General features: G+C 43.7%; 2 protein-coding genes across 2 annotated transcripts; both read right to left on the reverse strand.

Annotated features, from left to right (window-relative positions):
• Positions 1-1,521: 1,521 nt before the first annotated feature.
• LOC143960443 (uncharacterized) lies at positions 1,522-99,646 on the reverse strand. Its single transcript, XM_077469065.1, has 9 exons — positions 99,591-99,646; positions 80,001-80,077; positions 68,867-68,996; positions 49,900-49,952; positions 45,913-46,010; positions 23,612-23,717; positions 15,811-15,860; positions 15,136-15,214; positions 1,522-2,815 (listed from the first exon to the last, which is right to left on the reverse strand). The coding sequence occupies exons 2-9, from the start codon at positions 80,055-80,057 to the stop codon at positions 2,591-2,593; spliced, it is 798 nt and encodes a 265-aa protein (XP_077325191.1). The 5' UTR covers positions 80,058-80,077; positions 99,591-99,646; the 3' UTR covers positions 1,522-2,590.
• A 302-nt stretch (positions 99,647-99,948) lies between these two features.
• LOC143960444 (guanylyl cyclase inhibitory protein) lies at positions 99,949-119,577 on the reverse strand. The gene is made up of 5 exons (XM_077469066.1): positions 119,486-119,577; positions 107,302-107,434; positions 106,159-106,308; positions 104,780-104,885; positions 99,949-102,898 (listed from the first exon to the last, which is right to left on the reverse strand). The coding sequence occupies exons 1-5, from the start codon at positions 119,551-119,553 to the stop codon at positions 102,735-102,737; spliced, it is 621 nt and encodes a 206-aa protein (XP_077325192.1). The 5' UTR covers positions 119,554-119,577; the 3' UTR covers positions 99,949-102,734.
• Between the last annotated feature and the right edge of the window lie 24,602 nt (positions 119,578-144,179).

A 144,179-nucleotide genomic window follows, 5' to 3' on the forward strand; every position in this document is an offset into this window, starting at 1 on the left:
CCAGGGTATTTAAAGAGGCCTACCCCCTGCCAATCCAAGTTGGGGATTGGTCAGGGCTCCTTAGAATACCCCATGTGGCTCTACCTCTCCTCTCCACCTCTCTTTCCAGAACAAACCAGAAGATTCTGGAAAGAAGTGGGAGGTTCTAGTGACACCACCTGTGAGTCACCCAGCACTACTCTAGGTCACTTCCAACCCAGATCACCAAACACACCCAGGCTTGGCTGGTAGCCAAACCTGGAAATTGACCTACTCTCACAAAAAAGAAAATTACTCTTCCAGCACACTAGCAGATGCTACATAAGGTTTTGCACATATGTTAAAATGCAAATGTTGGGCCTTAAAGTGATATTAAAGTGTTACTAAACCCAAGAACCCGCATTCACTATATCTGGTCTCCCACAGTACACAAAACATGGAAATGCAATTATTTTAGTAAATATAAACTGCTAAATACCTTTTCTCATCAGCAGTATATAGCAGTCTTGTGAATTCTATAAGTTCCTAGTGAAGATTGTAGGAGGAGTTTTCATACTGCACTGAGCTGTCCTATCAGAATCCAGGACCCCTAATCTTCTGTCCGGAAAGTGCTGATTGGCGCTCGCGTGCCGGTCGGGACCCCCGGGGTGGCTGAGCAGAGAGATGCCGTTGTAAACAGCATCTCCCCGTTCTGCCTAGCAACTAGTGACGCTGATCTCTGCTCCATGTGATTGGAGCAGAGATCAGTTTTCACTAAATGAAAGCCCAGCCCCCCACAGTTAGTAACACACCCCTAGGAACACTTAACCCCTACACTGCCACCCACTGGTTAACCCCTTCACCACCAGTGTCATTTACACAGGAATCACTGCATTTATATAGCAGTGATTGCTGTATAAATGACAATGGTCCCAAAAATGTGTCAAAAATGTCCGATGTGTCCGCCATAATGTCACAGTCACAATAAAAATCGCTGATCGCCGCCATTACTAGTAAAAAATAAATTATTAATAAAAATGTCATAAAACTATCCCCTATTTTGTAAACGCTATTTTTTTGCGCAAACCAATCAATAATCGCTTATTGCGATTTTTTTTACCAAAAATATGTAGAAGAATACGTATCGGCCTAAACTGAGGGAAAAAAATGTTTTTTTTATATATTTTTGGGGGATATTTATTATAACAAAAAGTAAAAAATATTGCGTTTTTTCAAAATTGTTGCTCTATTTTTGTTTATAGCACAAAAAATAAAAACCGCAGGGGTGATCAAATACCACCAAAAGAAAGCTCTATTTGTGGGGAAAAAAAAAATGTAAATTTTGTTTGGGAGCCACGTCGCATGACCGCGCAAGTGTCAGTTAAAGCAACACAGTTCTCGAATCGCAAAAAGTGGTCTGGTCTTAAGCCAGCAAAATGGTCCGGTCTGAAAGTGGTTAAACAAAGATGTCAAGTCCTGTGAAACAAATGGGAGATTCACTATGGTGTACCTGCTGCATTGTTGGTGGGCACAGTAGATTAACCTTACAAAAGATAATCACAATGAATATATACAATATTTATTACTTACTTTCAATAAGTAAAATAACATACTTTCAGAAGTGTTATAAACATAAGAATGCCAAATGATTCAACCTATGCAAATTATACACCTGTCAACCCAGATAGGACCATAAGGCTTGGAACTTAAAGAAAAATTCCAGACTTGAGCAGCTATTAAGAAATAAAGTGTATGTCAAGCTGATTTTATTTTTTAGGATAATGTTGGTATGGATTAAGACCCCTGTCAAATTTGACTGCCCTCTGGGGCTGTTAACTGCTGTTAATTGTTTTTGCCAAACATGAAATGAGGGGAAATCTAAAGGGACGCAGACAGAAATAAAAAGCTGGCAGGACTTCTAGCCTTTCCTTATTATAGCAAGAAATAAGGAATTTTTATTTCTGTCTGTGTTGCTGTTGAAAAGTTACTATCACTTCCTGTCTGGTGGCAGTATGTATGGGGAAATATTCAGATAATAATGAAATCTAGTACAGTACAATACAGTGGTATTCTGATTCTTCCTGATTCTGCTCAAAACGAAACAAAATATTTCTGCAAGATCTATACTTTAATTAGCCACAGCCACATTTATGAATACATGTGATTTAATTTTTGTGTTCTCTGGTTATTACCTGCTGAATAATAGACACATTACAGAGTGCAAAACTTGTGACACACGACTTACATGTGAGCCAGTAAATGCCCATTCCTTCACTGGCCAAAAGCTCTTGCTAAGACTGTAATCCATGACTCCATTAATTCAGTTTCATTGAGAGGCTGCAAACAGTTCAGACTACAAAATTAACGAATAAGCAGCAGGGGGTGTGATTACATTTCTATTTGCTACTGTCATATACTGGCTTTTCAGAAGTGGGGTTCTTTTCCAACCACTGATATGTTGAAGTAGAGGAGAAAGCTTGAACTCTCTCCTGTAGAAGATGACTGCAGATATATTGAGCAAGTATGTCGAACCTGAAGAATATATTAGAATATTTTATAAACTTAATGGTGAACCTGTGATATAAGCATTTTAAATATTTTGGTGGCGTCTTTCTATAATTAGACTCCCTGCTCATCTGTCAGCATCTGTTTCTAGTTCCATGTTGGTGTTGAGTTTCTCAGCCAAGTTGAGGACCTTCTTGAGTGGCAGCTTCCCTTTATGATCTTCATTCCTTTCACTTTTATTCTCAGTTCTGAGATATTCACCATTGTAATGCGGGGACGTCAAGATCACCTGTGCAGCCTTTGGATTGTCCCTCAAGAAGACGGCGTTGTGTCTGGTGTTTGGAATAGGAACCTGAAAGCGCAGGAAGAAAATAATTGGTTTCACTGGGTAGGCAAAAAAATGTTTGTACATGGAACTGTCGGTGTGCAAAATGAATGCAAAATACTGATTGTTATTATTGTGTACCAATTGTTATTTAAACACACAAGAGTCTCTCTCAACCTTTTCACCCTAGAGGAGCCCTTGAAATATTTTAAAGGATTCACAGAATCACTGCAAAAATGTATATATCAGGGGTCAGTGGGAAGAATATGCCCCATAGAGGCAGCTAAAACAATATATTGGTATCATTTAGCACTCTTTGGACCTGGAACTATGCAAGCCCCATCAGATGGGGCTCAAGTAACCCCAAACAACCATCAAAAGAACCCTAGGGTTCCACAGAACATTGGTTGAGAATGGCTTTTCTAAGATATCCTTACAGATGCAAAGACTATGACTTCAGGTTGGAATGCACAATCCACTGCTGCAGGGCCCCCTGGGACTAAACCCCAGTCCCTGTTGTATAGAGATGTATTTACTTTTACAACAATCAGTCTTAACGCCTGACCACACTATATCCAATAATCAAAGATGTTCAATCAGTTCAGTCCAACTTTTAAAAAAAGTGTGAACTCTCCAATTTAAGAATTTCTGAACTAGAAGCTCCATTAAAGTCAATGGAAATCTAAACTCCACTCAAAATCAATTGCATTGCTACTGAATAGCACCTTGAAGTGACTTATTTGCATATCGAACTCTAGTCTCATGACAGGTGTGCTATAAACTATGATGGAGAATTCATTTGAATGATTCATTTTCAGCTCATATTTACCAACATTTTAAGGGCTTGCAACTAGGAATGAGCATAACGATTAGAAATTGATTCTTCTACAAAATTACAGATTATGCCAAAGTGGAAACCTTCAATTGCACTCATAAAGCTATGATATTTGCTTGGAAAAAGTCTGGTATAAATTGGGATGGGGGAATCTCACTGACAGCAGATGAGGCATAGTTGTTGAGGATGCTGTGGATGCCAGCTCCTTAACAACCAGTTATTTGCTGCTTGATAACCCCTTTGCACTGGTGCCTCCAGGCCCTTTAAGAGGTTTCAGATGCCGGAAGGTGGGACGGGGTTTATGATCTTCTGACAGCCGTGATTGGCTCTTATGGCGATCACATGATATTCTTGAGCTTCATGAGCTTCTTGCGATTGGGGGAATTTCTTTGGCTGTTGGCAGCGCTAAAGGCAAATATGCGACTATTCTGCACCAAGACTCACCCACCAAGAGCCCGCATATTTGTGTGCTGTCTGCGCCTATGGGTTAAGGACGCCAGCGGCTGCCTGTTCCTTAACAACCAGCTATTGCCTGGTTGGTAAGGACGCTGGCAGGTGCCGGCTCCTTGACAATCAGCTAAAGTGAACTAGGGCTTGGACCACTACTTATTTAACACATGCATCAGGATTCCCGTTTACACCTAGGAAAGAGCTTTGTTGAGTGACATTACCCCATAAAAACCCATCCACTCACAGCCATTGTTTGCGTCTGGAGCCAGCAGTGCTTACCAATATACATGCTGTCATTCTTAGTGTCGGGCATGACAATACAAGATACTATTTTTAACTGAATGTCAAAGGATTTTATTATATGTGGTGCTTTCCTTTCTTACATGGCGTTGGAGAGTTTTGAGGCACTGGTGTAACCCCTGATATGCTGGAAAGGCACATTACCCATCAATTAATATTGGTGTGAAATGATTGAAGAGTGACTGATTAATTCAGCAATTTGTCTATAAGTGACCCATTTTTGGCTAAAATTTGTAGGTGAGTATCCAGAATCTTATGGTGGAGGACATGTGGTGTGGATTCTTCTCCTCAAAAGAAAAAAACAACACTTTACACTTTATGGTGGAGTGACCTTTTTCCCGCATACACACGACCGGACTTTCCGGCAGAAAAGGTCAGAGGTAATCATTCCTTCAGATATTACGATCTTGTGTGGGCTTCATCTGACTTTTTTCTTCAAAAATAGATCATGTTTCAAATCTGTCTGACGGAATTAATTTCTATCGGGAAAACTGTTCGTCTGTATGCTGGTCCAATTATGACGCAAGGGCAGCTATTGGCTACTGGCTATTAAACCTTTTCTAGTCCAGTCGTACATCATCACTTTCAAAACCAACGGACATTGGTCTGTTCATGTGTGGTCAATCCATTCGGTTGCAACTCCGTTGGGAAGACCGTCAGACCTTTTCTGCCGGAAAGTCTGATTGTGTGTACACAGCATTAAGACCCCTTTCACACCAGGGCATTTTGCAGGCGCTATAGCGTTAGAAATAGCGCCTGCAAAACGCCCTAAAGAAGCTGCACTATTGTGTGTAGTGTGAAAGCCCCGAGGGCTTTCACACTACAGCGGTGCGCTGGCAGGACGTCAGAAAAAAGTCCTGCCAGCAGCTTCTTTGGAGCGGTGAAGGAGCGGTGTGTTTACCGCTCCTCCACCGCTGCTGCCCATTGAAATCAATGGGGCAGCGCTGTAATGCCGCCGGCAAAACGCCGCTATTGCGGCGTATTGCCGGCGGTTTTAACCCTTTCGCGGCCGCTAGTGGGGGGTAAAAGCGCCCCGCTAGCGGCCGAAATGCGCCGCAAATCCGCCGCAAATCCGGCGGTAAAACGCCGCTAAAAATAGCGGCGTTTTACCGCCGCCGCTATCAGCGGTGTGGTGTGAAAGGGGTCTTAAGGTAAAAGACTTTTCCCCACTGATTACCAGTTTTTTTAGGGACACTGGGGACTTTTTGTGATTGATTATTTGGTGCATCCATGTCTATTTATTTTATCATTTTTTTTATTTTCTTATGAATTGCATATATTGGACACTGGGGACTATTTTGGTATGAATTAATTTTATACGAAACGAAGAACTTCTTACTTTTGCACAAAACAAATATTTTTAAAGCACTATATATTTTTGATTAATTAACTTTTTATATTATGTATTGATTGATCACACTTTGTTGACTTTATAGTTATGAGGAGGTAAATATTGGATTTATACAAATTTTCGGGTACATTTTTTATCAGTGCGATCACACTTTCGTGCTACTATTATATTCCTTTGTGGTTTTTAATGACTGCAGCTCTGGTTAATGACTCACAGAGATACCCATGGCACGGACTATTTTGATAGACTGACAGCAGAAGAGGAGCCAAGAACGCCGGTGGTGAAACCCCAGAAGAGAGAGTTTGGGGCTGCTCTGTGTAATATCATTACACAGTGCAGGTAAGTATAACATATTTATTATTTGAATTTTAAAAAATTACTTTAAAGCCAATTGCTTTCTTGAAATGGAACTGCAGTCTACTCACATAATTTGTAATAAAAACATCTTTGCCATTCTGAAGCTTCCCTCCAACCACTTTGCATATTATTTTATATATACTGTGATTCTGTATATTCTGAATATGCTGAAGAAATCTCCCTCCGCTAAGTCTGGCTGCAACCATTTTAACTGTGGGCAGCTGAAGCTGCTGCCTGTTCACTTCCTGTATTTACACAGGCACACAGAGGGACACCTCCAGCTCTGCAGCCCTGCAGCTCTCATTGACCCTTTTATGACTCACCCCCCCCCCCTCCCTTCCTGGCAAACTTTCACGAGAGTGAGAGAGAGAGCTGTGCATGATGTCATAAGCCTAGGCTAATGACCAGACAAGAAACAGGAAGTGGGCTGTATAGGGTACTTACTGGCAGAAAAAAAATATTTTACTATCCAAAGTTAAAACAAGAAGGGCAGAAGACAATCTGTACACTGCTCTAGCAGCCTGTAAGCATCATAAGGCTTGCAATGGCAAGTGGTCATTGGTCAGCATGGCACCTGACCAAAGAGCATCACTTTTGCGCCTTCTTTCAAAGGGACATCACAGAAAAATAGATTCTGATTGGTCGGCACAGTCATATAGCCGCGCTGGCCAATGACAAACTGTCATTGTGAGCATTATGATGCTTTCAGGCTCTGGGGCCCCTAGTACAGTGAATGGTGTTTCTTCTGCAAAAGTAAAGGTCCCATTTAACTACCAAAAACCACCTTTAGCAATTGTGGTGACTTCCCCGCTTATCCTCACCCCCCCCCCCCCAACAAAAATTGATTAAGTTGAGTTTGAAAAAGATGACAGGTATGATGCTTTGACTGCATATTCATTTTATGGAGCTGTTCTAACACAACGTACATTGACACTCAAAATAATGCGTGTAATGCACATGAGTTACCGCACCGCAAATATATAAAAAAAAACACAACCCAACCAACTGAAATTCCTTCACTCATCCCTACTCTCCATACAAATAGGTGAAAGGTACCAATCGTCCCTCTTTCCTATAGCATGGCACACAACGTTCACCATTAGGGAATGTTTCTTGGTACAAGGCAGCAGCAATGAGATATACAGTTCATATTTATCCACAGAATATATGAATAAATCCAGGTGATGCTGATCAGCTCATCATACCATAAACGAGCCAGACAACGTCTAATCTCCGGAGATTTCACACTGCTCCCTGCTGTGTCAGGTGTTCACACAGCATATCCCTGTGTGGATGCAGATAAGCAGCTGCTACCTCTGCAGCACCGCTGATGATAGTCTTCACACATCTGCGTTTTATTTAAAGAAAGACCGCAGTGTATTTTCAGTGGGCGCTCTGAGTCATTCTTAAAAAGTTTACCTGAAAGGAGTTTTTTTAATGTGCCTTCTACAATTTTACTTGCTCGCCGTTCTAAATGCTCCTGACTGCATTTTATTTTATATTATATATATGAAGGAGCATGGATAACAAGCCTACTGAGTCAGTTTTCTCAGTCTGACAGAGCTGCCGTTAATAGCAGTTCAATAAAATAAGGCTGGTCATACATGGAGCGAATTTCGAAAGAAATTCGCTTGATTCCCTCATCAACACAGACAGTGTTGTAGAGGGATTATAATCTGTATTCAACCAGATCTATGGACTACTCCCCAAATCCACATCCTAGGTACGTAGCGGAACAATGATAGGAAAGGGGTAACCCCATTCCAAGAGGAAAGCAGGACTTTAAAGGATATGGTGTTGTCACTGAGCACATACACAGTATTCGTATATAAAAAATTTAATTTTATTGTACACACATAGTTTAAGACCTATAGTTGAGTATAAAAACATATAGTAATATACAGACAATAGCACAGCAGCTAGAATTTCCAAATTCCAGTGAATACATTGATTTGCTTCATTGGTACATTGTAGTCCAACCCATTTCGCAGAACAATTTTTCTGCTTCTTCAGGGAACTTCAATTTATATCAACTCACCACAGTACTGTTTAAAGTGGTTGTAAACCCTTACAACACACTTTGACCTACAGGTAAGCCTAGATTAAGGCTTACCTGTAGGTCCAAGAAATATCTCCTAGGAGATATTTGCCCGAAGACAGGCACCGCACTGAGCGCGGCATTTTCAACGACGGAGCTGCCGCGCGTGTCAGCTCCCGTGCGCATGTGAGGGAGTGACGTCATCGCGGCTTCGCTGAATGACAGCGGCGGAGCTGCGAGACCCCACCGAGAAGATGGATGCGCCGGACTACAGGGGACAGCGGTGACTTTGCTGGCTCCTGTGTCAGGTAAGTGACACATAATGGACTACTATGCGATGCATAGTAGTCCATTATGCTTTGCCTTTGCAGGGAATGAAAGAGGAAGTAAACTCATCAGGGTTTACTCCCTCTTTAAACCTCCCGATGTGTAAAAAAGGGGACCGGAACTATGAGGTGACCATTTGGCCCACGGTATTAATTCCAGGACCAACTCTGATGGACACGGGATCAAACAACCAGGCGCATCTGGTTTCAATACCCAGAGTACTTTTAAATCAAAACTGCAGGAATGGCAAAGTCGCGCTGAAGCCAAGCCCATGTTTATGTGGGAAACCCTCCTGCTGGGCCATTGTCTTCTCCAGGGATAATCGCAAGAGAATCCGGCAGGCTGGTTGTACCCAAGTTGATTCTTTGATGAACTTGGTACATTCAGCCTGCACATTAACAGTTCGAATTTCGGCCGGTTTAGCAGGAATCAATCTGTGTATGACCAGTCTTAGTATAATGTTGAAAGCAGATTTAGCATCACATATATTTTTTCATGCATGCTAGACAAATTGTCATTGTAACACTTCCAGGTATTTATTACCAGTCGTAAATATCACAGTACTCCCCCTGGCAATGCCTTCACCTGCTTTTCTCTTCAGGATGGTGTTTTGATCAGGCATCATTTTAAGTCACCATCTACTTCCCAGACTGACATGCTGGCTCGGAGAAGGTGCAATCATTGAAAACCTGATGCCTGTGCAGTTCTTGGTTGTGTTAAAACTATCTGACATAGATCAGCTCCTGCTGTAGTCTCCCACCTTGTGACTTGCTACAAAGTTACAATGTTGAAGTCTGATCACTAGGGCAGAGGAGATTTCCTCCTGCATCTACGGTAGTAGACTGATGACATCATCTCCGCCTAGGCAAAGTCACAGGACTGGAGCTCAGGGAAAGCTTTTAATTGATAAAAGGTGGCGCTTTCTTATAAATTTATATTGTCGCTATGTATAGAGATGTTAGAAATTCATTCATACAGACTTGTAAAGTTAGTGAAAGGTCTATTTTTAACAAGCTTCAAACAACCCACTAAAGTAGCAATGCCAAACTCAAGTAAAACAACAAGTTAAAATGAATGGAATAAAGTGTTTGTTACCCCATCGTTTCAGATTCCTGATATGTGCCCGCTGTACCATGTACAGGTACATGTATGAGAAAGTATCTTGCTTTCTCTGTATTGCTTCCTTTATGTGAAATCCATGGTGTTCCTGCCAGTCCCTCTGCTTTCCTATTAACAACTGACCACACTAAGCATGAAAGCACAGTGGGGTGCGTTCTCTAGCAATGCTGTAAACTCAGCCTGCTCTCATACAATGACCAGACTTGTCCCGACATGTCTCCCCCTTGCACAGCCATTCACTGGAAATATCAGTGTGCTGTTGCTTCTCCTCCCCCCAGCTCTCATGCAGCTGAGAACAGAGAAAACAGAGGGAATGTGATCACTTACAAGAAAGGGAAAGGGGTATTTATAATGTTTTTTATATCTATACACAGATGTTTTGCCTTTCATTTCTATTTTAAACTGAATGGGTTGTTTTAAAAGGTGATTAGGGGATGTATTATACTTACAAAGGGCAACACATTCTTAAGGGCTCATGCACACAGATATATTCACAGCATAAAAGTCATGTACTTGCATGTACAGCATATTTTGGTATTCATTGTTATGGGTAAAATTACACAGCAGCTGGGGCTTGCAGGCACCACAAATACAGACGTAGTTCATGCTGTGTGCCCATATGCATGCAAATCTATCATGAGCCCTAGTGCCAAAAAAAACAAAAAAATAAGATTATAGGCCTTTAAATAGAATGCATGCCTAAACAAATATGGTGCTGTCCTTCTGGAAAGAAAAGCAGATGAAGGCTTTGTCAAAGGAGTAATGTGATCTCTATGAGAAGTAATAAATACCTGGAAGTGTCACACTGACACATTACTTAGTATGCATGTACTTCACATGAAAACATATATCGGTTGCCAGATCCACTTTAAGTACTTTAAAAATGCCTGCTCACTTTTGATGTCCTCAAGCTAGTGTTTAGAAGCTAAGATTATGTTTCTATTTGTATGAGGTCTAAGTGACATTACGTTTTCCAATCACCTCACTCCATATAGCAGCAATAATAAAATAGATTTACCAAGGAGGGTTGAGACGTATTATATGGAACGTGGAGCTTAACAGTAGCGGGGAGGGGGGGGGCATCATTATCATCCATTCCATTTAATAACCTAATGAATACGAGTATTTCCTCTCTTTTCCGCTCTCCTTCTTTGCAGCATGTATAATGCAAAATGTCAGGTGCACTTTAAATAGACTTCATTGCAGAAAAGTCAAAATGAGTCATTGTTCTGTTGACGCCACCATCACCCATGACTGAATGAATCGCGCATTACCATATGGGCCCCAGAGTAAATGCAGACAGGTGCTAAAGTTATGTAAGTTAATAAGTGAGACAAATGATCTGATTAAACATGCAGGAATTCTGGCTGACGTCTGCTCATCACAAATTGTTGACATTACTTTCGGAGAGAGGGAGCTGGTTACTGGATGTGCCTCAAATTCAATTTCTGCTAAATATTTGAGTGATAGACGTAGACTATTGGGAACACTCACAGAGACTGAACGCTAGCCCATTTCTGTTTTCTGTATAGTTTTTTGCAAGAGGTGCTATTTTTTTCTGATGTTTTATGTGCAGACTTAGGCCGCGTACACACGGGCGGATTGTCTGCCCAACTTAGTCCGCTGAACCGTGTTTCAGCGGACAATCCGCTCGTGTGTGGGCTTCAGCGGACTTTTTCAGCGGACAATCTGACGGACTTAGTCTTTCGGAATTTCCGTAATTTTGTCCGTCCAAACTTGGTTTTGTCCGTCCAAACTTGGTTTCAGCGGACAGTCAGCTCGTGTGTAGGCAAGTTGGACGGACTAAGTATGGCGCATGCTCAAAAAGGATTTACACGGCCGAAGGTTGCATTGCAGTGTATTGGACGTCGTTTTTCTAGTCCCATCGTACGTGCTGTACACGTCATCGCGCAAGTTTTCAGCGGACTGTCTGTTCATCGTGTGTGGTCAAGTCCGTTCATTCAAAATTTGGACGGACTGTCTGTCGGATTGTCTGACGAACTTAGTTGGGCAGACAATCCGCCCGTGTGTACGCGGCCTTATTTACTTTGTGTTGTAAGACCATTTTTTATCTGCGTAGCTTTAAACTCATAGGTAATTGGCATTTTTTCTACTATATTTAGTCATGTGGCATAACTATATAGTTGTATGGTATGTATTTACTATTTTGGTCATATAGTATATATTTATAGTATATTTTTACAGCTGTATGCAACAAGGCCTTTGCTTTTTAGCAAGCTGTTGGCACTATACAGTATAAATCCTGTATAATAATATTAATAATGGACAGGTCCTCTTTACACTTTGATGTTGCAGGTGCAGTGAAATTTTTGTTGTGTTGGGCAGGTTTCGTCAGATCAGATTTTTTCAAAATATAGTATATATTCATTCTGAATTGTTTCATATTTTCCGAAAATGTATCATCTAGTTTCACTTTTATACCTTATTATATTTCTTGCAATATGTTTCCATTTTCATATGTAGTGCATTTTTTTTCCAATAATGAAAAATAGTGATGAAAAAAGAATTGACTAAGACCCCTTTCACACTGGGACGCTTTGCAGGTGCTACAGCGCTAAAAAATAGTGCCTGCAAAGCGCCCTGAAAGAGTCGATTCTCACACTCCAGTGTGAAAGCCCGAGGGCTTTCACACTGCAGTGGTGCACTGGCAGGACGGTAAAAAAAAGTCCTGCTAGCAGCATCTTTGGAGAGGTGAAGGAGCGGTGTGTATGCTGCTCCTTCACTGCTCCTGCCCATTGAAATCAATGGGGCAGCGTGGCTATAACGCCGGCAAAGCGCCGCTGCAGCAGCCCTTTTCGCTGGTTTTAACCCTTTCTTGGGGTAAAATTGCCCCGCTAGCAGCCGAATACTGTTGCTAAAACGGTGGTAAAGCGGCGCTATAAATAGCGCAGTTTTACAGCCGACGGCCGGACCGCCCCAGTGTGAAAGGGGCCTAGTTATTCAAAAGTCAAAGAATACCACTCTGTCCTCATCCGAATAAAATGAATCTGAATTCATATGGACGCCTCACGCTTGTATCACACCAGCGTAATGTTGGTGGGGATCCATTCTATATATCTGGTGCCCACCCGGGCATCCCCATTTGCAGCTCATCAGGGGTTAAGTTTGCTCTGTTTGACGTACTACACATCACACTCTGCATCTGCCACCAGAAGGTAATTCTAGATGTCACGGTTGTTTTCATTCATTTTTCACCCTTACTTTCTTCTACTTCTCTTTATTCTTTTTCAGAGCTTTACGCACATTACTAAGTAGGTTTTCCAAGTCTGCACTGTAAGGTGCATAGTGAAGGGCTTTGCACAGAATAAACACATTACAAAAATTCCCAGCACATTCACCAGCTAGCCAGCAAGAAAAAACTAATTAAACTATTTAACCACTTGCCTACTGGGCACTTAAACCCCCCTCCTGCCCAGACCAATTTTCAGCTTTCGGTGCGCTCACTCTTTGAATGAAAATTACTCAGTCATGTAACACTGTACCCAAATAAATTTTTTGTCCTTTTTTCATACAAATAGAACTTTCATTTGGTGGTATTTGATCACCTCTGGGTTTTTTATTTTTTGCGCTATAAATGCAAAAAGACCGAAACTTTTTTTTTAAAACGCATGTTTCTTTGTTTCCGTGATAAAATTTTGCAAATGATTAATTTTTTTTCATGAATTTTGGCCACAATTTATACTGCTACATATCTTTGGTACAATTAACCCAAATTAGTGGATATTATTTGGTCTTTGTGAAAGTTAGAGAGTTTACAAGTTGTGGTGCAAATCATAAAGAATTGATCACACTTGATGTACTGGTGGCCTATCTCATTTCTTGAGACCCGAACAAGCCAGGAAATTACAAATCCCCCCCAAATGACCTCTTTTTGGAAATTAGACATTCCAAGGTATTTAGTAAGAGGCATAGTGAGGTTTTTGGTGTTGTAATTTTTTCCCACAATTCTTTGAAAAATTAAGATTTTTTTATTTTTAACTTTTTTTCCCCACAAAATTGTCATTGTAATAGGTTATTTCTCTCACATGGCATGTGTATACCACAAATAACGCTCCAAAATACATTCTGCTACTCCTCCTGAATAATACGATACCATATGTGTGGGACTTTTTCACAGCCTGGCCACTTAAAGAGGAAGTAAACCCTTCCAAACAACTTGGACCTATAGGTAAGCCTAGATTAAGGCTTACCTGTAGGTCCAAGCAATATCTCCTAAACCTATATGGTTTAGGAGATATTTGCCCGAAAATGGGCACCGCTGTCTACGGCGCATGCGCCGTAGACAGCGGCGCGCAGGCGCACTAAATGCGGCAAATCCAAGAATGGATTTGCCTAATTTGTCGACTCCCGTGCGCATGCGCGGGAGTGACGTCATCGCGGCTTCGCCGTATGGCAGCGGCGGAGCTGCGAGACGCGACTCCCGTGCGCATGCGCGGGAGTGACGTCATCGCGGCTGCGCCGCTGTGATTCGTCGGAGCTGCGAGACGCCACCAGCAACATGGATGCGGCGGACTACAGGGGACAGCGGCGACTTCGCTGGCTCCTGTGTCAGGTAAGTGACACATAATGAGCTACTATGCGATGCATAGTAGTCCATTATGCTTTACCTTTGCAGGGAAAAAAAGAGGAAGTAAACCCATCAGGGTTTACTTCCTCTTTAAAGAGGCCCAACATGCAGGGAGCGCCATCACGTGTTCTAGGAGCATAAATTACACATCTAACTTGTTGACTACCTATTACACTTTTGAAGGCCCTGGAGCACCAGGACAATGACACGTGGCACTGATGGCAAATGGCACTGATACCTGGCACTGATGGCACGTGACACTGATGTGACACTGATGACAGATGGCACTAATACGTGGCACTGATGACAGATGGCAGTAATACGTGGCACTGATGACAGATGACACTAATACATAGCACTGATGACAGATGGCAGTAATACGTGGCACTGATGACAGATGACACTAATACATAGCACTGATGACAGATGGCGCTAATACGCGACACTGATGACACCTGACACTGATGACAGATGGCTCTAATATGTGGCACTGGGGACCGGGGCCATCAGTGCTGTTTAGACTGGAGTGGACTGGAGGAATCACTCGGCTTGGAGAGAGACTGTCACTGTGACTCAGGAGGGGACATGTTGTATCAGTGAGGTGTCTTCATCTGTGCTCCTGCACACTGCTGTCAGTGTCACTGTGAGAGTCAATTTTATATGGGTGTGCGCCTGCCCATTCAAAATTCTTGCCCTCCTGTCTCCTGTCCTTGAGCTACTTACTTATTATATAGAAAATAAAATATGAAATATGTTTTTTGCCTTATTATCTACCTTAATTCATATTGCTAATTGCATATTGTATTTGTTTGTAGCCTAAATACTCAAAATTGCACTTCAAACTGTAATTTTGTAACTTTGGAAATGCCACTAAAAACTTGGCTGTGCCAGTAAGTTTTGGGTGTTGTGTCAGTAAATTTCAATCTGGTAGGTTGGCAACACTGGTTTACGGCCATATGTAACGTGAAAAATCTGTACTCACATTTGCCTCTTTACATGCCATTTGTTGATTGCTAGATGTAGGTGAGATTTGAGAAAACATAGGAGATTCTGTCTTATTCCTGAAATAGAAACAGCATTTCAAAAATTACTTATGTGTAGTAACATCATCCAAACATTTTTTTTACATAATGCCCTCCTCTGTGGAGTTACTACAGTATGTGGCAGTTCAGCCATTTTTGAAGAAGGATCATTTGGAAATGTATTGCTTTTGTTCCCATTCGTCTTGTAGGACATATGTCAAATGTGTCTCTATTGCCATATACATAAACTTACAGTTAGACCGGTCTAATAAGATTTGCCTAATTATACAATTTCCTTTACATTTAATGACTGTGTAGTGCAGGGGCATATCTAAATGCAAATGGGTTGAATGGAATGTTTAGGTAGGTCTTCATACTACATAGTGTTAAATCTAAAAAAGATTGTATAATCAAATTGTAACATGTATGGACATTTAAATTGTAACTTGATTCTACAAAAAGAAATAATAACAGAATATAAAAAAAAGTTTTAGTAATTAATGAAAACACAAAATAACTAATAGAAAGTACAGGGGATATCTTATGCCACACATATCTGACATCCTGTCTAATATTATAGATGAATAAATAGCTAAATCAATACAATGTTATGAGTTTTCCTAAATTCATGTTACCTAAAGTTCATGGCTGAAATCACTGCTGGAAAATCCAAGAATTCTTCAACCTACAAAACATGATAATCAAAACGAATCAGATTCTGACATTTGCTACCTGTTCAATTTTTATAAAGATTTAAGATTTGGAAAGATTTAGGTCTTCTACATACAGTAAAAAAATGTTTTCAGATAGGCGAGCAATAAAGGGGAGATATAGGTGTTGAAGATCTAAAATTCACAAAAAAGTACATACCACAGGTCGTTTGGAAAAATTCAGTCACATCAAGCTTAAACTACTGATACACTAATGGCCCGTACACACGATCCGGATATTGTACGAAAAACTGTCATTTGAGGAAGAATCGTACGATATTCGGATCGTGTGTACACTACTTTCGACAGCTGATCACGACAGTTCATCCGATATTATTCGATCGGACATGCACGAAAATTTTCCTCGTATGATTCCAGATCGTACCATTTTCATTTAGTCAATATAGTTGTCATCCGAAAATACAATACAAATACATTACAACACATGACATCACTTCCGATTTTTTTTTCTGTCATACGAGAATTTTCGTGACTTTATTTACCTATTCAATTTCTACTTGTGACTATTAAGCAAAAAAGGTTGTGCGATCTGTCGTACAATATTTGGATCGTGTGTACGGGCCATAAGGCTGATTTACTAAAAGAATTCTGATTATTCACACAAAAAAAACATTGTGAACAGGACAATTTTATGGGTCAGATGGTAGATGCACCAACTAGAAATAAAGCGTTACTGGATCTACTGATTACCAACAATACAGACCTGATCACGGATATGGAAATACGGGGCAATTTAGGAAACCATGAGCACAGGTCAATTGGCTTCTGCATAAAATCACACAAATAGGAAACATAAGGGGAATACAAAGACACTGAATTTCAAAAGAGCCAACTTCCCTAAACTACGAACCTTACTAGAAGGCATAAATTGGGATAAAATCTTAGGAACAAAGAACATGGAGGAGAGATGGGTTTGCTTTAAAAGCATATTAAATAAGGGCATTAGCAAATGCATCCCATTGGGTAATAAATTTAAAAGAGTGGACAAAAGTCCTGGATGGCTTAACTCCAATGTAAAAATGCATACAAAAGCAAAGGAGAAGGCCTTCAAAAAATACAGGGTTGAGGGATCATCATCAGCATTCAGACTTTATAAAGAATGCAACAAAAAATATAAGGGTGCAATAAGGACGGCTAAGATAGAACATGAAATATACATAGTGGAAGAGAGCAAAAAAAATCCCAAGAAATTCTTTAAGTACCGTATATACTCGAGTATAGGCGGACCCGAATATAAGCCGAGGCCCCCAATTTACCACAAAAAAACTGGGAAACTTATTGACTCGTGTATAAGCCGAGGGTGAGACATGCCTGTCCATCCCTGTGTGTCCGTCCATCCCTGTGTGTCCGTCCATCCCTGTGTGTCCGTCCCTGTGTGTCCGTCCATCCCTGTGTGTCCGTCCATCCCTGTGTGTCCGTCCATCCCTGTGTGTCCGTCCATCCCTGTGTGTCCGTCCATCCCTGTGTGTCCGTCCATCCCTGTGTGTGCAGCCTTGTGTGTCCAGCCTACCTGTGTCCCGAGCCTGCGTCCCGAGCCTGCGTCCCGCCTGCGTCCCGAGCCTGTGTGCTTCTGCCATGCCAGGATCGCCGCTCTTCTCGTCTGACAGACGGCGTCGGCGCCTCGGCAGCCATTCCACTGTTCAAAAGCCGTGCCTCCGTCTGTGATAGGCGGAACACTCAATTTCCCAGCAGTCTGTGTTCCGCCTATCACGGACATCCTCTCATCCTCGTCCGTAGTATGAGGATGAGCGGATGTCCGTGATAGGCGGACCACTGACTGCTGGGAAATTGAGTGTTCCGCCTATCACAGACAGGGAGGCGCGGCTTTTGAATAGTAGAATGGCCGCCGTCTGTCTGCTCGACACGCTGATCGGGCAGGCAGACGGCGATGACTCGAGTATAAGCCGAGGGGGGCACTTTCAGCCTCAAAAAAGAGGCTGAAAATCTCGGCTTATACTCGAGTATATACGATATGTAAATAGTAAAAAAGGGAGGACAGACCATATTGGCACAATAAAGAATGTGGAAGGACATCTGGTTACAAAGGATGGGGAGATGGCAAAGGTATTGAATTTATTCTTCTCCTCAGTCTTCACGAGGGAAGCACCTCCATGGTTAACAGAGGACAGAATTAAAATTAGATTTGGGAAACTTAACATTAATAAATCACCGGGACCAGAGGGCTTGCACCCGAGGGTACTTATGGAACTCAGTCAAGTAATTGCCAGACCATTGTTCTTAATTTTTACTGACATTCTACTGACTGGAATGGTACCAGCTGATTGGAGAAAAGCCAAAAGCCAATGTAGCACCAATATTTAAAAAGGGCCCAAAATACATCCCTGGGAATTACAGACCAGTTTGCCTAACATCAATAGTATGTAAACTCTTGGAGGGGATGATAAGGGACTATATACAGGATTTTAGTAATGAGAACGGTAGTAGCAGTAATCAGCATGGGTTCATGAAGAATCGTTCTTGGCAAGGCAATCTACTAACCTTCTATGAGGAGGTGAGTTGCCAGCTAGATAAAGGAAGGCCCGTAGACGTAGTGTATCTGGATTTTGCAAAAGCATTCAACACAGTTCACCATAAACGTTTACTGTACAAAATAAGTTCCCTTGGCATGGACCATATGGTGAGTACATGGATTGAAAACTGGCTACAAGGGCAAGTTCAGAGGGTGGTGATAAATGGGGAGTACTCGGAATGGTCAGGGGTGGGTAGTGGGGTCCCTCAGGGCTCTGTGCTGAAACCAATCCTATTTAATTTGTTCATAAACGACATGGAGGATGGGGTAAACAGTTCAATCTCCATATTTGCAGACGATATTAAGCTAAGCAGAGCAAAAACTTCTCCGCAGGATGTGGAAACCTTGCAAAAAGATCTGAACAAATTAATGGGTTGGGCAACTACATGGCAAATGAGGTTCAATGTAGAAAAATGTAAAATAATGCATTTGGGTGGCAAAAATAGGAATGCAATATATACACTGGGGGGGGGAGAACCTCTGGGGGAATCTAGGATGCAAAAGGACCTGGGGTTCCTAGTAGATGATAGACTCAGCAATGGCATGCAATGTCAAGCTGCTGCTAACAAAGTAAACAGAATATTGGCATGTATTAAAAACGGGATCAACTCCAGATAAAACGATAAATCTCCCGCTCCACAAGACTCTGGTCTGGCCTCATCTGGAATATGCTGTCCAGTTCTGGGCATCAGTCCTCAAGGAAGGATAAACTGGAAATGGAGCAAGTATAAAGAAGGGTAACAAAGCTGATAAAGGGTCTGGAGCATATTAGTTATGAGGAAAGGTTGCGAACACTGAACTTATTCTCTCTGGAGAAGAGACGCTTGAGAGGGGATATGATTTTAATAGGGATAAAACTTTTTCGCAAAAGCGAGTTTAACAAGACTAGTGGCCACTCATTTAAATTAGAAGAAAAGAGGTTTAACCTTAAACTACATAGAGGGTTCTTTACTGTAAGAGCGGTAAGGATGTGGAATTCTCTTCAACAGGCAGTGGTCTCAGCGAGGGGCATTGATAGTTTCAAGAAACTATTAGGTAAACACCTGAACGACCACAACATACAGGGATATTCATGTAATACTGATATATAATCACATACATAGGTTGGACTTGATGGACTTGTGTCTTTTTTCAACCTCACCTACTATGTAACTATGTCACATTCATTTCCAATGAATCCAATCATATCCAGATGAAATAAATAAAGCATAATTAGCTTTTTGCATGATTGGATCATTGAAGTGAAACTTTACTTTTTTCTTCTCTGAACATTTTAAATTCCTTAAAACATTTTATTGAATTTATAGACAATGAGCTTAAGGCCCCTTTCACACGGGGCGGATCAGTAATAATCCGCCCCGTGATGATCCGCTCGCTCAGCGGGGATCGCTCCATTGTCCCCGCTGAGCCGGCAGCGGACAGGGCGGTCTCCGCACACTGTGCAGGGACCGCCCTGTCAGCTCTCCGCTCTCCTCTATGGGGGATTGGATGAGCACGGACCGTCTGTCCGTGTTCATCCGATCCGCTCTGCAGACGGATAGAAAAATAGGATTTTCCTCCGTCTGCAGAATCGGACAGTAGCGGAGGCGGACAATAGCGGGTGTCTGCGGATGTTCATCCGTAGACACCCGCTATCCCATAGGGATGCATGTATGTCCATATTTTATCCGCAAACGGATGGATGAAATACGGACATAATGTCCGCATGTGTGAAAGGGGCCTAAAGAATATTCAAACCCAAAAAACAAAAATGTATTGTATTGCGGGTCACCAACTGTTGTGGTTGCATTCATTTTTTTAATGGTAAAGCGCCACTAAAAAAAGCGGCGCTTTACCGCCGACACCCGCATCAACCCAGTATGAAAGGGGCCTAAAGGAAAAATATAAAGCCTGCAAAAAAAAACATTTTAGCGTCTGTCTGCGGCCGCTAGAGGGGTGGTTTTAACCCCCGCCAGCGGTCAAAAAAGGGTTAAAACCACCCACTTTTCCAGAGGTATAGCCACGCTGTCCCATTGATTTCAATGGGTAGGAGCGGTTTAGGAGCAGTGAAAACACCGCTCCTTTCACCACTCCAAAAATGCCGCTAGCAGGTCTTTTTTCACCGTCCTGCTAGCACACTGAGTGAAAGGGGCCATTTTTTTCAGGCGCTACACAGGCGCTATTTTTAGCGCTGTAGCGCCTGAAAACCACCCCAGTGTGAAAGGGGCCCTATAGTCACCTGGAGATCCTGAAAATAACAGATTTCCTGTCCCTGGGTGGCTATGCTCATTCCTCCACTGTATCAATAGAGGGACTCGTAGTTCTTACCCTGTGCTGTGCTCCTGATATGAACTTTTCATCTCCTGTTATAATTATATATAGGGGTTTTTGGGACCCGGAAACGGCGTGCTGTGGCATCCAGAGTTGCCATAGAGGAGCAATGCGAGAGGGTTGACGGTTTGGCGCCACACTATCCACATATGTTATATTGCTACGGAACATCAGAGTGGGTTTTCCTTGTTTCAGTCCTGTATGATCTAAAGCAGGGATATGCAATTAGTGGACCTCCAGCTATTGCAGAACTACAAGTCCCACTGGGCATAGCAAGACTCTGACAGCCACAAGCATGACACCCAGAGGCAGAGGCATGATGGGATTTGTAGTTTTGCAACAGCTGGAGGTCCACTAATTGCATATACCTGATCTAAAGCATCCTCAGTGCAAGCTAAAGGCCGTGGCTGGGTCATAGCCGAATGCTGTATATGCTTTGCCATCTGGTAAGCGGATTCATATTATGGTGGTCGGGCACTTTTTGCTTTCTGTGTGGAGTCACCGAGGTGTTATTGAAGATTAACTACTGCTAATTGATGATGAATTAATGTGGACTTATATTCATGTTTTTATTTTATTATTAATAAATTGTTGTTCATTGGCGCAGTTCCATATATGTCCAACTAATATATATATGCCTAAACACTGCACTCTTTGCTGTTTGTTAATTATCACTCATCACTGGGATCTGCACATTGTGGAGAGTACATTACATACTCCTGACCCCCACGCTTTGTCAACGGTATGCCTAACAACCCTACTCTGCAAGCTATGCTGTATAATTCTTACTACTGATCAAATGTTCCCCGTTGCTAAAAATGTCTCTGACTATTTTAAGCCAAACTCCAGGTATTACAAAAACTTCCTTTGCAGACTTTAGTTGTCATGGTACAGGTTGGCTTATTAGAAGATTTCCCCTTGATTTCTGTTCTGGTGATAGCTAAAAATGTGTGATGTCCCTTCACTTTCAGTCCCAATGACAATGTTATTAAACTGAGAGGATGAGTCTAACCTGGAGGGGACACCGACATCAATAAATACCTGACAAGTGTTCTAACTACTTACACTCCATTCAAAAGTAAAAAAATAAAACATAAACTTCAAGAAGATCACCTAATTTGGAGGATAGCAGGCTTCTCAGAGACAAGATTTTGAATGAGTTCTTTTTATAGACCTGCAGAAACTATGGAAACATTTTTAGATATTCTGGAGTTTCTTTAACTATTCCAGCCCTGGAAGATTTTACCCCCTTCCTGACCAGAGCATTTTTTTGCGATTCGGCACTGCGTCACTTTAACTGATAATTGCACAGTTGTGCGACATTGTACCCAAACAAAAATTGACTTCCTTTTTTTCCCACAAATAGAGCTTTCTTTTGATGGTATTTGATCACCTCTGCGTTTTTTTATTTTTTGCGCTATAAACAAAAAATTTTGAAAAAAAAGCATAATTTTTTACTTTTTGCTATAATAAATATCCCCCAAAAATATATAATAAAACAAATGTCTTCCTTAGTTTAGGCCGATATGTATTCTTCTACATATTTTTGGTAAAAAAAAAAAAATCGCAATAAGCGTATATTGAATGGTTTGTGCAAAAGTTATAGCGTCTACAAAATAGGGGATAGAATTATGGAATTTTTTTTTGTTCATTTTTTTTTATTAGTAATGGCGGCAATCTGCAATTTTTATCGTGACTGCGACATTGCAGTGGACAGATCTGACACTTTTGACACTATTTTTGGACCAGTGACATTTATAAAGCGATCAGTGCTATAAAAATACACCAATTACTGTGTAAATGACACTGACAGGGAAGGAGTTAAACACTAGGGGGCGATCAAGGGGTTAAATGTGTTCCCTCAGTGTGTTCTAACTGTAGGAGGCATGGGCTCACTAGAACATGACAGAGATCACTGCTCCCGTTGACTGGTAGCAGTAGATCCCTGTCAATTTATCCACTTTTAGGCAATCCCTGAAAACTTTCCTCTTCAGAGAAGCCTATCCTGCCTCCATCTAACAACTGCACTATTTTCTCTATGTGCTCATCCCCCACAGCTATTACCCTTTTGTATAACTTGACCCTCCCTTCTGTCTTGAACTGTATTGCATTGTAATGTCTTCCCTAATGTTGTAAAGCGCTGCGTAAACTGTCGGCACTATATAAATCCTGTATAATAATATTAAAAATAATGTCGCTAGGCAGAACAAGGAAATGCCTTGTTTACATAGGCATCTGCCCATTCTGCCTCTCCATGCCACGATCGTGGGCCACCAGCGGACATCGAGTCCTCGGGACCCGCGGGCACGCCCACTAGCTTGCGATTTAAAGGGGACGTACAGCTACGCCCATTTGTGCAGCTGTGCCATTGTGCCGATGTATATCGTTGTGCGCTGGACGGCAAGCGGTTAAAGCTGAACTACACTGCATCTGTGCACCAAAACCCCAAAACACTATTTCATTCATTTATATTATTCAGAGCAAACTAACACATCTATCAATGTTGCCATGCTTTATTTTGCTAGGAAATAACTTTAAAAGACACCCCCTAGCATTTCTAGCTGTTGACATCTTGAGTAAGAGCAGATGTTTCATGTAGCATTTACTTCCCGGGATCCATCTACCCTTAGCTCAAACATGCAAGTAGGGCAGTGTTTTTATCTGAGAAAACTCCTCCTTTGACTCTTTGGATATATGACATCATTTGCCTAGGCATGGAAACCAGGAAGTAACTGAGAAAATCTAGAAAAAAGTTTAAAACAAGTAAATATGATATATTTTCCTATCTATTTACTAATGCTTGCAGCATAAGGATAAAAAATAGTTAATGTTGATTGAAAGAGTGATTTAATGGTAATGTATTACCCTCTTTCTGGCTTTATACCACTCTGCATTATCATCATTAGAGTCTTCTTTTATCTTCGCCTTCCCCTGGTCATTTTTGCTCTCTTTCTTACTTGTCTTCTTTGAGCTGCAGCCATATATTGAGGGAAAAGGACACAGAAATTATTATCACGTCATACACTGCATGTGTACAAAATATTTGTAATGGTTCTTGTTTAACCAGGTTATGGTATGCTTAGTAGTAGTAAGTCACATTCAAAGGCTAAGGTTTTGTTATTTGGCTTCACTGTACTAAGTGAAAAAATTCCCTTTTTTTTGTCTGGCAAGGGCTTCCTTAGGTTCGGGGGTTCATTGCTTCTGTCTGCTTCTGGTGGAAGCTTCCAGATAAAAGAATATTATTAACAGCTTCAGCCCCGGAAGATTTTACCCCCTTCCTGACCACAACACTTTTTGTGATTCGACACTGCGACGCTTTAACTGACAATTGTGCGGTCGTGTGACATTGCACCCAAACAAAATTGACGTCCTTTTTTTCCCATAAATAGAGCTTTCTTTTGATGGTATTTGATCACCTCTGCGTTTTTTTATTTTTTGCGCTATAAACAAAATAACTAGTGAAAATTTTGAAAAAAACACAATATGTTTTACTTTTTGCTACAGTAAATACCCCCCAAAAATATATAAAAAAACATTTTTTTTCCCCTCAGTTTAGGCCGATATGTATTCTTCTATATATTTTTGAAAATCGTTTTTATTAGGTTTTCTGAATTCCATGTGATACAAAGAAACATTAAAAAGGAAAAAGGGAAATAAACCACTACAGATGACAGTGAGCTGTGATTGTTGTTACATATCGATAAATGATACAAATCGAATAAGTCAATCACAAGAGATCAATCAAAAGAAAAAGAAAAACAAAGAGAGAAAAAAAAATAAAAGGAATAAATCAAAACAAAAGTAGTTCAAGGAGATCACCAAATATTATAGAAATTCGCTTACAAGTAACAGCACATTTTCCGTCTACTGGCTTTACTCATGAATCCATAATTATGAACTCGAACAGTCACATTTAAGGATCAACCTGGAATTCTAGTCGATCGGCACCCCTTATATTACTCGGACCTCTGTGTGGCTCCCTCCGCACCCCAAAGTGGGATCACGCTGTGACGGAGAGGCCACCCAGAGTAGAGTTGAATGACATTAAATGGGTCATGGAGTGATGGACGATCGATTTGGGATCTGTTCAAGGGATCCTGCTACTAATAAAAGTAGTGATTATTTCTTGTACCACTCTGTCCAACATTTCCACTGTTGATCAAATTTTTTGCCACAAGATTTCCTGAGAGCTAGTAATCGTTCATAATGATAATTTAGATTTACTTGAACTAGAACTTCTGATGGATTTGGGGATAGTACACTTTTCCAATGTCGGGCTATAACCAACTTGGCCGTGATAAGAATATGTGTCACTACTATACGGAACTCGGGTGGGTAATTATCAATACCGAGATGGAGAATTGCTAGAGCCGGGTTTGGGGACTGCAGCACCCCTGTGATTTCTGCAAGTATACTAAATAATTTCCTCCAATAGCTAGAGACATTTTTGCAGTGCCAAAATATATGTAGTATGGTGCCTACATTGCCGCAGTCTCTCCAACATAGAGATGAGTGAGTGGAGAATAGTGATGGACGAACTTCCGACGGGACGTTTCGCGAACGCGAAACGCGAACGGACACAAACGTTCGCGAAAACGACCGTTCGCCGCGGGCTCCATTGACTTCAATGGGAGGCGAATTTCGCAAACCTTTAGGTCGAATTTGCGGCCACGGGGTAATTATTAGGGGGTAGCACGTAGTCCCACCACCTGGACAATAGCATAATACATGTATGAGGTGAATTTGGGATCGATAACTACAAGCATTTTTTTTTTATTTGGGAAATTGTTCTGACAATTCAGGACTATGGAGCTAATGAAGGCAATGGAGGAGAGGGAAGGTCAGGGACCAGGGTAGGCAAACAAGAGGGTGCAGGAGATACAGAGCACTGACAGCAGCACCGTAATACAGAGCACTGACATCAGCACCGTGACATACAGCGCTGACAGCAGCTCCGTGACATACAGCGCTGACAGCAGCTCCGTGACATACAGCGCTGACAGCAGCTCCGTGACATACAGCGCTGACAGCAGCTCCGTGACATACAGCGCTGACAGCAGCTCCGTGACATACAGCGCTGACAGCAGCACCGTGACATACAGCGCTGACAGCAGCTCCGTGACATACAGCGCTGACAGCAGCTCCGTGACATACAGCGCTGACAGCAGCTCCGTGACATACAGCACTGACAGCAGCTCCGTGACATACAGCGCTGACAGCAGCTCCGTGACATACAGCGCTGACAGCAGCACCGTGACATACAGCGCTGACAGCAGCTCCGTGACATACAGCGCTGACAGCAGCTCCGTGACATACAGCGCTGACAGCAGCTCCGTGACATACAGCGCTGACAGCAGCACCGTGACATACAGCGCTGACAGCAGCTCCGTGACATACAGCGCTGACAGCAGCTCCGTGACATACAGCGCTGACAGCAGCTCCGTGACATACAGCACTGACAGCAGCTCCGTGACATACAGCGCTGACAGCAGCTCCGTGACATACAGCGCTGACAGCAGCACCGTGACATACAGCGCTGACAGCAGCTCCGTGACATACAGCGCTGACAGCAGCTCCGTGACATACAGCGCTGACAGCAGCTCCGTGACATACAGCGCTGACAGCAGCTCCGTGACATACAGCGCTGACAGCAGCTCCGTGACATACAGCGCTGACAGCAGCACCGTGACATACAGCGCTGACAGCAGCTCCGTGACATACAGCGCTGACAGCAGCTCCGTGACATACAGCGCTGACAGCAGCTCCGTGACATACAGCACTGACAGCAGCTCCGTGACATACAGCGCTGACAGCAGCTCCGTGACATACAGCGCTGACAGCAGCACCGTGACATACAGCGCTGACAGCAGCTCCGTGACATACAGCGCTGACAGCAGCTCCGTGACATACAGCGCTGACAGCAGCTCCGTGACATACAGCGCTGACAGCAGCTCCGTGACATACAGCGCTGACAGCAGCTCCGTGACATACAGCGCTGACAGCAGCTCCGTGACATACAGCGCTGACAGCAGCTCCGTGACATACAGCGCTGACAGCAGCTCCGTGACATACAGCGCTGACAGCAGCTCCGTGACATACAGCGCTGACAGCAGCTCCGTGACATACAGCGCTGACAGCAGCTCCGTGACATACAGCGCTGACAGCAGCTCCGTGACATACAGCGCTGACAGCAGCACCGTAAGCAGCCCCAGGAGGAAGTCAGCACAGCACAGGGATGGTGTGATCCCCTCATAATAAGAACCCCCAGGAGGAAGTCAGCACAGCACAGGGATGGTGGGAGCCCCTCATAATAAGAACACCCAGGAGGAAGTCAGCACAGCACAGGGATGGTGGGAACCCCTCATAATAAGCAGCCCCAGTAGAAATATGACACCGCTCAACCTCTTCAAAGAGGAGGGTAGGGGCATATAGTACGGTGTGCTTTTTTGGGTCAGGGAAGTGAGCCAAATGAATTAAGAAGGTCTGTGTGCTTGATTCCAAAAATTGTTTATAGACATATACATGGTCTACTGATCACATGTGTTGAATTCCTCCGAGATCCATGCCTCATTCATTTTTAGAAATGTGAGGTAGTTAACACTGTGGTGAGCTAGGCGAGTACGCTTATCGGTCACAATCCCCCCTGCTGCGCTGAACGTCCTTTCGGACAGGACACTGGATGAGGGGCAAGCCAACAGTTCGATTGCAAATTGGGCAAGCTCTGGCCAGAGGTCAAGCCTGCCCACCCAGTAGTCTAGGGGTTCATCACTCCTCAGAGCGTCCACATCGGCCGTTAACCCAATGTAGTCGGACACCTGACGGTCTAGGCGTTCCCTGATGCTGGATCCGGATGACACCTGTCGATGGGTCGGCTGAAAGAATGACCTCATATCCGAAGTCACCAACACATCTTCAAACCGGCCTCTTCTTGCAGGCGCTGTTGGATTGGTACCCGCAAATCCTTCTCTGGGAGTGGGAATTGCTCCTCTGCCAGCGCACGCAAAAGCAGAATGCAGCATTTCTCGAAGCAAGGCCTGGAAGTGCTGCATTCTGACAGCCCTCTGCGACGGCGGTAACATTTCCGCCATTTTGTGTTTGTACCGGGGGTCTAAGTACGTTGCCACCCAGTACTGGTCCTTGACCCTCATGCTTTTTATACGGGGGTCCCTATTAAAACACTGGAGCATGAAGGCCCCCATTTGCACTAAAGTGGAAGCGGTGTGGTGGCCTGGCTCCTGCTCATCATCCAGGATAATGTCGTCCTCTTCATTCTCCTCTCCCCATCCTCGCACAACAGGGATCCCAGAAAGGTTTAAAGCATGCTCTTCTTGCTCCTGCTCATCCGCCCCGGCACCATCCTCCTCTGACTCCTCATCAGACTCCTGTTGTTGACTTGTCTCAGATAGAGTAGCCCCCCCTGGGAATTCATCCAGCATTGCGACTTCCTCATCTTCCCGCTCCTGCTCCTCCACAGCCTGATCAATGACACGACGCAATGCACGCTCCAGAAAGAAGGCATAAGGTACCATGTCACTGATGGCGCCATGGCTGCGACTGACCAGTTTGGTGATCTCCTCAAATGGCCGCAGAAGTCTGCATGTGTCGCGCATGAGCAGCCACTGGCGCGGTGAAAAAAAACCCAGCTCCCCAGAACCGTTTCTTTCGCAGAGTTCATACAGGTAGACGTTAACTGCACGTTTCTGCTGGAGCAGCCTATCAAGCATATAGAAGGTTGAGTTCCATCGCGTCGGGCAATCGCAAATAAGACGTCTGACCGGCAGATGGTGTCGCCGCTGAATGTCAGCAAGGCGAGCCATGGCCGTGTAAGATCTTCTGAAATGGGCCGAGATTTTCCTTGCCTGCCGCAAGATGTCCTGGACCCCAGGGTATTTGACAAGGAATCGCTGCACGACCAAGTTTAAGACGTGTGCCATGCACGGCACGTGCGTGATTTTGCCCTGTTTCAATGCGCTAAGCAGATTGGCACCGTTGTCACACACCACTTTACCAACTGTCAAATTGAGCGGTGTTAGCCACTCATCTGCCTGTGAACGCAAAGCTGAAAGGAGTGCCGGGCCAGTGTGGCTCTTTGCTTCCAGGCACAACAGACGCAGCACGGCATGGCAACGTCTCACCTGGCATGTGGAATAGGTTCTGGGGAGCTTGGGCGGTGCAGTGGAAGAGACGCTAGCAGCGGAAAAGGAGGAGGCAGCTGAGGAGGAGAGGGAGGAGGATGGAGTAGGAGGAGGAGAAGAAGAGTCAGGCCTGCATGCAATCCGTGGCGGTAAAACCAAATCTACACGGGTGCCACGGGTTACATGCTTGACGGCCGTCAGAAGGTTCACCCAGTGGGCAGTAAAACTGATATACCTTCCCTGCCCGTGTTTGCTAGACCACGTGTCTGTGGTCAGATGTATCTTGGCACCGACACTGTGTGCCAGAGATACATTCACTTGCCGCTGAACATGGCCATATAGCTCTGGGATGCCCTTCTCTGAGAAATACTTCCTTCCTGGGACCTTCCATTGTGGTGTTCCAATGGCCACAAATTTGCGAAAGGCCTCCGAGTCCACCAGTTTATATGGCAGTAGTTGGCGGGCTATGAGTTCTGACAAGCCAGCCGCCAACCGTTGGGCAAGAGGGTTATCCGGCGTCATCATTTTTTTACGCTCAAACATTAGGCCCACGGAAGCCTGCCTTTTTGCAGAAAAATGTGAGCTTGGCGTGATGGAAGGTGGAGTGGAGGACAATTGTGAGGAGAGAGGAGAAGGAGAAGTAGAAGACGAGGCTGGACGGTGAGAGCCTGCAGTGTGGCTTTGTGTGTTCCGTTGCTCCCACTGGGCTCGGTGATGGCTGCTCATGTGCCTTCTTAAGGCGGTCGTCCCTAGGTGAGTATTGGGCTTACCGCGACTAACGCGTTGACTGCAAAGATTGCAGATGGCAACGCTATTGTCAGCAGCGGACACGTTAAAAAAAGCCCACACTGCGGAGCCATGTGCCGGTGTCCTGGGAGCGCCAGATGTGACCGTACATGGTCGATGACTCGCTCCTGATACATTTGCAGTCTGCTTTGTCCCTGCTGTGCAATGTAAGTCATTGCTGCTTCTCCTCCCTATCTGCTGGTCCATATCTCCCTCTGAACTCCCCTCCTCTTCCTCTCTTGTGGGCACCCACGTGACATCACTAGACACGTCATCATCAACGTCACCTTCCCCACCGCTATAAGTAGAGTAGGCAGCAACACCGGGGACCAACCTCCTCCTTGGGCTGATCTGGGTACTGGCGTCAGACTGCTGAGTAGCGCTTGTTGCTACCTCCTCTTCCTGATCCAATACCAAGAGTGGCTGCGCATCAGAAATGTCCTCTTGATATGGATCGGAAAATAATTCCAGTGACTCAAGCGGAAGGTATGTGGTGGTGGTGGTGGTGGTCGTGTTGTTGGTGGTAGTGTCTTTGGGGGTGCACATAGCAGAGAGTGAAGAAGAGGGTGCAGATCGAGAGGATGAGGAGGGTGCAGAAGAGTAAGGCTGAGCGAGCCACTCAACCAAGTCTGGTGCATCCTTTAAAGTAATTGAACGCACCTTCTGCAACTTCCCACTTTGGCTCAAGCCTGTTGCTCCTGCCCTACCCCTACCACCCCTGCGGAAGGGCCTGCCTCTTCCTCTGCATGTCATTTTTTAAATGACCCTGTGACAAAACTCTTAGTCCCTATACCGCTGAAGGACTGCTGCAGTATAGGTGAGCGGTCAGCAGTGGTGCACGTCAACCCTATCTATTGTGGACCTATAGCGGTCCTTACAGAACAGCAGACTGTACCGCACTCAAGCCTATGTACCGTAGCACCCTATACCAAGTTACCAGTCCTTATAAGAACTTTTGTGGACCAAGCAGGTTGTGTATTAGTGTTTAGCAGACTGTACGTCAGTCCCTATACCGCTGAAGGACTGCTGCAGTATAGGGCAGCGGTCAGCAGTGGTGCACGTCAACCCTATCTATTGTGGACCGATAGCGGTCCTTACAGAACAGCAGACTGTACCGCACTCAAGCCTATGTACCGTAGCACCCTATACCAAGTTACCAGTCCTTATAAGAACTTTTGTGGACCAAGCAGGTTGTGTATTAGTGTTTAGCAGACTGTACGTCAGTCCCTATACCGCTGAAGGACTGCTGCAGTATAGGGCAGCGGTCAGCAGTGGTGCACGTCAACCCTATCTATTGTGGACCGATAGCGGTCCTTACAGAACAGCAGACTGTACCGCACTCAAGCCTATGTACCGTAGCACCCTATACCAAGTTACCAGTCCTTATAAGAACTTTTGTGGAACAAGCAGGTTGTGTGTTAGTGATTAGCAGACTGTACGTCAGTCCCTATACCAATGAAGGACTGCTGCAGTATAGGGCAGCGGTCAGCAGTAGTGCACGGCAACCCTATGTATTGTGGACCGATAGCGGTCCTTACAGAACAGCAGACTGTACCGCACTCAAGCCTATGTACCGTAGCACCCTATACCAAGTTACCAGTCCTTATAAGAACTTTTGTGGACCAAGCAGGTTGTGTATTAGTGTTTAGCAGACTGTACGTCAGTCCCTATACCGCTGAAGGACTGCTGCAGTATAGGGCAGCGGTCAGCAGTGGTGCACGTCAACCCTATGTATTGTGGACCGATAGCGGTCCTTACAGAACAGCAGACTGTAACGCACTCAGGCCTATGTACCGTAGCACCCTATACCAAGTTACCAGTCCTTATAAGAACTTTTGTGGACCAAGCAGGTTGTGTGTTAGTGATTAGCAGACTGTACGTCAGTCCCTATACCAATGAAGGACTGCTGCAGTATAGGGCAGCGGTCAGCAGTAGTGCACGGCAACCCTATGTATTGTGGACCGATAGCGGTCCTTACAGAACAGCAGACTGTAACGCACTCAGGCCTATGTACCGTAGCACCCTATACCAAGTTACCAGTCCTTATAAGAACTTTTGTGGACCAAGCAGGTTGTGTGTTAGTGATTAGCAGACTGTACGTCAGTCCCTATACCAATGAAGGACTGCTGCAGTATAGGGCAGCGGTCAGCAGTAGTGCACGGCAACCCTATGTATTGTGGACCGATAGTGGTCCTTACAGAACAGCAGACTGTACCGCACTCAAGCCTATGTACCGTAGCACCCTATACCAAGTTACCAGTCCTTATAAGAACTTTTGTGGACCAAGCAGGTTGTGTATTAGTGTTTAGCAGACTGTACGTCAGTCCCTATACCGCTGAAGGACTGCTGCAGTATAGGGCAGCGGTCAGCAGTGGTGCACGTCAACCCTATGTATTGTGGACCGATAGCGGTCCTTACAGAACAGCAGACTGTAACGCACTCAGGCCTATGTACCGTAGCACCCTATACCAAGTTACCAGTCCTTATAAGAACTTTTGTGGACCAAGCAGGTTGTGTGTTAGTGATTAGCAGACTGTACGTCAGTCCCTATACCAATGAAGGACTGCTGCAGTATAGGGCAGCGGTCAGCAGTAGTGCACGGCAACCCTATGTATTGTGGACCGATAGCGGTCCTTACAGAACAGCAGACTGTAACGCACTCAGGCCTATGTACCGTAGCACCCTATACCAAGTTACCAGTCCTTATAAAAACTTTTGTGGACCAAGCAGGTTGTGTGTTAGTGTTTAGCAGACTGTGCGTCAGTCCCTATACCGCTGAAGGACTGCTGCAGTATAGGGCAGCGGTCAGCAGTGGTGCACGTCAACCCTATCTATTGTGGACCGATAGCGGTCCTTACAGAACAGCAGACTGTACCGCACTCAAGCCTATGTACCGTAGCACCCTATACCAAGTTACCAGTCCTTATAAGAACTTTTGTGGACCAAGCAGGTTGTGTATTAGTGTTTAGCAGACTGTACGTCAGTCCCTATACCGCTGAAGGACTGCTGCAGTATAGGGCAGCGGTCAGCAGTGGTGCACGTCAACCCTATGTATTGTGGACCGATAGCGGTCCTTACAGAACAGCAGACTGTAACGCACTCAGGCCTATGTACCGTAGCACCCTATACCAAGTTACCAGTCCTTATAAGAACTTTTGTGGACCAAGCAGGTTGTGTGTTAGTGATTAGCAGACTGTACGTCAGTCCCTATACCAATGAAGGACTGCTGCAGTATAGGGCAGCGGTCAGCAGTAGTGCACGGCAACCCTATGTATTGTGGACCGATAGCGGTCCTTACAGAACAGCAGACTGTACTGCACTCAGGCCTATGTACCGTAGCACCCTATACCAAGTTACCAGTCCTTATAAAAACTTTTGTGGACCAAGCAGGTTGTGTGTTAGTGTTTAGCAGACTGTGCGTCAGTCCCTATACCGCTGAAGGACTGCTGCAGTATAGGGCAGCGGTCAGCAGTAGTGCACGGCAACCCTATGTATTGTGGACCGATAGCGGTCCTTACAGAACAGCAGACTGTAACGCACTCAGGCCTATGTACCGTAGCACCCTATACCAAGTTACCAGTCCTTATAAGAACTTTTGTGGACCAAGCAGGTTGTGTGTTAGTGATTAGCAGACTGTACGTCAGTCCCTATACCAATGAAGGACTGCTGCAGTATAGGGCAGCGGTCAGCAGTAGTGCACGGCAACCCTATGTATTGTGGACCGATAGCGGTCCTTACAGAACAGCAGACTGTACCGCACCCAAGCCTATGTACCGTAGCACCCTAGACAGACCAAGTTACCAGTCCTGATAAAGAGCTTTGTGGAACAAGTGAGTTGTGAATGATTAGCAGACTGCAGCAGAAGGGCAGCAGTCAAGTATAATATTCTTTCTATATTTGGAAGAAAGAATATTATACGTGTACAAGCCTATTACCGTACCACTGATACCAGTCCTGAAAAGAACCTTTGTGGAACTAATAGTAACAGCAAGTCTTTAAAATTATCCTCACTGCCTGACACACTGCTTCCTGCCTGTCCCTATACAAATTGGCAAAAAAGAGTAGGCTGGAACGATTAGCTGGAACAGCTCTTTTGTGGACCTGATAGTAACAGCTAATGATGATGATGATGATGATGATGAAGAAAGACTAATCTGGCTGAGCTGTCCCTAAAATAGCAGCATACAGCGCTCTGTCCCTTTATCTAAACTGACAAAAGAAACTCAGGCTGCTGACCTAACACCTATACCAGTCCTGAAAAGAACTTTTGTGTACCAAATAGCTAGCGTTTTCTCTGTCCCTACTCCACACAGGATCCTTTCCCTACAGTGACAGAAGAAAGAATGTAAAATGGCCACCGGATCGGGTGTATTTATAGGTTAGGGGGAATGTCCAAGTGTCCATGAGCTGTCATGTCTCAATTGGTTGTCCTGTAACACATGATAAACGTGTCACGAAAGGTTAAAGTTCTTGTATACATTAAACACGTAAGTCCGCCGGGGCGAACGACGGAAAAAGGCGTTCGAACCCGCGGACGGCGAAAGTCGGAAATTCGCCGCGAAACGACCGCCGGGCGAACCGTTCGGCCATCACTAGTGGAGAACATTCTGGCTAATTGGTGGGGGGTTCTATACCATTTATGTAAGATCTTCTGGGTGAGTTCCCAATGACTAACACAACGTGAGGCTTTATAGTTATATCTGAGGGCAGAGCTCCATTGACTGATGTCGTAGCTTTGGTGTAAGTCACTCTCCCAAGTAAGCATAGAGGGAGATTTCATTAGAAGTTGTTTGTGTTGTAGAGTGTTATATAAAAGGGAGATACCTCTATCTCTGGAGTTGTGAGAAACATAATATTGCCATATAAGGGTTTGAATTTCAATGGATGGTGGTGGGGATCTTGATAGGAATGATGATACCTGGTTGTATAGAAATTTGCCAGTTTGGGGTAGTTTGAAGTCGATTCTCAAGGATTCAAATGATTTTAGCGTTCCCTGGTTGTATAACTCATCTACCCATGCCATTCCAGAATTTTCCCACGTGGCGATGTTGCTGTACGGAAGCAATATAGCTAAAGTTTGAATCGGGAGTCTAATATTAGTGGAAGGCTTCCCCATCAGTTGCTGTTGACAAAGATGTCTCCAGGCTGTTATGGTCGCTGCGATAGGTGGAGAGAGATATGTCAAGGATCTGAGTTTCCAAGTGTCTGCTAGGAGAAGGAGACTAATAGGTTGGGCGTTTGTTATAGACGCCTCAATGTCCACCCATAGTGGTTCAGGGTTGGGAAGGAACCAGAGTTTCGCCTGTGCTAATATGGCCGCCCAGTAGTAATCTTTAATGTCAGGGAGGCCCATGCCTCCTGCTTTCCTATGCGTTATAAGTTTGTTAATTGGGCATCTGGCTCTCTTGCCTTGCCAAATGTACTGCTTAAGAAGTTTTGTTAATTAATGGAAATGTGAGGCTTTATATGGTATTGGAAGAGTTCTGAATACGTAGAGAATTTTCGGCAGAATTAACATTTTATATGATGCTATTCTGCCTGCCCACGACAATTCAGTGCGTGAAATTTTGGAAAGGGTATTTTTAATGTATTTTCATGTTGGCGTCTGCTAACTGGGGTAGATTTGCTGTTAATAGGATGCCAAGGTAGGGGATCTGCGTAGAAGTCCATATATAAGGATACGTTATTTTCAGGTGAGAACTCGTGTGAGGGTTTAGGCCTAGATCTAGTATAAGGGATTTGGTAAAATTTACCTTGTAATAGGATATCTGTCCAAATGCTTCTAAAATATCATGTGTAAACGGGAGGGATACTACCGGATTCGATAAAAACAAGATGATATCATCTGCGAATAAGTTAACTATGTGTTCCTTTCGTTTGGTTTTTAGTCCTGAAATTTGTGGGTGGGATCGAATGGCCTCCGCCAGGGGTTCTATCATCAGATTAAAAATTAGCGGTGATAAAGGGCATCCCTGACGGGTGCCATTCGATATATTGAAGGGTTTGGATAAGAGCCCCATGGTAAAGACTTGGGCAGAGGGATTGGAGTAGAGCGCTAAAATGGCCGATAGGGCTTCGTTTTGAAAGCCAAATTTTCGTAGAGTCGCTTCCATATATTCCCACTGGACCCTATCGAATGCCTTCTCCGCATCTATTGGGAGAAGCAGAGAAGGCGTTCCTCGAGCTCTAGCTTGGTGGATGATATTCAATAGACGTCGTGTGGCGTCTGAGGCTTGCCTCCCCTTCATGAATCCGGTTTGGTCCGAACCCACCAAGGTAGGCATAATATCATAAATTCTGTTCGCTATCACTTTTGCATATAATTTAACGTCCCCGTTGAGAAGAGATATGGGGCGGAAGTTAGCTGGGGTATCTGAGGGTTTCCCTGGTTTGGGTAATGTAATGACATAGGCCTTAAGCATTTCAATAGGGAAAGATCCGGTTTTCCTAGCTATATTGAATATGGATATTAAGTGTGGGGATAGTATGGTACTGAAATGTTTATAGTAGGCATTGGAGAGGCCATCTAGGCCTGGGGATTTTCCCAGAGGCAGTGATCGAATTGCTTTCTCCACTTCCGTTGAGGTAAATGGGGTTTCCAACTCCTGGAGTTGTGTGTGTGATAACGAAGGTAGATGGATTTTGGCTAAGAAGGAATCTATACTCTCTTTTGTAGGTGTATTCGTGTTCGGATCCAAGTGTAAGTTATAAAGGGAAGCATAATAATCTGCAAATGCATCCGCAATTGCCTGGGGGTGTTCTATCTTTGCCGAGGTTGTGGGGTGGAGCAGGTGTGGGATCGAGGTTTTGGAGCGTTTATCCTTTAACCGGTTGGCCAGGAGTTTGCCCACTCTATTGTGATACCCATAGTAATTTATTTTGAGTCTTTTCATAGCTTGTTCGTGTTGAGCACAGTACCATTCCCTTATTTTGTATCTCACATGAAATAGTTTATTGGCTAGGTCGGGGGAAGGGTTAGATTGGTTTGTTTGTTCTAAAGAGCGAAGTTCTTTTAATAGATCGTTTAGTGTAGCAGATCGAGTTTTAAGAATTTTGGAATTGAGTTTTATCAAAACTCCCCTTATATAAGCCTTATGGGCGTTCCAGTTGGTGAAGGGACTAGTGCACTCAGGGTCATTAAATCTAAAGTACTCTTCCAAATGTTGGGAGATTTCTATTTGGAGTTTTGGGTCCTGCAAGATAGACTCATTATTCCTCCAAATACGAGACGGAACTTGGGATCTGGTCCCTGCAATGCAGATCAACACAGGGACATGGTCTGACCAGGTGATATCTAGAATAGAAGATTTTGTGATCTTGTGGAGTAACTCCCCATCCGTAATAAACATATCTAATCTGGAGTAGGAATTAAATCTTGGCGAATAGTATGTGTACGATCTCTCATTTGCATTTAAGCAGCGCCAGGCATCATACAATCCTTCCTGTAGTAGGAGGTCACGGAATTTGGGAAAATGATTCCTGACTCCAGATGAGGTATCTAAGTCTTTATCTAGAATCATATTAAAGTCCCCACAGATCAGTAAACTTCCAACTCGCATCAACTCCATTCGTTTAACGACTTTCTTAAGGAACCTCAATTGGTGCGAGTTGGGAGCATATATGCAAGCTAGAGTAATAGGGATCTTATTGACATTACAAACCAATATAATGTACCTGCCATTGGGATCGATAAAGGAATCTTTAAGTTCAAAGTTCACCGAATCTCTCACGGCTATCATGACTCCCCTTTTCTTTGCCGCTATGGAGGAGTGGAAAATGGATGGAAAGTTCTGGTGTGTGCAAAGTGGTTTGGACAGTTTGTGAAAGTGGGTTTCTTGCACTGCCAGGATGTCAGCTTTCTGTTTGATTGCTTCAGTCCAGAGGGAACGTCTTTTAGCAGGATGATTAAGTCCGCGCGCTTTAAGCGATAGAATGTTAATATTCATGGGCTCAAATTAAAGTGCGATGTATAATCTCGTGTTTATGTAAGAAGTGGTTACGGTCCGGGACATAACGTATTTTGTAGAGGTGTAGTATCTTGGGCCCCAATTGTGAAGTAAAAACTATAGCAGTTGATGTACTATATCTGCTCAGAGAAGTCCCATATTTACGCAGGTTGTGTCCATGTAGATCGGAGTATAGTAGGTAGGGATACGATGACCCATTGCTGAGTAGGATTCGTGGAGGTATCAGATTACTGGTCAGGTCCTTATGCCAGTACCATGACATGTGTAAGCGCCAAATAGAACGTGAAAAAAACACAATCGGAACAATGAAAAGAAGAAAAAAAGGAAAAAAATGAAAACAGGAGAACTGGGGTAAGAAACAAGACCCAAACAGGTCAGGCAATATAAATGCCCAGAGTGGGGGTTTACGGTACGATAACATGTACCAGGAATGCTCAGGGAACTTAGGTGGAAGCTATGGAGAGGATGACCATGCTATAAAAACTCAAGTGTGAAGAGCTCTGGATCTACGATGTGGTTATATTTGCCAATCGTTATGCAGTTTGGTCGGCAGTCTGTTGGACGACTGAGATGGGTCCGGATGATGGTCTGGCGGCAGGATCTGCCAGGTTCTCAAGAGATGCAGCCCTTCCTCTAGGGAGTGGATAAGATGGGTGGATCCGTTGAATGTTGCTTGCAATTTGGCAGGGTACTTCCATTTATATAGGATCTTGTGGTTCTGCATGGCTTTGGTAACTGTTGCCAAGTTACGGCGAAGTTGCAAGGTGTGTTGCGAGAGGTCTGGTAAAATCTGGAGATTGGAGGCCTCCTCTGGAATGTTATCACCTTTTCTAAGCGTCTCCAGGATTCTTTCTTTGGTGTGAAAGAAGTGCAGTCGGAGTAAGACGTCCCGGGGTATTTCTTGGGGTAAAAACGACGGTTTGGGGACCCTGTGGATCCGGTCAATCATCAGATCCAGTGGAGACAGTGATGGGACCATTGCTTGGAAGAGGTCCTGGGCGTAGGATGGTAGTTGTTGTGTTGGGATTGTTTCCGGGACCCCTCGGATCTTTAGATTGTTTCAACGGGACCGGTCCTCAAGATCTGCCATTTTTAATTGCATTTTGTCGATAGTTTCTTGTTGCATTGCGTGCGAGTCCACCAACGCATTAAAAGAGGAGGTGACGTCGCTCATTCTGGTTTCCACTTGGTGCACTCTTCCCCCCAAGTCATTAATCTCAGCTCTGCATTGATGTAAGCAGGCTGCCATGTCAGATTGTAAAGATGACCTCAGTAGGATTAACAGTTCCTTAAGTGTGGTGTCAGAGATAGGCTGACCTGTAGTTGGGAACTGTGCGAACGGATCCACTTGTGGCTGTATTGTCGTACCTCCGCCGATCGGATCGTTCGCTTCCATATCCGTTCGGTTAAACGCTCGTGCAGGGTCAAGTCTAGGCTTAGACTTGACAGGGCTTCGTGACGATGGGGAAACGTTCGGGGAGTCCGAATCGGAGGACTGTGTACCTGTTTCCGCGTCCATCTCCACCGAGTGTTCCGCTCCAGGCTTTGTCTTAGGTGATGATAGATGGTGAGAGCGTCGTTCTGCGTGTCGGCCTCCTCCGCCATCTTTCTGTGGCCCGCGGCCTACCGCCGGATAGAAATCCGGTAATTTCATGGTGTTAGCCGAGTGCTGTGTTCTCCTCCGCATGTTCGCTGGGTCGGCGGGTGTCTCCCACGTCGCTGGTGCTCGATATGCCGGCCGTGGGATGCAATTAGCGGGCTTGTGGACTATAATTCCCTGAGCATTGAGCGGAGCTCTTTCAACAAGCGGCCATTACGTTGCGCGGTCGCCACGCCCCCTCCTTCTATATATTTTTGGTGGAAAAAAAAATCGCAATAAGCAATCTTGATTGATTTGCGCAAAAGTTATAGCGTCTACATATAAAATAGGGGATAGTTTTATGGCATTTTTATTATTTTTCTTTTACTTGTAATGGCAGTGATCTGCGATTTTTATCAGGCCTGCGACATTATGGATGACACGTTAGACAATTTTGACACATTTTTGGGACCATTGCCATTTATACAGCGATCAGTGCTATAAAAATGCATTGATTCATTTAAAAATGTCACTGGCAGGGAGGGGTTAACACCAGGGGTGATCAAGGGGTTAATTGTGTTCCCTCTCTGTGTTCTAACTGTAGGGGGGGGGGACTGTGTAGGGGAGATGACAGATCACTGTTCATACTCCGTATGAACAGACGTTCTGTCTCTTCTGCCCTCAGAGAACCGGAAACTGTGTGTTTACACACACAGATCCCGGTTCTTGGTGTGCCTCGAGTGATCACAGGAGCCCAGCGGTGATCGCGACCACCGGGCATTCGCATCAGTTCCGTGGGCGAGCGGGCGGCGTGCGTGCGCGCGCCCCTAGTGGGCAAAAAAGGAAGCAACATAACATGACGGCGATTCACGCAGCTGAGCCATGTTGCCGCAGTACAACTGTGGCGGTTGGTTGGCAAGCGATTAATATTTATCAGACCCCAGCCAATCCCTGGGAAGGGGGCACCCAGAAGATGGCTGAGGGAGATGATAAATGTTTGGAGAGGCCTGGGCAGGGGGCTCTTCCTCTGCTAGGAGGGTTCTTCTTCTCCTAGGGCTGTTGCCCCTGGGAGACAGCTAGTGTGAGACAAGTAGTCTGGGCCTCAGCAGATTCTGGGCTGGGGGCATGGAGAAGGCTGCTGAAGAATTTTTTTTTTTTGGAAAGCATTGTTCTAGAGTCCTGGTCTGGAGAAGGATCTTTGTCTCCCTCACTGAAGAGTGTCATGTGGAAGCTGGGTGGCAGACAGCTCCTAGGCAGGGCTGGACTGGGACAAAAATTTGGCCCTGGACTTCATCCAGACCGGCCCACATTTTGCAAACACACGCAAAAACAGTATATAAACTATACGCAATAGTGGAAAAAAAAAAAAAAAGTTAAATTATTTCACTGTAAGTATAAACAGCTTTTTTTTTTATTATTTAGAGAAAAATATGCATTCCAACATAACAGACGCCTTTAGCATTAAATGTGTAAGTTACACTCCGTTCAATGGCAGGTGTCATAAATAAGGAAAACAGTTATACCAGTGGTCATTAATGCATCAGTGACCAGTGGCAGTACATTCATTCATCATCAGTGATCATGACCAGCAGAGACAGTACATTAATTCATCAGTGACCATGGCTACCAGTGGCAGTACATTCATTCATCAGTGACCATGACCAGTGGCCATAAATTCATTCATCAGTGACCATGACCAACAGTGGCACTAGCAAATTCATATATCAGTGACTGTGACCAGTGGCATTAAATTATTGATCAGTTACCCTGACCAGTGGCATTAAATTATTAATCAGTTATGGTGGCCAGTGGCATTAAATTATTAATCAGTTACCGTGGCCAGTGGCATTAAATTATTCATCAATTACCGTGACCAGTGGCATTAAATCATTCAAAAGTTACCGTGGCCAGTGGCATTAAATCATTCAACAGTTACCGTGGCCAGTGGCATTAAATCATTCATCAGTTACCGTGACCAGTGGCATTCAATTATTCACCAGTTACCATGGCCAGTGGCATTAAATCATTCATCAGTTACCGTGGCCAGTGGCATTCAATTATTCATCAGTTACCGTGACCAGTGGCATTCAATTATTCATCAGTTACTGTGGCCAGTGGCATTAAATCATTCATCAGTTACCATGGCCAGAGGCATTTAATTATTCATCAGTTACCGTGACCAGTGGCATTCAATTATTCACCAGTTACCGTGACCAGTGGCATTCAATTATTCATTAGTTACCGTGGCCAGTGGCATTCAATTATTCATCAGTTACCATGACCAGTGGCATTCAATTATTCATCAGTTACCGTGGCCAGTGGCATTCAATTATTCATCAGTTACCATGACCAGTGGCATTCAATTATTCATCAGTTACCGTGGCCAGTGGCATTCAATTATTCATCAGTTACCATGACCAGTGGCATTCAATTATTCATCAGTTACCATGGCCAGTGGCATTCAATCATTCACTAGTTACCGTGGCCAGTGGCATTAAATCATTCATCAGTTACCGTGACCAGTGGCATTAAATTTATATTAATGCCACTGGTTACGCTAACTGATTAATAATTGAATGCCGCTGGTCAATTATTAATTTAATGCCACTGGTCATGGTAACTGATGAATAATTTAATACCACTGGTCACAGTAACTGCTTAATAATCAGTTACCATGACCAGTGGCATTAAATTATTTATCAGTTACCATGACCAGTGGCAGTACATTTACCCCTACCCCCCCCCCCCCCCATGCTGCATATTACAGAAATCAGATAATGACAGTAATAGACTCAGCTTATCATGCAGCCTGCATCCCGTATAGCATCTGATGCTGTCTGGACTTGCTGCACTGCAAGGAATTATCAGGTTCCTCCTCCTCAGCGGCGCTGGCTCCTTGGTTGCAGTCTTGCAGGCAGCTGAGCTTGGGCAGCCGCTCGCTACGCTCCTCCTATATCTCCGGCCAGCCTCCCCCTCCCCGGCCGTGAGTGACGTCACGGCGCCAGGACAAGGAGGCCGTAATGTTAGGGGGAGTTACAATTGAGTGGCAGCATCACAATGATGGTGTCTGTGTGCCGCCGCCGCCGGGTGCAGGAGCGGAGCCAGCCAGAGTTATTATAACACAATGCAGACACGGAGAGAGAAGTTTAGTGAGTCAGTGACACACTGACAACCGGCCCACTGAGCCAATCGGCCCACCGGGAAACTCCCGGTAGTCCCGATGGCCAGTACAGGCCTGCTCCTAGGACATTGTGAATAAGATTCTTGCCATTACCTATCACCTCCATTCAAAGCTGATGCTACTGACAGCACAAGACCAAGTGGAGAGCAAAGGGGCTTCTACAATCCTTGAGTTCTCACGTCACTGATCATGAACTGATCATGTTCCAGACAAGTTTCTCTATACATCACAATCTCTTTGCTTACAGGACTTCAGGTGCATGCAGGGGGGCGTATCCTGTCGACTATGCCAAGTTAAGGGCAGGGCTTAACGTGTCTAATAGGGGGGACCCGAACGTAGTGCTTACTAATGCTTGTATCTACAGGCTGCCAACATGTAAAATCATGGAAAAACTGAAACTTAAACCAAACTGATAAAAGGAGCACAACTATGAGTGAGACAAGGATATTTCAGGGGGATATGATCAACATATATAGATATATAACTGTCCCATATAGTGAACTTGGTGTTGACTCATTCACTTTAAGATCATCACAGAGGACAAGGGGGCACATCTTTAGGAGGAAAAAAGATTTAGGGGGGCGATTTACTGATGCACACAAAACCTGGTTCAGCTTCTGGTCCAATCAGCTTCTGGGTTTTATTGCTTAAACAAGCTGAAGTTAGAAGCTGATTGGTTACTATGCACAGCTGCACCAGATTCTGTGTGCATCAGTTTTAGTAAATCAACACCTAAGGCTCGGCTCACACTGGATGCCGATGCAGCTCCCATCATGGGGGGGGGGGGGGTCCTGTGCATCCTGATTTACCATTTCAGGTCTGATTTCAGTCTGAATTTTGGGCTGAATTCGGACCTGAAACGAACCAAAAGACGCACAGGGATCCTGTGCAAATTTGCACTGGAGCCACATCCATAGAGAGCCGATCACATTCTCTTGCTATTGCGAATTGGATGCAGGGATCCAGCCTTAATCTACAAATACAGAAAGGCTTCTTCACAGTAAGAGCTGTGAAAATTTGGAATAGACTCCCTCAAGAGCTGGTTCAAGCCAGCTCACTAGATTGTCTTTTAAAAAAAAAGCACCTTGTTTCTTTCTTAAATGCACAAAATATACCTGCATACTAACATTTATAGGTAAAGTAGATCAAGGGAATATTCAATTGCCTCTTTGGGGGTCAAGAGAGATTTTATTTTCTCCACTGGATCATGCTCTATTGTTTGTTTGTTTGTTTTTTTGCCTTCCTCTGGATGAACTGTGGGTATATGATAGTGGGGTTGATTTACTAAAGGCAAATCCACTTTGCACTACAAGTGCACTTGGAAGTGCAGTCGCTGTAGATCTGAGGGGAAGTCCTGAAATGAGGGGAAGCTCTGCTGATTTCTATCATCCAATCATGTACAAGCAAAAATGCTGTTTTTTATTTTCCTTGCATGTCCCCCTCAGATCTACAGCGACTGCACTTCCAAGTGCACTTGTAGTACAAAGTGGATTTGCCTTTAGTAAATAAACGCCATTGTCTATGGAGGTTTTTGTTTGTGTGTGTGTGTTTTTTTCCCTCCGTTGGTTGGACTGGATGGACTTTTTTCAACCAGATTTACTATGTAACTATGTTAAGGCAGCACTCCAACTTAGAAGTGAGCACACTCTACACCACATGTTTGGTTAACTCTCCAGTGAGGCCCGGAATGGAAAAGACAGAAAAGAAAAGTAGTGCAGGGCCGGGCATGACAGTGTGTTTAGGGGAGACAATGCATGGGTTAATATGAAGAGATAAGAGGGGAGGGGACAGTGAGTAAAGTCCAAGGGGGAGTGGTAATATATAAGGAGGAGGTGGGACTGGGCTGGGGAACAGAAAGTTGTGGAGAAAGAAAGGAGGAGGCAGTTTTTCCCACCCGCCCTCCCTATATGTTGTCTGTGTTTGTTGGTTTATGTGTTTTCTATCTTTCAGGAGCATGGCAGATGGTCGTCATGGCAGCTGTGGATTGGAGGTGTTTTGTTGGTCTTTGACGGTGGCAGTAAGCATATGTGATGGAAAGGGGTGGTTGGGCTCATCGGTAGTATGTGCCCCTCTGGTGTATTCCAGCGAAAGGTTAGCTGGAATATGTAATGGTTGCACTGTGGGAAGGGGGTTGTCTCCGAGCTGATTATCCTCTGGAGGCCTATCGTGTGGAAAAAGGTCCCGCAGTGTATTGGTGGAATATGTGTTGGAGTTCCGGGGTGCCGTCAAAGACCAACAGACTGGAGTTAAACAAGTTGTTACGGAGGTGATATTTTGGTATATATTTGATATTGGAGTTATTTATATGGTGTGAATAATAAATAGGCTGATATGGCCATTTATACTCCAAAATTAAGGTGTGGTCTCATCATTTTAGAAGGGTACGAAATGGGGATGTTGGAGTACAAGTGGTACAGCAGTAAGAGGCAGGATGGGTACCTCTGAACTACACTGGTCAAGACTTCGGTCACAGTACCATGCTCGCTAATGCCTGCATTTACAGACTGAGGCTGTGGTCATGTGAAATCAGCCTTAAGAAGTGAGCATGTTCCTCCTGCACAGTTAATCCTTTGGGTATATTTCACTTATTTTAGCTTCTCCCAATGGGTGCAGCAATTCTAAGTGGATACCATGGAGCCTGTACCCCACTCCACCAGCCTTAAGTGTGTTCTCACTTCCAGTGGCATTATAAGACTTCTCCATGACACAAGAGATCATCTCTTCACATGTTCCTAAGATTTTACCTGAGAAGGCCTCTCGCTCGCCTTCTCTTCCAGGACATCTCAGGCTAGGTACCTGGAATATCTTGTGCAGCGATATTGGTCCCTGTATGTGGGGCACCAGTCACTAGCAAGGGGGCCAAGCTCACAAACCCCCTCTCTACCAGGGTCACCATGCCATGTCACTATGACTCCTCTTGGCTGGTTGCTTAAGCACCCCGACATTTCTCTAGTTGCCCCTAGCAACAGCAATACCGCATGTGGCCAGAGGTGGGGGAGCCTCGGAGAGACTCGGAGATGGCTCGGATACACTCAGAAACCCTCGGAAAGCCTCAGAAACACTCAGACACATAGTATTCCCAAGTGTTTCTGAATATTTCTGAATGGCTCCGAGTGTCACATGCACCCCCACACCTCTGGCTAAATGCGGTACTGCACACCGCAGAGGCTTGAATCTTGCTTGTTTTGCGAGACAACAGTGGCAAACCAAATCAGGATTTTTTTTTAAGAATTGCTCGTATTGCAAAACGCTTGTTTACCATGTTACTTGCAATCCGAGGATCCATGGTATTTCTGTTCAATAAACAGCCTTTCGTCTATGTACAATGTTTGTTGTGCTTGGAACAGTTCGGAGGACAGGAGGAGCTGTTTGGCGGATGGAAGCACCTAGTCGGCATACCCAAGCAGTTCCCTCACACATACATTTACAATAAAAAACTAACTGAAATTTAGAAACACTGCACTGCTAACCTGCTAACATGTTAGCTGCCATAGGAGATTAGGGTGGAAAAAATATACCTCGGATTTTCTGTGTTCTCTGGTTTGCTGTCCTCATTGTCACTCAGCTGTAGATCTTGCCTCACTATATTCAACAGTTTGCAGCAGCTGTCATTTTTCTGCAGAAGTTAAAGTTAACACTTTAAAAGTGAGTCTATAAAAAATGAAGTCCTCAAGCCAAAAATTGCAATAATCTGAGGTTTTTAAAAATCAAAACACAAATGCATTAAGTGCAGTTACCGTCTTGGCACATTTCACACCTCTCTACCTTTATTTCTTACTTTAAAGCAGAGTTCCACTGAAAAGTGGAACTTCCATTCGTTGTACACCTTCCTCCCTCAGGTGCCACATTTGCCACCTTTCGGGGGGGAGAGGGGACAGGATACCTGTTTTTCACAGGTATCCTGTTCCCACTTCCGGGAGCCTCAGCCGCGGGTATTGATGTCACCGCCCGGGCTCCCTCCTCCTCCCTCCTCCTTCCCTGGCCGCCAGGCCAGTAGGAGAGAGGAGCGGAGCCTCGTACATATGCAGTAGGGTTCCCAGCGTGAAGCCATAAGGCTTCTCTGCCAAGTTCCTTTACTCACAATGGAGGCAGCATGCACCCGACAGCTGATGGAAACATCAGCTGTGTTGCCGACATCGCTGCACTCCAGGACAGGTAAGTGTCCGATTATTAAAAGTTAGCAGTTGCAGTAAATGCAGCTGCTGGCTTTTAAATTTGCAGTGGTAGACGGACCTCCGCTTTATTTGTGCGCCTCCTAATAAAGAAATCGTTTTAAACTGAATACAAGCAATTGGATAAATGTACAGATGAAATACTTATATGGGAGATGTTTTAACTTCCAAAGGATTAGCATGCTTGCCCTTTCAATTCTGAGATTTACACAGCTCTGCCATAAAGTACAGCCATGTCTGGCAAGACCTGACTTTTTCTCTACTACATTTCAGTAACACTTAGGCTGCTTTCACACTGGGGCGGGAGCGGCGTCGGCGGTAAAGCGCCGCTATTTTTAGCGGCGCTTTACCGTCGTTTTAGCGGCGGTCTGCGGGCGCTAGCGGGGTGGTTTTAACCCCCGCTAGCGGCCGAAAAAGGGTTAAACCCGCCCGCAAAGCGCCGCTGCAGCGGCGCTTTGCCGGCGGTATTGCCGCGGTGTCCCATTGATTTCAATGGGTAGGAGCGGTATAGGAGCGGTGAATACACCGCTCCTTCACGGCTCCAAAGATGCGGCTAGCAGGACTTTTTTCACCGTCCTGCCAGCGCATCACTCTAGTGTGAAAGCCCTCCGGCTTTCACACTGAAGGGAAAGGGGCCGGTTTTTTTCAGGCGCTACACAGGCGCTATTTTTAGCGCTGTAACGCCTGAATCCTGCCCCAGTGTGAAAGGGGCCTTACAGGTTTTGTCCCTGCTCCAGCCTGTGATTACTCAGTAAAAGGAGAAGAAGCAGACTAACGAGCTCATCTCTCTGTCACTCTGTTTTCCCATCTTATCAGATTGGTTCTTGTTAGAACATAAATTGTCTATGTGTGTTTTTTCACCCTCTATCAGCTTTACAGTGACTGTACAAGGTTGATATTAAGGGACTTTAAAGGGACTAATAGATTAGAATGACATCAAATAGAGGTATATGCACCACAACTTCTTATAGCTACTTATAGCCCAATGGACTTTGTGAGTCCCATCACAAAACATGTATTTTCATAAAAACGTATTTATTGTTTACAGAGATAATTCACACATAACAAAACATAAGTATCATTATATATCAACAGTAAATGTACACACGTCACATTACTGTATACAAATTTGGAAAAACCTTGCATTAGCAAGGACAAAAAGATTTGTCCATGCTAATATCCATTGGCAAATATGAAGTATACTGCTGAAATTCTCTACGCGTTTTGCGAGATAGAAAAACTTGCTTTCTGAGGGGAAAAAACTCAGACATATCTGGAGATAAAAAAAACACATACGAGGAAAAAAAATTAGTTTTTTGCTTGGCCATGAACTCTGATAGATGCTCTCGGACCAATGGGAAGGTAAAATCCAACCTGGGTGTTCTGGGTCTACCTGAAATTCCTTCCAGTTGGAGATGCGAAGGACAGCACCATAAAAATCCCCCTAAGCCCTTGTACACACGATCAGAGATTCCGACGACCAACTCCGTCTGAGTAATTCCGACGGATTAATTCCGGAAGAGGTCCGGAAGTGATGTTGCATACACACGGTCGGACAAAGTTGTCGGAAAATCCGATTGTACATAACGTGATGACATTATTTCGTTACGACGGGACTATGTTCAGGCTAGTAGCCAATAGCTTTGGTCTAGGAATTTGATCTGAGCATGCGTGGCACTTTGTCCGTCGGAGTAGGCTACACATGAATGGATTATGTCCGATCGGAGCATTTTGTCGGAAAATTTTACCGGCAAGTTGGAAAAGTTGGTCCGTCGGATATTCAGACGGAAACAGTCCAATGGAGACCACACACAGTCAGAATATCTGACAAAACGGTCCGATAGGACACATTCCGTCGGAATCTCTGACCGTGTGTACAAGGGCTAAGTGTTTCAATAGTGCAGTGAGATATCCAGAGTCTATCAAATGTCCCCCAGTTTGGCTTTGACTTCACTCTAAGCCACTCAAAGATTGGAAAGCTATTCAATCCTTCATGCTGAAAAAGCCTAACAACCATATATAGTAAAATTGTATTTATTTTTTATACTTCATGACCCGAAGTAGAAACGTTGACCAATCATTAAAATAAACCACAGGGCAAGAATTTAGACTGTAAATCAATCCAAAGCTAACATCTCATTCTTGGAATAATATCAGTTAATAGACTAGCTGACTTTTTAAAATATTTTGTGAACTGCAGTGGGGAGTTATCTCTTAGGGCCGGTTCACACTGCAGGCGAGGCGAGGCGACTCCGACTTGCCTCGCCGCGACCTGCCGCGACCTCAGCGGCAACTTGCAGATGACTTCTGTATAGAAGTCAATGCAAGTCGCCCCGAGGTCGCCCAAAAGTAGTACAGGAACCTTTTTTCTGAGTCGGAGCGACTCGAGTCGCTCCTCTCAGAACGGTTCCATTGTACAGAACGGGGGCGACTTGCGAGAGCGAGGCGAGGCGAGTCGTGTCGCCTCGCATCGCCCGCTGTGTGAACCGGCTCTTACAGTTTCTGTCTTTAACCATCTATGTGACCTTTACAAGAGTGTAATGGCAGAACATTTCATCTTGTGCATAATCCACCATTTTTAAAGTAAAGGCATAACTCTTTTTTTTAGTAGGCAAGGGTTTCACCTGCTGCCAAGTTTTTATTGTGGTCTGTGTCTCAATGTGGAGTTTAGCCCGTTTATTTGTTGTGGTAACCATTGTCACTAAACAGAACGTAAGGGAAAATCCTACACTTGAAAGTTGTAATGAGACTGAAGCCAAGGCTAAATCTTTAAATGGAGATACATTTTCCGGTAATGACTATTTAAGTTGGGAATTCCTACGACTTTAAGGACATTTCTTATCACTTCCTGTTGAGTCTCCAAGACAAGAAGTGAAAATAAATCTCCCTAGCAGGACACAGACGGCAATAAAATCCTGACAGGGGTTTTAATCCTACTCTACTCTATTGAGAACTACAAAAAGCAAAGTTTTGGCATTACACACTTTATAAAGGCACCTTCTTTGTCTTTATAATGGCCATAGTTGGGCAGCCTACAACCTACATCAAGATTATGTTGACATATAAAGAAGTAAGGAATTGGCTAATCCCACTTTCGTCCATTCAAAACAAAAAATATAGGTTTTATGTAGAGCTAGCCATTAACTAAGAACATAAGGTTATGTTCCCAAAACCCACAGAGAGCGATAGTATCTCTGTCTTTTGGTACAATAATTTTCTTTACAAGAAAAGAGAATACAATGCAAAGAACCCATGTCAAGCTGTAGGAAATAATGAGTGCAAATAATTTGTATTGTTCTGGAGATATTAAGTAGCATTATTAGTGTGACTCACGAATGACGCAGAATCAGCTGGGTCCGGCACTTTGAAATTTTTATCTCCGAGCCCTGAAACAAAGATGAAGAAATTAGCTGCAGGGGAGGCTATAATTACATATGAAACTAAAAGGGGAGAAAAAAGTGCATTCACTAACTTAGGCTCACATTAATGAATCATATCCTACTTGAAAGGCCATGGAGTAAGCTGGCTGGCATAACTGAGCGGAAATAAACGACCAAAGGCTTTTAAGTCACGACCTAGTTGCTAAGTTAATGCTCTTCTATTGTAGCCTCAAATTAGGGGTATTTTTAAATGCAATTTCACCCATGATTGTATATGTTAGACTTACTCAGATAGTCTTTTTTTATCACAAGACAAAAAGGCGGTACACTGTGTTCCCATCTAACATAAATGGGCATTGATGGGCTGCCTTCAAACTCCTCTGTATCATTTTTGTAATTTCACTGAGAGTGACATACTTGGGGAGAACAATAATTACCAGCAACATGATCTGTAGATACAATTACATCCAGGTTATGTAATAATTACAATCTGAGTCATCAAGGTTTGGAAGACTGGTTAATTCACTATTTGTGAGTTAGTTTTTCTTTTCAAAACTTTGTATTTAGTCTTCTAAAGATATTTACAAGATAAGGTAATTACTTATGTATTTACAGCATTGAATTTTCAACCTTAGATTGAATGAATGAATGACTTGTATAGCGCTACAAATGCGAACTGAATTGCCTCAAGGCGCTTGATCCGACCTACGTTGATCCTACTTAAAAGAGGTGGGTCTTGAGTTTTTTCCTGAAGGCCCGGTGGTTTCCTTCCAAGCGGATGTTCATGGGTAGAACGTTCCATAGCCGTGGTCCTTGGACTGCGAATCTTCGTTCACCCCTTGATTTGTACCGGGACTTGGGGATGAGGAGGAGGTTTTGGTTGGTTGATCGGAGGTTGCGATTGGGAGTGATGCGCATTTGTAACCTAAATGAGTAAAGGCTTGCTTGATAATCTTTTTGTACCTAGAAAAGCTATAACTGAAGTTAAATATAAACATTATGATGTCCATATCTGGGACAGTAACTACCACTCAGTATAGAAATAAAACAGCAAGTACAGGAACAAGAACACTGTGAATGGGCAGGCCGGTAAGTTCTTGCAAGCTTTTCTGAAAGAAGTACCCACCAACATTGTTTTATCTATAGTAAATGGCATTTATATTGTCATGTCTTGAAATAAAGAGTCTTTCTGAAAAGTGTGTGACTCTCGCTTTGCTCAAACAAAACTCAGTAAAATGACATGCTCCTCCTCTCTCCTCATAATAACTTATTCATTACATCATAGGCAAGATATTGTTTTAGGCCAAAGGCTACGAGCAAATGGGCAATGTCCTTCTAAGATCTCTTTAGAATCTAAGCTTAAGGCGTATTATGCATTCACGCTATTTTGTTTATTGGAATAGGAGAAAGATGACAGTCTGGCATCCTCTTCTTAGGGTGTTAGGATTTTGTCTATGAATGATGACCATCGCTGATTAAACCTTTTTTTTAGCTCTGAGTCTTTTCACATATCAAAATGCACCAATATTTTCTAAATTCACCATTGACATGAATACAGCCTCACCATTGACATTAATGTAGCCTCACCATTGCCATGAATGCAGCCTCTGAACGCAGCCTCACCATTGCCATGAATGCAGCCTCTGAATGCAGCCTCCCCATTGCCATGAATGCAGCCTCTGAATGCAGCCTCATTATTGCTATGAATGCAGCCTCACTATTGCCATCAGTGCAGCCTAATCCAGGAAGGGGGACCGGGAGGTGGCGGGATGAGCGCCAACAGATTATATACAGGAGAATCTCCTGTTTACTCAGCGGCCTCTTTAATACAAAGTCCCGCCTAAGATAGATAGTCGTCCAATGCCAGCCCAGGAGACGGGACTTCCTGTTACAGAGGCCGCTGAGTTAGCAGTAGATTTTCCTTTATGTAATCTGACAGCACTCATCCCGCCCCCTCCCTGTCCCCTCTGAGGAATGTTAAATACGGTATATATCTTTTTTGGCCCCCATCAACAAATCGATTCATTGAGGGTCACAAACGATATATATGTAGAAAAATCTCAGGCCTCTTTAGGCCTAATGGTGACCTTCAGGGTTAGGGACAGCCGAAATCCTTCTCTGTAAAGTGGGTTACAAGACATGGTGGGTGTAATCAGAACTGTGGGAGAGAGGGTTGGGGCTAGGACATCCTTAAGTAGATGCAATGTTAATTGGCAGACTCCGACACTTCTATAGGTAAACAGCCATGCAGGGAAAGGTATCCAGCTAGACACCACATCTGCATGAGTAGGAACATTGTCTCCTATGGTCTCCTATGGCAACAATCTTGTAACAGTTTCTAACAAAGGTTGCAATGAACTCTTTCACTTCTTCTACAATTTCCTATTGTAGAACTTCACTCCACTGAGCTCCCAGTCTTTCACTAGACTTCCTGTTCCATTTGCAGCTGGATCCCCTGAGCTCTTCCAGTCTTCTCACTCAGTTTCTTCCTTAAGCATCACCCCACTGGCCTGCTTGGTCCCTGGCTTGGCACACAATAATGCTCTGCAAGTGTCACTTCCAATGGTTGGGTCCCTGGTTTGGCACTTGCTGAAGTTTTCCCACTTCTTCACCATCCCCCGGTGGTGAGAATACTGCTCTGCTCTGGTACTTGCTTCAGCTACTCACAGTGGTCCGCGGTAACAAGGTGGATGGTCCCTTAGTATAGACAGCTTCCTCCTCCACTTCTGACTATGACAGGTTCTCTGACCAGCAGAACTGTTACTTCTGGATGGACTACAAGCCCGCAGTCTCAAGCCAATGCTGATTTTTGCTTCTGGATAGGCCCTCAGACAGCCAAGCAGCCAGATGTCCCTGTGATAGGCCTTAAGTTTCTGCCCTAGCAGCCCGGGGCAATAAAACACACATCCACCCAGACAGCCATCCAGGTGGCACGGAACAGAACCCCGATCACCTGACTCCACCCAAATAAATAGACTCTCCTAGCAGGCCAAGGGACCCAAGAAAACCCCTGCCCATTGACTGAGACACTCCATTCATTCCTAATCTGTTTTATCTAATGTCACCAGATACCTGGCAATCTAGCGACAGAACAGAGAAATGCAGCAACTCCAGAATTAGGGCAAAATCAATTGACCTCCTGACAATTAGCCAAGGCAACTATCACTTGGCAAATAAATTTAAGAGCAACCCTGCCTAAACATAAGAGTGCTACATATATATCCAAATTACCAGTGGGGCCATATGAAGCCGGACCATGGGCCACAATTGGCCCGTGGGCCGGAATTCTGACATGCCTGGCATATGTGCATAGGCATGCATAATCTACAGGCATTAAAGACGGAAGACCAAATAGCACAAAGACATATCTATTGCAATAATTGCTTATTCAATCTAAATGTTTTAATGGATGAAAATGAGAAATGGAGGAAAGGAGCCTATTACCAAAAGAAAACAAAAATCTATATGGTGGGTTATTAGTAGGCTGTCATTGCAGACCTTTCGAAAATGTTAGTTTTCTGGTCTTCAAGCTACCCTAGTGGCTTCAATATTTTATAATTCACTGATCTAGAACATGTAGAAACGGTTTATGACTTGCTTTATTCTTTGCTTACTCCAATTCTTGTTTCAGGGCTCAGAAAGTAATAAAGCCAGAGACATCCAAGAAACTAACATTTTCAGATGGAGATCATGGCCCATGGCAACCTACATATTTCTCCTGGTACACATGTACTTTAAGGTAGAATGGGCAAGAACTGGCCTTATGGCCAACTTTAGAAGTATGATTAGATTAACTACAGGTGTCAATTAGCACATAGCAGAGAATGATAAAGAGTGGGAACAAACTGTATGTTACTGGGCTTAAAGGTCTCCACAGATGGTAACTGAAACTATAAAAATGGGACTTTGGAGGACCATGAAAACTCAAAGGAGTAAAAATGTTTTATATAAAATAATACAAATTTATCACAAAAAGTAAATAACATTATACAACATGGGTAAAACTGAAACAAATGATGTAAAGAAACAGTCCACAAATAGATAGATGGAAGAGGCCCAAACTAACTGTCGGAGAGACAGATGCAATCCAATGCGTTTCAACAAGTGAGGTAAGGGTCTTCTTTAGGGAACAGGAATGGGCTATAGACTTTCAGCTGAATACAAACAATCAACAATATTAATATAAACATAATTACACATAGAATTCAAAGTATCACATATTTTGTAGACTAATAATCTTGGTCATTGTCTATAGACACAGACTAGAAAAACATAAATGTTGGTATCAGTACTGACCTCATGTGTTACGTATTTCAAACAATGGATATCATATGCTCAACGCAGAAGAGGAAAAACAGAGATGCCCAAATGACATCGAGCAAGCCAGAGCAGGATGGAAATAAATCATGTCCAGGTGGGACCCTCACGTATCTGAGAACTACCTCCCAAAAGGGGGGCCAGAGCAGTCACAGGATGACAGACCAGCACGGATCTGAATGTAAGACAGAAAGCTGAAAACAGGGGAGTAATATAATGGACTATTGCACAAGATAAACGAATGCACAAAATAAATGGACGCTCATTAGAGTCAACCATATATATCCAAATGCACATAACTATCACTTTGAAGTTTGTAGATTGAATTTTGCAGTGCAAAAGTTCTTTCACAGACCCACATCACCTAACAGTGGCTACTAGTGTTAAAATAAGGCTCCGCTGCAGATTAAAACATAGAGACATCCCATATTTGAAGGTTGATGCCCCCGATATAGGTTGGTTTTTACATATTGTATTGGGGATGTGGACCTGAACCTCTTTTCTACCAATTAGTTAATCAAATACTTTTTGTCCACTAAAACTATGTTAAAGTTAAAAGACAATTCTTTCAAGAGATAAGGAACAGCAAATCTGGAAGAGGTAGTAAGAGTAAAGATGTCAACAATGGTTCTTCAAAGATGCAGTGTTTTTTATTTAGTAATATATGCCATTTTGATTGCATTTTTTTTGTTATCAAACATTGTATTTTTAAAATACAGACATATAACATTAGCCAGTGTAACCCATGGATCTTGTTCAGTACTAAACATGTAAAATAATCTAAATCCTTGCTGTAAATTCAGAGGGGTTCATATTAAAATTCTAAACAAAGGAGTAAAAAAAAAAAAAAAAAAAAAAAAAAAAGAAAATGAGGTAGGAGAAGGTTGAATCATTTTATTTGTATTGCTATTTTAAGATTAGGTCTTTGGTAGTCAACTAGATATCAGTGATTTATAAATATATTTTTTTATTCAAGCCACTTGGCCAAATTACACCACTTAGCAAAGCCAGCAGCATGACACCAAATATTTTTTTATCTGTCTTTAAGGGTGGCATTCTGAACACCACTTTAAGGGGGGCATTCTTCCCATTGACCACTAATATAAGGAGCATTGTTCCTATTAAGCCCTGATGATTTGGTTTTAGTAAGAGTTCCACGAGACATGAAAGTTATTTTTGGGGTTCCTCTAGGGTTAAAAGGTTGAGAAAGCCTGGTCTACAATAACCAAAAAGGCGTGGGAATGCACTTTTATGACCTGTGTCACTAGGTTTTGTTCTTGTCATGCATGTTTTCCATTCTGATATAAGTCTTTATAAATGCAAAACCTGCTTGAAGCAAGTCACATGCAGGTCAGAAGTAGGTCAATAATAGGTTACGTGCACCTGTCATTTAATTCAGAATGCTCTCAGAAGCGTATCAAACTGATTTTAAACAGGTGCCATTGACCAAAGCCCCAATTCCATAGACATATGTCCTTGGTAGAAACTTAAAACTATTCTTTGGACTGTCAATTCCTGTTCAAGAGAAAGACCGATTCACAAAATAAAGCTCAGATAATCTGACCTCCTAATTACAAGGTAGACTCAATGATGAAGACTGTCATAGTAGGATAGACGAAAAGCCAAATGTGCAAGTGATGAGAAAGACTAAAGAGGCAAACAACATCTTTTTTGACTTATCTTCTAACAAGCAATTACTGACACCCCATCAAATCCAATAAAGTCAAATCTTAAACCACAGTTCCTCCTTTGTTGTGTATCTCTGATGAACGTATAAAATCTATGATTCACCAGAAAAAATTAATACAGGCCAAGTTATCTCCTATAATTGATAGAAGAATCACTGTGGATTTAACACCCAGTCAGAAAGCTACCTCATCTACAACTCCAAGGGACAAAAACTGTTAATTATATTTCTCAGAATACACAGACAGGTGAGATAGTGCAGTCATGTTCCCTATAAGCCGCAGCAAAATAATCTCCACACTGAGTAAGATCTGAAAACAGGGATTTTGTGTTCAAGGAGAAAAGTACATAGGAGGACTTTTCTAATTAATTTTCAATCTAAAAAAAAATTCAGTCCACTATGTGTCTTCCAATTAACCCCCGCTCCTTAAAACAGAATGAGTCTTGCACAGCCATGCTGAGACAGTTATTTAAAGCAAAGATCCTTTGTAAAGCATTGTTTCTAATAATTTGAGTTTAATCTGCTCCATAAGAAAAATGTGGTGTTAGAAAGAATGCTGAATGTATAAAAAAAAAAAAATGCTATCTTAACTTTGACCACTATTTTTTCTAAAATAGCATATGCGGGATATGCCTGCTTTGTACAGAAGGAGTACATGACTTGCCGCCCAGACACACCCCCAACAAAGCTACATTTTAATCTGTAACCGTATTTATTGGTGTATAACACTTACTTTTTTCCCCTTAAAACCAGGGAAATCATGGGTGCCTGTTATATGCCGATCCTCGCTAATCCCCCGCTGATTGTGAGGAAAGGAGCGAGGGGAGCTGAGATACACAAAGCCGAGCCGAAGTAGACTCGGCTTTAGTCGGCTGTTCTCGCAGTCACGCCCACCTCCACTGATTGCAAGAGGAGCGAGCACCGCTAACATACAGAAAGCCAGGTGTATTTCGGCTAGACTTGGCTCCTCTCGCAGTCCCACCCCTGACTTTGAGCAGAGCCGAGTCTAGCCGAAATACACTCGGCTATCTGTATGTCAGCAGCACTTGCTCCTCTCCTCTCCTCTCGCAATCAGTGGAGATGGGCGGGACTGTGAGCAGAGCCGAGTCTAGCCAAAGTACACTCGGCTTTGTGTATCTCAGCTCCGCTAGCTTCTCTACGCTCAGTCAGCGGAGATCAGCGCCAAATTTAAAACAGGGCAATGCTGCAAAGAGACTGGCAATGCTGCAAAGAGACTGGACAAGGCTGCAAAGGCACTGGGCAAGGCTGCAAAGGCACTGGGCAAGGCTGCAAAGGCACTGGGCAAGGCTGCAGATGGACACTGGGCAATGCTGCAATGATGGACAAGGTTGCAGATGGACACTGATAAGGCTGCATTGATGGGCATTTAAAGTTACGTTTTTTTCCTTAAACCTCCCTCCTAAAACTTTTTTCGTTAAAATTCCTTCCTAAACTTGGGGTATGTTATACACCGATAAATACAGTATATAATCACTAGCCACTTTGCGATGCCATACCCAACCTTTAAAATAAAACCCAAGATACTGTAGTTAAAACATGTTTGCTGTCTGTCTGCCATTGGGGACATTTACCTTTATCTGCTGTCTTGCTGACACAAAAGAAAGTGAGAAAGAAATTCTCTCTTAGACAGTTGTCATCAGAATAAGTGTACCCATAGGAAGATTTCTCCTCTATTTCTCTTGCAATGACAACACAAAATGTTGGACTTTCCCATCACTTTTATTTCCGATGAGAATATTCAAAAAACTGACAGCAGTTTAGAAAACTGAGGTCTGTTATCTCTTTTGTCAAACAGAATTATCCTTCTTAATGAAAAGGCTTTCCTTTTCTGAATATTTTTAAAACACGCCTTTAAACATGAAAAGGTGTCCAATACAGCCAAATCCAATAATACAGTGGCGGCTGGTGCTTAATATTTTGGGGGGGGGGGGGGGGCAGCAATACAGGGCGGGGGCACGGAAGATGGACGCCAGTGATCAGTGCCTGTCTGCGTGTGGGAGACAGATGGCGGCGATCAGTGCCCCCCCCCCTATGGAAGACAGACACTGGTGATATGTGCCCCCCCCTTCCCTGCGGGTGATAGACCAGGGATGGCCTTACTTTAGGAGACCTATGCTCCAACTTGCAGGTTGCAGGCTCCAGGGTAGAGCTCGATGCTGCTCCTTGCAGGTTGCAGGCTCCAGGGAAGTCTATAAGTGCCCATCAGTGCAGCCTCATCAGTGAAGGAGAAACATTACCTGTTTGCAGAATTCTATAAAACACTATGAAAATGCTTTTGTTTTTTTTTCAATTTTTTTTATTTTTGCAAAAATTAAAAACCCAGTGGTGATTAAATACCACCAAAAGAAAGCTCTATTTTTGTGAAAAAAAATACAAAACATTGGCCTGGACAGGTAAAAGGGTCCAGTAGGCAAGTGGTTAAACAATTGATGGATAATACACCATACAGCCCCGCCTTGCTGCACATGCTCGTTGCCCCTGTTGGCTCAGCCACGTGCTTTACCCTTTAGTCTCACTTACTTAGGACATCAGAATCAAACTGCACCCCAGAACTTTGGTCACCCACATGTCCCCAAAATCTTAGAGAAACGTAGGATTACAGTCCTCCCCACATTTATGACTCTAACTAAATGCATTACACTTCCACTGAACCCTGCTCTTTTATACCACTCAAACATTTTGTTAGCCTCTTCGCATACTCATTGTCTGTTTAATTGTGTTTTGTAAAAAGCTTTCTGATTTTGCATGATTAACTTGGCACCCGTGTGAGAGGGGGTGATGAATGGAGGCAATTCTTGCGGCGGGATTTTGTCTGACGGCACCACACAGGCAGATGATTCTGTTTTCATTTTTCCCTCTAATCGTCTATTGACAAAAACATTTTTCATTGTGAATTGTTCCACATTTACACAGAGCTGTGCTGGCGGATTAATGTAACTGCCGATAAATTGTTATTCTGTGCACGTTCTCCTACTGACATTTGTCAGGAAATAAAGCTTGATGTGTCACAGAATATCCAAATATTTGAAGGGGGGAAAAAAAGCCTAAAATAATGACCTAGGAGGCCATGGACATGGAGAAAGCTCTGAATTCTCAAACACTATTATCAGTCCCATCTTCCTAAATTATTTCTGTAAACTAGAGAACCCCTCCATGTTACAGAGATGAGGAGCACTTCCTGTCCTAGGATGACAACGCTGTGCCTCTACAAATACAGGGCAGTTCATTATTATGATCTTAGGACAGGAAATATATTACCAGCAGGAAAACTTGTGTAGCCAATACATAAGGACTAGGGATGAGCCGAACACCCCCCGGTTCGGTTCGCACCAGAACTTTCGAACGGACCCCAAATTCGTACGAACTTTAGAACCCCATTGAAGTCTATGGGACTCGAACATTCGAAATTAAAAGTGCTAATTTTAATGGCTAATATGCAAGATACTGTCCTAAAAAGGGTTTGGGGACCTGGCTCCTGCCCCAGGGGACATGGGTCAATGCCTAAAATGTTTTTAAAAATGTCCGTTTTGGCAGGAGCACTGATTTTAATGACGATTAAAGTGAAAAAAAAAGGGAAATATTCCTTTAAATATGGTGCCTGGGGGGTGTCTGTAGTATGCCTGTGAAGTGCCACGTGTTTCCCGTATTTAGAACAGTCCCTGCACAAAATGACATTAAACGGAAATAACATCATTTAAAACTGCTTGAGGTTTTAATGTTATATCTGGTTCCTGCAATATGGTTGAAAATCATTGAGAAAAATGGCATGGGTAGCCCTCCCTGCCCATTACCAGCCTATTTGGGTCTTGTACGCATATTAAGGGGAACCCCGTACCCATATTAAAAAAAAGGAAATGCGTGTGGCCCCCAGGCCCTATATACTCAGAACAGCAGTATACAGGCGGTGCAAACAAGACAGGGACTGTGTAGGTTTGTTGTGTTAAGTTGAATCTGTTTGTAATTTTCAACTGGTACATTTTTAAAGTGTAGCTCCAGTCAAAAAGACTATTTTTAAGCTTTTTGGAAAACATAGGGAAGGGTTATCACCCCTGTATAATTTGTTTTGTCGTCCATCTTTTTTCATCTCACTTGCTGTTGTCTCCTTCCGTTTGCAAGTAGGAGATGTTTGTAAGTTGGATGTTTGAAAGTAGGGGCCTGCCCTATATGCTCTGCAGAAATAGCGGAACAAGGTGTTGGTTTTGCCACAACATTGTAAGCCCTCAAAGTGACTCTTGGTGGGTGCTGGAGCACCCTGCTGTGAACGATTATATCAAGAATTGTAATTACATGCCATTGTTGAACAGTGGTAGAAAAATTGACCTTTGGTGGTTGTGGTGCTGGTCCTCACAGTTACTCTAGGTGGGCACAGGAACGGGCCCTCCTGTGAAATATTATATCAAGAATTGTAATTACATGTCCCCGTTAAACAGGGGCAGAAAAATTGGGCCTTAGGCACTGCTGCTGGTGCCACGACACTGCAACCTCTCCCATATACTCTAGTTTTATTGCAGGAATTAGCCCTGCTGCAAAGCATTGCATCAAAAATTTTAATTAAACGCCCCTGTTAAACAGGGGCAGAAAAATTGGGCCTTAGGCACTGGTGCTGGTGCCACCACACTGCAACCTCTCCCATATACTCTAGTTTTATTGCAGGAATTAGCCCTGCTGCAAAGCATTGCATCAAAAATTTTAATTAAACGCCCCTGTTAAACAGGGGCAGAAAAATTGGGCTGATGGCATCACCCAGAAACAGAAATGTTCTTCCAACATATCAGCGGAGGAGGAAGAGGATAGACAATCAACATAACAGGACAGTCACTCAGCATCAGCATAGGCAGTCTTGAAGGGATGTGATATTTTAAAAAAAATTATTCGGTTACATCAGCTTCAGGTGCTTGGTAGCTGTGGGTGATCCAAGACTGATTCATCTTGATGAAGGCCAGTCGATCAACTGATTCGGTGGACAGGCGCACCCTGTGATCGGTAACAAAGTCACCAGCAGCACTGAAGGTGCATTCCGAAAGAACGCTGGATGCAGGACAGGCCAGTAGCTCAATTGCATACTGTGCAAGCTCTGGCCAGTGATCCATCCTCAAGACCCAGTAAGCCAGAGGATTTTCGGTGGGAAAGGTGTCCAAGTCTGACCTTGCCCCTAGGTATTCCTGCACCATGTAAATCAGACGCTGGCGATGGTTGCTGGAACCGATCATACCTTGGGGCTGCGGACTAAAAAATTGTCTGAAAGCATCAGTCAGACGGCCACCTTCTCCACCGCTCCTTCTGACCGATGCCTCAGCAACACGTTGTCCAGGACCAGGAGTTTGTAACCTTCCAGTCTCTGGGAACGCGTTGCACAGACCTTTTTGCAAGGCCTCCCGGAGATGTCTCATCCTCTGCGATGGCAAGATAAGGTCGGCAACCTTACCCTTGTACCGTGGATCAAGGAGAGTGGCCAGCCAGTAATGGTCCCTCTCCTTGATCCGAAGAATACGAGGATCCTTCCGCAGGCTTTGCAGGATCAGGGAGGCCATGCAGTGTAGGTTAGCTGAGGCATTCGGTCCGGGAGTCCTCTAGGTCACTAAGGACAACATGATCCGCAGCTACCTCCTCCCAGCCACATACAAGTCCACGTGTTTCTTGGGACTGTAAATCATCCCTACAAGACTGCTGCTGCTGATGCTGAGTGCCAGCCTCCACCTCCATGCTGACACAATCATCCTCCTCCTCCTCTTCCTCCTCCTCGTTCTCTTCCTGTGTGATGGGTGGCACAGCAGGAACACTGTCTGGATAAAGGGGGCCTTGAGAGGCAAGAAAGTCCTCCTCTTCCTGCCTCTGTTCTGCCTCAAGTGCCCTGTCCATTATTCCACGCAGCGTATGCTCCAAGAGTTGGACAAGAGGTACAGTGTCACGGATGCATGCACTGTCACTGCTCACCATCCTTGTGGCCTCCTCAAACGGTGACAGGACAGTGCATGCATCCCTGATCATGCCCCACTGGCGTGGTGAGAAAAAACTAAGCTCCCCTGACCCTGTCCTGGTGCCGTAGTCGCACAGGTACTCATTGATGGCCCTCTGCTGCGTGTGCAGCCGCTGCAGCATGGCCAACGTTGAGTTCCACCTGGTGGGCATGTCACATATAAGGCGGTTCTTGGGCAGGTTCAACTCCTTTTGGAGCTCAGCCAGCCAAGCACAGGCATTAAATGATCAGTGGAAATGCACACAGACTTTCCTGGCCTGTTTCAGGACATCCTGTAAGCCGGGGTACCTGCCCAAGAACCGCTGCACCACCAGGTTAAGGACGTGAGCTACACAGGGCACATGGGTCAGTTGTCCCTGTCGGAGGGCGGAGAGGAGGTTGGTGCCCTTGTCTCAAACCACCATTCCTGGCTTAAGCTGGCATGGTGTCAACCACCTCTCGGCCTGCCCCTGCAGAGCTGACAAAATATCCGCCCCAGTGTGGCTCCTGTCCCCCAAACAAACCAGCGCAAGCACGGCATGGCATCGTTTTGCCTGCGTACTTGCGTAGCCCCTGGAATGCCTACGGAGCACCGCTGGTTCTGAGGACAGAGCACTGGAAGAGGCCATGGAGGAAGAAGAAGAGGAGGGGGTGGAGGAGAGAGGTGTGTCACAACCAATAGTAGCATTTTGGAGGCGTGGTGGCGGAACAACCTCCAACACTACTGCACCTTGTCCTGCATCCTTCCCAGCTGCCAGAAGAGTGACCCAATGGGCCGTGAAAGACAGGTAACGTCCCTGTCCATGCCTGCTGGACCATGAGTCAGCGGTAATATGCACCTTACCACTGACCACCCTGTCCAGCGAGGCAAGGACATTGCCTTCCACATGCCGGTAGAGAGCCGGAATCGCCTTCCGTGAGAAAAAGTGGCGTTTGGGGACCTGCCACTGAGGAACCGCAGATTGTACAAACTCACGGAAGGGGGCCGAGTCTACCAACTGAAAAGGCAGCAGTTGAAGTGCTAGCAATTTAGCCAAGCTAGCATTCAACCGCTGGGCATGTGGATGGCTGGGAGTGAACTTATTTCGCTGGTCCAGCAGCTGGGGCAGGGACATTTGCCTGGTATAATCGGACATGGGTGTACTGCTAGCAGAGTGCCCGGAAGCACTTGGCTGTGACACACCTAATTCTACACCTTCATTCCTCTCAGAACAGGTTTCAGAGAGGACTGAAGGTCTAGTGGGGTTGGAGATGCCAGCTGATGAGGAGCAAGGAGAGCTTTGTTCTTTGGTGTGGGTCTTTGAGGTACGCTTGCCAACGAGCTGCATGGCAGGTCAACATATGTCTGGTCAAGCATGTGGTGCCCAAGCGGCTGATGTTTTGGCCACTCGAGATACACTTGAGACATATGTTGCAAATAGCAGTGGTGCGATCTGATGCACTCGTCTCAAAAAAGGCCCACACCAAAGTACTTTTAGAATAACGCGCAGAGGCAGCGCCCTGCACAGGCGGAGCTCTGCGGTGTGATTCAGTCGGTGTGCTGCCCCTAAGCTGGCCCCCGGAGGGCATCCTGCCTCGTTGGACATGTGCCTCCTCCTCCTCCTCCTCTCTCCTACTAGGCACCCACGTGGAGTCAGTGCCCTCATCATCCCCTCCCTCTTCATCACTGTAGCAAACCTGGCAATATGCTGCAGCTTGTGGAACATGACTGCCAGATTGCTGTCCTTCTTGAGCATCCCCTCTCTCTGCATTCACGCTACTGCCTTCCTCTAGCTGAGTGTCATCATCAGAGCCTACAAAACACTGGGCATCCTCCTGGAGCATGTACCCAACACTGTGCTCAAAGAGTTCAGGAGACTCCTCAGGAGGACGTGGTGGGTCTAGGGAAGGAGTCACTGATGATGACATTGAGAGGAGGGAAGACGATGCGTTGGCAGCTGCTTTGCTAGTACCCTGAGACTGGGTGAGAGAGGATGAGGAGGATGAAGAGGGCTTGGTCATCCACTCTACCAAGTCGTTGGCATGTTGCGGTTCAACATGTCCAGCTGCCGAAAAGAAGGACAAGCGTGTCCCATGGCCACGTGCTGATGACAATGCACCGCGTCCACGACCAGCACTGTTGTCTCTAGACACAGAGCCTGCTTGCCCTCTTATCGGCTCGTGCCTGTCTGCCTCTCCTTGCTGGCCTTCCAGACATGGTAATGGCCTGAAGGGAGTTGGGTAAAACAGCAGTTGGGTAGTGTATATTGTGCTGGAGGCACACAACACCCACTAACTCCTGTTGATGCCTTTATTATAGAACACCAGAGATAAAGGGGTATACTGTAATGGAGTCACACAACACTCACTAAGCCCTGCAGATGGCTATATTAGAGAACAGCAATAAAGGGTAGATACAGGTGTATATTGTGCTGGAGTCACACAACACCCACTAACTCCTGCAGATGCCTTTATTATAGAACACCAGAGATAAAGGGGTATACTGTAATGGAGTCACACAACACCCACTAAGCCCTGCAGATGGCTCTATTAGAGAACAGCAATAAAGGGTAGATACAGGTGTATATTGTGCTGGAGGCACAAAACACCCACTAACTCCTGCAGATGCCTTTATTATAGAACACCAGAGATAAAGGGGTATATACAGATGTATACTGTGCTGTGCTGGAGGCACACACAACTTCCAATAACTCCTGCAGATGGCAAGTGGGCTCAAATAGAGAAGAGCTATGTAGGTGGATATAGCAGTGTGTACTGGGTACAGAGCACGCAGACAGCACGCACAAGCTCCTAACACTACTGACTGCAAGCTCTATTATAAAAGATAGATCACCAGCTATATAGGTGAGGTGAATATAGCGGTGTATACTGCGGTCAGGGCACGCAGACAACAACCACTACACAACAGCAAGATCGAAAATCGGCCGATAACGATCGGTGTATACTGTGTTGAAGGTACACAGAACACCCACTAACTGCTTCAGACGCCAACACACTACACAAGGCCGCCGCGCTGGCGGCCTTATATAGTGTGGGGCGTGTACTACACAGCCTGCCTGTGGCCAATCATGGCTCTCCTCGCTGCTGGCGCTGTGATTGGCCAACCATGCGGGGTCACAGTGCATGCTTGGCCAATCATGAGCCAGCAATGCACTGCGATGACGCAGTGCATTGTGGGCCGTGAGCGCCACACGAATTTGGCGCAAACGGCCCATAAAGTTCGGAATTTGCCAAACGGGCGAACAGCCAATGTTCGAGTCGAACGTATGTTCGACTCGAACACGAAGCTCATCCCTAATAAGGACTAGTAAGCTGCAATAGATTACATTTTTGTTCACGGGTTTAAATACACTTTAGGAAAGAACTCTTCCCCCATCCAGATATACCTGTAATGATCATTTTTCTATGTTTTGATATTCTGACAGGCTCCTGTCTCCTCTTTATATTTTGCTTTAGCCCTGGTGCATTACCTATGATTGCTCCTGCTACAGCAAATCCGTAATTAAAGCCCAACTCTACTACAGAAACAAATATAATAAATAAATTGCACACCAGTGATTAATAAAATAAGCTTTTGCTGCAATACTTATTCCCTCTCTGGGGCTCACCACTCCCTCCTTTTACTGTCGCTGGTTTTCCTGGTTGAATGACACCCAATATATTTCAACCCAAGTCCTGTGAGTCCAGGCTGTCATGGACCTGTAACTTAGAGGTACATCATCTGGATGAGGGGTGAGCTTTGTGGCGTTGGGCTTTGGACACCATAGCAATGCTTTAGCAACAATAAATGAACATTTAAAGTGAACTAATTTCTGGAATTGACACACCAAGATTTTTTAAAACTGCTGACCATACCAACCCATTAGCCTGGAGCTGTGCACAAGTAATATTTTATAGCCCCAAAACTCTATGAGAGTTGCCAATAATTGGTTGCTGAAGACAAAGAATAAGTCACTGCCTGTGGTGTGAGCTACACAGATAGTAAGAAGTAGGGATGAGCTTCGTGTTCGAGTCGAACGTACGTTCGACTCGAACATTGGCTGTTCGGCCGTTCGGCGAATTCCGAACGTTTGGGCCGTTCGCGTCAAAATTCGAGTGACGCGCGCGCGGACCACAATGCACTGCGGTGGCGCAGTGCATTGCTGCCCCATGATTGGCCAAGCATGCACTGTGACCCCGCATGCTTGGCCAATCGCAGCGCCGGCAGCGAGGAGAGCCATGATTGGCCACAGGCATCCTGCCTGTGGCCAATCATAGCTCAGGCTGTGTAGTGCACGCCCCACACTATACAAGGCCGCCTTTGAGGCGGCTTCGTGTAGTGTGTTACTTAGCATCTGAAGCAGTGGGTGTTCTGTGTACCTTCAACACAGTACACACCAATCGTTTTTGGCTGATTTCCTATCTTGCTGCTGTGTAGTGGTTGTTGTCTGTGCCCTGACTGCAGTATACACCACTATATTCACCTCACCTATATAGCTAGTGATCTAGCTTTAACCACTTAACAACTGCCCATTGCCGATTAACGGCTTCAGGGGGGTTGTTTAACTCTGAGAGGCCGTTAATTAACGGCCTCCCAGAATTCTGCTCTCGCGTGCCCCGAGGTGTGCGCACTCGAGAGCATCCGTGACCGCCGGGTCGCATCACGGATCACGGTAAACGGCCGCTCATAGCGGCCGTTTACCACGTGATTGCTCCGTCAAATGACGGAGTGATCACTTGGAAACAAACCGGCGTCATGTTATGACGCCTGTTCCTCCCTCCCCTCTCTGTACCGATCGGTACAGCGGAGGGGAAAGAGATCGGTGTCAGCAGCGATGTGGGCTGCATCTGCAGTGCCCACATCGCTGCTCACCGAATTTAACCCCTCAATTCCCTGCCAATACTCTGCAATACCAGTGCATACTCTGCAGTGCCCTGCCATTACTCTGCAGTACCCCGCCATTACTCTGCAGTGCAGTACCCTGCCATTACTCTGCAGTACCCCCCATTACTCTGCAGTAACCCCCATTACTCTGCAGTACCCCCCAATACTCTGCAGTACCCGCCATTACTCTGCAGTACCCCCAATACTCTGCAGTACCCTGCCATTACTCTGTAGTACCCCCCAATACTCTGCAGTACCCTGCTATTACTCTGTAGTACCCCGCCAATACCCCGCCAATACTCTGTAATACCCTGCCATAAATTGCCATACCCAGCCATACTCAGAGATACCCAGCCATACTCGGTGATACCCTGAAATACCCAGCCATAGACGCCCCCCACCCCTCACCACCCTCCGGTGCTTCTACCAACTCGCCAGTACGATCAAAGCCAGAATCTTTTTTTCTATTTTTTATTTCAGGCTTCCCAGCCTAGAGGTGAGATGTGGGGTCATATTGACCCCCCAGATTTCACTGTAAAGAGGACCTGTCACCCCATATTCCTATTACAAGGGATGTTTACATTTCTTGTAATAGGAATAAAAGTGATCAAAAATATATTTTTGGGGAAAAAAAATGTCAAACTAACATAAATAAAGTAAAATGAACAATAAAAAATAAAAATTAAAATTAAAGCGCCCATGTCCCCATGTGCTCGCATGTGCCACACATGTGAGGTATCGCCGAGAATGTTAGAGCGAGAGCAATAATTCTAGTCCTAGACCTCCTCTGCAACTCAAAACATGTAACCAGTAAAAAAAAAATTAAAGCGTCGCCTATGGGGATTTTTTAAGTAGCGACGTTTGGCGCCATTCCACGGGCATGTGCAATTTTGAAGAGTGACATGTTTGATATCTATTTACTCAGCATAACTTCATCTTTCACTTTATGCAAACATTGGGCTAACAAGTGGTTAATAATAGAGCTTGCAGTCAGTAGTGTTAGGAGATAGTGCGTGCTGTCTGCGTGCTCTGTACCCAGTACATACCGCTATAATATAATAATAATAATAATAATAATAATAAATCTCCTACTTGCAAACGCAAGGAGACAGCAGCAAGTGAGATGAAAAAAGATGGACGACAAAACAAATTATACAGGGGTGATAACCCTTCCCTATGTTTTCCAAAAAGCTTAAAGATAGTTTTTTTGACTGGAGCTACACTTTAAAAATGTACCGGTTGAAAATGACAAACAGATTCAACTTAACACAGTCCCTGTCTTGTTTGCACCGCCTGTATACTGCTGTTCTGAGTATATAGGGCCTGGGGGCCACACGCATTTCCTTTTTTTAATATGGGTACGGAGTTCCCCTTAATATGCGTACAAGACCCAAATAGGCTGGTAATGGGCAGGGAGGGCTACCCATGCCATGTTTCTCAATGATTTTCAACCATATTGCAGGAACCAGATATAACATTAAAACCGCAAGCAGTTTTAAATGGTGTTATTTCCGTTTAATGTCATTTTGTGCAGGGACTGTTCTAAACACGGGAAACATGTGGCACTTCACAGGCATACTACAGACACCCCCCAGGCACCATATTTAAAGGAATATTTCACTTTTTTTTTTCACTTTAATCGTCATTAAAATCAGTGCTCCCGCCAAAACGGCAGTTTTTAAAACTTTTTTTTGCAGTGACCCATGTCCCCTGAGGCAGGAGGCAGGTCCCCAAACCCTTTTTAGGACACTATCTTGCATATTAGCCGTTAAAATTAGCACTTTCCAATTCGAACGTTCGAGTCCCATAGACTTCAATGGGGTTCTAACGTTCGTACCGAACGCGGGGGTCGTTCGCAAGTTCTGGTGCGAACTGAACCGGGGGGTGTTCGGCTCATCCCTAGTAAGAAGTAGTTCTGCACACAACTGAAATATGATCATGCGAGATTAATAGCTTATGCATGCTACTTGGGTAGTTTACAGCATAGCATAGTCTTATTAATTAATGGCTAGTGATTTTAATCCCATGTGGCATTACCATTTAGCTTACTGTTCACTGTTGAAGAAGAACTTTACCTGAGGATTCTGGGTCTTCTTTGGCAGATATCTTGAACAAACAAATCTTTGGTGGGATCCGGAAGAGCCTTGACATGTCATCAAACATGCTCATTTGGGCAACGTGCTCAAAGTGACTGGCTCGATATCCCTAGAACCAAGACAACACACAATCCAGTATTAAACACATATTTAAGGGTCAGACCACCCATAGATAATATTTGTTGGAAAGTCAAATCAATTAACCGTTTATGTTGTCTCCTCAGTGGTGAGATTACTGTGTTAGGTTTCTGGGTCCTTTAACCTGCTGTGGTCATAGCATGGGGGTCTTACTCTGCTTGCTGGACTCTTAAATGATATTATAGTGCAGAGATTGCTGGAGAATTGTAAACACACCGAGGTGGGTGGAAACATGAAGCTCTAGTGTAGACAGGAACTGAACTAGGACCTATGGCACAGAGATACCAAAAGATTTAACAAGACAGTAAATGATTCTACCCTCTAGATCATGGGCCCCTTGATTGCCTTTATCCAGTCCCTGGGACACTGATATGAGACATTATTCTTCCCTCTGACAACAAAAATGGGGCTTAATTCCTGCCACTGACATCATCAATAGGGCACTATTTCTGCCCCTAATACCAAATATAGAGCACTGTTTACTCCCACTGATGCCAGAAAATGTTCTTATTCTCCTTGGCCACAGGCCCCCCTAAATTCTGAAGGACAGTAAACTGTCCCTTTGTTTAGAAAGTATGAAGACCCCTTCTCTAGATTTTCAGCACTGTCATAATTCTGTGGATTGACAGTAATGGCAGGACAGGGTAAGTTGACTCTGTATATTGAACTAGGAAACTTAAGGCTTCAAGAAGCAACCCACACTGACAGGATCTTCTAATAAGGTGGTGGCTCTCTTCAAAACTCTCTCCAATGTTTGTGACTGATCAATGCTGGCTTTCCATAAGCCTGGTACACACTAATGCAAGGTTAGTTCTGCGAAGAGCGCTGATCGGGAGTCGGTCATCTGCTGGTTTTCCAGCATGGGCCCGAATGTCTGTAGTTTTTTTTGTTTTGTTTTTACCGCCCATTGTCTCCCGACATTCAGCCGGTGTATACCCGGCTTTAGGTCTGTGCCTGCAATAATTCTAAAACTAGCACTGGGCAGACACAGTCAGTCCTACAGTAGGGGGTAGTAATACTGCTGCTAAATGTTTCACTTCCCACTGCATCGGTTCAGCTCGGTCAAACACGTTTTTGGTTTGGTCATTCCCTGAACCTTCGAACCAGCATGCTTGGACCAGACCTAGAGCCAGTCCCCAATCACAGGCAGCTTGCTCCATCACTCCTCCTGCATTTGGGTGAAAGGCTTAGCATTACAGTGTCACATTCACTCTTGCCATCTGCAGGACACAATTCAACACTCTGTGTACAGGCAAACACAATATTTCTGTGACTATTATGTTAATTTCCTCTAGATGGCGTATGTGTGCTTCCTTGATCATTTTTTTCCCCATCATGCATTATTACATGCTAACTTCCTTTTTTTTCTTCTTGCTGAACTGAAAGGAGAACAGTGCTTTCAAGCAGGCAAAAGTGGTATGTAGATTTACAGTGGTGTGAAAAAGTGTTTGCCCCCTTCCTCATTTCCTGTTCCTTTGCATGTTTGTCACACTTAAGTGTTTCGGAACATCAAACCAATTTAAACAATAGTCAAGGACAACACAAGTAAACACAAAATGCAATTTGTAAATGAAGGTGTTTATTATTAAAGGTGAAAAAAAATCCAAACCATCATGGCCCTGTGTGAAAAAGTGATTGCCCCCCTTGTTAAAACATACTATAACTGTGGTTGTCCACACCTGAGTTCAATTTCTCTAGCCACACCCAGGCCTGATTATTGCCACACCTGTTCACAATCAAGGCATCACTTAAATAGGAGCTGCTTGACACAGTAAGGTCCACCAGAAGATCCTTAAAAGCTACACATCATGCCGAGACCCAAAGAAATTCAGGAACAATTGAGAAAGAAAGTAATTGAGATCTATCAGTCTGGAAAGGGTTATAAAGCCATTTCCAAAGCTTTGGGAATCCAGCGAACCACAGTGAGAGCCATTATCCACAAATGGCGAAGACATGGAACAGTGGTGAACCTTCCCAGGAGTGGCCGGCCGCCCAAAATTACCCCAAGAGCGCAGCGACGACTCATCCAAGAGGTCACAAAAGACCCCACAACAACATCCAAGGAACTGCAGGCCTCACTTGCCTCAGTTAAGGTCAGCGTTCATGCCTCCACCATCAGGAAAAGACTGGGCAAAAATGGCCTGCATGGCAGAGTTCCAAGGAGAAAACCACTGCTGAGCAAAAAGAACATCAAAGCTCGTCTCAATTTCTCCACAACACATCTTGATGATCCCCAAGACTTTTGGGACAACATTCTGTGGACCGATGAGACAAAAGTGGAACTCTTTGGAAGGTGTGTGTCCAAGTATATCTGGCGTAGAAGGAACACTGCATTTCATAAAAAGAACATTATACCAACAGTAAAATATGGTGGTGGTAGTGTGATGGTCTGGGGCTGTTTTGCTGCTTCAGGACCTGGAAGACTTGCCGTGATAAAAGGAACTATGAATTCTGCTGTCTACCAAGAGATCCTGAAGGAGAATGTCCGACCATCTGTTCGTGTACTCAAGCTGAAACGAACTTGGGTTCTGCAGCAGGACAATGATCCTAAACACACCAGCAAGTCCACCACCGAATGGCTGAAGAAAAACAAAATGAAGACTTTGTAGGGGCCTAGCCAAAGTCCTGACCTGAATCCTATTGAGATGTTGTGGTATGACCTTAAAAAGGCCGTTCATGCTCGAAAACCCTCTAATGTAACTGAATTAGGACAATTCTGCAAAGATGAGTGGGCCAAAATTCCTCCAGGACGCTGTAAAAGCCTCATTGCACGTTATCGCAAACGCTTGGTTGCAGTTGTTGCTGCTAAGGGTGGCCCAACCAGTTATTAGGTTTAGGGGGCAATCACTTTTTCACACAGGGCCATGATGGTTTGGATTTTTTTTCACCTTTAATAATAAACACCTTCATTTACAAATTGCATTTTGTGTTTACTTGTGTTGTCCTTGACTATTGTTTAAATTGGTTTGATGTTCCGAAACACTTAAGTGTGACAAACATGCAAAGGAACAGGAAATGAGGAAGGGGGCAAACACTTTTTCACACCACTGTATTTCTGTCTAGCTATTAGTTTCAAGTCATGTTTGTTTTAAATGTAATTCACTGTATGTCTGATGATTTGTCCTGCATATTTGTTCTCTTTAGTTAGTTCTACGATGTTGATGTAAGTGTCGGTGTAAGAACTTGATATGTACATTAAACATCAGTGGTACAAGAGTCTTCTTATTGTGACTGAGGGCGGCATATTGTGGCATGGTTATTCACTTAAGCCCCGGCCATTTGGTTGGTGGTATTTTATCACCTCTGCGGTTTTCTATTTCTGTAGCGCCCTGCTCTTGATGAGCAGACACTATTGTTTTTTTTCAAATTTAATTGTCTGAAGCTGTAGTTTGGCTCAGACTAATTTCTCTAATGCCCCGTACACACGAGCGGACTTTTCAACATCCAAAGTCCGAAGGACCGAGTCCGTCAGACTATCCGATCGTGTGTGGGCTGCAACGGACTTTTGATTCGCCAAAGTCTGACGGACTTTAGAAATGAAGCATGCTTCAAATTTTCCCGAAGGAACTCCGCCGGACCCGGTCCCCTTCGAAAACTCCGCTCGTGTGTATGCTACTCCGACGGACTAAAACCGACTCTAGGGCAGCTATTGGCTACTGGCTATGAACTTCCTTATTCGAGTCAGGTCGTACGGCATCACGTTCGAATCCGTCGGAGTTTAGTGTGATCGTGTGTGGCCAAGTCCGTTCGGCCGAAAACTCCGGCGGAACTCCTTTGGAAGTCTGTCGGACATAAGTCCTCTCGTGTGTACGGGGCATTAAAGTTCTGGTTTCTGCACCAGTCCAACTGGATTGCACTAATTCTCACCTGACTGTAGGTGTTGCTGTCACCGTCGGTGGGTGTGGAACAGCAGCAGGCTGGATGCATTGAATGCCACCTCTTGCTCTGAAATGGTTCAGTGGGTGTGGTTTCCCTGCTGTGCATTCTGGGAGAGGGTAATTAAGGCACTGACACCATTTTTTTTGGTTCGTTTTCCAGGGTCCGTGATCCCAACCCCAGGGCCCTCCTGGCCTGGGGTCTGTGTCGTATGGTCTTGCTGGCCCGAGGCTTCGCAACTGAGAGTGTAGACCCAAGAATGTCTTGGGGCCTACTGATCCAGGGGTGGTCCTGTGCTGTTTCGGCTGCGGAAAAGCTGGAGGATCCAGGGGAGGACTTTTCCAGTGGAGGACCGAGCGCAAGGCTGGTGTCTCTGGAGGAGCCTGGAAACTCAGTTAGAGGACGCAACCTGGATCAATATCCTTACAGTATCGTCGGGTCAGCTGAAAGAATCTGGTACTGTATGGTAGTTCTTCCTAAAAACTCTCAAAAATCTCTAAGTTCAGTTAACAAGTCTGTGGCAGAGACTTTGTTGTGCATCTACTCTCAAAACCATTAAGTTCAATTAACAAGTCTGTAGCAGAGACTTTGTTTGCCATCTCATCGGCTGCTATGTCAGGTGAGAGGGGCCTATCCGGTGACTGCTGGATCCATTCTGTGGAGCGGTTTGTCCTCTGGATCTGACGAATACCTCTAAGCCGCAATTACTAGGTGCCTGAACTCCCCCTATTAACCCTCTATTGAAGGACTATGTCTTATGTCTTTCTTTGGTATTACCCCTAAATAAATCTTCAAAAAGGACCACGTGTCTGATCTATCATCATTTGGGCTACTTTCCACGGGACTCCCCTAAGATGATGAGGCGAGCAGGTGAGGTAACGGTAAGCCTGAATAAAACCAGCAGCTCCTTGGGGGGTTAGTGCTAATTTTTTTGTTTTGCTATAAACAAAAAAAAAACGACAATTTTGAAAAAAAGGCATTATTTTTTACTTTTTGCTATAATAAATACCCCCAAAAAATATATAAAAATTTTTTTTTTCCTCAGTTTAGGCCAATGCGTATTCTTCTACATATTTTTGTTAAAAAAAAATCACAATAAGCGTTTATTGATTGGTTTGCGCAAAAGTTATAGTGTCTACAAAATAGGGGATAGTTTTATGGCATTTTTATTAATCATTTTATTTTACTGGTAATAGCGGTGATCAGCTATTTTTATACTGACTGCGACATTATGGCAGACAGATCAGACACTTTTGGTGCAATTTTGGGACCATTCACATTTATACAGCGATCAGTGCAATTAAAAATGCACTGATTACTGTGTAAATGTAACTGCCAGTGAAGGGGTTAATCACTAGGTGGCGCTGTAGGGGTTAAGTGTGTCCTAGGGAGTGATTCTTATGCCCCATACACACGGTCGGACATTCTGACCACAAAATCCGTCTGATTTTTTCCGCCGGATTTTGTCCGAAATTTGTGTTGCATTCACATGGTCTCACAAAGTTGTTGGAAAATCCGATCGTTCTGAACGAGGTGACGTACAACACATACGTCGGGAGTATAAACGGGCCAGGAGCCAATAGCTTTCGTCTCTTAGTTTATTCTGAGCATGCGTGTCTCTTTGTCCATTGGAATTGTCTACACACAATCGGAATTTATGCGATCGGATTTTGTTGTCGGAAAATTTTAGATCCTGCTCTCAAATTTTGTGCATCGGAAAAAGCCAGATGGAGGGCACACACGGTCGGATGTTTCAACAACATGATCCGATTGCACATTTTCCGTCTGAAAATCCGACCGTGTGTATGGGGCATAACTGTCTGGGGGGAGGGGCTGTGTGTGACACGACAATGATCACCGCTCCTGATTACAGGGAGCGGTGATCAGTGTCAGTAGGCAGAATGGGGAAATGCTTGTTTACATTAGCCTTTCCCCGTTCTTTCTCTCTGTGAGACGATCGCGAGTATCCGCGATCACACTCACGGAGCTCACGGCAGGCACGTGCACGCAAGCAAGCCCCTCTTAAAGGGCAACATACAAGTACGTGATTCTGCCTGTACGTGCCCTTCTGCCACAGTATATGTGCGTGAGCGGTTATGCTGCAGTTGCCCTTGACCCTATCTAGTACTACTTAAAGGTGGGTGTATACTATCTGTCTCACTCCAGAGTTGACTTCAGTTTCTACCTTTGGCTTCCCCAGCTTGGTGATGAATACATTTGTCTGCCATTAGCCCTTACCTTCAGTCAGGGGTCAAGTCCTGGGGAAAAAAGTGTGGGAACTCCCACCCAAGATCCACTCCCCCACCAAAAAAAAATTAAAAAATGATACGCTCATATGCATATATATTTCACAGAAAATACAGTACAACATTTATTGTAAAGTGCCAGTTTACAAAAACAAAATAAGTTAATTTGTCAAACTAACAGAATAATCACCACAAGAACGGAGGGGGGCAGCAGAACAGAGGGGGACAGCAGAACGGAGGGGGACATGGAGGAAAACAGGAGGGGGACAGCAGCAGAATGGAGGGGGACAGCAGCAGAACAGAGGGGGGCAGCAACAGAACAGAGGGGGACAGCAGCAGAACAGAGGGGGGCAGCAGCAGAACAGAGGGGGGCAGCAGCAGAACAGAGGGGGACAGTAGCAGAATGGAGGGGGACAGTAGCAGAACGGAGGGGGACAGTAGCAGAATGGAGGGGGACAGTAGCAGAATGGAGGGGGACAGTAGCAGGGAGGGGGACACGGAGGAAAACTGGAGGGGTACAGCAGCAGAACGGAGGGGGATCCTTACCAGCAGTAAGTGTGGCTCTGTCTGGTGTGGTGTCTGTGGCTGGCTGCTCTCTCTCCGAGGCGCTGCTCACCCTAGCAACCAGTTACTCAGGCATATGCCAGACGTGGCTGCTAATGGGAACTGAGTTCCAGTTGTGGAAAAAGTACAGGAACTCCGTTCCCATGCGTTCCCGCAGGACTTGAGCCCTACCTTCAGTCCTGTAGGCATTCCTGCTCTTTGATTTAATACTGCATTTTAATTTTTCCTGCACAAGTCTGCTACCACAATTTGGGAAATCCTAAATGTTGGGTTGTGATGCTGTCTGCAGGTGCAACATTTGAATCTTGTGCAGCTCAGTGAGAGCCTTCCAACCCTTGGTGGCAGCACAAAGGGTCTAATGTATCCCATGACAGTTACCCACAAAAAGGGGGTGCAGGGTGCACTATACTTGGAGTGCCATCGTAGTGTGCCATTGCTCTGCCCTTTTTTTGCAGGGGCTACAGTACTGGTTCTTACTTTTCCTCAGAACCTCAGGTGGCCAAATGTGTCTTTTTACCCCTTTTTTTTCTGAAAGCTTCTTTACTATAATACTTATTAGGATGTGCTAGTTTTGTTTTTGAACACAACATGATTTAGCTATTTTCCACTTTAAGGGTCACTTACTGGCACCCCACATGGCACTCTAATGGCTGCTTTTATGTGTTCCCTGTATGCTAGTCATAGGGAGCTGCCATGAAGCTGTTTCGCCTTAATACTTGTCCTAAATAAAAGTCACAGAAATAGACCGAAACATTGCCAGAGGTGCTCTAAACATAATGTGCTTCTAAAAGACTAATTTGTGTGAGGAGAACACAAAGTAATGAGTATATTCATTGCATCTTCCCCTCATGTGCACCAATCGGGCTCACAGCTATTTTTATGCATCTCCCCCGATAACAACCTCCTACCTCTTCTGTTCAACAACCCCATCTATACACTGCATCCTTCACTTTGTCTGCTCTTAGAGAATAAAAATAGACCATAACAATGTACCTGAAGCCTTGTGCAACAACAGTAACCTTATTCAAGGGAACTTCAATTAATAATGCTCTGGTTTTAAAAGCCAAAGCTCACTTGTTAAAGGGATGTAATACTAAAAGATAACTTCTATAGTATTTTATATTTAATACATAGAGGTGCAAATTATCAGCCTAAGGGCTTTTTTACATTACGTTTACATTTTTAGTGCCCCTTCAACCACGCACCCTGTAGTTGGAAGGATAGTGACCTGGGGTGTACACATACCACAGCCACAGGAGCAAGTATACCCCCTGTAGCAGTCGGCAGACACTACCGTCCACAGATTACAACGCATTCAATGGGGCTGGGTTTCAACCTACCCCCCAAAAAAATGTGCAACAGTTGCAGCGCAGTAGTCTGGCATTTAGGGGGTTAACACGGGTGTCAGGAGGTGATACAAATGTGAATCACTCTCCAGAGTGCAAAGTAGGTGTAAATAAGGCCTAAAGTGGACCTTCGAGTAATTTTACAAGTATATAGGAATAAATTCTTGACAGATCACACTAAATGCTTTTACCATTACTACATCATCATGGAGTGCCTCAATTCAGTGATTTTTTGCCTAGGGTGAGACATATCATCGGTCTGTTGCAGGCAGGAGGAAGCATTTCCTCAATCTCCTCTTCTCGAGGAATGAGACTAACATTGTAACTTTGTAGAAGGTCACACAGTGAACAGCTAAATCAGGGTCTGATCGGGGTCAGACATTTTTGAAAACACAGAAGAAAAGTAAAAGCCCCAGGGTTTACATGGTTATGCCATCTCCAACCCAGCATCCCAGTCGAGGAATTAGATGGTGAGCTTGAATGATGCCTGGACAAATATGAAGACATCTTTTTGGGGGTGGAAAAGCAGATGAATGCATTGCTAAGGGGATCCTGCATGGGTGCATGTAATGTGAAAAAAATCTGATGCTCGGTTGATTTTCAGTGCTGTAACTTCAAACAAATACTTAAAGCAGGAGTCCGGCGTTTTTTTTTTTTAAAAGCCAGCAGCTACAAATACTGCAGCTGCTGACTTTTAAAATAATGACACTTACCCGCCCAGTGCGCCCGCGATGTCGGCACCCGAAGCCGATCTCTCGATTGTCTCTCGGGTGCTGCCGCCGCCATCTTGGGTATGGGAATCAGGAAGTGGAGCCTTTCAGCTTCATTTCCCGGTTCCCTACTGCGCATGCACGAGTGTCTCTGGGATCCATGTGTTTCCCAGCAGGCAGCGGGGGACCTTCGGAAATGGGCGTAGATTCTGCGGAAAGGGGTGTGGCTTCTGCAGAATCTACGCCGGAAGTGGGTGCAGATACCTGTACTGTGCAGGTACCTGCACCCCCTCCCCCCTGAAAGGTGCCAATTGTGGCGCCGGAGGGGGGAGGGTTCCAATGAGCGGAAGGTCCACTTTAGGGTGGACCTCCGCTTTAAAGGGGTTGTAAACCCTTGTGTTTTTTCACCCTAATGCATCTTATACATTAGGGTGAAAAAACACCTGACAGTGACTGGTCCCCCAGCCCCCCCCCCCCCCCCCGTTTTATTTACGTGAGTCCTGCAACTTCACCCAGCGGGAACACGCTGTCCCTCTGCCCGGGGTTTCTCGGCTCTTGATTGGATAGATTGATAGCAGCACAGCCATTGGCTCCCACTGCTGTCAATCAAATCCAATGATGCGTGGGGCGGGGCTAAGTCATGCATTCGGATGATGGACTAGCTAGCACGCCTGCAAGGTAATCCCCTGGGAGAGTGCTTCTCCTAGTGGGTTATCTGATGTAGGGAGGTGCTGCCGAGGGACCACGGAAGAGGATGTTCGGGGCAACTCTGTGCAAGACGAGCTGCACAGTGGAGATATGACATGTTGGTTTTTGTTTTGTTTTTTAAATAATCAAAGCTTTACAATCACTTTAAATACCAGTTTTGGGTAGAGTTACTCCATAAGTTCCAAAAACTAGTCCTTCCTACAAGGAAGTGTGACACCTTCAGTTTACATAGAAGTTCCAACCTGGGTATCTCTCTGTAGATTTTCCCACGTCTTGTCACTGACACGTTGGGGGAGATTTACTAAAACTGTTGCACACAGAATGTGTTGCAGCTGTGCACAGTAACCAATCGGGTTCTTACTTCCGTTTGTTCAATTAAGCTTTTACAATAAAAACTGGAAGCTGACTGGTTTCTATGGCGAGTTGCACCAGATTCTGTGTGCACCAGTTTTAGTTAATCTCCCCCACTGACTACCTTACATACTCCATCTACCTTCTGTGCAGCCTTGGAACTTGTTGGAAACATGAGCTGGTAAACTATTGAAGCAAAGGCCAGGCTAAATAATTACGGTGATCATCATTACTCATTACATCATCATTACATCATTTTATCATTAAAGTGTTACTAAACCCACAACAGTAAAATCAGTCTGTATATACAGTAAAGCATGCTTGTTATACTAACTGTGGAAACTAAGGGGTTAATCCTCTGCATTGTGTAAAAAAATCAGTTTGATCCTGTCTTCTCTGATCCTCTCCTTCTCCCACAGTCCCCAATCCATCTCCTGACAGTACAGAGCTTTGGGGGCAATCTTCACATGCTCAGTTTGATGTGTAGAGTTTTTTTTTCTTTGGAGGGTGCAAGTGATTAGCATAGTGCCAATCAGCAGGAGTCCAGCAGCCTTATAGGACAGTCAGAGTAGAATGAAAACTCCTCCTACAAGCTTTAACCAGACACTGATAGAAGTCACAAGACTGCTATATACGGCTGATGAAAGATATTTAGCAGTTAGTATTTACTAAAATAGTTGCATTTCCATGTTTTGTGTATGGTGGGAGACCAGATATAGTGAATGCAGGGTCCTGGGTTTAGTAACACTTTAACTAGGGTGTAATTACACAGGCTGTAAAGGGGCAACTGCTACAGGGCCTATGAGGTCTGGGGGTCCAAGCATGACCACTTCCCTCTCTCTCTCCCAGGTCACATTCTATGCAAAATAAATGAACTAAGCCTTTATTTTTCCTGTTTATCACCTGCTATTTGATCCTTTGGAGGGCTTATAAGAATTGACACAATATTTTATCCAAATGTATTCGGAAGATAAAGCACTATCAAGGGGTTTCATATGATATTTGACGAGCCCCTAGATTTAATTATGTTCCAGGGACCTGAAGCTTTTTGGGCCAACCTAGAATGTAAGTTCTGATCACATTCATTTTTATTAGAATGTACAGTAAATGGCAGAACTAGCACATTTTATGAATGAATGCAAAAGTCAAAATCTAATATGAAAACATGCCTTACCTCTGGGAAATGTTCCTGGGGCTTGAGAATCGGAACATTTTCAACGTAAGAAGTCATTTCTGCAGCACCAGTGCCCTCTGCTGGAGACATTTAACAATTATACAAAAAATGTAAACTGCATTACTTTTATAGCTTTTATTGAATTATATATTTTTTTGTAAAGACTTTGCGCCTAATTACTAAACAAATAAACAAAAGCAGGGATAGATTGGTATGACAGGCTTGGATCGCATTTCTGCATACATGAGCAGATGCTTGAGAACATCTTGTAAGACAGCGTTTATAAAACAAAAAAAAAATGAACGTGACAGACTCATAAGAAATTAAGTGTATGAAGCTAAACACATGTCAAAAAACTCTGTACAGTATGCATGTCGTAGCATGAAAGTCAACATATGTAAAGCTATTATCATTGGAATCCCTAATTGAAGCACAAGTGTTTGGGACCTTTGTATGTCGGCTGCTGTTCATATATTTGTGCATGCGCCGTACAATATACAACTCTGTGTATGATTCATTGATGATTTTGAAAAAGTTACTTTTTTACAATCTCCTTTTATGTATGGACATTAATTCATGAATTAATTAATTTATTGTATGGACATTTCCTAACAGCAGTTACAGTGGTGTGAAAAAGTGTTTGCCCCCTTCCTCATTTCCTGTTCCTTTGCATGTTTGTCACACTTAAGTGTTTCGGAACATCAAACCAATTTAAACAATAGTCAAGGACAACACAAGTAAACACAAAATGCAATTTGTAAATAAAGGTGTTTATTATTAAAGGTGAAAAAAAATCCAATCCATCATGGCCCTGTGTGAAAAAGTGATTGCCCCCCTTGTTAAAACATACTATAACTGTGGTTGTCCACACCTGAGTTCAATTTCTCTAGCCACACCCAGGCCTGATTATTGCCACACCTGTTCACAATCAAGGCATCACTTAAATAGGAGCTGCTTGACACAGTAAGGTCCACCAGAAGATCCTTAAAAGCTACACATTATGCCGAGACCCAAAGAAATTCAGGAACAATTGAGAAAGAAAGTAATTGAGATCTATCAGTCTGGAAAGGGTTATAAAGCCATTTCCAAAGCTTTGGGAATCCAGCGAACCACAGTGAGAGCCATTATCCACAAATGGCGAAGACATGGAACAGTGGTGAACCTTCCCAGGAGTGGCCGGCCGCCCAAAATTACCCCAAGAGCGCAGCGACGACTCATCCAAGAGGTCACAAAAGACCCCACAACAACGTCCAAGGAACTGCAGGCCTCACTTGCCTCAGTTAAGGTCAGCGTTCATGCCTCCACCATCAGGAAAAGACTGGGCAAAAATGGCCTGCATGGCAGAGTTCCAAGGAGAAAACCACTGCTGAGCAAAAAGAACATCAAAGCTCGTCTCAATTTCTCCACAACACATCTTGATGATCCCCAAGACTTTTGGGACAACATTCTGTGGACCGATTAGACAAAAGTGGAACTCTTTGGAAGGTGTGTGTCCAAGTATATCTGGCGTAGAAGGAACACTGCATTTCATAAAAAGAACATTATACCAACAGTAAAATATGGTGGTGGTAGTGTGATGGTCTGGGGCTGTTTTGCTGCTTCAGGACCTGGAAGACTTGCCGTGATAAAAGGAACTATGAATTCTGCTGTCTACCAAGAGATCCTGAAGGAGAATGTCCGACCATCTGTTCGTGTACTCAAGCTGAAACGAACTTGGGTTCTGCAGCAGGACAATGATCCTAAACACACCAGCAAGTCCACCACCGAATGGCTGAAGAAAAACAAAATGAAGACTTTGGAGTGGCCTAGCCAAAGTCCTGACCTGAATCCTATTGAGATGTTGTGGTATGACCTTAAAAAGGCCGTTCATGCTCGAAAACCCTCTAATGTAACTGAATTAGGACAATTCTGCAAAGATGAGTGGGCCAAAATTCCTCCAGGACGCTGTAAAAGCCTCATTGCACGTTATCGCAAACGCTTGGTTGCAGTTGTTGCTGCTAAGGGTGGCCCAACCAGTTATTAGGTTTAGGGGGCAATCACTTTTTCACACAGGGCCATGATGGTTTGGATTTTTTTTCACCTTTAATAATAAACACCTTCATTTACAAATTGCATTTTGTGTTTACTTGTGTTGTCCTTGACTATTGTTTAAATTGGTTTGATGTTCCGAAACACTTAAGTGTGACAAACATGCAAAGGAACAGGAAATGAGGAAGGGGGCAAACACTTTTTCACACCACTGTAGATAATCCCAAAACTCTTAGAGAAAACTCAAATTTATTTGGGGCACTTGGCTAGCATATGTTCATACAGCGAAATGTGCATGGCATAGCAATACAGAACTGTTAGTAAAGTGTGTGTATTTAACCAACAGCCTGAAAGTTTTTGTTCACATGGCAGGTGCATACTAAATTTTTTGGGCATACGATTTGGCTGTTCATACATATTGCCTGGGCCGAAATGGGGGGGGGGCAGGGGGGAGGCTGCCTTGGGCGCGGCTGCCCTGGGCACAGCATTGAGAGGGGCGCCAAAGCTGGTACTGATCCTCCTGCAGCAGCTGAAAGGCCCCTTCTCCTCCTCTACCTCCTGCCAGCATTATGATGCAGGAGGAAAATACAGGGATCGGTACTTGTAAAAGCCGACCCAGTCGTCTCTCCTGTTCCTGTCCCTTCTTCAGCTGAAGCCCCCCCCTCCACTACTCTGCCCCCCCTTTTCTCCGGTCTTCCCTCTGCCCCCCCCCCCCCCACTTCTCTGGTCTCCCCGCAGCGCTCACCTCCTCTCCCTGGCTAGTTGTGCAGTGCGGGAGAGGCTCATCATACCGTAAGATCCAGAAGCCACACAGAGCTGTAACCAGGGCTCAAGTCCTGCGGGAACTCACGGGAACGGAGTTCCTGTACTTTTTCCACAACAGGAACTCAGTTCCCGTTAGCAGCCATGTCCTGCAAGACTTTGAAGTATGCGAGCTGTGTGGCAGGTGCTACACCAGCAGCCGCCGACACAGCTCGCAATAGTAAGTGCCGCACACCTGACCATTCAGGCATTGCCAGTAGGGGGCCCCATGACAGCTTCCTCTTCGATCTACCTGTCAATCACAGCTAGCTGATGGGTAGATGAGGTCTAGGTCTAGCTGATGGGTAGATCAGGTCTAGGTCTAGCTGACGGGTAGATCAGGTCTAGGTCTAGCTGACGGGTAGATCAGGTCTAGGTCTAGCTGACGGGTAGATCAGCTATTCTGCTCACAGGACATGCAGGGAGAGAGGTGAGCTGAGGGAGGAACATCAGTCTGGGGTGGTAAGCTGAGCACAATACCTGGCAAAGTTTAATGCCAGGAGGGAAGTTTATGTGGAAATATGTGAAGGGTTGGAATAGCAGCGAGTGTGTGTTGGAGCCCTGCAGAGTTTGCAGCCCCCCAAGCTAACATACATCTCCTAAGCAGGAACACATCACTATCTCCCCAAGCATTCTGTCCAGATAATGTGCAGTTCATTTATGACCTTTCCGTTTAACCCTGTGTTATCCAAACTCTGTTCAATGAAAAGTGTAAACTCCCCACATAAACACTCTATATACAAAATAACATTCTCCAATAAAGATCAGAACATGATGTTCACATTTGCATGGAAGCACAATTGAATGAATGCTGATTATTTAGAGAATTACCGTATTTATGTTTATTGAGAATTGTTTTTTTTTATGTACTAACAGTTAAGCTTCATACACACAATACGAAAATTGGATGAAAAATACCTCTTTTGAAGCGTTTGTGCATATGAGCATATCATTTTTTTTTTTTTTTGGTGGGGGAGTGGATCTTGGGTGGGAGTTCCCACACTTTTTCCCCCAGGACTTGACCCCTGGCTGTAACATAACCTTCGCCAGCAATCTTTCTCCTGGTCTTTCCTTCTTTCGTCTTCCCCTGCTCTCCATCTAGATTTCCCACGGCAGCAGACAGGATGGAGAGCAGGGGAAGGAAAGACCAGGAGAATGACTGCCAAGGAAGGTTATGTTATAACTGTGTGTGGCTGTCTTCGGCATTGTATGATGAGCTTCTCCATGCTGAAGATATTATCATTATTCAGCCTGCACTGCACAACAAGCCAGGGAGAGGAGGTGAATGCTGTGGGGAGACCAGAAAAGGGGGGGGCAGAGGAGCAGAGGGGAGACCAGAGGAGTTTGGGGGGGAACAGAGGAGCACGGGGGGCCAGAGGAACACATGGGGGACCAGGGGAACACAGGGGGGACCAGAGGAGCACAGGGACAAGAGGAGCACAGGGGGGACCAGAGGAGAATGGGGACCAAAGGAGCACAGGAACCAGAGGAGTTTGGGGGGTACCAGAGGAGCACAGGAACCAGAGGAGCACAAGGGGGGCCAGAGGAGCATGCAGCACCAGAGGAACGGGGATGAGGCAGAGAAACACAGGGGGGCCAGAGGAGCATAGGGGAGGCCAGAGGAGCACAGGGGGGACCAGAAGAGCATGGGGGATCAGAGAAACACAGGGGGGAACCAGTGGAGCACAAGGGGGACCAGAGGAGCAAAAGGAACCAGAGGAGTAAGGGGAACCAGAGGTGCACACGGGGGGCCAGAGGAGCATGGGGGAACCAGAGAAGCATGGGAAGGCAGAGGAGCACAGGGGGGCCAGAGGAGCATGGGGGGGAAGAGGAGCACAGGGGGACCAGAGAAGCACAGGGGGGGCAGAGAAGTTTAGAGGGACCAGAGGAGCAAGGGGGTACCAGAAGAGAAAGGTGGGAACCAGAGGAGCATGGGGAAGACCAGAGGAACACAGGGGGGACCAGAGGAACAAGGGGAGAGGGGACAGACAGACAACTGACTGAACAGCTATGGCCTGGGATTTTTCCACTTTACTGCCTAATCCCCCTGTCTATTGTATCAGCTGCCCTGCTTGCATTATCTCTTTCACACGGCAGGCGGACTTCGCCAGCAGATCCACCTGCTCAGCTTGGGATCTCTCTGCTGATCCCTGCTGAGCAGGGGGATGACAGGTCTGTGTCCACTCCACCTATGCAAAGCGGACACAGACACAGCCCACTTTCCTCTATGGGCAGTCGGATGTAAACAAACTGCCTGTCCGTTTACATCCAACTGTCATCCGATCCACCAGACAGAGGGTCCACCTAAAAAACTGCTAGGCAGACCCGATCGGTCCACCTGTGTGAAAAGGGCCTTACACTGCCAAATTGCTGAATGCTGGAGAAGTCACTATCCATGGGCGTAGCATCAGGGCTCGCAATGGCAACCCCACGTATGCTGCCGTGGTGTCTCCCTGCAGCACTAGACAGGAGGGCTGGAATTTACTAGAACTGATTACCTATGTTTCCCCCCTGCAGTAGCTGTCTATTTAGGCATTTTCGACAGTTTGGCATTTTCATCCCGGGCACTGACTGACTTTCTCCTGGGGGGGGGGGGGGGGTCGCCGATCTGATTCGTTGCCCTGGGGGAAAGAATGTCTAGCTTCGCCACGGTATATTACAGGCAATAGTTGGGGCTCATTCTCAAGTGATTTTGATCATGCAGCTTTCCTGGGAAGCAAAAGTTGGGAACGATGATGTCACCCTCCCAGAATCATCAGAGGCCAGGGATGAAGCTAGTTATTTTCTTAAACATTATATTTCACAGGCTTTTCAAAGGTATTTGTGTTTGGAGGTGGTCAGAAAAGTGAACCCTACATTTTATGGAGGTTTGATTTAATGTTTCTTCTATCCTATGGAACTCCCTACCACAATCGGTCTGATGATTTTCTACTGTCTTCAGGGAAGTTTATCCCGCGGCCTCCATATGAAAATTGTACCCATCCCTTACAGTTAATGAATTATCCCTGACAGTTAATATCTTTTGTATCACTTGTCCCTCTCCCTTCGATTGTAAGCTCTCAGAAGCAGGGTGCTCCTAATCATCTTGTTTTGAATTGTATTGTAACTGTAGTCTCTCTCCTTTATTTTGCAAAGTGCTGCAAACTTTTGGCAATATACTATTTAAATCTGTATAAAATATATGGAATTTCGTAAAAAACGTCAGGGTACACAATGCTTGGGGTTTACTTCTTCTATGAGTCACTTAAGTTCCCTGAATATGGCATGAAGTGTTCGTATTGTTATGCCCATGTAGAGAGGTCCACAAGGGCATGTTAGGCAATAAATTACGAATTGGGATGAGCAATTCTCAAAGGTGGTGATGGAGTATGTCTATTCATTGGCTCTGAAGGTCTTTTGTCCATGGTGGACATGCATACATATAAGGCACTTCAGTTGTTGCTACTTGCAATTTTGCCCTTGATGCTCAGGGCTTTTCTATAGGAGAACTTGGGCTTGTGGGGAATAGATGTTTTGAGGTGAGGATCCTGCAAGAGGATAGACCAGTGTTTGTGGAAGAAATTCTCTATGTGTCGGTGTTGGCTTGGCTATGAAATTGAGAGATGAATCTGATTTCCTTATCCGCCTTTCCCTTTGTCTTGTCTTTGTTGGGTGTGTTTAGATACACTTCACTCACTAAATTTGGGGGGTACCTTTTATCGAGAAATTTATTGGTGAGGACTGCATGTCAGGGTCATTGACTCCATCCCCAATAAACTCTTTCCAGCCAAACATTTCAGAAAACAATGTGAAAAAGAAACATACCTGATTTTAACTCCTTGTGGGGGGGGGGGGGGGGGGGGACTAAACAAAGAAACTGATATCAGCACAGTCATTTAGTCTTTACTGTTACTATATCAGCACATCCGCATATGGGGTTTGGCTTGAGAAAGAGGCTGTGTGGCCTTGAAACATGTTGCCATGTGATGCTCCAGCGATGTTTCAGGAAGTGAAGTGAAGTGAACAGGATACACCTGATGCGGATACTATGGAACTTCAGACCTTGAATCTTTCATACATACCAATTCTTCCACATATCTGTGAGTTACCTATTTGTTTGTGTGTTTACCATGCCTTTATATGCTACACTTAGTTTGGCGCCCTCTGGTGTCCTCTTAGCCTTATAGGTATACCCAGCTGACAGCCCTGAACACATTATCCTGTACTGGTATCTGAGATCTACTGTACTGAGATCTATACCACCCAAGCCTGACTTTGATCAGAAGTGAACCTTCACAGGCTATATGTGAGTTGCCAATTTGCTCTTTTATTAATAAATTAACTTTTTTTACATCTCTCAGATCTCTGCCCTCATCTTTATTTATGTGGCCTGAAATGGTTCAGGAGGGAGGGCGCACAGGCTCATCCCCCCTTTTCTGGCTAGCCAGGCCCCATACTCAGAATAAGGGTTTGGTATTGACTTTTAGGTGGACCCCCACACATTTTTTTTTTGCATGGAATCCACCTTGAAATCCAAACCAGACTAAGTTTTTTATTTTTTTCTTGCTGTAGGACAAGGGGTGTCCAAACGTTTTTCAAAGAGGGCCAGATTTGATGAAGTGAACATGCGTGAGGCTTGGCCAATTTGCCTGACATTCTTTGAACCAGTAAAATTCAGGCTAAGCCTTTGTACACACGGTCGGAGATTCCAACGGAATGTGTCAGATCGGCCTGTTTTGTCGGATATTCCAACTGTGTGTGGTCTACATCGGACTGTTTCCGTCGGAGTATCAAACGGACCAAGTTTTCCAACTTGTTGGTAACATTTTCAGACAAAATGCTCCGATCAGACATACTTCGATCATGTGTAGAGAATTCCGATCGGACAAAGTGCCACGCATGCTCAGATCAAATTCCTACACCAAAGCTATCGGTTACTAGCGTAGCGTTAGTACCGTCGTAATGAAATAACGTAATCACGTTGGATTTTCCGACAACTTTGTCCGACCGTGTGTATGCAACAGTTTCGAGAACAAAATCCGTCATAGTGTGTTCGCCCAAGCCCTAACACACTACCTAACAAGAATTCTCTTGCTTTTGTGGCTGTGTGTGGTGAAGGGATGGGCTTGGGCGTGTTATTTTGGATATACTGTATTTATCAGCGTATAACACGCACCTTCATTTTAAGAGGGAAGTTTCAGGATAAAAACTTAAATTTTAAATAAAGAACTGTGAAGCAAAATAAGGGTCAGTGCCAATAAATGCAGCCTAATCAGTGCCCATCTACAGCCTCACAAGTTCCTTGAATGCAGCAGCCCCAGCATTGCCATGAATGCAGCAGCCCCAGCATTGCCATGAATGCAGCAGCCCTACTACTGCAATGAATGCAGCAGCCCCACCTTTGCCATGAATGCAGCAGCCCCACCTTTGCCATGAATGCAGCAGCCCCACCATTGCCATGAATGCAACAGCCCCACCATTGCCATGAATGCAGCAGCCCCACCATTGCCATGAATGCAGCAGCCCCACCATTGCCATGAATGCAGCAGCCCCACCATTGCCATGAATGCAGCAGCCCCACCATTGCCATGAACGCAGCAGCCCCACCATTGCCATGAATGCAGCAGCCCCACCATTGCCATGAATGCAGCAGCCCCACCATTGCCATGAATGCAGCAGCCCCACCATTGCCATGAATGCAGCAGCCCCACCATTGCCATGAATGCAGCAGCCCCACCATTGCCATGAATGCAGCAGCCCCACCATTGCCATGAATGCAGCAGTCCCACCATTGCCATGAATTCAGCAGCCCCATCATTGCCATGAATGCAGCAGCCCCACCATTGCCATGAATGCAGACTCACCATTGCCATCAGTGCTCATCTGCAACCATGGAGAGAACGGGGCCAGGACAAGCGCCAACATACAGTAGAAACTCCTGTTTTCTCTGCAGACTCTTTAATAGAAATCCTGCCTCCTTTGAGGGACAGAACAGTCGTCCAATAGCAGCGCAGGAGATGGGACTTCCTATTACAGAGGACGCCATGTAAACAGGAAATACTCCTGTATTTACGGCACTCATTCTGCCCCCTTCCTGTCCCCTCCCAGGCAGCCGGAATATCAATTTTTTGTGGCCCCGGCGCTCAGAGATTCACTGGGGACCACAAAACGTGGTTTCCATATGTATTACGTCCCTAAGGGACGGGACTTCATCAGCAGCGACGGCATGATGCAAGCGACTCGCTTTAAAAATCTAATCAGCTGACCTGTCTGACCAATGGGAGTAGGTGTGTACTGATCACCATAACAACCACTGGACGGCAGAATACAGCAGAAACATAGAAGTAAAATTTAATGGAAGAGGACTAGCTACCGATATAGCAATATACTAAACGATCAGCAAAAACAGCGCATTTAAAAAACGCAAAAACATTACTATTAGGTATTGATAACTAAAAAGCAATAAAAATCCTATATATGCCCACCAGAATCCCTGCTGATCCCTGTGGATACCAACAAAAAACATCAACAGAATTAATAAAAGTGAAAAATGAATAAAAAAATGTAATATAAAAAATTCTGTATTTAATAAAACAAACAAAAATATAAATATAAAACTAACGATCAGAAATAAAACAGTTGATATCAAATTTGACGTTCAGGCCTCCCGGTACAAGAACCTTGGTTTCATGGATCCAATAAGATTCCCTACGACTGAGCTGGTGCAAAAAATTGCCACCTCTCCAATGTTTTGTGACCCTTTCAATGGCCCAAAATTTTCGACTTTTAAGGCTTTGATCGTGTATCAACTTAAAATGCTTAGAAACATTGTGTGACTTTCAACCATTTTTGATGTTGTTTACATGCTTTCCAAGTCTAATATGGAGAGGCCTAGATGTCCTCCTGATATATTGGAGGCCACATCCACATTGGAGCATATAAACTACCCCAACTGTCGCACAAGTTATAAATTGACCATTCTTATATTACTTGTTTGGGGCCGTAGCCACAAAATCTTTCCGCTTTTTAACATTACATTTAGAATGCCTGCAGGCTGTGCAACACCCACAGGCATAGAAGCCCGAAAGGAAGGAGAATAACCTACTTTCAGACTGCACCGGAGGATCAACTACTCCAGGTGCAAGTCGGTCACGTAAGGATGGGTTTTTTTTGTATATGAAAGCAGGATATTGCGGCAACAAAGGGCCCAACACTCTGTCCTGTTTCAAAATAGTCCAGTTCTTTGAAATCACTTTCTCAAACTTTTTAAACTGAACATTATAATTAAGTACCATTTAAAAATTGGAAACATTTGTACTAGTATCTGGCAGAAATGAATAGATTGTTAAGTGACAATGATACCTATAGTATACTCAATAAAGATCCAATGTTTACCTATAAGGATGAACTTCACTGACTGATTGAGGAAGGGAAAGACACGAGTATCCTTACCAAAAAGGAGGCGGCTTATCTGGACCCCTTATTTTGTAGGACCCCATCATATACTGCCTCCCTAAAATCCATATGGATAGTGCCAACCCTCCTGGAAGGCCTATTGTAAATGGAATTGATTCCATCTCCTCGAGGGTTGGGCAGTATATTGATAGCTTCCTCCAAACGGTGTCCAAAACGGAAGCTTTCCTCAAAGACACCAAGCATATTATACAAATTATTGAATCAGTAAAGTGTTCCCCCTCTAGTATTTTGGTCACAGCCAATGTCGGATCACTGTACACAATTATCGGACATGGGGATGCCCTGTCTTCAGTACAGTGGGCTTTGTCATTGTTTTCTGACCTATATAGACAACCTCTTTATGATCTGGGAGGGTGATCAAAGCAGTTTGGATCTTTTTGTGTAGACATTGAATTCTAATTCCAAGAACATTCAGCTCACTTGGAATTTCAGTACTGAAAAAGTAGTGTTTCTTGACTTGGAAATTTGGAAAAACTGTGATCATTTCCAGTTGTGCAATTACCTCAAGCATACTGATCGGAATTCTTATATCCCCTCGGGAGCTACCACCAAAAATCATGGTTGTGTAACATTCCCAGGGGTCAGTTCGTTAGACTGAACAGAATTGCACATGAGAAGATGACTTTACCACTCAGTCACAAGTGTTATCATCCAGATTTCAGGAAAAGTGATATGATAAAAGCTCTCTAGAAAATGATATAGAGAGAGTACGTATCATGGATAGGGAAACACTGGTGGCTGATAAAGTGAGAGATACTAGTACCAGTGTTTCCAATTTTAAAATGGTACTTAATTATAATGTTGAGTATAAAAAGTTTGAGAAAGTGATTTCAAAGAACTGGTCTATTTTGAAACAGGACAGAGTGTTGGGCCCTTTGTTGCCGCAACATCCTGCTTTCATATACAAAAAAGCACCATTCTTACGTGACTGACTTGCACCTGCAGTAGGTGATCCTCCGGTGCAGTCTAAAAGTAGGTTATTCTCCTTCCTTTCGGGCTTCTATGCCTGTGGGCGTTGCACAGCCTGCAGGCATTCTAAATGTAATATTAAAAAGCAGAAAGATTTTCTGGCTAAGGCCAAAAACAAGGAATATAAGATTGGTCAACTCACTAACTTGGTGCGACATTTGGGTTTGTTTATATGCTCCGGTGTGGATGTGGCCTCCAATATATCAGGAGGTCATCTAGGCCTCTCCACGTTAGACTTGGAGAGCATGTAAACAACATCAAAAATGGTTTAAAATTGCACAATGTTTCTAAGCATTTTAACTTGGCACACGATCAAAGCCCTAAAAGTCTAAAATTTTGGGGCATTGAAAGGGTCACAAAACATTGGAGAGGTGGCAAATTTTTGCGCCAGCTCAGTCATAGGGAATCTTATTGGATCCACGAAACCAAGGTTCTTCTGGGAGGCCTGAACATCAAATTTGATATCAACTGTTTTATTTCTGATTGTTAGTTTTATATTTATATTTTTGTTTGTTTTATTAAATACAGAATTTTTTATATTTTTTTATTCATTTTTCACTTTTGTTAATTCTGTTGGTGTTTGTTGTTGGTACAGGGATCAGCAGGAACGCTGGTGGGCATATATATACAATTTTTACTGCTTTTTAGTTATCAATACCTAGTAGTAATGTTTTGATTCACGTTTTTTTAACCACTTGCCGACCGCCTAACGCCGATGTACGTCGGCAGAATGGCACGGGCAGGCATAAGCACGTACATGTACGTGATTTGCCTCCCGCGGGTCGGGGGCCCGATCGGGCCCCCGCCCGGTGCCTGCGGCGGTCGGTTTTCGTTCGGGAGCGATCCCGGACGAGGGGACGGCCATTCATTCATGGCCACCCCCTCGCGATCGCTCCCGACGAATAGAAATCCCCGGTGACATCACTTCCTCTCCTGTAATGTAAACACAGGAGAGGAAGTGATGTATTCTCTCCTCCGTGTCGGTATTTTTCGTTCCGACACGGAGGAGAGCGGATCAGTGAGTTGCACCAACACATCCCACACACAGTAGAACATGCCAGGCACACTCACACCCCCCCTTTACCCCCCGATCACCCCCCCAATTACCCCTGCCCCCCAGTCACAGTGACACCAATGTCATTTTTTTTTTTTTTTTTTTTTTTTTTGCATTGGTGTCATTTGTGACTGTAATAACTGTTAGGGCAGTTAGAGTTAGCCCCCTTTAGTTCTAATGTACCCCCCTAACCCCCCCAATAAAGGTTTAACCCCGTGATCACCCCCCGTCGCCAGTGTCACTAAGGCTGGGTTCACATTGCAGCGGTTTATGAGAACGAATGTGATTCGCACCGCACTGCAGTGCAAATCACATCCGATCTCTGTGCGATTCGAGTTCAGCCATTCGCCGCACCCGCCGCACCCGCCACACCCGCCGCACCCGCCGCAAATTCGCACGGGACCCTTTTTTTGGCCCGCAGCAGAATCGGATCGCATGGGTGTTCACACCATGCGATCCGAGTTTGCAGATCGCACTGCGATATGCGAACTGATCTGGGGGTGTCAGTAACATTTCACTGACACTCCCAGCAGTTCGCATAGGGCAGTGTGAACTGCCGCCGGGAGGCATGCGATGCGGGAACCCGCCGCGGATTCGCGGCGTTTCCGCATCGCTCCAGTGTGAACCCAGCCTAATAAGCGATCATTTTTCTGATCGCCGTATTAGTGTCCCAGGTGACGCTAGTTAGGCAGGTAGGTATTTAGGTTCGCCGCAGCTTTTTATAGCGCCAGGGACCCCCATATACTACCGCATAAAGCCCCCTGATTGCCCCCTAGTTAACCCTTTCACCAGTGATCACCATATAACTGTTACAGGTGACGCTGGTTGGTTAGTTATTTTTTTATAGTTTCAGGGCACCCGCCATTTATTACCTAATAAAGGTTTAACCCCCTGATCACCCGGCGGGTGTCATTTGTGACTAATAACTGTTAGGGCAGTTAGGGTTAGCCCCCTTTAGTTCTAAGGTACCCCCCTAACCCCCCCAATAAAGGTTTAACCCCGTGATCACCCCCCGTCGCCAGTGTCACTAAGGCTGGGTTCAGATTGCAGCGGTTTGAGAACGGATGTGATTCGCACTGCAGTGCAAATCACATCCGATCTCTGTGCGATTCGAGTTCAGCCATTCGCCGCACCCGCCACACCCGCCGCACCCGCCGCAAATTCGCACGGGACCCTTTTTTTGGCCCGCAGCAGAATCGGATCGCATGGGTGTTCACACCATGCGATCCGAGTTTGCAGATCGCACTGCGATATGCGAACTGATCTGGGGGTGTCAGTAACATTTCACTGACACTCCCAGCAGTTCGCATAGGGCAGTGTGAACTGCCGCCGGGAGGCATGCGATGCGGGAACCCGCCGCGCATTCGTGGCGTTCCCGCATCGCTCCAGTGTGAACCCAGCCTAATAAGCGATCGTTTTTCTGATCGCTGTATTAGTGTCACAGGTGACGCTAGTTAGGCAAGTAGGTATTTAGGTTCGCCGCAGCTTTTTATAGCGCCAGGGACCCCCATATACTACCGCATAAAGCCCCCTGATTGCCCCCTAGTTAACCCTTTCACCAGTGATCACCATATAACTGTTACAGGTGACGCTGGTTGGTTAGTTATTTTTTTATAGTTTCAGGGCACCCGCCATTTATTACCTAGTCTCACTAGTGTACCCCTAAATTTAGGGGTGTCTACTTTCCAAAATGGGGTCATTTGGGGGGGGTTTGTGCCATCTTGGCATTTTATGGCCTTCAAAACTGTAACGCCCTTAGAAAGCCTGAAGGCGGTGCTTGGTTTTCGGGGCCCCGTACGCGGCTAGGCTCCCAAAAAGTCCCACATATGTGGTATCCCCGTACTCAGGAGAAGCAGCAGAATTTATTTTGGGGTGTCATTTCACATATGCCCATGGCATGCGTGAGCAATATATCATTTAGTGACAACTTTGTGAAAAAAAAAAAAAAAAAAAAAAAGTTTGTAATTTTCCCGCAACTTGTGGCAAAATATAAAATATTCCATGGACTCAACATGCCTCTCAGCAAATAGCTTGGGGTGTCTACTTTCTAAAATGGGGTCATTTGTGGGGGTTTTGTGCCATCTTGGCATTTTATGGCCTTCAAAACTGTAATAGGTAGTGAGGAGTGAAGTCAAATATTTACGCCCTTAGAAAGCCTGAAGGCGGTGCTTGGTTTTCGGGGCCCCGTACGCGGCTAGGCTCCCAAAAAGTCCCACATATGTGGTATCCCCGTACTCAGGAGAAGCAGCAGAATTTATTTTGGGGTGTCATTTCACATATGCCCATGGCATGTGTGAGCAATATATCATTTAGTGACAACTTTGTGAAAAAAAAAAAAAAAAAAAAAGTTTGTAATTTTCCCGCAACTTGTGGCAAAATATAAAATATTCCATGAACTCAACATGCCTCTCAGCAAATAGCTTGGGGTGTCTACTTTCTAAAATGGGGTCATTTGTGGGGGTTTTGTGCCATCTTGGCATTTTATGGCCTTCAAAACTGTAATAGGTAGTGAGAAGTGAACTCAAAAATTTACGCCCTTAGAAAGCCTGAAGGCGGTGCTTGGTTTTCGGGGCCCCGTACGCGGCTAGGCTCCCAAAAAGTCCCACATATGTGGTATCCCCGTACTCAGGAGAAGCAGCAGAATTTATTTTGGGGTGTCATTTCACATACGCCCATAGCATGTGTGAGCAATATATCATTTAGTGACAACTTTGTGTAAAAAAAAAAAAAAAATTTTTTTTTTGTCATTATTCAATCGCTTGAGGCAAAAAAATAAAATATTCAATGGGCTCAACATGCCTCTTATCAATTTCCTTAGGGGGTCTACTTTCCAAAATGGGGTCATTTGGGGGGGTTTTGTACTGCCCTGCCATTTTAGCACCTCAAGAAATGAGATAGGCAGTCGTAAACTAAAAGCTGCGTAAATTCCAGAAAACGTACCTTAGTTTGTAGATGTGACAACTTTTGCGCAAACCAATAAATATACAATTATTGACTTTTTTTTTACCAAAGACATGTGGCTGAATACATTTTGGCCTAAATGTATGACTAAAATTGAGTTTATTGGATTTTTCTAATAACAAAAAGTAGAAAATATCATTTTTTTTCAAAATTTGCGGTCTTTTTACGTTTATATCGCAAAAAATAAAAATCGCAGAGGCAATCAAATACCATCAAAAGAAAGCTCTATTTGTGGGAAGAAAAGGACGCAAATTTTGTTTGGGTACAACATTGCATGACCGCGCAATTACCAGTTAAAGCAGCGCAGTGCCAAAGTGTAAAAAGACCTCTGGTCATTTACCAGCAAAATGGTCCGGTCTGAAAGTGGTTAAATGGACTGTTTTTGCTGATCGTTTAGTATATTGCTATATCGGTAGCTAGTCCTCTTCCATGGAATTTTACTTCTAATGTTTCTGCTGTATTGCGTCGTCCAGTGGTGTTCTGGTGATCGGTACACACCTACTCCCATTGGTCAGACAGGTCAGCTGATTAGGTTTATAAAGCGGGTGGCTTTCGTCATGCCGCTGCCGCTGATTAAGTTGCCCCTTAGGGACGTAACGCGTACGGAAACCACGTGACCTTGATCGTGACGTCACCCGCGTCCTATACGCTTATCCTCGTGGACATATATTGCTGCTTTATGCCATTCATCCTTAGCACTGGGGCACAGTGTGTGATTTGTAAGTTCATTTTATAATACGTTCCGAATATTCAGAGAGCACTAGATATTATTACCTTTATTTTATGTACCTGTTCTGGAGTTGATGATACCATGTGAAAATTGCCAATCACCGGCATTTCATTTGATACCAGTGTGGAATTTTGCTGACTTACTACCCTAAAAGGGAACTGCTGTTTTGACCTGACTGATTTACTCAGGGGTCCATCGCATGAGGTGAGCGGCCATTTCTCTTGGTGGTGGAGGTTGTCACATAAGACACCTTATATGATTGTCATATCACTTATCCCACTGGATACTCGCTGGTGTTTTTCGATCAACTAAATATTATTTTATATAGAAGAACATGGACTGTTCCTGTGTCTGATCTTTTGATTTGATTGTATATTCATTTTAGTATTGTTTATCATTTTTCATATTGTTTATTTGTTTGCACTGTACTGCTTTTTTATTGATGTTATTTAAAGGAATTGGCCATTTTTAATGTTTCACTTTAAGCATCCAAGAAAATCACTGCTACAAGCCAAATGGAATTTAAAAAAAATATTATTTGGAATTAATACATGATTCCCAGGGCAGTGGAAACCCCATGTGCTATTTTTTGACAACTCTTCCCCTAATAGCCCAGAAATTGGGCATTTTTTATTTGACAGATCCCACTGCAATTGATATCAGTGGGGTTCAGATTCAGCATCTAAGCTTCTTTGAAGTTCACCGAACCCTGTTCAAACTGACAGGGCAGTTCAGCTCATCCCTAGTTACTGCATTGTGATGTCATTTGTTTTTCTACAGTAGGCCAAAGCACCTGTGTTGCAGCACACTGAATGGCATGGCAACACACAATAGTGCATTGCATTACAAAATTTAGGTGAGTTCTGATTTTCAGGATGTTTTGGTACTTCCGTTGCATTACCATAATGTCATGTCATCAAGTCACATTTTAAGGTGCATTTAAATGGGCTGCATTAACACAATGCACCTTAATTTTCGACACAATCCACATAAACACACAAGCGTCAATACACCACATAAATTGAAATGGCTCCTAAAGGAAAGTGCCTGCTTTTCAGACAGGTAAGTTTGGTTAACCACTTGACCACTGGGCACTTAAACCCCCTTCCTAAACAGACCAATTTTCAGCTTTCGGTGCTCTCACACTTTGAATGACAATTACTCAGTCAACACTGTACCGAAATGAAATGTTTGTCCTTTTTCCACACAAATAGAACTTTCTTTTGGTGGTATTTAATCACCACTGGGTTTTTTTTATTTTTTGCGCAATTAATCAAAAAAGACTGAAAATTCAGTAAAAAAATAAATAAAAATTCTGTTTCTTTTAAAATGTATTGCAGAGTATTGGCGAGTATTGGCAGAGCATTGGCAAGTATTGGCAGAGTATTGGCGAGTATTGGCGAGTATTGGCAGAGTATTGGTGAGTATTGGCGAGTATTGGCGAGTATTGGCAGAGTATTAGCAGAGTATTGGCGAGTATTGCACAGTACTGCAGATTATTGGCACAGAGCAGCGCTGTGGGCACTTCACATCCAGCCTACAGCGCTGCTGCCATCTCTCCCCCTCTCCCCTCTTACTGTACCGATCGGTACAGAGAGGGTATGGAGGAACCGGCGTCATGAAGTTACAAGTGATTTTATGGAGCGACCACATGGTAAACAGCTGCTATCAGCGGTAACGGATGTTCCCAGGGGGGCGCGCGGGAGCAAGATTCTGGGAGGATAATAAGCCGACCGCGCTGTAGCCGTATTTCGACTATGGCTCGGTTGGCATGTGGTTAAAGCCAAATTCCAGCTTTGCTATCACTTTTAATAACTCGTTTGGGCCAAGCTAGTCCAAGCAAACTATTTCTATTACTAACTGGTGTGCCATTGTCAGCGCTGTCCAAACTGTATTTAGCAACAACTACATACAGTATATAGCTCTAGTTATTGGCAGAGGTACAAGGACTTCCCATCTAATTTCTGGAACAATATGGAGTTGGTCTCAGCACTGCTCAGCCATTCACAGGAAGCTTTGTATATTATGAATGATTACAAAGCTTCCTCTGACTGGCTGAGATATAAACCGTGACATCACCCGCCTGCCGCCTGCCCCTCTCATTCATAAAATACAATGTTTCTTGTGAATCACTGAACAGAGCTCAGCCCAACTTAATTTTTCTCCAGGTGTGCAACTGGAAAGTCCCTGTACTGGTGCCACGACACAGTGCTGTCAGAGGCGTGCGTAAAGGATGTGTTGGGTGTGCCAGGGCACACCCTAATCACCCTGTGCAGTGCAGTGCCAATTCGCCCTGCTTCCAGGCGTCCCCTGTCTGCCCCCTGCAGTTTTGACAGCTTCCCTCCTCTCCCACTGGCTGCTGCGGGGATGTTTCAGGGTGGATGAATGAATGAACACAGTGAGTGATCTATACTTGTGTTCATTCTCAACTAAAGCATAGTAAACTATGTTCACTATGCTTCAGTTTGTGAATGAACAGGAAGTCGATCAGCAAAGAGCACTTCTCATTCGTTCACTGTCCAGCGCAGTTGAGGCTGCAGAGAAAGCATTGTTCTCAGTTCCTTTCTCTCTGTTTAGACCATTGATATATCACCAAAGCCCCCCAATAAGGCTCCTAAAGAAATTGTTAAAAAAAATAATAATAATAATAATAATATTGTAAAAAATAATTCAAAAATAAAATGATAAAAAATGATAAAAAAAAAAATAATAAAAAAAACTACTGACACCAATCCCCGCTCTACTGACACTGTCCACTGCTCTACTGCTATACACACACATGTAGGTTTGTGCTCTGGGGTGCACACGCTAATGCAATAGGCTGCGCACACCAATAAGCGCTGTATACTGTATGCAGTAGATGCAACTTACAGTTCATACATTGTTGACAATGGGATCATCAATTAGTAAAGAATAGTTTATTTGGACAAGTTTGCCTCCAAATAAGCTACTGAAAGTGGTAACAAAGCTGACATTAGTGGTAACAAAAACCTGCACATGCATAGGTGTGAAAAGAGTCATATAGAGAGTGTTGACCACATTCCGTGATATACAGACCAATAGGGATGATCTCAGGCATGTTCGCATGGTCCACGTGCTGAGCCCGCCAGGAAGTCGGCACAGCGCTGCGCTAATCACAGGCAGTGAGACTTTGCCCCGATGTGCGGCTGCAGAGATCGGGCAATGTTTCACTGCCTGTGATTAGCGCAGCGCTGCGCCGATTTGCTGGCGGGCTCAGCACGTGGACCATGCCTGAGCACACCCCTACAGACCAACACCAGAAAGAGAATCTACCTGGATGTGTAACACATTAAAAAAAAAATGTAAAAAATAGTAAAATGTGTAAAGATTTCTTTAAATGCCAATAGGTCATTGGAAAAGTATATATTTAAAAATATATATATTATTGTGATATTGTTCATTGTCATGTCTAGAGGTAGCTCTTCAACATAGGGACTGTAGCTACCAATCTGGGACACGTGGCGGCTGGGTTAAAGGGACAGTCGCAACATTGTGATCAGAAGTTTGTATGATAACAATGTTATTAATCTATTCAAAAGCCAAACCAATCAAATAATAAATATTTACCTACCTGCAGGTCTTCCCCTTTGTGTCCAGGCAGAACTATCAGCAGTGGGTGTGTGCTGATTTCTGGCAATCACTGACAGTCAACAAACAGGTCACCATGGAGACAGAAGTAAGTCACTTTGCATACAAATGACTTTCAGTTTAGGCCAAGACTTCCTCCAAGCCCAGAGGATAGAGTCAGCTTTGGGTTATTTATTAACCCCAGAAAAAAATTGTGACAATCAATTTTTAATTGGGTTTTAAAAGCCATAGCGGTGTTTCAATTTTTGTCTTTGTTTTTTCGTTTTTTTTTTACTTGGACCTATTTTTTGAAAGATCTAAAAATGACTGATCACACTGAACAACATCAAAGAAAAAAAATATTTAAAATGCATTTTATTAAAGAAGATGTAAACCCTAACAAATGCAATTGAAATTTGTAAAGCCCGTGTAACCGTATATCATTTTTTTATTTTAAATAAGAATAAAATAAAATGTTCAGCTTTCTGACAACCTTTGTTGCATTTCAGTGTTGCTGATCTCCTGCAGCCTCTTTGCAAACATTGCAGCCATTTCCTATCTACATGCACTCCAACAATAGGTGGACTTTCCTGATGTGGCAATGGTGGACTGTACCTGTGTACAGCATGCTGAAATAACTGCTAGTACCCTGTGTAACAGGATGACAATATAGGAGCACAGTTGGGAAACATGTACAAAGCATTGTCACCCAATAACAGGAAGTGGCTGCAATTTAGGGCTGGGTCACCTTATTTTAGGATTGAAACCAAAATTTTTATAAACATTATGATAAACCTTTAAAAAATAAAATAAAATAAACATGCCATTCTTACCTGCTCTGTGCAATGGTTTTGCACAGAGCAGCTCCAGTCTTCCCCTTCTGGGGTCCTCCACCAGCATTCCTGGCTGCCCCTCTTCAGCAAATGCACCCATAAGAAGCTGCTTGCTATGGGGGCACTCATGCAGACTCAATGCCAAGCTGCACTGCCTGCATCTCTAGACTCAGACAATGCAACCATCCCACTCCCTCATCACAGAATTTGATTGATAGCAGAGGAAGCCAATATCTCCCACTGCTATCAATCTGGCCTGTAGGGAGAGAGAGCAGAGAGAGCCGCTGTTCTCAGGCACAGTGCTGGTTCGAGATCAGGCTTAGGTAAGTATGAGGGCGAGGGAGGGGGGATCCTGTAGCACAGAAGTTTTTTTTTTACCTTAATGCAAAGAATGCAATAAAGTGACAGTGAACCTTCAGGTTTTTTCTTCCTTTAAAATAACTTGTTATACTTACCTGCTCTGTGCAATGGTATTGCACAGGGTAGCCCCGATCCTCCTCTTTTGGGGTCCCCTGGTGGCGCTCCTGGGTCCTCCTCTTCGGACAAGTGTCCCCATGGGAAGCACTTAAGCGTGCTGTCTCCCAAGCCACCTTGGTTCCTGATCGCTGGCTCAGGATCGGGCTTGGGTAGGTATAAGGGGGCACTGGGAAAACACATCAGCAGAGAAGTTTGCTTAACCCTAATGCATATAAAGCATTAAGGTAAAATAAAAAAAATATAAAAAACCCTAAGCCTTTACAATCACTTTAGAGTAAAAAAAACCTTAAGCCTTTAGAACAGCCTTTCTCAACCTTCTCAACACAGAGGAACTCTTGAAATAGTTCTCCAGTCTCAGGGAACCCCTGCTAAAAATTAGAAATCTACAACTCATGATACATTAGTGTGATGGTCAGTGGGAAGAATGGTCCTTACACTTGTGGTCATTGGGAAGAATTACCTCCTTACAGATAGCTAAAAAGATCAATGGTGTCAGTGGGAACTTATCTGAGAGGCAGAAATTGCCCAATGCTGATGGAACCCCTAGCAACCTCTGGAGGAACCACAGAACCCGGGTTGAGAATCACTGCTTTAGAACCACTTTAAGGTTTTAACAGTTTTAGTAAAACTTAGAGTTTTCATTCAAAGATCATGCAGCTATGTTGAGAGGGAAAACACAGCAATTGTCAAGAAAATTAGTGCATCTGACCTGCTTTGCCTGCAGTTCAAATTATTTTTAATAGGGCATGCTGCAGCCAAAAAATGCACTTTCACTCATTTTTGGATAGATATCCTATCACTTAGAGGTCTGTTGCTAAAAAAATTGCTTTGCATATGCCTCAACATTCATGCAAGAGTAACAAATAATAACCATAATGTTTGTAATACTGTAGTTTGCTTGCTATCTTTTTGCTGGGCAAATGTAACATTCCCTAACTTTCTGTTGGATATAAGAACATTCAACCATGGGAGTTAACATTCACCAATAGAGAGATTGCCTAAGCCCTTGTACACACGGTCGGACATTCCGACAACAAAATCCGTCAGATTTTGTCCGACGGATTTTGTCCAAAACTTGTGTTGCATACACACGGTCAGACAAAGTTGTCGGAAAATCCGATCGTACATAAAGTGACAACGTTATTTCGTTACGACGGGACTACGTTCAGGCTAGTAGCCAATAGCTTTGGTCTAGGAATTTGATCTGAGCATGCGTGGCACTTTGTCCGATCAGAATTCTCTACACACAATCGGACAAAGTCCGATCGGATCATGTTGTCGGAAAGTTTTATAGCCCAGCTCTAAAACTTTGTCTGTCGGATATTCCGACACACAGTCAGATTATCTGACAACACGGTCCGATCGACATTTTCCATCGGAATGTCTGACCGTGTGTACAAGGGCTTACACTACAGGTTGTTAGGACGTTGGCGAGTGATGGTTCCCCAACAACCAGGAGGGAGCTAATAGATTTAGTAGTGGTAATAATAGTGCTGCTAAATGTTTCACTTTACACTGCCGTTGGACAGTCGTTCAGCTGAAAATGCATTTGTTCACCAATTTGCACAACATTCTCCATAGATGGTACACAGTGCAGAAGACTCCCTAATATTATTCCTATGGAATGTACAGTGGCAGTGCTTGAAATCAGGAAATGCGCTGACGTGTTTTTTTTTTTGTTTTTTTTTATCATGACCATTTGATAATTCAGTTTTCCAGCAAGCGTAGAGATTTAGCAGATGATGATAAAATTCGATTATGGGTCACTTTGTAGGTAGGCTGTGTGTCCTGAGCGATGTTCATTTCTGTGTTTTAGGCAGGGGATGAAGATGAAAAGTTTAGGTATTGGCATGAAAGAGTCTCTCCCTGGATGATCTGGCAGGTAAATGGCTGTGTTTTGTCATCTTCTGGATTTCCACCGTGCTGAGATCACATTCCAACATCTGTCTGACCCACTCATCACCCAGAGAACCGTCTACAAATTCCTGAAGACTGATGATGGCTGAAAGAAGAACATAATGAAATATAATGAAATGAAATATAAGAGGATCATAGATGCCACTTTGTCTTTACTTTGCATAGTAGGGATGAGCGACAGAGAAGGTTTCAATTTTCGATACATTTTGGCAAAAATGGGGAAGGTGAAATTACGAGGTGTTTGGTGGTTTTTCAGGGTTTAATGGGATTTAAAAGATGAGTATATGGGCCTAGGGTTTGTAAAAACACAAAATGCACTGTATACTAAATGTACTTACTGTATACCCACTGGAACTCCCTTAGACAAAATCCATTCCCAATGATGACCCAGAACTGAGCATACCTAAAATAGTATGGTCACTGATACATATACACTATACGCACATATATATATATATATATATATATATATATATATATATATATATATATCTCAACCAAAGTCAATTAAACAATCGACTGTTGTCAAGCCAGATGGTGCCAACAGGGCCACACACAGTTCAATATTCAGCTTTAACCACTTGCTGACCACCCCATAACAGATTTACTGCTACTGCGTTGCACAGGGTCACGTACTGTGTATATATATATATATATATATATATATATATATATATATATATATATACACACGTGATCCTGCCCTTCGGGGTATTGGGCGCAAATGCATGCCGTTGCCGGCTCGTCCATGCTGTGACCTGCGGATCATTCTGTACACAGGCAGGACGGTGATCTGCCTATGTAAACAAGGCAGATTGCCATTCTGTCACAACAGAAGGCATGGATCCTGTGTTTCTGTAAAGCAAAAACATTGTTATATTTCTTCCACTAGTAAAAGCACCTCCCCCACTACACTGAAACATTAGCTAGGCACTTAGTTAACCCTTTGATCATCCCTGATGTTAAGCCCTTCCCTGCCAGTGTCATTAGTACAGTGACAGTGCATATTTTTAACACTGATCACTGTAATAATGTCACTGGTCCCCCGAAAAAGTGTTGGTTAGGTGTTCAGTTTGTCCTCCGCAATATTGCATTCCTACTATAAGTCGCTGATTGCTGCCATTACTAGTAAAAAATAAATAAATAAATAAATAAAATGATCCCATTGTTTCTAGACACTACGCTTATTGGGATTTTTTTTTTTTTACCAAAAATATGAGGCAGAATACAAATTGGCCTAAATTGATGAAGAAAGTAGATTTTTTTTATTGAATATGTTTTATAGCAGAAAGTAAAAAATATATTTTTTTCAAAATTGTCGGTCGTTCTTTGTTTATAGCGCAAAAAAAAGCAATATTTGTGGTAAAAAAAGGACATACATTTTATTTGGGTACAGTGTCGCACGATAGCACAATTGTCAGTTAGGCCGCGTACACACGGGCGGACTGTTCGCCCAACTTTGTCCGCTGAACAGTGTTTGGGCGGACAGTCCGCTCGTGTGTGGGCTTTCAGCGGACAGTTTCAGCGGACAGTTTGACGGACAAGGTTTTTCGGAATTTCCGAAAAACTGTCCGCTGAAACCTTGTTTCAGCGAACAGTCCGCTCGTGTGTAGGCTTGTTCGTCAAACAAAGTTCCGCGCATGCTCAGAAAGGATTTTCACGCCGAAAGTTATAATGCAGTGTATAGGACGTCGTATTTTTCGTCCCGTCGTACGTGCCGTTCACGTCATCGCGCACGGTTTCAGCAAACTGTTCGTCCGTCGTGTGTGGCCATGTCCGTCCATGCTAATTTTGAGCGGACTGTTTGCCGAAACTGTTTGACGGACAAAGTTGGGCGAACAGTCCGCCCGTGTGTACGCGGCCTTAAAGTAACGCAGTGCTGTATCTTCAAAAAATGGACTGATCGGAAAGAAAATCTTCAGGGTTGAAGTGGTTAATAAAATGCATTTTTTTATGTTACTTTTACCATTTTGATCCTTGTCCAGACGAACGAAGATGCGATTAGTGCATTCTTCTGCGGTCATCGGATTGACCTTTGTGAGGGATGCCACAACACTCATTTTATACACGGCCTGTGCAGAGACAGACAAAATAGAAAAGTCACTTGGACTGCTGCCACTTCTGAATCAGAAGAACATTTGTAGCTTAATTTCTTGTCAATGAAGGAACCAAGTTCAATGTGTACCATGCGTCACATATATGTTTTTATGCTAAGTAATGAGGTGTAACACTTCTAGAAATGTATTTGCTCTCACATAGATCACATTACTCCCCCTGACAATGCCTTCATCCACCTTTGTTTCCTGGAAGACAGCACCATCTTTGTCCAGACATCATCCAGGGCCAACATCTACATCATAGACTGACATGCCATCTCAGAGGTGGCAATCATGTTTGTATTCCTTATGCCTGCACCAGACCGGTGAGTGGTGACATACATGGTCTCAGCCTTAAGCAGTCTTGGACTGCTTGCAGGAAACAGAACTTGAGTATATATTAAATAAATATGTCTTGTACAATTAGAAGTTTTACATAGCAATAAGGTTTTTAGCACATTAACACACACCGAAGTGTACAGTATATACATCAAATAGATATCTTCTAAAAAAAAAAAATAAGACTATAAATTATCTTTAAAGATAGAGATGAAGCCATTGGACTATGTTGTTACAGAACCATTAGAGGACCCAGGTGTATAAGCATGTGACCCCATGTGTCTCTCCTCCATTCTTGGTGATGTGTATGCTGAAGCACTCACACAAACATCCCATTCTCTATCAGTGCAGAATGGCACAAAACCAGCTAAAAGCTTCCAATTGCTCCCTGGGACCTTGCTGTCTGATCTACCGGCATTCCATAACTGTATTTCTCTGATCTTTTCAGACCTGTTACCTTGCTGATTTGGCTTGTTGAATTCTGGCTTGCTCTCCTTCCATTGCTTTTTCACTTGTGTACCTAACCAACAATGTTCACCTCTGGTTTGCCTGACCACGCTCCTGTTGTTAATCTGACTTAGTTTCCCTGCACTTGACATTGTGTCTCTTGCAACCTCAACTGCCAATCTGTACCTTGCTTGATTACCTGTCCTTCTGGTTTCCATCTTATCTTGCATCTGATTACTTCTGTACCTTCCTTCCTAGGATCCTGTTGATTCCAACTCAGACTTTCACCTATCTTACCATCATGGTGGAGCCAACCTAGGAGGCTAATTCTGACAGCTGTACAAAAAAATATTCCATCTCCATTAAGAGATCTGGAGAAAATGAGGTGCTCCTTGGAATTTGTATGCCATGGGAAGACACAGTGAAAACATATTCAGGAAGATTCCCTACAATGTTTACTGACCCTCATGATTTCCAGCATCTCCGAGCGGGTGATTGCACCATCTCCGTCCTTGTCGTATAGCTTGAAGGACCACTTAAGCTTGTCCTCTGGGGTCCCGTGTGCGAGCATGCTGATTGCTGTAACATATTCTCGGAAGTCCACAATGCCATCCTACAGCCAAGATAAGGAAAGAATTGTTATGCATTGAGTCCTGAATATGAAAGTTTATTTATAGTTATTGGATGCCAAAAGGATGTGGTTTACTGGAAATAGGGGACTTGTACAATAATAGGTACCAGGAGCTAGGCTTAGATGAGCCTGTATTGAAAGTAATATATAGTAGGGGAGAAGCCAAGACTGTGTGTGCTATATGTGCAAATCCAAGCAAATCATGTACATCTATGAGCAGAATATGTAGTCATGAACTTTGTGTGGACATATAGAAGAGTAACATAAAAACAACTTTATTGTGTACCATTAAAAATCTATGACACCACATTAAAATTTACTCTCCACATAGGAGTTCACAACATGCAAAGACCCTGATTAAAGTTCACATGTGGACTCGACACATTTCGGGAATCCTTCTTTAGGAACACATGTGACAGAATCAGTACACTGGAACCCACTTCTAATGTTTAGTAGAGTAATATCTGCCAGTAGGGTAGACAGGAATTCATAGCATGTGTATGCTGCCCATAGAGGTGCAAATGATTAAGCCAAGGTGAAGCCACTGCCTCTTGGATGGAAAATTAGCATACATTCAGTAAACAGTCAATGGTCTTGTACACATAATCTTAAAATAAAAGGACCAACTTCCCAATGGGGAAATATCCAGACCCAATGTGATTAAGTCAGCAGCATGGTTGTCAAAGTAGTCAAGGCACATATATTCCAAAGAGGGGACTCTTGATAACGATCTTAGAAACAAACCCAGTGCACATGAATTCAGCTTGGATTCATGCGAACTGAGTTTATTTCCAATATAGAGTACTTATCAAGAGCACCCTCTTTGGAAGTCTGGAAGTGGATATTATCCGGAAGTGGTTACACTTGGATGATGCTGATTTTAGTTTTTTTAATTTCTCACAAAATGTAGGCCTTAATTGTTTCCCCAGAGTTCGGCTTTAAAGCACTGAATAAAAAACCTAAGATTGCTCTTACCCCATTGTTATCCAGGGCTCGGAATATCTGCTCTGCATATTCTGAAGAATTTTCTCCCACTGTAACGTCAGAGAAAAACTGACGAAATTCATGGAGAGTGATCAATCCACTGGGACATTCCTCGACAAACTTTCTGTAACGAAACACACACTGTTGAAGATGCCTACATTGAGTATTGAAGGGAATGTATTCTGGATTTGTGCATATGTTTTTTATTCATTTATTATAATCAATTGTAAAAAAATATATATATATATTTGTACAAATATCTTGAAGCACTGTGTATTGTTTGATTTTTTTAGCAAGGAAGTATAGTTTTTGGTTTCTTTTTTATAATTTCACATATCTTTACAGCCTGTTGGGAAGAGCTTGTTGCTTGTAGACCTGTAAGTTCAATTAGACAAGGAGAGCCTCAAGGCAGGCAGCTACTATGGCAATGACTCTTAAAGTGTTTGTTAACAAAAAAAAAAAATTTGATTTCCTGGTCCCTTAAAGCACAGTGCTTGTGCTGTGTAATCTGCCCCCTCTAAACTGTAAAATAAAACCTGCCTGAACCTGCCACTTCCTGTATCCCCTCTCTGTACTGACCACAGTGGTCAGAGTGAATCCCTCCGTCATATGCAGCCCTGCTGTCAGCTCTTCTCTCTTCCCCTCGCTCCCTCCTCTCTTTCTGTCATCTGTGCGTCTCCATCTCTGCCGCCCCCCATCGCTATTAGTAAAATAAAAATGTGCATTGTAAATACTGATTTAGCATGATCTTCAGGCCCGTCACGTGACTCTCGGCCGGGTTGCAGGGCAACTCCAGGAGAAGCTGTGCGGCCATGTGATCTCCCCGGCTGACGTCAGAGGGAGATCTCGGCCCCTCCTGCAGAAGCCATATATCGGATGTATACAGCGGCCGTGAGTCATGTGACCGGCCTGAATATCGTTCTAAATAGGTATTTAAAATGCTTGTTTTTATAAAAGACTAATGCCGTGTGTTATGTCAGGCTTTAATAGAGGGTCTGGCAGTGTTTGCTTTATATGTGTTAACAAACACTTTAAGCTGATCCAACACTTGGAATCCTTTGTTTTTGTTAAACAAAGATTGTATATACAGTGGATATAAAAAGTGTACATACCCCTGTTAAAATGTCAGGTTTCTATGATGTAAAAAAATGACACAAACATAAATAATTTCAGAACTTTCTCCACCTTTAATGTGACCTATAAACTGTACAACTCAGCTGAACAGCAAACTGAAACCTTTTAGGTGGAGGGAAGTAAAAATAACAAACTAAAATAATATGGTTGCAAAAGTGTGCACACCCTTAAACTAATACTTTGTTGAAGCACCTTTTGATTTTATTACAGCACTCAGTCTTTTTGGGTATGAGTCTATCAGCATGGCACATCTTCACTTGGCAATATTTGCCCACTCTTCTTTGCAAAAACACTCCAAATATGTCAGATTGTGAGGGCATCTCCTGTGCACAGCCCTCTTCAGATCAACCCACAGATTTTCAATGAAATTCAGGTCTGGGCTCTGGCTGGGCCATTCCAAAACTTGAATCTTCTTCTGGTGAAGCCATTCCTTTGTTGATTTGGATGTATGCTTTGGGTCGTTGTCATGCTGAAAAATGAAGTTCCTCTCTTTGTTCAGCTTTCTAGCAGAGGCCTGAAGGCTTTGTACCAATATTGACTGGTATTTGAAACTGTTCATAATTCGCTCTACCTTGACTAAGGCCCCTGTTACAGCTGAAGAAAAACAGCCCCAAAGCATGCTGCCACCACCATGCTTCACTGTGGGTATGGTGTCTTTTTGGTAATGTACAGTGATGTTTTTGCACCAAACATATCTTTTGGAAGTCTTTTGAAAGAATATACCACACAATCAGTACCTGCCAGATATTCCTGCAGCTCCTTTAATGTTGCTGTAGGCCTCTTGGCAGCCTCCCAAACTAGTTTCCTTCTCGTCTCTTCATCAATTTTGGAGGAATGTCCAGTTCTTGGTAATGTTACTGTTGTGCCATATTTTCTCCACTTGATGACGACTGTCTTCATTATGTTCCATGTTATATCTAATGCCTTGAATATTCTTTTGTACCCTTCTCCTGACTGATACGGTTTAACAATTAGATCCCTCTGATACTTTGGAAGCTTTCTGCGGACCATGGTTTTTTCTGTAGGATGTGATTAAGAAAATGCCAGGAAAGACCTGCTAGAACAGCGGAACTTTATTTGGGGTTAATCAGAGGCACTTTAAATGATGGCAGGTGTGTACTGCCTCCTATTTAACATGAGTTTAAATGTGATTTCTTAATTCTGAGCACAGCTACATCCCCAGTTCTAAGAGGGTGTGTACATTTATGCAACTACATTATTTTAGTTTTTTACCCACCCCCTAAAAGATTTTAGTTTGTTTTTCAATTGAGTTGTACAGTTTATAGGTCATATTAAAGGTGGAAAAAGTTCTGAAATGATTTATCTTTGTCTCCCTTTTTTACATCACAGAAACCTGACATTTTAACAGGGGTGTGTAGATTTATATCCGCTGTATCTATTATGTGGATGACTGACCATCACATCCCCCCTATAAATCCAAAAATAAGTTGACAGCATTTTAAATGAATTCATATTTTACCAGCAAAAATTACTGTTATTGCCACAGGATACATTTTAGTAAAGACATTTTACCTATTGTGGACTTTCATCCCTGTGGTTACCTTGGGGTAAGGCCCTTTTCTGTTCCACCATGATTGTGTACCTAATTACAAAGCCAGCTCCATAAGACAAGTTTTGACCAAGTTAGTATGGAGCAACTCAAATTGCCAACACAGAGCCCTGACCTCAACCCAACTGAACACTTTTGGGGTGAATTATAACACTGATTGGGAACCAGTAGTCTCTTGCACCATCAGTATCTGACATGTTCTTTCAGGCTGAATGGGCACAAATTCCCACAACTCACACTCCAAGATATTTTGGAAAGCCTTCCCAAAAGAGTGGAGGCTGCTGGAGCTCCGAAGTACAGCCATCACCGTATTAATTTCCATGCTTTTGGAATGGGACATCGAGCCAGCTCATGCTGCTGTCATGGTCCGGTGTGTATATAATGAATTGTGTAAACATAAATACAAAACAAAAGCTTTTAAATCTAAAAAATACTAAAATAAAAACAGCCTAAAACTATTAAGGATTCAATGTAAAAGATATTTCTTCAAAGCCTAAGTGCAGTTAAAATAAAATAAAAAAATAAAAATCAGCACAAAGGACGAATCTTAGGCATTTTCCTTGTGTTGATGCCTCTTCTGTTAGGAGAAATCTGCCTTCGTTCGTGCCCCTCCCCTCATACTTGCTGCCGTAATCTTCCAGCGTGGCGGGGGTTGATAGAACTAAGGGACTGTTACAGGCTGTCATCAAGAGTGCCCAACTATGCCTGCCCTTTATTCCCAGCTGCTCCATTCATAGAAGCTGTACTATAGCTTCTATGAATGAAACACGATTTATGAATGGAGGGGGTGGAGCTATTAATCATCTGCCCAGCCTTCATTCACAGAAGCTTTAGTACGGCTTCTATAAATGTGAGCTGGACGGAAAGGGCGAGCATAGTCCGTCACACTTTATGTGAACCTGTGACAGTCCCAAAGTTCTTTTACTGCACTGCAAGTTTAAGCGGCACAGTGGTGGGGGAACATGGATGGAGGAGGATTTCTACTAACAAAAGAGGCATCAGCACAAGGGACACATCCTACTGACTGCAAGTTATTTCAAGTGCTGATTTTTCTGCTTTTTGGTTTGGAGGCACTTAGGCTTTAACCACTTAACAACCGCCCTATAGCTGAACGACGGCTACAGGGCGGTTTCTTAACTCTGGGAGGCCGTCATATGACGTCCTCCCAGAATTCCGCTCTCGCGCGCCCCCTTGGGCGCGCACTCGAGAGCATCCGTGACTGCCGGGTCCACAGGATCACGGTAAACGGCTGCTCATTTATCACGTGATCGCTCCGTCAAATGACGGAGTGATCACTTGTAAACAAACCGGCGTCATGTTATGACGCCGGTTCCTCCCTCCCCCTCTCTGTACCGATCGGAACAGCGGAGGGGGAAGAGATCGGTGTCAGCAGCGATGTGGGCTGCATCTGCAGTGCCCACATCGCTGCTCACCGAAAATTAACCCCTCAATTCCCTGCCAATACTCTGCAATACCCTGCCATTACTCTGCATTACTCTGCAATACCCTGCATTACTCTGCAATACCCTGCAACACTCTGCATTACTCTGCAATACTCTGCATTACTCTGCAATACTCTGCATTACTTTGCAATACCCTGCAACACTCTGCAATACCCTGCAACACTCTGCAATACCCTGCAACACTCTGCATTACTCTGCAACACTCTGCATTACTCTGCAATACTCTGCAATACTCTGCATTACTCTGCATTACTCTGCAATACCCTGCAATACCCTGCATTACTCTGCATTACTCTGCATTACTCTGCAATACCCTGCAATACTCTGCAATACCCTGCAACACTCTGCAACACTCTGCAATACCCTGCAACACTCTGCAATACCCTGCAACGCTCTGCAACACTCGCCAATACCCTGAAACACTCTGCAATGCTCTGCAACACTCTGCAATGCTCTGCAACACCCGCCAATACCGTGCAACACTCTGCAATGCTCTGCAACACCCTCCAATATCCTGCAATGCTCTGCAACGCAATACTCTGCAACACCATACTCTGAGATACCCAGCCATACCCAGCCATAGTCGGTGATACCCTGCAATACCCAGCCATAGACACCCCCACCCCTCCCGCCGCCCTCCAGTGCTTCTACCGACTCGCCAATACGATCAAATCCAGAATCTTTTTTTTTTTTTCAGGCTTCCCAGCTTAGAGGTGAGATGCGGGGTCTTATTGACCCCATATCTCACTGTAAAGAGGACCTGTCATGCCATATTCCTATTACAAGGGATGTTTACATTCCTTGTAATAGGAATAAAAGTGATCAAAAAATTTATTTTTGAGGAAAAAAATGTCAAACTAAAATAAGTTTAAGTATAAGTAAAATGAACAATAAAATTTTTTTTTTTTTTTAAAGCGCCTCTGTCCCCATGTGCTCGCATGCAGAAGCGAACGCATACGTAAGTCCCGCCCACATATGAAAACGGTGTTCAAACCACACATGTGAGGTATCGCTGCGAACGTTAGAGCGAGAGCAATAATTCTAGCCCTAGGCCTCCTCTGTAACTCAAAACATATAACCAGTAAAAAAAAATTAAATCGTCGCCTATGGGGATTTTTAAGTAGCGACGTTTGGCGCCATTCCACGAGCCTGTGCAATTTTGAAGAGTGACATGTTAGGTATCGATTTACTCGGTGTAACTTCATCTTTCACATTATGCAAAAATTGGGCTAACTTTACTGTGTTTTTTTTTTTTTTAAGCACAAAACTGTTTTTTTTCCAAAAAAAAGCATTCGAAAAATTGCTGCGCAAATACCGTGCAACGACCACCATTGTATTCTCCAGGGTGTTTGCTAAAAAAACATATATAATGTTTTGGGATTCTATGTAATTTTCTAGCAAATAAATGATGATTTTTACATGTAGGAGAGAAATGTCAGAATTGTCCTGGGTGCTCCAGAACGCCTGATGGTGCTCCCTGCATGTTGGGCCTCTGTATGTGGCCACGCTGTGTAAAAGTCTCACACATGTGGTATCGCCGTACTCGGGAGTAATATCAGAATGTGTTTTGGGGTGTAATTTGTGGTATGCATATGCTGTGTGAGAAATAAACTGATAATATGACAATTTTGTGAAAAAAAAAAGTAAAAAAAATCTTGATTTTGCAAAGAATTGTGGGAAAAAATTACAACTTAAAAAAACTCATCATGCCTCTTACTAAATAAGTTGGAATGTCTTCTTTCCAAAAAGGGGTCATTTGGGGGGTATTTGTACTTTTCTGGCATGTTAGGGTCTCAAGAATTCAAATAGGCCGTCAGTACTTCAGGTGTGATCAATTTTCAGATATTGGCACCATAGCTTGTGGACTCTATAAGGCTGTTTTCACACTGGGGCGGGAGCGGCGTCGGCGGTAAAGTGCCGCTATTTTTAGCGGCGCTTTACCGTCGTTTTAGCAGCGGTCTGCGGGCGCTAGCGGGGTGGTTTTAACCCCCGCTAGCGGCCGAAAAAGGGTTAAACCCGCCCGCAAAGCACCGCTGCAGTGGCGCTTTGCCGGCGGTATTGCCGCGGTGTCCCATTGATTTCAATGGGTAGGAGCGGTTTAGGAGCGGTGAATACACCGCTCCTTCACCGCTCCGAAGATGCGGCTAGCAGGACTTTTTTCACCGTCCTGCCAGCGCATCGCTCCAGTGTGAAAGCCCTCCGGCTTTCACATTGGAGTGAAAGGGGCCGGTTTTTTTCAGGCGCTACACAGGCGCTATTTTTAGCGCTGTAACGCCTGAATACCGCCCCAGTGTGAAAGCAGCCTAACTTTCACAAAGACTAAATAATATCCACCAATTTGTACTTATTTTTACCAAAGACATGTAGTAGTATAAATTTTGGCCAAAATTTATGAAGAAAAAATTACTAATCTGCTAAATTTTATAACAGAAACAAAGAAAAATTCATTTTTTTACAGAATTTTCTGTATTTTTTCTTTTATAGCACAAAAAATAAAAAACCCAGCGGTGATTAAATACCACCAAAAGAAAGCTCCATTTGTGTGAAAAAAAGGACAAAAATTTCATATAGGTCCAGTGTTGCATCACTGAGTAATTGTCATTCAAAATGTGAGAGCACCGAAAGCTGAAAATTGGTCTGGTTATTAAGGGTGTTTAAGTGCCCAGTGGTCAAGTGGTTAACACATGATGGTGTTAACACGTAAAAATTGAATTCCTCATGTCAGTGTACAAATATAGTAAAAAAAAAAAATAAGTGTAAAATATAACTAACCCTGCTGTTTTTCAGTCAAGCCAAAACTAATATTCCATTGCCTGGTATGCGGAAGAGATTCCCCATGGGCTCCACAGGAGTTCTCTCTGACCCCACCCTTAAACAAGACCATTATAGGAAGGACTGACCACCAGACCATGTTATTGTTTAATTTTACATTAGGGACATTGCTGGATGAGGCCAAACCATCAATTCTGTAGGGAGATCTCACGGGTGGAGTTTCCAGTCCATATATCTAATATCACATTAGTTCACATTAAGCCTTAAAGTGGTTGTAAACCTTTACATATACTCAATGAAGTGGCTAGCCTCAGGTAATACACAGAGATGAAACAAATACTCCTACATAATTTGTACCAGTTTATCTATAGCCACCTCTTTTCTACAGCCATGCAGAATTTATACAGCCATGCAGAATTTACACAGCTTGTCTGAACTTTCAGAAAGCAGGGATGAGGAGCTGAAGTTACACTCTACAGTGCTCAATGAGGGGAGCTCTGAGAGCTGATTGGAGGGAAGGGACACATACAGGAACAAAGCTGAGGCTATCAATCACAGACTACAGTATGTGCTAGGCATCCTCTGTTTCCTTTTTTCCTCTTTTGACAGGAAAACCTGTCAAAAGTGACTCATGATGCTAGCAAAGGAATGAGGCAGCAGACGGAAATAACACTTAGTGCTTTGGACTGAGACAGGCACACAGAAGGATATGCTTTGTTCCTATTTCATGTCAGAAGCTTACAACCACTTTAAAGTATAAGATATGGATATAATGGAGAAGAGTGAGAACATCTGTCAGGTTTTTAGTGAATATAAACTCTGAAGAGGAATTGATGACAGAATCTCCCTTCGTAAAAATCATATATAAAAAAAGCACATAGTGATTCCAAGTGAGATCCACCACATGCGACCGCCTTAAGAATTGGAGGCTTACCAACTTGCAAGCCCAAAAAGCATGTCAAAAGACGGTAACCAATGGATGCCAACCACAGAGCTCACTCCCAGACCAGATAGATACTTCTGAGGGTCCAGACTGCAGCAAACATGAAGGGTACCTCAGTGGACTCCGGGATAGATATCATATAGCCAATTTTCCAAACATAAACAAGCAACAGTTAGCCGACTGGCTGTGTGTGGACGCCCGTCCACTAAGACACACGTTTCATCAAAAAAATTACATCGTCTGGGGAACCAGACATCATTTGGGGAACCAGATGCACGTTTCGTCAAAAAAAACGTTTTGACGAAACGTGCATCTGGTTCCCCAAATGATGTCTGGTTCCCCAGATGATGTCATTTTTTTGACGAAATGTGCATCTGGTTCCCCAAATGATGTCTGGTTCCCCAGATGATGTAATTTTTTTGACGAAACGTGCATCGGGAGGAGTTTGGCTTGCTAACGTCACCGCGTACTGAGTCGTACAAAGGAAGATTCTGTCATCAATTCCACTTCAGAGTTTATATTCACTAAAGACTTTTATTTATTTATTCATATTTATTTATAATCACTATTTTTGCATGAATTCACTTCTATGGATTTTTATATTTTTGATGATATTTTGTCACTATAATTAATTTTCATATGGTGTGATTAATTGTTAATTCATTAATTAGCACTCAATATTTATTTTTTTAGCGCTGCTACACATGTTTTTCTTGTTTCTATTGTATGTATCATACCTCTAGCAGCTGCTTGTCTATTTTTAGATTTTTTTGTATAGCGCAGTTTATATACACATTTTTTACTTGTCAGGTTTTTATTGCTGTCTATGTCCCCAATAGGGAGATTTACTATTTTATTGTCTTAAACATCAATTTAACTGGGTATAAAAATGAGGGTGAATCCAAAATTTTTACTTGCCAACAGAACATAATTTGAGGGGAAATCTTCCAACTGAGACACTTCTTTCCATGACGACTGTCTAAGTGGCAACTTCCCTCAAATTTCAATGATATCCTCTCACTTCCTGTTCAGTCTACAGTACAGGAAGTGACGGGAAATCTCCTTAATGAAACACTGATATCAAGATTGCAAAAAACTGACAGCAGTTTTAACCCTTCCCCACTCTATTCAAATGAAAATATAATGGTTTAGATATACTTTAACACTTTACCTGAGCTTAAATTCTTCCAGTTTTCTGATGCATTACCACATGCAGATAATGCACCTCTAATGTGCTTAAAGATGTACGTGTTCTTTTTTTCTAATATAACGCACCATGTTGCCATGCATTGCTGCATGCTACAAGGTAAGTGTGTTGCCTTTGTTATGCGTTGCATTGGGGCGCGGTTCAAAATTAATGACACTGGCATGCAGCAACATATATAATGTGCTATAATGTGTGTTGTGGGAATGCATGTGTTGCTGCAACACCGAATTCTGAATGGACCCTAAAGTATATGTAATCTCAATTACTAAAATCTGATTGAATTTAGTGACTGACTATGGATAGATTTTGTCCGCCGAGCCTGAATTTACTGCATGTAGCAATCAACCACACCTAAAGATCAGTTGTGCTGTCTGTTTCATCCAGTTCTCTTCTTCTGTGTATTTCTTTCTACAGCTTTATAACAGACTACCTATTTGGGATCAGTTCACGTCATCTTAGGGTTCTTTCACATGTGCTTCTAATCTACACCTCCTTCTGGCCACATTCTGATTTCCTTCTTACTTGTATCTGAGCACCTTCTGACCCCATTCTGACTTGTATCTGAGCACCTTCTGACCCCATTCTGACTTGCATCTGACCTCTTTCTGACCACAGTCTGGTTGCATTCTTGTATCTGACCCCTTTCTGATCCCATTCAGACTTGCATCTAACCTCCTTCTGAGCACATTCGAATCTCCTTCTGACTTGATTCTGACCCCTTTCTGATCTCATTCTGACTTGTATCTGACCTCCTTCTGAGCACATTTTGATATCCTTCTGGCTTGCTTCTGACCTCATTATGACTTTTGTATCTGACCTCTTTCTGAATAAAAAATGTTTTATGCTTTCTTTATTTTGCTAATAAATCAGGTAGTTTACAGTACAGGTAAAACATTTAGGATCTGAAGATGGTCAAAACGCATTACAGAAATCAGTAAATATAAACAAGGCATGGTGGTAACAGGCATGGTACAGTAGACTTCCAGGTACATCTAACAGTAACAATATCGTCTTTCAGAGATATAGAAAAGACATGGGTAACAATATTTCTGATTCTTACTTTTATATATAATGGGACTTAAGCGAGAACGGGGATAAACTCATCCCAACACATGGTAAAGAGATGTGGGTCAATAGGTGTTTTCAACTGGTCCGTGGGGGTGGGGATAGCCTCCCCTAATACGGAGTAGAAAAAGAAAGAGAGACAGAGAATAGGAGAGGGTATGGAGGGAAAAAAGGGGCAAAGTGCTGCCAGGTAGGAAAGCTCTTCCCCCATGCCAAGAGGAGTTATAAAAATAGACAAGGCATTGTCATATAAAGTCCAAACCCTGCTCCTGTCACCGAAGGCGAGTACTCAGAAAGTGCGGATTTCACCACGAGAGCAGCTGTTTAAATTTATCTGTGCAGGGGAACTCCTAGCAGTAATACCAGGTGGTCTTGAACTTTTCATGCGTACCTTTAGTTGAGCTGGTCAGATCTTCCATTTGTCTGATGTCCTCAGCTCGGTGTAGCCATCTTTCTGACCTAATTCTGATCGCCTTCTGACTTATATCTGATACTTTTCTGAACGCATTGTGACTTGCATCTGACCTTCTTCTAGCCACATTCTGATCTAATTCTGATTTGTATCTGACCGCCTTCTGACCTCATTCTGACTTGCATTTGACCTCCTTCTGACCACATTCTGATTTCCTTTTGACTTGTATCTGACCTCCTTCTGACAACATTCTGATTTCCTTTTGATTTGTATCTGATCTCCTTTCTAATAACATTGATCTTCTTCTGACTTGTATCTAGCCCCCGTCATCATTTTGGCTTCAACTGACTTCCTTATTACCTTCAGTTGACCTTCGGTTAAGCTGCATAAAGCAGTTTGACACCCCATTCACACTTGTGCAACTTGTCATTCCACTTTGGACATCAAAGTCGCTTGACAAGTCATACCCCACGTTTTTCAATGATAGCCATTCACATACTGTATGTGTGAATTAAAGTTCATGCACTACTTTGGTCCAACTATCATGCAACTTGAGTGCCATAGACGTCAAAGTTAACCCTCAAACATTGCATGAAAGTTGTACCTGAATGTTTTACATCCAACAGTGTTGCAACAGTGAGTCAGACTTCGCCGAGGGACAACAAGTCACATCAAAGTTGCACCAAAGTTGCACTCCAAAGTTGCGCAACTTTGGAGTTGTACAAATGTGACTGGAGTGTTAAATTACTTTGGTAGTTCCAGTGACTTGTATTGAGCGAAAAGCAGGTCTGGCAGCAAAAAAGCTCACACCAATTTTTGTTAGAAGAAAGAGCATCTTGATAACCCTTATAAACTCTCAGGGATAACACCAATTTTTGTTAGAAGAAAGAGCATCTTGATAACCCTTATAAACTCTCAAAATACAGACAGAAATGATGCTGCCCTATTTAAGATCCCACCCACATATATGCAGAAAGAATTACACTTAACAGTTAATACTTAATATAATTATATTAATAATTAATATGATTAATTAACAGTAAATGTTAAGTCAGTACTAAATAGGATCACAGTGACACAAATTAAGATGTTTTCTGTTAACAATTAAGAGGTTCAGTAGGGGTTCATCTCCATAACATAGGGTGGACATACCCTACATAGAGAGACACAGAGACATAGAGAAATATAAAGAGAACTGGAAAAAACTCATTGCTCAGTACTCACTGGATTTTCAGCAGAATCAACTTTTTTTGCACTTAACAAACAGATATAAAAAAGCTTTCAATAGAAAATTTAACAGAACTAAAGGGAATTATTAGGGTTTGCTTAGACTTTAAGGGACCCCTTGTCGCTCCAATCGTCATCTCAAAGGCAGGCCCTCTAGAGATATTAAATATAATTTTTTAACAAATACTATTGGTATCTGCATAACTTACGGTGTAGTCAGGCACTTTTTAGGACTCCTGTGCCTATGGCCCTAAAAGGGGTAGTTACACTCTTTTCCTATCATAAACGGCTGTAAAGAAGATACATCTCTCATCTGCCATCTTCAATTCGACTTTGTTATCAAAGTTTACAAACACCAGACAAAATGTATACAAAAAATTACCTATACCATTCATGCAGTTCCAGGACGTAGGTACCACATCTATGTGGCATGGAAGCCACTTGACCCATGACTGAGTGACATCAGGAAACCAGACTGCGCCTGGCAGCAGAATTTATATAAGGTGAAAGATTAAGAGACCGGCATCTGCCAAATGACATTTCAAGTATTTAATCTGCTCAGACTCAATGCCCTGGGCCTAATGTGATTACATCTCCTATAATTCACTTTAACCACAACACAGCCCTGCCTGAACCCTCCTGGCTGCCAAACACAGCTGAACATTGAGGATAAACGTTATGTATATTAATACGGCATGCTAAGATGCCGAATGTCCCATTTTGTGCCCAGAAATTTCTCAAAATCATTATTTTAAAGTAGATGTAAACCTTTTCTTCTCTCCCTATCTTCCATTTCTACTGTCTTTCTGCTTTCTACCTCCTGGACTTAACCAGGGCTCTACTCGGTTGAGAAAATGATAGAAAAATGAGAAACAGCGTTGCTTGCAGATGTCCATAGTGTAGATTCAATATAACATCATGTAATTGAATGATACTACAACACAGAAGAATTTCTAAGGATAAGACTTGTTAACCATGTGATTAGTTTGGTTAATATTGAATGCTATGTCATGATTGTGAACTGTTGTTCCGTGGAATTGTAATGCTGTTTCCATGAAACAGTGGCGGCACAGTGGTGTAGTGGTTAGCACTCTCACCTAGCAGTAAAAAGGGTCGCTGGTTCAAATCCCAACCACGACACTACCTGCCTGGAGTTTGCATGTTCTCCCTGTGCTTGCGTGGGTTTCCTCCGGGTACTCTGGTTTCCTCCCACAATCCAAAGACATGCAGGTAGGTTGATTGGCTTCTGTCCAGGATTGGCCCTAGTATATGGATGGGGACCTTGGATTGTGGGCTCCTTGAGGGTAGGGACCGATTTGAGTGTTCAGTGTGCAGGGATAGGGGCAATTGTGGACACTCACTCAGGTTGAACTGGATGGACTGGTGTCTTTATTCAACCTTACTAACTATGAAACTATGAAACTATGAAAATAAAGAAACAAAGAAACAAGGCCAATAACAACTTTTGGAATCATATTAATACAATACAGTGCCTTGAAAAAGTTTTCACACCCCTTGAAATTTTCCACATTTTGTCATGGTACAACCAAAAACGTAAATGTATTTTATTGGGATTTTATGTGATAGACCAACACAAAGTAGCATCTTAATTGTCAAGTGGGAGGAAAATGATAAATTGTTTTCCACATTTTTTACAAATAAATATCTGAAAAGTGTGGCGTGCATTTGTATTCAGCCCCCTTTACTCTGATACCCCTAACTAAAATCTAGTGGAACCAATTGCTTCCAGAAGACACCTAATTAGTAAATAGAGTCCACCTGTGTGTAATTTAATCTCAGTATAAATACAGCTGTTCTGTGAAGCCCTCAGAGGTTAGTTAGAGAACCTTAGTGAACAAACAGCATAATGAAGGCCAGGGAACACACTAGACAGGTCAGGGATTAAGTTGTGGAGAAGCTTAAAGTAGGTTTAGGTTTTTAAAAAATATCACAAGCTTTGAACATCTCACAGAGCACTGTCCAAACCATCACCCGAAAATAGAAAGAGTATGGCACAACTGCAAACCTACCAAGACATGGCTGTCCACCTAAATTGAAAGGCTGGGCAAGGAGCTGGAGCCCTTGTCACAATAGAAAAAAAATGAATGGGGCAAAATACCATCAAATTCTTGAGGAAAATCTTCTACTCTCTGCCAGAAAGTTGTCAATGGGTAGAAGGTGTACCTTCCAACATGACAATAACATAAAGCACACAGCAAAAATGATCACACAGTGGGTGAAGGAGAAGAAGGTGAATTTCCCTCCATGGCTTAGTCAGAACCCAGACTTCATTTGTCAACCCCCCCAGGATCCTGTCCCTTGAAAGCATCACAGTGCTTGTGCTGTGTAATTTGGTCCCTGTAATGCCCCGTACACACGAGCGGACTTTTCGACATCCAAACTCCGACGGACTGAGTCCGGCGGACTATCCGATCGTGTGTGGGCTGCAACGGACTTTAGCGAAGCTAAAGTCTGACGGACTTTAGAAATGAAGCATGCTTTAAATTTTCCCGACGGAACTCCGCCGGACCCGGTCCCCTTTGAAAAATCCGCTCGTGTGTGTGCTACTCCGACGGACTAAAACCGACGCTAGGGCAGCTATTGGCTACTGTCTATGAACTTCCTACGTCGAATCCAGTCGTACGTCATCACGTTCGACTCCGTCGGAGTTTGGTGTGATGGTGTGTGGTCAAGTCCGTTCGGTCGAAAAGTCCGCCAGAACTCCGTCGGAACTCCAGCGGAACTCCGGCGGAACTCCTTTGGAGGTCTGTCAGACTTAATTCCTCTCGTGTGTACGGGGCATAACACCTAAAATACCTGGCTGATCCTCCCCGGTTCTGCCCTCCCCTATGTAAACTGACCACAGTTCATCATGGCTGCTGAGCCCTGACACCGTGGTCAGTTTACATGCCTCCTTCATCCGCAGCCCCCCTGTCCTGCTTTGTGCTCCTGTGTCCTCCTCCCCCATCCCCCCCTGCCTATCTGCCCCTGTGTCAGTGCCTTTCCCCTCCACTCATTGGTGCTCTCATAACTGTTTAAAGCTTATATAATCCTGCTTGTGTCTTAATAACAGTAGCTCCTGTCTGTGTGTTTTATTATAAAATACCTCCTTTACTAGATTTCAGAGCGGCTCCCGTGGCTGTCTGGCTCTCTCTCCTCTCCTCCTCGCGTCACAGCTGACATCAGCGGGGGGAAACTCGGCCCCCGCCCACTGCATCTCTCAGCCGGGCAGAGGAGGGAGCCGGCCGGTGACGTGATTGTGGCGAACCGCTCTGCAATACGGTAAAGGAGTCTTTAGGACACAAATAGGATTATGTACATTTATATGAGTGGGTTAAAGTGGCTGTAAACTCTGTTACACCACTTGTACCTATAGGTAAGCCTATAATAAGGCTTACCTGTAGGTACTGTAAATATCTCCTAAACTTGCACAGTTTAGTAGATATTCACTATATATACGCTGCTGCCGATGTTATAGGTGCATGCGCACTGAAGAAACAGCCCGCTGGGGACGTTTTTTCAGGGCCCGGCGGCGTAACCGACGGCTCCCGCGAACCTGGAAGAAACTCCGGTGAAAGATGTCGGCCATGGGAGCGGAGTGCGGGCAGCAATGCAGGGCATCGTTCTAAGGTAAGTATTTCATGAGCTAGTAGGCGATGCATGCTAGCTCATTACATTTAGATTGTAAGCTCTAATGATCACTGAGCAGGGCCCTCCGATTTCTCTTGTACCAAATTGTAATGTAACTGTAATGTCTGCCTTAATTTTGTTATGCACTACGCAAACTGTTGGTGCTATATAAATCCTTTATAATAATAATTATGCCTTTGTCTTGCAGGTTTTTTTGGGTTTTTTTTTCTGGAGGTTTACAACCTCATTAACAACCTCAATACAGGGCACTTACACGCCCTTCCTGCCCAGGCCATTTTTCAGCTTTCAGCGCTGTCACGCTTTGAATGACAATCGCGCGGCCATGCTACACTGAAACCATGTGAAATTATTATCATTTTCTTCACATAAATAGAGCTTTCTTTTGGTGGTATTTAATCACTCCTGGGTTTTTAATTTTTTCCTAAATAAAAGACCAAACATTTTGAAAAAAAAAAGTTTTTCTTAGTTTCTGTCAGTAAATTCTGTAAATAAGTAATTTTCTCCTTCACTGATGGGCGCTCGGGCACTTATGGGCACTGATGAGGTGGCACTTATGGCCACTGATTAAGTGGCACTGATGAGGAGGCACAAATATGCCGCATTTATGGTCACTGATATGTTGCACTGATGGGCACTGATGGGTGGCACTGGTGGGCACTGGGCACAGATAAGCAGCACTGGTGGGCACAGATAGGTGGCACTGGTGGGCACAGATAGGCAGCATGGATAGGCGGCACTAATGGGCATTGATGAGTGGCATTGATGGGCAGCACTAATAGCCAGCACCGAATGGCATCACTATTGGCCACTGATTTCTGGCACTTGTGGGCATTGATAGCTTGCACTTTTGGGCACAGATTGTTGGCAATTGTGGGCACTGGTGGCACTGATTGCTGGCAGTCGTGGGCAATCATTGCTGCCACTGGTGGGCACTTAATTGTAATCAGGGCACTGATAATCAGTGCTCTGATTACATACCTAGCTGTCCCCTGTGAGGAGATGCCGCTGATCAGCTCTCCTCTTCTCACAATCTGTCAGTGTGAGGTGAGGAGCACCAATTACTGGCATCTCCGTGTTTACATGTGTTTTCACATGGTTAAAGAGCACGGCTGCTGCTCTTTACATAGATCGGGGTCGCGCCGTGTCCTAGCAACATCGCGTGGTCGCGAACATCGCGCTACACGCCACCGGGAGCGTGCGAGAGTGGTCGTTCTGGGAAGCCGTCATATGACGTATACTCAGAACAAGAGCTGCCCCACCATCACTTGACGGTGGGCGGGCAGCAAGTGGTTAAACCAAGTTGAAAATCCGTGGAATGACTTGAAGACTTTAGTCCACAAACGGTCACCATCAAATTTAACTGAACCTGGGTACCTCTGCGAGGAAGAGTGGACAACTATTTCAAAGTCTGGATGCGCAAAGTTAGTAGCGATATATCCCAACAGATGAAGTCCAGGTTCACACTGACAGCAGGAATGAAATCGTGCGAGTTCAGCTGAACACAATTTCATTCCTACATATCAGTCTAGACTTTGGGGGCGATTTCAGAGACATCTGTGCAGGTTGCTGAACAGATGTTGATGGAAATCGTACCCCGAAGTCACCAAAAGTACTAAAGAAACGATATTTGGAAATCGATGCGGTGCCGCAAATGAAGACTCACACCGATTCGGACAGTGCCATTGCCAGCAATTTCTGCATGCGGTTTCACAGTCACACTTGTGAATGGGGCCATTAGCAATTATATACTGTATGGGAGACTTAGCAGGGGTTCCGGGCAATTAGCTGTGGGTAAAAGCCACACTGAAAGCAATGGGATGCTGACACTCACACAGCTAATTGTGGTTAGAGATGGCTAAAGACGAACCCCATTGAAGTCTTTGGGAGCCGAACATGAAAAATAAAAAGTCCTGATTTTTTTGGCTTATATGCAAGTAATTGGCCATAAAAGGGTTACTATTTTTTCTTAAAACAAGCGATTTTTTCAGGAGCAGTGATTATAATTATGATTAAAGTGCAACAGTAAAAATTAAAAATTCCTTTAAATATATTGCCTGGGGCGGCCCCTTAAAAAATAAACCCCATGTTGATGGGGACAAGAGTCTCTTTCTGACAACCCTGGGCTGTGGTTGTCAGGGCCTGCGGGCGGGGGCTTAGCAGAATCTGGAAGCCCCCTTTAACACGGAGGTGCCCAGATCCCGCCCCCCCATGTGAATGGGTAGGGGTACACAGTACCCCTACCCATTTACCAAAAAAGTGTACAAAAAAATAAGAAAAGGAGACAAGTTTTCTCTTTTAAAAAATGTAAATGTAAATCCATCGTCAATCGTGCTGCCCACTGCACCCAGGACGGCCGACCACCGAATGCCTCCTCTGCGCTTTGACAGTTCTTTTATAGGTTAGGGCCACCTGACAACATGGCGTCACCGTCTCAGCATGCACAGGTCCATGGCATTACAAGGGGGGCGCTGCTACCAGGTGACGTCACCAGGTGGCCCCGCCCTTACCTATATATATATATATATATATATATATATATATATATATATATATATATATATATATATATATATATACATATATATATATATACACAGTAAGAACTGTCAAAGGAGGAGGCTTTTGGCGGTCAACCGTCCTAGAAGGCACAGGGAACACAGTTTTTTTAGTTTTTAATAAAGAATTTCTCAAAAACTTTTTTTTTGGACACTTTTTTGGTGAATGGGGGGTGGGGGGAGGCTGGGATCCCTGGGTCCCTCTTGTTAAAGAGGGCATCCAGATTCCGATAAGCCCCCTGCACGCAGACCCCAAAAACCACAGCCAGGAACTTTTTTTTTGTACTCAGCTGTCAGCAGGGAAATCCATTGACAGCTGATGACCCATTGATTGTTAAAAGGGTTGTAAAGCCAGAAGGTTTTTTATCTTAATGCTATCTTCTATGCATTAAGATAAAAAGCCTTCTGTGTGCAGAAGCCCCTCTCAGCCCCCCTAATATTTACCTGAGCCACTCTGTCCAGCACTGTCCACGAGTGTCATGGCAGTCAAGGACTCTCCCTCCTGATTGGCTGAGATACAGCAGTGGCGCTATTGGCTCCTGCTGCTGTCAATCAAAGTCAGTTAGCCAATCAGGAGTGAGAGGGGGCGGGGCCGAACTACAGCTCTGTGCCTGAATGGACACACAGAGCTGCAGCTCAACTTGGGTGCCCCATAGGAAGCTGCTTGCTGTGGGGGCACTCAACAGGAGGGAGGAGCCAGGACAGCCGAAGAGGCACCTGAGAAGAGGAGGATCCGGGCTGCTCTGTGCAAATCCACTGCAACAGAGCAGGTAAGTATAACATGTTTGTTATTTTGTTAGGAAAAAAAAACGAGACTTTACAACCACTTTAAGGACACCGCTCCTTAACGACCAGATTACATTGCGCCCTGATTAGGCAAAGCTTTGCCCAATCAGGGCACAGAATGCACTGTGCAGCACATTGCGTTGCATTGCTGTTTGGGCCAACAGCCTGCAAATGTGGATGTTCCATGAACAAACCTGTTCGGCCCAAACTCATGCTCGGGCCAAGCCCTTCCCCAACACTAATTGTGGTCACTTGCATGTAATTGCTCAAGTAACAATTAGGTAATTGCTTGATTAGCGATTACATATGTGAAGCCACAATTAGCTGCAGGAGCTGTCTGCATCTCATTGATTTTAATAAGGTTTCACAAGTGGGAATGGGGCCTAGGATAGGAAGTGTATTACTGGCAGGATCACCAGATGAAAATAAAGGGAAAAGGAAAAAAAAAGAAGGAAAAATAGAACAAATGCAGCGACCACATCTAAGGACTGGTGCAATAGTTTATATTTTTGTCCTTTAGACACAATTTGATGTTCTGTTTGGTGACTAATTTAAATAATACATTACAGATTTCTGATGATGAGGATATCGCTGGGTGTAAAATACGGTATGTAAAGAAAATGGAAAGGTTTTATTTAAATAATTCGTTAGCATGTTGATGGGGGGAGGGGAGGGGGGGAACCAGAAAGCAGATTAAACTTCAACTTGAAATATTTATTTTCCGCTGACTCATTCAATACAAATAACTCATGACAAAAAGCTTGTTTGTTTTCTCACATGAATTTTGGCCAAAGAAAAGAAGATCGCAAACTGTACACTTCTTCAGTTTGTTATTGGAACAAGACAAAACTATTATATAATCGCACAAGATGTACAAGAGGTGTAAACAGAAAGAGGGAGAGTCCGAAGGTTAGATCAGTCTGTGCCCGGGATGGCATATCCTTCCACACCAGACACGGCCTGTTCCTCAATAGCCATGAGTGAAATAGAATATTCATCTTCTTGACATTTCTGTGAAAATCGAGAAAAATTAGAATTTGTTTAAAATTTGCAATGATAATGAAATACATTGTATTCAATAGGGAAGGCGAGATTAAAGTTTAATCTGCTTATAATTTACCTTCCCTGACTCCTCCTTTCCCTCTCATCAACAATGAAAGTTTCAAATGGAATTTTCCCTATTTCAGTACATACTGCGCGGTTCATCTAAGAATCTAGTGGATTTAAAGAGGAAGTAAACCCTGATGAGTTTACTTCCTCTTTCATTCCCTGCAAAGGTAATGCATAATGGACTACTATGCATCGCACAGTAGTCCATTATGTGTCACTTACCTGACACAGGAGCCAGCGAAGTCACCGCTGTCCCCTGTAGTCTGGCGCATCCATCTTCTTGGTGGGTCTCGCTGCTCCGCCGCTGCCAATTCGGTGAAGCCGTGATGATGTCACTCCCCCGCATGCGCGCGGGAGCCGACACTCGCGGCATATCGCCGTTGACCGCGGCGCACTCAGTGCACCTGCGTCCCGCTGTCTACGGCGCATGCGCCGTAGACTGCAGTGCCTGTCTTTCGGCAAATATCTCCTAAACCGTGTAGGTTTAGGAAATATTTATTGGACCTACAGGTAAGCCTTAATCTAGGCTTACCTGTAGGTCAAAGTTGGTTGTAAGGGTTTACAACAACTTTAAGAGCTTCCTTTCCATGTTTATTGGTCAGCATCAGTGGTGGCTGATGTTTTTATTTTTTTTTGGGGGGGGGGGGCAGATATCCCAACCTGCAAAAACTAATTTTAGGGAGGTGGCGCTCCACCCCCCACCATTACCAGTAAATTTTAGCCCTTGTACACACGGTCGGAGATTCCGACGGAATGTGTCCTATTGGACCGTTTTGTCTGATATTCCGACTGTGTGTGGTCTCCATCGGACTGTTTCCGTCGGAATGTCCGACGGACCAACTTTTCCAGCTTGCCGGTAAAATTTTCAGACAAAATGCTCCGATCGGACATACTCCGATCATGTGTAGCCTACTCCGACAGACAAAGTGCCACGCATGCTCAGATCAAATTCCTAGACCAAAGCTATTGGCTACTAGCCTGAACGTAGTCCCGTCGTAACGAAATAACGTCATCACGTTATGTACAATCGGATTTTCCGACAACTTTGTCCGACTGTGTGTATGCAACAGTTTCGGACAAAATCCGTCGGACAAAATCCGTCTGACAAAATCCAATGGAATTGGTTGTCAGAATGTGTGTACAATGTGTGTACAAGGGCTAAAGCAACTAGACGATGATCAAATGAAATGTAATCAGTATACCCAATTTACTTCTTCTGGGAAATATTAAAGGAACACTCTAACCACCATGGCCACTTCAGTGATTTGAAGTGGTCATGGTTGTAGGAGTCAGTATGTGTGGTGTTTCTGCTTGAAACAGGTAGGGGGGCTGAGAGAGAGAGAGGGGCTGAGAAAGAAGGGGCAACTGACAGAGAGATGGGGGGCTGAGAGAGAGAGGGGCTCAGAGAGAGGGCGGTGGACAGAGAGGGGAGCTGAGAGAGGGTGGTTGAGAGAGCGGGGCTGACAGAGGGTGGCTGAGAGAGAGGGAGGGGGGCTTTCAATGCAGACTCCAAAATGGCATCACTGGCACACATCAACCTCACTGGCCGCACGTCAGGTTTGCCAACCTCCAGTAAATTTACTGACAGTTTGTAAAAATCCGTGATTTTTTTTTTACACCTGCCAGTAACTATCAGGGGCTGTGTTGACTTTTTAAGTGTAATTCAAGCAAGCTACTTTGTTATACGGTAGGTATTGCCAGTGTTTCCATATCATGTTTATACTGTTCATATATTCAGTGTCTTATGCCGCGTACACACGAGCGGACTGTATGGCATACTTAGTTCGTCATACAATCCGACGGACAGTCCGTCGTACTTTCCACTGAACAGACTTGACCACACACGGATGCACAAACAGTCCGTCGAAAGCTTGCGCGATGACGTGTACAGCACGTACGACGGGACTAGAAATAGGAAGTCCAAGACACAGCAAAGCACCCTTCCACCGTGTAAATCCTTTCTGGGCATGCGCCATTCTTAGTCCGTCGAACTAGCATACTGACGACCGTACTGTCCACTGAAACCAAAGTACGACGGACAGAATTTCGAAAAAAACTAAATACTTAGTACGCCAGACTGCACGCTGAAAAAGTCCGCTGAAGCCCACACACGAGCGGATTGTCCGCTGAAATGTGTTTCGACGGACTAAGTACGCCATACAGTCCGCTCGTGTGTACGTGGCATTAGTTTTCAATAGGAGTTCTGTAATTTCTCAGGTTACTAGTAAAACATGTGGTCCACCAGTACATTTTCCATGTTTTGTCAGTAAAAAATGCTGCGGCAGGTTGGCAACCCTGCCGCACATGCCGACAGTTTCAGTCATTTTGGAGTAATTAGCTGAGTGCGTGTCTGCACTGTGCATTGTTTATTGTGAGATGTCGGGGAGTGTTGAGATGGCACCTGCACAATGCAACATTAACCCTGCACGGATTTCAGCAGCAGCTGGGGAGAATGCATTGGGACGTGGGACACCTGCTTGAATTATAGATAAAAAATGACCTGTGTACATTATACCCTCCTGACCTTTGCAGTCTGTACGATATACGCTCCTGACCTCTGCAGGCTACAAACTGCTGTATCCTGCACTCAATAGAATACACATTCCAGAACAGTAATTAATCCTGACCCCTACACTCTATTGCCCTGTACACAGGGTTGGAAATTATGATGGAAAAGGTCCGATCGGATTATGTTGTCTGAAAATCCAATCGTGTGTGGGCTCGATCTGACTTTTTCCGATCATTTGTAGAGAATTCCGACGGACAAAGTGCCACGCATGCTCTGATTAAATTATGAGACCAAAGCTATTGGCTACTAGCCTCTACGTAGTCAGTCGTATGCAACGAACGTCACCTCGTTCCGAACGATCGGATTTTCAGTCAACTTTGTCCAACCGTGTGTATGCAACACACTTTTTTGCCAAAATCCTTCAGAAAAAAATCAGACGGATTTTGTGGTCGGAAAAAATCAGACGGATTTTGTGGTCGAAATGTCCGACCGTGTGTACAGGGCATGTGTGTTATGCACTCCTCACCTCTGCGGTCAATATGTCTACACACTCCTGAACCCTGCTATCAAGATGTTACATATAGGAAAGAGCAAAGGAAGGCACGTGGCCTGATGCATAAATCCTTTAAAAAGTTTATTTTAAACAAAGTGGTGTATACAGGAAATACTATGTATTCATGGGTGTAAATAAAATATATTATATAATCATATCACTTGATTGAAAAGTATTAAAATTATGCCCATACTGTTAGGTACCTGGTAGTAGAGCCGACTTGTAGGAGGAGACCTCTCTTACAGCACTGGTTCAGGAGTCACTGGAATGGGAACAGTGGCCTCATGAGCACAGTGGGTAGGAGTGTCTGTGGCAGTGGAAGCAGCCAGCACTTGCAGCAGAGTGTAGATCCTCCAGGGATGGCTGGACTGCAGATGACAGCAGACAGAAACAGGTCAGTGATCTGAAGAGCTGATAGATGCAGCAGCAGTGGCAACTGGAGCAGATGAGAAGAGCCAGGAGTACAGAAACACACAGAACAGAGCAGCAGGCAACAGCAGGGCCAGACAGTCCGGGTTGGCAGGTGATCAGGCAGGTAAACACAGCATGCTATAGCAGAGTCAGCAAAACAGGCAGAGTCGGCAATGGATCACAGGCAAAGGTTCAGGCAGAGTCAGGCAGGCCAGGGTCAGATTGGAGAGAGCAGAAAGGTCAGACAGAGCCGGGTCGGTATAGGTTGATCAGCAATCAGTGCTCACGGTTTGGCTGATTAAAACGGATTTATTTTTTTAAAGAGGTTATTCACAAACATCCTCATAAGAAATGCATTTCCGGATACAATCCGGTGGTGTGTGAGATGCAGATGGGCAGCAGGTAAATTCAGGGCGTGGCTCCTGCCCGTACGCGTTACGTTTAAAGAACTTTGTCAGCGGGACGGACTATCAATATGTTGCACAATCCTGAACCCTGCTATCAATATGTTACACACTCCTGACCCCTGTACTCAATACGTTTACAAACTCCTGAACTCTGCTATCAATATGTTACACACTCCTGGCCTCTGCACTCAATACATTTACACACCCAGTGCCAGATTTATACTGGGGCAAAAGGGGCAGTAGCTGCCAGAGAGGGCACCAGATTTGCTTTTTTTTTTTAAATTACAATTATTTTTCCCCAATACTTCAGTAGTGTGTTTATAGAGGAGATTTCCAGTGTTTAGCCTTTGACCAAGCTCCAGTCATGTCTCACTCCATCTCAACGGGCAGTTTTATAACATCATGAAGGGCTTACTGATACCTTAACAGGTGTTACTGTAGGTCTTAGAATATATTTAATCATGATGGTCACTCGCTGTTTGAGGTGAGCGGTCGCTCAACAAATAGGCTCTAATAAACAATTATCTGAGAACCAAGAAGAACCATGGAAAACTAAAGCCTAGTACATACCATCAGAGAATAGGATGGAAAATACCACTTTAAAAACGAGTGTACGATAATCTGCCAGTTCCAATTACATGTGTAATGTATATTCTTACAGTCAATTAAGAAAAAAAAAATCCGACAAATGTCTTCTTTGGAACCTTACTTATATTTTTTAAAACAAATATGATTTATCATTCATTTCGGCTCACTTTTTAATTTGTCATATAATTAAATTTCTATGTTGAGGTGCCCCCCAAACAACAAGTGCTCCAGACCCCCCAAGGTCTAAATCCAACACTGTGCATACTCTTGAACCCTGCACTCAATACATTTCACACTCCCAACCCCTGCACTCAGTGCATTACATACGCTTGACCCATAGCAGAGTAGGCTAAGGTTTTATCAAACCATACCCCATTAAGTTCCTCCCACTGTTACCGCAATATGGCCACACCCACAATTTCCTGCGTTATTTCTACTATTTATGTTCATGTGCCTAATTGTTGCAAGGCATGTTAAAAATGAAGACTTGGTTTCTCGATTTGGCTACAAATGGGGGCTTGATTTTGTGGGTGTGGTTTAACCACTTTCTGCCAGGAGGGTGTAAATCAACATCTTCCCGTTTCAGTGGTTATACCGGGTTGATACCTGCACCTACAGGCATCAACACAGTATTGATCTTTTCAGCCGGCGATTACCTGCACCGTAAATACAATCATAGAGGCTGTTGAGCCGTTTGATTGTTCTTACAGGCGACGGGAGGGGACGTTCCCCCTCTGGTGCTTTTACTGGCTCGCCCGCGCAATCGATGAGCTGGAGAAGGAATCCGCTGCAGGCGGAAGTTCATCATAGAGATGGTCCCTGGTAGTCTCTATGACTCTCAGAGGCCCTGGTGCATGAGGTTATGACGTCACGTCCGGTCTGGCAGTTGTAAATACTGCTGTCTCCTCGGCTGGAAAGCAAAAATCATTTGTTTTTTTGTTTTTTTATCTCAGGCTTTCCAGCCTAGAGGAGAGATTTGGGGTCTTATTGACCCAGATCTCAGAATAAAGAGGACCTGTCATGCACTATTCTTATTACAAGGGATATTTATATTACTTATAATAGGAATAAAAGTGATCAAAAAAAAAATTCTAAGGAAAAGTGTAAAAATAAGAAAAAAATAAAATAAACTAAACAATGAAAAAAAGGAAAGTGCCCCCGTCCCCGTGTGCTCAGACCCAGAACCAAACGCATACGTACACCATGCCCACATATGTAAACGACTTTCAATCCACACAAGTTAGGTATCGCCGCAAACATTAGAACGAGAATAACAATTCTATCCCAAGAACTCCTCTGTAACTCCAAACAGGTAACCTGGAAAAAATTTTAAAGGGTTGCCTGTGGAGATTTCTAAGTACCGAAGTTTGCCATCATTCCATGAGCGTGCGCAATTTTAAAGCAAGACATGTTAGGTATCTATTTACTCAGTGTAACATCATCTTTTACATTATACAAATAAATTGGGCTAACTTTATTTTTTTTATAACTTTGTTTTTTTTTTAACGCGATTAAAAAATTGCTGTGCAAATACCATGTGACATAAAAATTTGCGAAGACCGCCATTTTATTTCCTAGGGTCTCTGTTAAAAAAAACATATATAATGTTTGGCGGCTCTAAGTAATTTTTTAGCAAAAAAATGATGATTTGTACATGTAGGAGCGGAGTGCCAGAATTGGCCCGGATGGCAAGTGTTTAAAAGTGGGCATGGTTAGTATGTGTCTATTGTTGAATAGGTGCTAGTCTCGGTTCAGGTCACACAATTTGCACCAAAAAGTGTGGTCCCAAACACAGACAAAAATTCAATGAAAACTATGGCATTTTCGTAGGTCAAAATTGAATATTGATCAATGACTTTGCTGCCAGATAATGTTATCTAAAGAAAACGAAGGTACCAATGTGATAGTCATCACTCTTGTTCAACTTAGAATTTTGTGATTCTCCTGGGGGTTTCCTACGATAAAGTTGAGGAAACTGTTGGTGACACACTGCGTCACCAATACTTTATTTATAGAAGCAAACAGGTATGTCATTTTTATCAGGGTCCCTTAATTACAAAGAAGGATTAAACAATTACTTTTTTATTTATACACTTAAGCCACACGTCATGAATGAAGCATTGCCGCACAAACTGATGCAGAACATTTCCCGTGATGCAGATGGACCCGAGGCACTGCCAAAAACTTGCGCATCATCGTTTGGAGGTCACGCGAATCAGCATTGATCCTCTTTAGCAGAATTTAGCTAATCTACACTATGCAGTGCTGAAACGTCATCTATTTTTAGAGTGCAGCCTTATCACGCGGCAGTCAATGAAACAGTTTGGTTACGAAACTAAAACTTTGTGCCGTTTCAGTATGTGCCGGGGTGGCATCTCTCTTTGAACTTGGGGAATAATTCACAAAAAATGTCTGGAATTTTCAGTTCTGAAACAAACCTGATTTATTATGGTTTTTAATTTTTTTATTTTTTTTTAAACACGCTATGAAATTCTCATTTCTTTGTTTTTAATAAATGTTTTTTTTCTATATTCTTTATTTAATATTTAAGAGAGGGTTACTTCATACCAAACAGAAAGATGTTGTACATATCATATTTACGAGGAAGAACCTGTTGTAAATTGTGTGGATATTACAGGTATTGAAATCGACTGATTAAAAAAAAATATATAAACAGTTTTAGATGTCACAAGGCAGTCTAAACCTCTATAGAAGCTATACATTTCAAACAAGTAGAAGATGAAGGCATGTTCTCAGTGTTGTGATGTCATCCAGCTTTTAGTAAAAAAAAAAAACTGGTGGGATTCCTCAGAGTAAAAGGAGGAATAGGTTATAGGGTAAGGGGAATGGATGATTTTTTAATGAGAATACGGTCTGCAGTTTGGGGGGTTTGGGGGCTCGTCGGTGGTGTTTTGGGTTTTTTAATTTATAAAATATTACAATTGTGGTACAAAAACACTGCAAAGTTACTTACAAATAAAATATATGTAGGTGTTTTATTTTCAAATTTGCACATATCATTTGTTAATGCAACACAACAAAAAAGAAAAATTTACAAAACAAATGAAAATTAAGTTTAATGGTTAAAGAAATTAGAAAAATAAAATAAAAAGCTGCAGAAAAATATGAGCTAAGGGAAGATGGGGAGGAATTGTTAAATTAGGATTCCCTAAATCGGTTTAACCAAATGGTTAAATAGAAAAAAAAATATATTAAAAATAAACTTTTTTTTTTATTTTACTTGTAAGGTCTTTTTAACTGACAAATTATTCCTTTGATCTGCACATAACTGAAAGTGTAAATGTGATATAAAAATAATTTTGTCTGATTATAAATCATCAATATTATATATATATATATATATATGTAGCTGCGCTTGGTAAAAGACAGTTATTATATACCAAATATTAAACACTCAATAGTGCATCTATTTGATACAACTGTGCTCTCAATGCTCAATACATGTAACAATAAACGTGAAATAATAAAGCACACAAAAAGTGTTCATAAAGTGTTCAATACATTATGTGATATTTCATAAAGTCTTTCTTATATTCCTCTGTGCAAACAAACACCCAAGTTTATGACTCATATTTTAGCACTGAAGTGTGAGATCGCTGCAGCTTGGAACAATTACTTGGGCTAAATACATATTTTCTTTAAGTGGTGTAGGTTTTTTTAAGATTTAATTTTGTTTGATTGTTTTTTTTTAAACAATATATTTTATTCAATTTATTAAAGTTATATCAAAGAATTAAAAAATCAGTAGTGAAGTAAAAGAACCAAAACAAAAGAAGAGATCCAACAGGCAAGGAAAATGACTCTTCCCTCAATTTTAAATAACATTATAAATCATATACAGATCTCTGGGTGTACTGTATGCAAGTCAAATTTATAAGTCAGGTTCTTTTGAAACATATGAAAAAAAGAAAAAGATTTATCTATTCGGACTACAATGCGCTTTAAGCCCCGTACACAATATCAGATTGTCTGCTGAGTTTTTCCTTCAGATTTACCAAAACCATATAATATGAGATCAAACCTTAGGAGTTTCAATGCGTATGCAATCAGGCAGGCCCTTCTACTACATGGTTTTGGTAAATCTGAAGGAAAAACTCAGCAGACAGTCTGATAGTGTGTACGGGGCTTAAAAGAAAATAGTATGAAAATGAGGAAAAAAGAATGAAGATGAAGTAATGAACATCATCCAGTAAAATATACATTGCCTTGAAAAAGTATTCATACCCCTTGACACCTTCCACATTTTGTCATGTTACAACCAAAAACGTAAATGTATTTTATTGGGTTTTATGTGATAGACCAACACAAAGTGGCACATAAATGTGAAGTGGAAGAGAAATCATAAACGGTTTTCCAAATTTTTTACAAATAAATATGTGAAAAGTGTGGCATGTATTTGTATTCAGCCCCCCTGAGTCAATACTTTGTAGAACCACCTGTAGCACCCTCTACCAGTAGGTAGGTGCTAGTAAGGTTTATATTACTAGGGTTTGTTCAGCAAAGGCAAATTTAGGCAGGCTTATGCTGAAAGCTAGGCCTGTCTGTTTTGATCTGGAATCTGGGCGTGGTCAGAGTAGCAGTGGGTGTGACCATCTGCATATCAGTTCTGAGGCGCCTCCCCTGTTTCTGAGGAGAATGTTCTAGAAAAGGGGTTAAGCCTGGGACTGGAGTGGCAGGCAGCTTGTATGTGAACTCTGACCAATCCCCATTGGCATTTGACAGGGAACAAGCCTCATATATGAGGAATGGAGTGCTAGACAGCCGCAGGAGGACACCCCCGTCTGGGGGGGGGTGTATCGATCGCAGGCGGAGGTCCAGGGAGAGCTGTGAAGGAACATTACCTCTACACAGTCATTGGCAATGTCTCTGTCACCACACGGTCGGTGGCAGTGAACTCATGGAGTAGAGGGGCAGGAGAAGCATGGTCCGGACAAGTTCCTCATCAAGAACTCAGGGCTGGAAGGTCGGTGAGTGTTACCACAGTGGATGGCTGGAGGTGCCAGGGAATCTGTAAGGGAACTCTGCTTCTACACGGTCATTAGCAGTCTTTATCATGAACACGGTAGATGGTGAGGAGTCCTGGATCAGAGAAGAGACTGTGGGGATCTATATCAAATCAGTGTGGCTGGAGGGCACATGGTTTGCAAGTTGGGCTGGCTGGTAGCAGTAGTCCATTTCCTCGAAGACAGGTTTGTAACCTACTAGGCCTCCGGCGAGAGGTTCTGTAGGCCTTAGGCCTAATAGCAGCAAGCCACCAGAGCCAGTAGAGGGGCTTATTCAGAGGGAGTTTATACTACCCAATAGAAGAGGATGTGTCATACTTCAATTAGCAACTACAAGTTTCCTGTCATCAGGGCCCACTAACAGGCCAGCTTTTATGTATTACCTTGGGGAGATGCAGACTAGAATACTGCAATGACTGAGCAGCAAATTATATCACCTGTGATGTATTTCAGTTATCTTGCAAACCTAGCCTGTTAGTGGGCCCCGAGGACAGGGTTGATGACCATTGATCTAAACGATTCCATTGTAGCTCTGGCGGTATGTTTAGGGTCGTTGTCCTGCTGGGAGGTGAACCTCCGCCCCAGTTTCTAATGCTGCGTACACATGAGAGGACTTTCCACCATACTAGGTCCGACGGTCTTCCCGACGGACTTTCCAAACGAATGGACTTGGCCGCACATGAACGGACTAAGTCTGTTCCTTTTGAATGTGATGATGTAAGACAGGACTAAAAAAGGAAGTTCAATAGCCAGTAGCCAATAGCTTCCCTTGTGTCATATTTGGTCCATTGGACCAGCATACAGACAAACGGTTTTCCCGATAGGAATTGAGTCAGTCGGACAGATTTGAAACATGTTCTATGTCTAGGTCCATCGGATATTTTGAATGAAGAACGTTTGGATTAGCCCACACACGATCGGATTGTCTGATGGACTGATTCCGTAAGACCTAGTCTGCCGGAAAGTCCGGTCGTGTGTACACGACATAAGATTGCCCTGTATTTGGCTCCGTCCATCTTCCCATCAACTCTGACCAGCTTCCCTGTCCCTGCTGAAGAAAAGCATCCCCACAACATGATGCTGCCACCACCATGTTTCATGATGGGGATGGTGTGTTCAGGGTAATTTGCAGTGTTAGTTTTCCGCCACACATAGCATTTTGCTTTTGGGTCAAAAAGTTAAATTTTGGTCTCAACTGACCAGAGCACCTTCTTCCCACATGGCTTCTCGCTAACTGCAAATAGGACTTCTTATGGCTTTCTTTCTACAATGGCTTTTTTCTGGCCACTCTTCCATAAAGGCCAGATTTGTGGAGTGCACCACTAATGCCGGCCATACACGGTTCGAATTTCAATAGAATTTTCTTTCAAAAATCGTATCTAAGAATGTTTGTACGAATTTCGCACCATTAGTGGGCTGCAGCAACAGAATTTTTTTGAAAAATAAACGATTTTCTAATCAATGATGGGAGAATCGTGCGAGAAATGTAATAAGAAAAGAAAATTTACTGGAGAGAAAAGAAGATTCCCGGCCATTTTCTGTAGCAACATGAATTGAATTTCGAAAATCAATGGTGGCATTCTCGGATCACAAAAAAAAACGAACTTTCTGATTTTGAAAAGAAAATTTTGTTCGAAATTCGACCATGTATGGCCTGCATAATAGTTGTCCTATGGACAGATTCTTCCACTTGAGCTGTGGATCTCTGCAGCTCCTCCAGAGTTACCATGGGCCTCTTGGCTGCTTCTCTTGGCTGCTACTCTGATCAATGCTCTCCTTGCCCAGCCTGTCAGTTTAGGTGGACGGCCATGTCTTGGTAGGTTTTCTGTTGTGTCATCCTCTTTCCATTATCGGATGATGGCTTTAACAGTGCTCCATGAGATGTTTAAAGCTTGGGATATTTTTTTTATAACCTAACCCTGCTTTACACTTCTCCACAACTTTATCCAAAACCTGTCTGGTGTGTTCCTTGGCCTTCATGATGCAGTTTGTTCACTAAGGTTCTCTAACAAACCTCTGAGGGCTTTACAGAACATTGTAGTTTGTAGCAAGAGTGAGAGGCTAGAGCAGGGGCTGATCTGTGTCAGAAATTTGTGAACACAGCTAAGAACTGCACAGGATTTACATGATTGTGACACTTCAGTCCAGAAAGTAAATGGTGGCACTGTATGATGGCTCCTTCCTTCTGGAGAGAAAATCAGATGAAGATATTGCCAAGGGAGTAGTGTGGTCTCTGTGAGAAGTAAAGAATATCTGGAAGTGTTCCACTAACACATTACTTAGCATGCTGCATTTAACATGAAATATCTGATGCTATTTTCCGCTTTGCATATAAAAGTTTTCTTTTGGGAAATTCTGAGAGTAAAGGCTCTTTGCTTCCCTTTTCACGGGAGAGTTCAGAGAAGCCAGCGGGAGCGGCTGAGAAGATCCCCCTGCTGCGCTTTTTGTAGATTGGATTAAACAGTCCGCTTGTTATTGTTTTATTTTGCCACGGGAGACTTTTGTAGGCGTTGCAGATGCTGTGGATGGGTCATCATTATAACAACACTACTTTTTTTCCCTCCCAAAGACCTTACCCAGCTGCAGCTTCCTTCAAAACAAACACTAACTGTGTTTCTCCGCTCTCAGGGGCCACAAGTAAGGTGGGGACACTGAAAAGGGAGCGGCTCCCTTTTATCCTTCTCATCTAGAGGAATTTGTCAGAAACCAAAACAACTTTGTGAGAAGCCTAAGAATGAAACTCCTATGTCCCACCTTGCAAGATACAAATTTTGTGGCGTGGAATTGAGTGAATAAGTAAATGTCATCTAAATACAAGAGGCATGTGTATTTTGGGATTCTGAGATGTGAGATTCATGGATGTGCGCTATCCAATGTGTATTTTAGTTGAATCTTGTTGTGCTTTGTGTATTTCTTCCAGAGCTGAGTAGTAATTTAGCGTGAGACTTTCCCTCTGTGTAGGAGCTTCCTGTAATGAAGACCGGTCACTGCTGCTCTCTCCCTGTGCAGGGGGACTGGTCTTGTCTCCGCCCCCTTCTGTAGTTTTCTGCAGGCAGTCTGTAGTGGACGCGGCCTGCAGGGTTTCCACTACAGCTCTGCTGTCTGCACAGGCTACTGTATGTGCAGCACATGATGTTACTGTTCTGCCCCACTGTGTGTAATATGTTGTATTGAAAGGCATTAAAGTAGAACTTTAGGCAAAACTTTTTTTTTTCATTTTGGATAGAGCAAAAAAAGAATAATAACCCCTGTCAGATTTCAATTCCTGTCCCATAGCCAAACAGGCAGTGAGAAGAAATCCCTGCAAATTAAAGCGGAGCTCCACCTTAAAGAAAAAATTAAAAGCCAGCAGCTACAAATACTGCAGCTACTGACTTTTAATAAATGGACACTTACCTGTCCAGGGTTCCCACGATGTCAGAAGCAGATGACAAGCAATCCGTCATCTCTCGGCTGCCCCTGCCGCCATCCTCGGTCAGGGAATCAGGAAGTAAAGCGTTGGGGCTTCACTGCCCGGTTCCCTACTGCTCATGCGCTATCTCGCTGTGCGTCTTCACTGGTCTCCGTTGTGTTCTGGGAACTGTGTGTTTCCCAGAACGCAACGGGGGGGGGGGGGCAGGCATCTGCAGATATTTTGCATCTATCTATGCCCGGAAGTGGGTACAGATACCTGTAGTATACAGGTATCTGCACCCCCCCCCCCCCCCCGAAAGGTGCCAATTGCAGCACTGGAGGGGGGGACAAATCCAATGAGCAGAAGTTCCACTTTAGGGTGGAGCTCCGCTTTAAGGGAATTCCTTGGGGACCCCCAGGTCATTAGAACTAGCGTCCCCATTGGAAGATTTCCCCTCTATTGCTTTTTTGGAGACAACCCAAAATTTGGGATTTTCTTTTACTTTCACTTTCAAAGAAAATTGTAAACAGGACAAATAGAGAGGATGAATTTCCCTTACTGGGACACAGACAGCAATAAAAACTGACAGGTGTTCTAATATCTCTCCGCTCACTGTGCAGAGACTAACCTGTCAGAGCCCCACGGTTCTCTATGGGGAGATCAGATGAAAACAGACCACCTATTCTTGTTCATTCGATCCCATCCATTGGCTGGATGGCGAACGTATCTCAATCCGTTTTGATCTTGTTGGATCGGACACATTTCCGCGTACATCCGCCTTCCCATCGAAGTCAATTAGTGGCCCGCTCAGATCCGCCTGAAAAACAGTAGGCTGATCCTGTGAAAGGGGCCTTAGGGTTTTTATTGTTCAGTAGTATCCTGCCATCTAGTGGCAGTTTCCTGGCCCATACAGCTTGTTTCCAATGTGATTTTAGTATCTTCTTCTCTCCTTCCCTCCTGTCTAGTGCTAGTTAGTTTAGTCTAAGGCTGCATTCATACTTCAGTGTTTTGAATCGCGGGCAGATTTTCTGCAAATCTGTCTTCAATTTGAAAACGCTGATGTGTGAATGATAAATCGCGGGACTCGCATTTGAGATGCCATTCATTGAAGGACACCTCAAATCGCTGTGCGGGTCTGCCGCGATCAGGCCAACCAGCATCGAGGGAAGCATGTCACCCAAAAGTAGCTCCTGAACTTTTTTGGGGCAACATGCTTCCCACGATGCGGGTTGCTGCAATTGCAGCGCAATTAATTGCACGACAATCGTGGCAGACCCGCACCGCGATTTGAGGTTTCATTCAAATGAATGGCATCTCAAATGCGTGTCCCACGATTTGTCATTCACACATCGGCGCTTTCAAATCATGGGCAGATTCAAAGGCTCCTCTCACACCTGAGCATAGCAAATTACTGGCGTTTTTTTTTTAAAGTGTTTTTGCAGCTTTTTTACAATAGTTTTAAAGCATTTCAGAAGCATATTAGAAGCGTTTTACATCTGAAATACAAATTGCCATGCTTCCGAATTCTGTAAGAAATTTCATTTATGAATTTCACATCCAAATACCTTTATAAAGGAAGCATGACTGGTGTTTTGTAGACCAATCAGAGGTTTTCTTCTGCTGCTGAGTGAGGGTTGAGCAAATTACCCTTTTTTAATATGGGAGTGGGAGACTGGTACTGGTAGTCGATGGGAGATTCAGAATCGGACAAAATAAGAATTTTCATTAATTACGATTATTCATTAGGATGAAGTTAAAAACCCAGGAAGTCAGCACAGCACAGGGATGGTGGGAGCCCCTCATAATGAGCACAGCACAGGGATGGTGGGAGCTCCTCATAATGATAAATTCATCGTAACGAACGTTCGTAATTGTTATGAAAAGTTAACGAGCCTAACGAAAATTCGCATTTCATACAAATCCAAATTGAATTTTAGGAGGTATGTCAATGCATAACATGGCATTTGAAACAGAACAGTCACTGCTACTTTTGTATGGTAATATCTATGGATGGGTGGAGGCAGGCAAGCAGGACACACTATGTGTATAGGGGTCAGTGTCCAGCTTGTAGCTACCCTGGTGGTATGATTATGTTAGAATTTTGCGTCTTAAATCGGTACATTGTTTTGCATAGAGATTTGCCGTTTTATATTGTAGGCCTGTAATTCTTAGTAATAACACATTTACAGTAGTGCTCATACGTTTACATACCCTGGCAGAATTTATGATTTCTTGGTCATTTTTCAGAGAGTATAAATGATAACACAAAAACTTTTCTTTCACTCATGGTTAGTGTTTGACTGAAGCAATTTATTATCAATCAACTGTGTTTACTCTTTTTTAAATCATAATCACAACAGAAACTAACCAAATGACCCTGATCAAAAGTTTACCTACCCCATTTCTTAATATCAGGTATTGCCCCCTTTAACATCAATGACAGCTTGAAGTCTTTTGTGGTATTTGTGGATGAGGTTTTTTTATCTTCTCAGATGGTAAAGCTGCCCATTCCTCTTCTCCAATTCCTGTAAATTCTTGGGTTGTTTTGCATGAACTGCACGTTTGAGATCTCCCCAGAGTGGCTCAATGATATTGAGGTCAGGAGACTGAGATGGCCACTCCAGAACCTTCACTTTATTCTGCTGTAGCCAATGATAGGTAGACTTGGCCTTGTGTTTTGGATCATTGTAATATTGGAATGTCCAAGTACGTCCCACGCGCAGCTTCCTGGCTGATGAATGCAAATGTTCCTCCAGTATTTTTTGATAACATACTGCATTCATCTTGCCATCAATCCTCTCCAAATGTAGCGTTTATGGTTGTGGCCAAAAAGCTCAATTTTGGTCTCATCAGTCCAAATGAGTTTGTGCCAGAAGGTTTGAGGCTTGTCTCTGTTTGGTGTATTGTAAGCGGGATACTTTGTGGCATTTACAAAGTAATAGCTTTCTTCCGATGAGTCAACCATGCAGCCCATCTTTCTTCAAGTGCCTCCTTATTGTGCATCTTGAAACAGCCACACCACATGTTTTCAGAGAGTACTGTATTTCACCTGAAGTTACTTGTGGGTTTTTCTTTGCATCCAATTTTCCCTGCAGTGGCTGACATTTTAGTTGGTCTACCTGACCGTGGTTTGGTTTCAACAGATTCCCTAATTTTCTACTTCTTGATTAGAGTTTGAACACTGCTGATTAGCATTTTCAATTTCTTGGATATCTTTTCATATCCCTTTCCGGTCTTATACCATTCAACTACCTTTTCCCACAGATACTTACAAATTATTTTGCTTTCCCCAAGATGTTAGGGTTTGTCAGGAGTCCAGACACTCATTGACCTTTTATACACACACACTAATTACAAGCAAACAGATCACAGGTGAGGATGGTTACCTTTAATAGCCATTCAAACCCCTTTGTGTCAACTTGTGTGCATGTTATCAGGCCAAAATCACCTGGGTATGTACACTTTTGATCAGGGTCATTTGGGTAGTTTGTGTTGTCATTACAATTTAAAAAGAGTAAACACGGTTAACTGATAATAAGGCCTCATGCACACGAGACGCAGATGAAACCTCTGTTAAAAAAAAAGCTGAAACGCGCGTTTAGAAACGCGCGTTTTGCCGCGTTTGCATGCCGCGTTTAGACGCGTTTAGACGCGTTTAAACGCGTTTATAAAGATAACATCATGTAGACCCTCCCCAAGCTCTCAAAGCATTTTTTTTTAACTATTTCTGCTATTTTGATCAGAGTGAGCAGCAGCAGCATAGAGAGCAGTTGTACACTTGCATTTGCCGTGTCACTTGCCACGGCACCTGCCACAAGTTGTGGATTGTCCACTTGCCACGTCACTTGCCACAAGTTGGGGATTGTCCACTTGCCACATCACCTGCCACGTCACCTGCCACAAATTGTGGATTGTCCACTTGCCACGTCACTTGCCACATCACCTGCCATGTCACCTGCCACAAGTTGTGGATTGTCCACTTGCCACGTCACTTGCCACAAGCTGTGGATTGTCCACTTGCCACATCACTTGCCACGTCACCTGCCACGTCACTTGCCACGTCACCTGCCACAAGTTTTGGATTGTTC

This window comes from Lithobates pipiens, unplaced genomic scaffold (assembly GCF_037356315.1).
Source record: "Lithobates pipiens isolate NorthernLeopardFrog02 unplaced genomic scaffold, aLitPip1_a1.2 Scaffold_8, whole genome shotgun sequence".
Classification (NCBI taxonomy): domain Eukaryota; kingdom Metazoa; phylum Chordata; class Amphibia; order Anura; family Ranidae; genus Lithobates; species Lithobates pipiens.

What these genes read in the sequence shown, in the direction of transcription:
- LOC143960443 (XM_077469065.1), bottom strand. Translation starts at nt 80,057, where the DNA reads ATGACTTCTTACGTTGAAAATGTTCCGATTCTCAAGCCCCAGGAACAT. An exon ending in CCCAGGAACATTTCCCAGAG is followed by an intron (nt 68,997 to 80,000) that starts GTAAGGCATGTT and finishes TCTTGGTTCTAG; the next exon opens with GGATATCGAGCCAGTCACTT. An exon ending in GGTATAAAGCCAGAAAGAGG is followed by an intron (nt 15,861 to 23,611) that starts GTAATACATTAC and finishes CATGTTTTGTAG; the next exon opens with GTTGAAGAATTCTTGGATTT.
- LOC143960444 (XM_077469066.1), bottom strand. Translation starts at nt 119,553, where the DNA reads ATGGGTCAAGTGGCTTCCATGCCACATAGATGTGGTACCTACGTCCTG. An exon ending in GAACTGCATGAATGGTATAG is followed by an intron (nt 107,435 to 119,485) that starts GTAATTTTTTGT and finishes GTTTCGTTACAG; the next exon opens with AAAGTTTGTCGAGGAATGTC. An exon ending in GAGCCCTGGATAACAATGGG is followed by an intron (nt 106,309 to 107,301) that starts GTAAGAGCAATC and finishes TCTTGGCTGTAG; the next exon opens with GATGGCATTGTGGACTTCCG.